At 38.9% G+C, this 144,179-nt stretch overlaps 1 protein-coding gene across 4 annotated transcripts; it reads left to right on the plus strand.

Moving 5' to 3' along the window:
* Positions 1-8,332: 8,332 nt before the first annotated feature.
* Positions 8,333-101,684, plus strand: PEK (pancreatic eIF-2alpha kinase). 4 transcript variants are annotated; one of them, XM_067759835.1, is made up of 6 exons: positions 8,333-8,483; positions 8,548-8,835; positions 35,676-36,366; positions 98,661-98,840; positions 98,913-99,884; positions 99,955-101,684. In XM_067759835.1, the coding sequence occupies exons 2-6, from the start codon at positions 8,675-8,677 to the stop codon at positions 101,377-101,379; spliced, it is 3,429 nt and encodes a 1,142-aa protein (XP_067615936.1). In that variant the 5' UTR covers positions 8,333-8,483; positions 8,548-8,674; the 3' UTR covers positions 101,380-101,684. The 4 variants fall into 4 exon arrangements, with proteins under 4 accessions (XP_067615936.1, XP_067615937.1, XP_067615938.1 ...); XM_067759836.1 differs by having other exon boundaries at positions 8,691-8,835; XM_067759837.1 differs by having other exon boundaries at positions 8,333-8,835; positions 99,955-101,140; positions 101,196-101,331.
* The last annotated feature ends 42,495 nt before the right edge of the window (positions 101,685-144,179 follow it).

A 144,179-nucleotide genomic window follows, 5' to 3' on the forward strand; every position in this document is an offset into this window, starting at 1 on the left:
GGAACGATTTACGTGGCCACATTAAACCTTCAGGCCATTCCCTCCCTCCCCACCCCAAGTTCCATGAGGAGCTTGGGCGCCAGAGCCTCGTCTGTTGGTGAAACAGGATTCGCCGCGGATAGGTGACAAATGGGTTTGGAGGAGCTATATATTGCGCTGGCCACCTGAAAGGTTGCGCTACACAGCCCCTTTAATCTTGTATTTTAGTCGCCTCTTACGACAGGCATACCTACCGCGGGTATATTCTGATCCCCTAACCCGTTGGGGGTGTTCTGTGCATATATGTATTACTCCTATATTGCTACAAAAGGCTAGGTACATTCCCAAACATCAGAGTGCCGATATATTGATGTTTAAACGTTTTTGTTTTTGTATTCAACATTCGAATGTACCTAAATTTAAATTGTTTCTTGTCACACTTATGCTGCTACAATCACAAAAATTTTATAGGCGTTCTTGTTTTGATTTCGAATTCAAAACACATTGCGAGCATTTTCTATTAGCAATATAGGAGTATTACATATATGGTTCTGTGAGAACTTTATTGAATGGTCTCATTCTGTTTGCTGTGTATAATTTTATGCAACTTGTTTGCCCTTTTCACCTTGGTCGCTAATTTTGTTCTTGCTAGTCTAAATTGTACAATTATCCGTACCCAATCAACGGCCAGTATCCTCTTTTCTACAATCCCAGGGAAACGTATTCGCCGGCCTGCAGCTCAACCAAATCCTTTTTACGGTCTGGAAGGGAATGAAAGTAAATTAATGCTATTTGGATATTGAGAAAGATACAGAGGTAGATAAAAGTAGACAAGCCAACGAATCCTATTTATTTCGCAGGCCAGGATAAAGCCATCCCAAGTTCCTTTCGGAAAGAGGGTAGAAGGGTTAATGTGGTTTCCCGAGATGGTCGCGCAAGTACCTTAATGGTGGTATTTTCCGGAATGTACCGAACAATATGCTGTCCACATCGACAACAGCAAAACTCCCGAAAATCTTCAAGGAGTCTCCTTATCGCTAGAGTGAAAATAGTTTTCGATCCGTGATCTTGAGCGGGAAGCTATTGTTATACTGGTTATTAACACCGACTGTTGATTCTACCTTAACATTTTGCAAATAATATCATAAACCATTTGTAAAGAGTCATATCCCTGTATTATTTACCCATCGGTTAAGAGCCAAAAGTGATTCTTCGTCAGGAATCTGGCCACCACGTTTCTCTGTATACTTCAATGTCAGCTTAGAACGAGCCAAGGTATATCTATGCCAAGTTAAAACCTTTAATGCGAAGTTTTCACAACCCGGTAACGGATGAATATTAGCCATACTAAAGACCATATTACATTGGTTAACCGCAGACAAGCAATTAATTCTGGCAGATGATGTTTGCGCGCAGAAGCATCATGTTCATACCAACGTTTTACAGCATTAAAAACACCTTTCTCGCACCGTATATGCAACTTGTCTCTTTCTATGATAGGTTGCAACTTTTTGGCGTCAAAATCTAAAAATTCACTGCTCTGGGTTACCTGCGAGATAATAAAACATTAAATTTAATGCTCAAATAATCGCACACGTTAATTTACATGCATAAAGTTTTGTGTTCCGTAAGCCATAATTTTTCATTTAGTATCTCACACTGAGTCTACTTCTCCAGACTATATGCTGGCTGCAATGTGAAAGCGGTTATATTCTCTATTATAAAATCAGCAGTTTGCAACAGCGGCTTTCAATTGTAGTAGTAAAGCCGCTTTTAACATCCGATCCACATTGTCAATGGTTATGAGCGTTTTGCCGGTATAGTAAAAGGTGATTAAGCGCTCGAAAGTGTCGCTGTCGATATTGGTGGTTTCTATAAGTGGACAAATCCCGTTATGCCTTTTGAACAGTTCACTGAATAAGGGCTTGCCGCCGAATGAATTAGACGATGAGCCATAATTCTGTAAATAAATATATAACAAGCGTAGTTAATGTATTTGACATACAAGCTGCAATAGCGTTAATTCAAATGAAAGTTTACTTACAAGGAAGATGGATTTGTTAATTTGAATGTCACATCAACTAAATTCTGGTCGTCAAAGAGTTCATATATTTGAAACAAAAGGTTTTCAATAAAGTACTTAGCTCCATCTGAGGCGTTGCCGTGTGATGTTACATGCTGCCATTGCTATTGCGTGAGGAAGTATAGTTTTTTGTAATTTTGAATTTTAGAATGTTAGACTACTTACTTGGATACTCCGTGGTGTATGCTTTTAGTTCGGAAGGTTGTCGTTGTTGTATTTATGGACGTTTTTGAAGTAGTTGCAATATATCCCGGAACTGCCCGATCGAGATAAAAAAACTGTATTTTTTCCGGTTTTGGGAATTGAATATTACAATTCCAATAGATGGCAAGAGGACGCTTAGATTGCCTCTTAAATCGCAAGGTTAACAAACGTATAACGGTAATATACTTGCAACATTCAGACGTGCCTAAGCAACTAACACGTCGCAAAGTAAATACCTGTAGCACAATATTTTTCTTTTATTATTATAGTCAAGGGATGAGTGTAAATCACTTATAATACCAGTTTAAGCAAAAGTTCACAATTTATATAAAGACCAATTCTAAATATTCTCGCGGAATTTTGTTCTCGCGGATTTTTTTATTCCCGCGGAAAAATTCCTCCAATTCTTTTCTCCTAGGGAGAAGAATAATTGGGGAATAGGAATTTCGAATTTTCGAAGTCAGCTGTTTTGTTAATTGAAATTTCGTTGCGCATTTCTTATTTTGTTTAAAATATTGTAAAGTTTAATTATTGTTGCCAATTTGTTTGAAATTAAGAAATAAGGTGTAAACAATGCACATTATTGTATTTCATGTGGTATTCACTGAAATGAGTAATGAATTGGTGCCACAGCAACATCAACAGAGCATAAAATAAGACCGGCGGGATAACACAAATCCGCCGGAGTTGCCTGCATTCATTCTGCAAAGCAATTTTCTGGCGGCCAAGTCGAATTGAGTTTGCCTTTCGCCATATGCAGTCTTCTTAAAAAATCCTCGCGAAATTTCTGGATGGCTGCATCAAATATGCGAAGAGCTCAACCGTTGCTTATGATATATTTTTCGACAAAGTATATTGTGGTTGTTGTTGTTGTCCTATTAACACTGAGAATTTTGTGGTAGAATGTAAATACATATTGTTGCACAAATTTGTACAAATAAGTGTTCTTTCTTAAAATAACCAATTTCCTTTAACTATTTTGATGCATTCCCTTTAATTTAACTAGTGAAAAATCTCATGAAATGGCAGAGAAATCTCCCTCTCCTTCACATTCATAATACCTACTTTTCTCCCATAACCGGGTTCCGCATTGTTCAGAATAGGAGGAAAGGGAGAAGTGAAAAAACTCACAAGGAATTTTTATTTAGAATACAAGGAATGGGAGAAGGGAAAAAACTCGCACGGAATTTTCTTTTAGAATTGGTCTGATAATGAATCTTGTACTTCTTCTCTTGCGATTAAAAAGAATTTGTGTTTGTTATTATATCTTTTTCGCTATTGGTGACAGATCCTATGTTCCATTTCGATTGTTCCATCGATAAGATAAAAACTCACCACTATTATATCGCAAGGTGAATTGAGTGCGTTACAGAAACACTTTTCATATCGAAAGCGATACTTGCCTTGCGATAGCAAATCGTTCGTTATTATAACGCAAGGTTACAGAAACGGGCTACAGATTATAGCTGCGATATGCATACACGTATCGTTCATACAATTGTGTATATATATATTATGTAGCTTATCTAAATGTTTCTTATTTTGTCCTTCATTTATTTAATATTTGAACCGATAGCTAGGTTGGCATGAATGCAGCATAAAATTCGGATAACTAAAATTTTCATCCCTCTTAGGCTTTCACTACGCATGTAGCTGCATACATACATACGTAATTACATGTATATATGTATAGTCAAACTGTCAATTCGGATACAATTTAAATCGTTCTTAATATGTATTTTCAGTACATTATGCATAATTTTACTATTAGAGAAAAAATGGAAGAGATTCATATAGAGTCAGCTTTCTTATAAAGAACTCGCAGCCTAAGCACGACAACAATAAACCGTCACACCCAGCTTACGTGATTCTGCTCGACTTTAACAAACTTTTCTTGAAATATGTACTAATTTGTCGTTACGCGTTAAATTCTGGTAGGGGATAACCACTTTACAGCACAAAAAAAACTGAACGAAACGGAGATTATGCTAGGGTTTGGAATTTCTAAATACCTTGAACACGAACTCTACAGCTCAGTCTCGGAAGTGGATAGTCCTCTTGCATCACATAAGCTGGATGCAAAAATCGTTTGTTGGTTGGCTGGGTTGCGGTCTGCGGTAGGCATTGAACTGTATATGAATCTAATATTTCGTGTATTGTTATTTAAAATATACGGGTTAAGAAAAGCAAGGCCCGTACATAATCAGTTAGTTGCGTATGAAGTAGCACGCGTTCAAAAAGACAAAAAGAAATTTTAGTGAGCTACTAATACATCTGATTACCGAGGTTACAGTTGTTCAATAAGAGTAAAAACAACAGAATCTCAAATACATCAAATGTTGATGCAACCCGCTTATGCTGAGATTAAGATAATTCAAATTTCCTGATTACAAAAAACTACTTATATTAAACTAAGAGTTTACAAGGTAGTACTATTATTATTAAGTTGTCCGTAGTACGGAACGAACTCACCCGTTGGTTCAAACTCGTTGTTATTGTGGATGGTGTTGCAGCAGGCCTATACTCGGTGGCCCTGCTGGTTGTTGTTACTAAAGCTGGTGGTGTTGCAGCAGGCCTATACTCGGTGGCCCTGCTGGTTGTTGTTACTAAAGCTGGTGGTGTTGCAGCAGGCCTATACTCGGCGGCCCTGCGAGGAATATTTTGAATAAGGTGCCACGATTTTTCAACTTTTTTTTTGAGGGGTGGCAGGGGTCCTAAAGATCATAAACTTATCATCCGCAACTCTAGGAAACTCTTAGTTTATGAAATATAAGCTTTTTAATTTCCAAATTTGGCAAAATTTCAACTTAAGTCCTGCACTTAAAATTCGGGTCGCACATGTCGATAGCGATATCAGAAGACGCGTACTTGGGTCAAGATTCAGAATCCGAAAGAAGAAACTATATTTTTTATGTCGTTTAAAAGTTATTCGCGGAAAACACGTCGGTACTATTGTCGCTTTTTTCGTTGTTACAATTAAACAAACGAAAAGAAATGAAGGTGGTGAATAGCGTTGCCAGCTCCGCAACAATATCTTTTTATCTTGGTAGAACATTATAAGGTGGTGGCACGTCGACATAAATGCAAACAAACTTACACTATCAATGTATTTTGTTTTGTAATTCTCTGAATAATTTGAAATTAATGTAGTTATTTGGAACAAGTGCAGAATACATACATTTGCAAAAAAATCGGACTTTATAGAGATTTTTATGCTGATTCCAACGGTAATTCTGCGTAGAACACCTTTCTGCATAAGAAGCCTTCGGCCGCGCTTATAAAAAATAACTCTGGGCTACGCCATGCCAAGTCCGGGTGTGTGGTATAACCGTGGCTACCGCCACGGTGATGTCTTTCTGCGTAGTACACCCTTCTGCGCAGCACCCCAAATATTAGACTACAAATTATTAGAAGTGTTTTACAAAAACGAAATACATTGATAGTGTATGTTTGTTTGCATTTATGTCGACGTGCCACCACCTTATAATGTTCTACCAAGATAAAAAGATATTGTTGCGGAGCTGGCAACACTATTCACCGCCTTCATTTGTTTTCGTTTGTTTAATTGCAACAAAGAAAAAAGCGACAATAGTACCGATGCGGATGATAATTTTGTTACTTTTAGGACCCCCTCTACCCCTACAAATCAACAAAATTTGAAAATCGTGGCACCTTATATAAAATCTAACCCGGCCCTGCTGGTGTTGTTGTTGTAGCTAGTGGTAGTGGTAAGCCTGGTGGTTGCAGTTCGTTTGGTAGGCTCTGCCGATGCAGGTTGCGGTTGTGGTTGAGCGGTCGAAGTGGTTGCTGTGGCCACTGGCGATGGTGGTTGGCGCAGTTGGTTGGCACTGACAGTGGTGGTTGCGCTCGAGGTGCTCGCGCTATTGATGGTGGTTATTGGCGCGATTACGTTGGCGCCGTTTATGGTATTAATTGTTGCGCATTTGGTGGTCCGGCACGGTTGCTGAGGATATCGCGCGGGGCGGGCGTGCGGCATTGGTGGTGGCGCTCATACATACATACAAGAACGTGCTTTATGGTATTTCTCAATTTTGTTCGCTATGCAAAAGTGCGAGCTCAATTATGTGATTCCACCATGCTCGATTATATTTGCCCATATTCACGTAGATAGAAATGTCTATTGAAATGCGAATTGCGTTTAATTGTTATACTGGGAAAAGGCTGCCACACTTTTGCGTGGCTTGTAAAAACGTTAAATCGTTTTATCCGGTGGGACTGTGTCTTAACATTTAACTCCGAATAGCAGGTATTTAAACGGAACACAATTAAAATTTAGCTTTTCTCAAATTTTATGGCTCAATTTGCTGCTGATCTACAGCTAAAACTTGAAATATTCCTCAGTTTATAATTTTGCCTGCTGCTGCTGCTAACTAGGGCTCCTTTGAACACACGCGCATACACCAGGACTGGAGGCGTAGAAATGTGTTATTAAAATTTCCTCAATGATTTTCGTATACACAACGCTTTTCACAATTTGAGTTGTTATGTAACCCCCAGTTATCACCCGTACAAAACTTTTCGCAACTTTTTTTCCAATATTGCCTTTAACACATTAGACGAGAAATTTAGTTGCAATTTCAGCAACAGCAATCAAGCAAAAATTTCACAATTCTTCTCCAGCCAATTCTCAACGTTCTTTTTCGTACACGATTTTTTCCACCGTCAACCACTTATTTCGACCCTCGCGCTTGCAAGCAAAAAACTTCTCTACCAAAATGGCCGCACACGCCATAGTACAGTCGAAAATTTTCTCCATTCTATCCAGGGATGGAAAAACGCAGTTATCTAACAGTGGCGGCGATTATCGATTGGTTCATTGTTATGGTTAGCTCATTCCTACAGCATTATACATGTCCCGTTCCGGCTGTCAAACCTTTGTGTTGAGGTTAGGTGAATGGAACGTAGAGAAAGCGTAAAACTTTGCAACTTTTGTGTGTTGTGGGAACGTTGTGCCCTCAATTAGGTAAAATTTTACCACCACGCCAGCGCATAGTTGCTAATGCTTCGGTCGAATTTTGCGTTTGCCATCTCGTTTTGGCAATTTCTAGGTCAGTACAATGAAACGAATAAAATCAGCTGATGAGATGAGCCACCTACACAATGAGCCCGGTGCTATTGCAAATTCGTCAATGTCATGGAAAGTTTTGATGATGCCACCCGCACGAAACTAACAAAATCTTGGTTTAACCACCCCAGGCAGACATGAGTGAGGGTGAATCCTACCTTTTGCCCTATCACTAGCCAACTGGTACGTTCCAAGGTTGACTCTCCCAAGTGGACCATAACAACCCATATAGGTGTACTACATATTCATACTAAATTCGTTCAAAAAAATTTACCATTACAGCAACCCATATTTGATATTCCGCTCCTTTATTGTTTCCCTTCGTTGCTTTCCACGACAGCAACCCTGGTAATTTTGACACTTCGTTCAGTGTCAAACGCATGTTCCACGCAGGTTCCACAATAGTTTGACACTGACCGAAGTCAGTGTTAGAAAGAGAAAGGAATTGTTTCCGTCTAACAGATATCATACATGTAAACTTGCACTATGTGTTTTCGTTTGTTTAATTGCATCAACCAAAAAAGCGACAATAGTACCGACCGGTTTTTCGAGAATAACTTTTAAGCGAGTGAAAAAATACAATTTCTGCTTTTGGAGTCTGAATCTTGACGAAAATACGCGTCTTTGGGTACCACTCTCGAGTAGTCTGGCGCGAATGTCAGGTGCAATACTTAAGTTGTAATATTACCAAATTTCGGAATTTAAAAGCTTTTTTTAATAAACTAATAGTTTCTAGAGTTCGGGTGATATTTTGGTTATTTTCAGGACCCCCCACCCCTTAAAAAAAGTTGGAAAATCGTGGTACCTTATTCAAAATATTCCCATCGTGTACCGTGTAGACATATTATAATGAACGAATTTCAAATGACTATCGAATGAATGAAAATGAGTAAACTATCGAATAACACGATAGCTTTCATTCGATAGTTCCCAACACTAATTTCCTAGTATTTTTCATCCCTCCCTTAGTATGGTATATATATACTTTAAGAGTCAAATTACTTTTGGGATAAACAACATAGTATAACAATCGCATCAAAATTTAAAAGATTTTATAAATATCTCACGACAGGGGTACAATTTTGTTTTCTGATTGCTGATAATGCTGTTTTGTTTGCATCACAATGCTCTGTAAACAAACTTTTAATTTGTAATAAACATTTCCATTTGAATTCTCATCGATTTGTTTAAATAGTATTTAATACTGAAAATTTGGTGGCCATCCCAATAAAATTTTAATATTCAATGTGGCATAACGACATGTGCTTTAACAACGACAAGGCAAAATAAGGAATTGTCTGAAGACATTATTTTCCATTAATATGTTTATCTCTATAGCTATTGCTGCTGTTATAATCAATATATTGGAAAAAGCTGGAGCCGACCATACACCAGTTGCTGAAACCCCTTATTTGCATTTAGATGAACCTGCAGCCGGCATCCCATATTGTGACTTTAACGCTGATCGCGCAAGTCGACACAGGTAAGTGTATTCTGCTGACGGTAATAGTCTAGTTGAGGGGTCGACTGCTAATACGCTACCAAAAATATCGAGAGAGGTGTCAAACGACTCGTATTGTCATCAGTATTAATAATCCGAAGGCGGAAAATAAAAATATTAACTCGTTCAAAAGATATTAACGAAAAACCGAAAAAAGACCCTCGGGTACCTCCGAAACCGGAGGTCGGATCCATAGTATTTTTGCGCAGAACACCTTTCTGAGTTGGCGGCCGTCGGCCGCACTTATAAAAAATAACCCTGGGCTACGCCATGCCAAGTCCGGGTTGTGGTATAACCGTGGCTACCGCCACGGTGATGCACAATTTTTTTGGTGGGTACAAACACAACAACAACCACATGAAAATCGCCAACTTCACTGCAAATATCTCCGGACAGAGATAAAATTTTTGGCAATAGTGCGGTTTACGGTACCCACCCAAATTTGGCCCAAAATTTTCGAGTGAGGTATCAAAAGACGCGTATTCACGTCTAGATCAAGAATCCGAAAGCGGAAGTTATGGTACCCACCGAAATTTGGGCCAAGATTTTCGAGTGAGGTATCAAAAGACGCGTATTAATCTCGAGAACAACAATCCGAAGGCGGAAAAGAAAAATGTTTTCTCTGTCCGGAGATATTTGCAGTTGAAGTTGGCGATTTCCATGTGGTTGTTGTTGTGTTAGTACCCACAAAAAAATTGTGCATCACCGTGGCGGTAGCCACGGTTATACCACACACCCGGACTTGGCATGGGGTAGCCCAGGGTTATTTTTTATAAGCGCGGCCGAAGGCCGCCAACGCAGAAAGGTGTTCTGCGCAAAAATACTATGGATCCGCCCCCCGGTTTCGGAGGTACCCGTGGGTCTTTTTTCGGTTTTTCGTTAATATCTTTTGAGCGCGTTGAAATTTTTATTTTCCGCCTTCGGATTATTAATACTGATGTCAAGACGCTTCGTTTGACACCTCTCTCGATATTTTTGGTAGCGTATTAGCAGTCGACCCCTCAACTAGACTATTACCCAATTTTTCTTTTCCGCCTTCGGATTATTGTTCTAGAGATTAATACGCGTCTTTTAATACCTAACTCGAAAATCTTGGCCCAACTTTAGGGTGGGGCCCCTAAACTGCACTACTACCGACGCTTTTAATACATGTCCAAAAATAAGGTAATTCTTTACTTTAGCTCACAACCGCTAATAATATCGGGAGAGATGTCAAAAGACGCGTCTTGATACCAGGACCACGAATCAGAAAGCGGAAATTAAAAATTTTATTTCTGTGAAAATATATTTCCAAAAAACCGAAAAATGGTCCCGGAGCGCTCCGAAACCGGGGTGGGACCCACAGTATTTCTTCGCACAACACCTTTCTGCATTGGTGGCCTTCGGCCGCGCTTATAAAAAATTACCCTGGGTGAGTCCACCATTCGTCCAAATTTCGTTAAGTCTAGTTGAGGGGTCGACTGCTAATACGTTACCAAAAATATCGAGAGAGGTATCAAACGACGCGTCTTGACATCAGTATTAATAATCCGAAGGCAAAAAATAAAAATTATAACTCGTTCAAAAGATATTAACGAAAAACCGAAAAAAGACCCGCGGGTACCTCCGAAACCGGGGGTGGTATCCATAGTATTTTTGCGCAGAACACCTTTCTGCGTTGGCGGCTTTTGGCCGCACTTATAAAAAATTACCCTGGGTGTGTCCAACACCGGTTTGGAGGCCAACACTATATCCGCACAAAACACTTGTTCACAATTTTTTTTGTGGGTACACCAAATTACAACAACCACATGAAAATCGCCAACTTCAACTGCAAATTTCTCCGGACAGAGATAAAGTTTTTATATTCCGCCTTCGGATTATTGTTCTCGAGATTAATACGCATCTTTTGACACCTCTCTCGATATTTTTTGTCGCGTATTAGCAGTCGACCTCAACTAGACACAAGTCCCCCCAGCGGGTAAGGGGGTAAGAATATACCCGTGGTAGGTATGCCTGTCGTAAGAGGCGACTAAAATACCAGATTCAAGGGATGTGTAGCGCAACCCTTCAGGTAGCCAGCGCAATATATAGCTTCTCCAAACCTAATTGTCAACCTCACCTATCCGCGGCGAATCCTGTTTCACTAACAGACGAGGCTCTGGCGACCCCAAACTCCTCATGGAACTTGAGGGTGGGGAGGGGGGATGGCCTGAAAGTTTAATGTGGCCACATAAATCGTTCCCGAGATGGTCGGGCTAGCACCTTAATGGTGCTGTGGAACCGGAGCGTACCGGATCTGTATCCGGCAAAGGACCATCACATCGATAACACTCCCCAAAGCCTTCGGGGAGCAACCTTTTCGCTACAACAACAACAAGAACAACCTCAACTAGACTTTTACCAAAATTTTCAATTTCCGCTTTCGGATTCGTGATCCTGGGTCCAAAGCGCATCTTTTGACACCTCTCCCGATATTTTTGGACGAGTTTTAGCAGTTGTGAGCTAAAGTAAAGAATTACCAAAACTTAATGTTAATAAAACCCATTTTATGGTCATATGCAGAGCAATGAATAAAGAATCTTATAATATCGAGCTAAAAATAATGAACTCAAACATTAACGAAGGTAAAACTTTGTAGTACTTAGGGGTTTAGATTGATAACAAATTAAAATTTAATGATGATATTGATTATGCAGTTGCCAAAATACAACATACCTCAGCGAAAAGCTTATATATGTAAATGATACACATTCATACGTAATGAGAGAAAACAATAATTTTAGAAGGTAAAACTTTCTAGTACTTAGGGGTTTAGATTGATAACAAATTAAAATTTAATGATGGTATTGATTATGCAGTTGCCAAAATACAACACCTCAGCGAAAAGCTTATATATGTAAATGATACACATTCATACGTAATGAGAGAAAACAATAATTTTAGATTACCTCTTTTCAAAACAGAAGTGGACAAGGAAAATATATTTTACAAATATCTGAAATATCTCAATGAACTTCCGAATTGCATAAAAAGTAGTAATAACTTGGCACTCCGACAGCATATTCAATAGAACTAAGTGATTGTAATAATGAATTGTATTTAGCAGTTTAAGTTTTTGGCCTAAACAGCCATAATAATAAATAAACTAACGCTTGCCGACCATTCAGATAATTTGCTGTACATCTTTTTAGACAAGGGAAAAGGTGTGTGTAGAGGCACCCTGTACCTCTATGTTATGAGTTTCACACCGCTGCATTCCTGCATTTCTGCAATGTCATTTTATACCAAAACGAAAGACAAGTTTGCCGGCTCGCACATAGCACAAATACATACATACTTTTGATATACATTTTGGGTACGATTCCTTTTTGCATTATAACAACGAATCAGAGGCAAAATATTCATCGTCAAGAACAGCAGCCGACCAGGAAATACAATTTGGAAACTGCACTGCACTGCATAACAATCTGCACAACTACATGCAACTGTGCATAACATTTGGAAATAAAAAACCATGTCATTTTAATATTTCAGTTTAATGGCGTTATTATGTATAACGCAAAGCGATGCGAAGAGTCACTTTCATCCAAGTGAAACCAAATTCGTATCATATAAGAGCATTCATTCACTTCGGTGACTCTCCGTGACTGTAGGTGATTGTCTTACGTTTTTTCGTGTTATATAGCGACGCAAAGTGTCACGGACACTCATTTTTGCTGTCAAAATATTCACTTGCTTTTGGGTCGCGTTTGAGGTATTCACTTGGGTGAATATTTGCTCGTTATGTTCAAAAACATGAAAAAGCAACATAAGTTTCGCTGTAAAAAGTAAAAAATTGTAGTATCCTTTGGCACAGATGAGGTATGTTCAAACTAATAGCAGTTACAGGTTGAATTGCAACCCTGCTAGCTGTTGTGTATGTCAAATTAAAATAAGTGTGGGAAAACAATAACTGAAAGCCGGAGTAATTATTAAAGTTAAAATATTATTCAAAATTCAATGAAAAACACAATATAAAAAGAAATGAGTGGCTTAAAAACCGGAAAAATGTAAGTAAATTTATAAGTTTGTATACTTATATGAAGCGTGCATGCAAGGTAAAGGTCTAGAACAGCGGCTGACTACTAATACCCGTCCATAAATATGGGCAGTGACCGGAATACGACTTGAAACTCGTCCAAAAATATCGGGAGAGCTGTTCAAAGACGCGCAATGAACCCAGGATCAATAATCGGAAAGCGGAAATTTAATTGTATTTCCTTAGAGCGAAAGAAATTTGGAAATTTTCATGTGGTTAAATTTTGATGGTTTTTACCCACAAAAAAACCGTGTGTAAAAGTGTTTTGCGCGGATTTAGTTTTGATGTCCAAACCGGTGTTCGACCCACCCTGGGTAATTTTTTAATTTTGATGAGAGGTGTTCTGCTCAAAAGTATGTTAATAGTCTAGTTGCGAGGTCGACTGCTAATACGCTACCAAAAATATCGAGAGAGGTGTCAAACTACGCGTCTTGACATCAGTATTAATAATCCGAAGGCGGAAAATAAAAATTTTAACGCGTTCAAAAGATATTAACGAAAACCCGAAAAAAGACCCGCGGGTACCTCCGAAACCGGGTGTCGGATCCATAGTATTTTTGCGCAGAACACCTGTCTGCGTTGGCGGCCTTCGGCCGCGATTATAAAAAATAACCCTGGGCTACGCCATGCCAAGTCCGGGTGTGTGGTATAACCGTGGCTACCGCCACGGTGATGCACAATTTTTTTTGGGGGTACGAACACAACAACAACCACATGGAAATCGCCAACTTCAAATGCAAATATCTCCGGACAGAGATAAAATTTTTCTTTTCCGCCATCGGATTATTGTTCTCGAGATCAATACGCGTCGTTTGACACCTCTCTCGATATTTTTGGTAGCGTATTAGCAGTCGACCCCTCAACTAGGCTTTTACGAACTTTGGATACAGTCAACCCCGGCACGTTACTGCAAGACTCGGAAGGCTCTCCTCTTCCTCCTAGTCTCAAAAAGTGGATCGCCAATTATCTATGTGGTCAACAGGCATCGATGCAATTCAGGAACGTAACCTAAACCCAGAAGAATAAAACAATGGGTACACCAGGGAGAAAGCTCGGCTACTCGCCTGCCTGGTTGGAGGAGACTAAAGTGGAACACTCAGGCATATCACTTTTCACAAAATCAGTAATATGTGTGTTTTTTTATAAAAATTTATTTTTCCATGTTCACAAATAAATCGATCTGCTTATTATTATTTACAATCACTGCACATAAAAATATTAGCAAGCAATCAATTTAACAAACAAGCGATTTAATTATTTGTTTACACTGTTTTCTTTATTTATTTTTGTCAGGTGTTTCCCTGCAATATTGCCAGGTAGTTAAAATGATGTTATTCCGAAAAAATTGCACTGCAAACTTTTCCGAAATAACAAAAGTAATAAGTGGCTATACTGGCTACGTATTGGGCTTGACAGTCTCAGTGAATACGCAGTGAATACGTAGTGACTACGTAAGAGAACGAACGCGAATACGTAAGAAGTTACAAAATACGAATTCTGAGTGAATGTGAGTGAATGCGACGCAAACATTCACGGTGACATACATAATAAGGGCATAATAGTTAAATGTGACTTTCATGAAGTGTAATTGTTTAATATTCAAATAAATCTTGTCTTAATGTTATACAAAAGCTCCTAACTTCAATAGCTCGTATGCCTATACAAAATTCTTTCCAAATTTGCTGTCCTCCAAATTATCAATGTCGGCTAGCTGTAAAACAAAAGCATAGAAGTTGGAGTTGCTGCAAAAAGCCGTAAGTAAGTTGAACAGTTACATGAAAAAGTTTATGCCATAGACTTGATCACGCTATATGGCCGAGAGTGAAGAGAATTTACTTTTTGCGGAAATTAGCTGAAATTTGATTTTTGGTACTATTTGCTGATTATGGCGACAGTGGGTGGCAGTGGTTACAACTTAAGATCGCAAGGTGACCAGGTGGATGCAGATGCTGAGAGCATGGATGGTGTGCCAATTGCACAATTTTCCGCGGTTGTTGCCAGTGTTAAGGCATTAACGGACGCTGTAACCCAGTTAAGAGCAGCCACAGAGGAGAGTCAGCGTGACATAGAGCGCCTTCGAAATAACATCACGTCAGAATTGATGCTGCTACACAAGTGTTTAGTTGGCCGAGCAAAAGAAACGGTAGCTTCGATGTTGATATATCCAGAGGATGGGCCAAATGCCATTGCCGAACTTGAGTTATGGTCGTCCAGACCTCCTAGTAAGAAGCCAGCTCACCAAATTCAATAGTTTCCGAACATTGCCGAAAATAAGGTTGAGCAAATTCTGTCGTTTTCAACAAAGACCCGCAATCTCGTAGCGTTTCTAACCTCAGCTAAATGTGAACACCACCTGAATAACACCACGCTCTTAGAGCAACTTGTTACCAGGCTGCCACCTAGCAAGCAATACGAGTGGACCAGACATGCGGTGAATATAAAGCCATATCCGACAGCAAAAGAGTTTTCGCAATGGCTGAGTGATCTTGCCCGAGTGGTTTGCCTAATGCCACAATCAACCATTGCTAGGAGAAGTCAACAGCCATCACCGCATCCACAGTCCTCGCGGCGCTTAATGTTAGTTGGCAGCGAGCGTCAACAAGAGCATACAGCCAGTGTAAAGTGTTACGTGTGTGATGGGGCACACGAGAATTAGCGATTGTCAAAACTTTCATCAGTCAATGAGTGCACGTGATCGTTGGGAAAAGGTGAAAACCTTACAACTTTGTTTCTCGTGCTTGCGTAAGGGACATAACACATCTAATTGCCGTTCCAAAAAGCCTTGTGGTGTGAACGCATGCCGCCGATATCATCACAAAAGGTGAAGCTCCGATATCAAGCTCTACCCCGCCAACAGTTCAAAACAGTGGTGCACCTCAGCCGCTACTTAATTGTACAGAAGCCATGTACAAAAATAGCCAATTTTTCAAATATGTACCAGTGTCGTTGTTTGGGCCGATTGGTAAAGTAGACACCTATGCCATGATAGACGAAGGATCAGCCATATCCTTACTAGAAGACAGCGTAGCCACGAAATTGGGCCTCAAGGGCCGTAAGCATCCATTAACGTTACAATGGTATGGTCAAAAGTATACGACTGAAGAGTCTTCGAAAGTGAGCTTCAATATACGGGGTATAGGTGCACCTGCGACGTACAGCCTCCAAAATATACGTACTATTCGGAATCTCGATTTGTCAGCGCAATCCTTTAGCAAAGCGGAGTATAACCATTTAAAATTTTTGCCATTAGAAGACTACCATCAAGCTAAACCATCGTTACTTTTGGGCCTAGACAATACATATTTAAGTGTGCCATCTACAACCGTGCAAGCCAACAGCCGAAGCCCAGTAGCCATTAACACGAAACTGGGGTGGATAGCATACGGTTCAACCCGAGCACCAACTACAATGCCTGTCGTGCTGCATATACGTGAAAAGCACAGTTTGTCATCGCTACATGAAATGGTCACTGAATATTTCGCCGCTGACAATTTTGGTGTCCAAAACGAATAACTAAGCTACTCGAGTCCGAAGATAATGAACAAGCACGTCATATGCTGGAAGACAACACGCGGTGCATTGGTAAGCGTTTCGAAAGCGGTTTGCTGTGGAAATGCGTTCCGCCAGCACTACCAAACAGCTACGCTATGGCATACAGTCGTCTCTTGGGTATTGAGAAGAAAATGCGTTTGGATAAAGAGTTCGCCACCAGATACAGAGAAGAGATAGCCAAATATATACGAAATGGTTACGCCAGGTCACTTTCCAAGGACGAAGTAGGTATGCATACATGTTTTAATTGGTATTACCTCATTCTGCAGTTCAGAGCCCCCCAAACCGGGAAAAATGAGGATCGTGTTCGATGCAGCTGCGAAGGTGGATGGAATATCCCTAAATTGTATGCTACTAAAGGGCCCGGAACAAGCTTCAAGGGGCTGTGTAGCGCAACCTTTTAGGTTGCCAGCGCAATATATAGCTTCTCCAAACCCAATTGTCAACCTCACCTATCCGCGGCGAATCCTGTTTCACTAACAGACGAGGCTCTGGCGACCCCAAGCTCCTCATGGAACTTGGGGGTAGAGAGGGAGGGAATGGCCTGAAGGTTTAATGTGGCCACATAAATCGTTCCCGAGATGGTCGGGCTAGCACCTTAATGGTGCTATGGTACCGGAGCGTACCGGATTTGTATCCGGCGAAGGACCATCACATCGATAACACTCCCCAAAGCCTTCGGGGAGCAACCTTATCGCTACAACAACAACAACAACAACAGCCCGGAACAAGCCAGGCCGTTGCTGGACATATTATTCAAGTTTCGAGAAGGCGCAGTAGCTGTAGCGCAGACATGCGCGACATGTTTTCGCAGGTGGTAATAAAGCAGCCAGACCAATATGCCCAAAGATTTTTATAGCGTAATGGCGATTCCCATCAGCCAGTGCAGCACTACGTTATGACGTCAATGGTTTTTGGTGCGATTTGCTCACCGTGCATAGCAGAGTACGTGAAGAACAAAAACGCCGGGGATTTTTGCCTACAATACCCAGACGCAGCTGCAGCAATCATTGATAGCCACTAGGTAGACGATTTCGTATCCAGCTTTCACAACATAGAGGATGCAGATCGCATATGCAAAGAGGTCAAGTTTGTCCACGCTAAAGCCGGGTTTCAACTTCGATCGTTTGTTTCTAATATTAGAGAACTTGAAACCAAACTTAACTCGGACTCTAAATCAATATCTCAACATGTAACGCTAGAAGGGCACAGTAGCTGCGAAAAGGTTCTGGGGATGTATTGGAATACGGCAACTGATTCATTCGAGTTTACATTCAAGTTTCATCGCATTTCAAAAGCAAAACGCGAACTTTTGAGCATTGTAATGTCAGTTTTTGACCCTTTCGGCCTTCTCGCCGATTTCTTGTTATTCGCCAAAATACTGATCCAAGAAGTTTGGAAGACTCGCATCGAGTGGGATAAGCTACTGCCACATGAACTTCACCATAAATGGTTTGCTTGTTTTAGGCTCTAGGTGATATGTATCTTCATTGTTGCAATCATCCGTCTCTTCTTCAAGGTGGTAAATACTGGCGCATTTATTACATATTTTTTCGTTTTTGCATATTTTTGCTGTGTGGCCGAACCTAAGGCAGTTTTTGCATTTTAATGGGAGTGGAATGTATGGCCGGATTTTTTCGGCTATGAAAATGTTTGTTCCTTGGTCGAGCGTTATTATAAGTAGTCCTGTTTCGACGAGATCGTCGTTAACTTTCTTTAATATTTTTTTTATTTCGGTAACATTTTGGGGTTTCAATTCTGTTAGCATGAGTTCCTCTGTCAAGCCTATAAGGGCATTGCAGCAGATAACCCCTTTGGAATGGTTGAGTGTTTTGTGTTGTGTAATTTCCACATTTGTGTTGTTGTCGAGTTGTATTAATGTTACTAGCCTATTTGCTTGCAAAGCGTTTTTTGTTTTAATCCGAATTTGTCCACTTCACGATTTTTTGCACTCATCAATTTCGCTGCCGCATGTTGCGTCGATCGCTTTTTTTATTAGGAAGGGAGAAGTGTTTGCTAGGGTTTCATCGCTGTTTACTCTTGCCATTATTAGGTATACTGGCCCGCTGGTAGCTAGATTCAATGCTTTGGTTTTGTCCATTGTAGGTTATAATTAAAAATTCTTTTTTTTTAAACGGATTTTGGATTATATTTTATTTTGACCTTTTTAATTCTTTTGCTTTACCAACTTCAAACAATGAAACTTTTTGATAATTGAATAATCAATATTGAAAATTAAAATATTGATAAAACATTTTAAAATTACAAAGTCCAAAGTAACTAAAATACAAAGTTAAATAAATATAATAAGAACCCTACATTACTCCCCCTTCATTTAACATTAAACAAATTGAACGTAACTCTCTTTTTATGTAAATTCTTGGTGTTTTTTGTGTCTATTGTTTCAATTATTGCAGGTTTTAATCTATCAATAGGAATAGTTTCAATATTATTATCTATTTCAAGTTTAAAACATTTTTGGTCTTTTTCTACAATTTTGTAAGGTCCTTTATATGGTTGTTGTAATGAATGTTTATTAATGACTCGAACAAATGCAAATTTACAAGTTTGAAGATCTTTTGGAACGTAAATTCCAGTATCAGAATCTTTATGGTGACTTAAATTTGATCTAACATTTCGAAAATGTTCACGAGAATGAATGTTGATGAGAAATTTTTAGCCGATGGCACAACAAGTTCCCCTGGCAAACATAAATTCTGACCGAAAACCATTTCCGCTGGTGTAGCCGAAATATCTTCTTTGTAAATAGATCGCAAACTAAGTAATATGACAGGTAACTCGTCATACCAATTACACAGTGCTACAAAAAAAAAATATCTCAAGAACTTTTGTAGGGACCTAGTGTGCGTTGTAGGTCTTGATGAGTAGATCAAGATGCCGTGTTTCAAAATTTTCTAACACCCCGAAATTTTCAAGTTATTGTTGAAAAACTGTTTTTCTTGTACCTCTCGCATTCAAAAATTCGTTACTCCGTCATTTTTCCATCAATTTTTGATTGCTTAAAAGTTTTAGAAAGCTGAAAGATAGGGCTTTAAAAACATATATATTTGTCTACACTTTTAATAGCAAATTTTTGAGATTTTTTAAAAGTTATCTAAAATTTTCTCGTTTTTTTTAATTTTTCAAAGTTTGACGGCTTTTTAATGTATCATTTCTGTAATGAATTATTCTTTTTCTTAAAGAGGTTGAGAGAACATTCTATTTCGAGTAAAAAAAGTACTGGTTGATCAAATTCGGTTGAGAATTGTTGAAATGACAACACTTTTTGTGAACAAAAAAATTTTGCTCTCATCGTAGAATCGATGTCGCGCCATGTCAGGATTGAATGTGTGATTTCAGTATATCGCTGCCATCGTATTGAACATTCTTATCGTTTCTTTTATTCCACCCATTATTTTTTGTTATAACAAAATTTGAATTATTGACTTTAATTATTACAATTTCGATATTTTTTATTTATCTACATATATCATCTCTCGAGTAATTTTATTTCGCTCCTATGTTGGAGAGAAAAAATAAAGAAATAAATAGTTGCAAATATATTTACATAAAATTTTGTTTTATATTATGTACTTAATACAAAAAAAAACTTCGAATTTCGATAGCTGTTAAAAATGTTTGCTAGATCTTCTACGTTTATAAGCCACATCGTCAGTATCGCGTTTTAGAGACCAGCAATAATTTGCCAGCATTCTGATCTGACTTTTTCCGACAAAGCGTTTTTCGATCTCTAGTTCCTGATGGAACCGTTCTCCCTGTTCATCACTGAATTGTCCAAGATTTTCAGGGAAGAAATCCAAATGCGAATGCAGAAAATGGACTTTGTGTCGTTGATTTCTAGGCCGTCAGAATTTTCTTCATCATCAGCTTCTAATGAATTTTGCAGTTCGGAAATTGCATCACGAATAGTCGATATTTCTCCCTTGATTGGATGAGATACAGTTAACACATTAGCATATTGTATACGGCCACGGGTTTTGTAGTGATGACCAACAGTATTTGTTTTGCAGAAGTAGCAATCTTCTGGCTTATGGAAAAGTTGACGATGCCATATCATTGGAGTTGAGAATGGTAAAGGTTGTTTGTTTCATTTCCCAGTTTTCCATTTTTTGAGTGCGCTGCAGCACTTCACACAAGCATACTCTGGTTCATACCAAACATTTTCACTATACACGCGATTAAAGATAGATGTGAAAGCTTCTGTGAGAGCTGCATTGGTTTTTAATTGTATACGATGTTTCGTATCAACGAATAACCCGCAGACGTAACAAAACTTATTACGCTTATCACACATTTTTAAAAAAGTACTTTGTAGCAACACGTACAACCACTGACTGATTTGATTCTACCAAAATGACAGTATCCTGACTTTCGTCTTGTCATTTATCTTACAGAGGCAAAGAAGCAAATGTTTCGGAGAGCAATTAAATAACTGTGGATCTCATTTCCACAAACAAGAAAAACCGTTGTCAAAACCGTGGTCATATCAATTTTTCCTAACACATGATTTGATGATAAAAGTAAATAATTTTCTCTTTCTTTCTTGGTTTCATAATTAAATCATAAAAAAGAGGTTAAACGGAGCATAGAGAATACTCAAAACAACGGCGACGATATACTGAAATCATACATTCAATCCTGACATGGCGCGATATCGATTCTACGATGAGAGCAAAATTTTTTTGTTCACAAAAATTGTTGTCATTTCAACTCAACCGAATTTGATCAACCAGTACTTTTTTTACTCGAAATAGAATGTTCTCTCAACCTCTTTAAGAAAAAAAATAATTCATTACAGAAATGATACATTAAAAAGCCGTCAAACTATGAAAAATTAAAAAAAAACGAGAAAATTTTAGATAACTTTTAAAAAATCTCAAAAATTTGCTATAAACAGTGTAGACAAATATATATATTTTTAAAGCCCTATCCTCCAGCTTTCCAAAACTGTTAAGCAATCAAAAATTGATGGAAAAATGACGGAGTAACGAATTTTTGAATGCGCGAGGTACAAGAAAAACAGTTTTTTAACAATAACTTGAAAATTTCGGGGTGTTAGCAAATTTTGAAACACGGCATCTTGATGTACTCATCAAGACCTACAACGGACACTAGGTCGCTTTAATGTTCAAAATCAATGTAGCACAGTGTTATTTGTGTCCTCTCTAGCTATTATAGTAGTCTTTAATTGCCTATGTAACCTTTTAACCAAACCATTTCCTTGAGGGTGATATGCGGATGTTGTAATTTGGTGACTACCAAGTAATTTAGTTAACTCTGAAAACAATTTCGATGTAAATTGGCTACCTTGATCAGTTGTTATCTTTAACTGAACTCCAAACCGAGAAACATATTCTCTAAAAAACTAATTTGCAATTGAAGTTGCTGAAATATCTTTTAATGCATACGCCTCAGGCCAACGGGTAAATCTTTCAATAATCGTTAAAGTATAGCGATGTCCTTTTGAAATAGGTAATGGTCCAACTATATCTAAATGGATGTGTTCAAATCTATTCTTGGGAATTTAAATTTTGACAACAGAGGATTTTGTATGACGATAAACTTTAGATTTTTGACAATAAAGACACTTTTGACCAAATATTAATATCCTTATTCATATTAGGCCAATAATATTTTTTAACTATGAGCCGTCGTGTAGCTCTTGTACCCGGATGTGCTATTCCATGTAAAATATCAAATACTGTATTTCGCAAATAACTCGGTACAAATGGCCTAGGAGTTTCTCCTGAAATTTCACACCAAATATTAAAATTTAAAATGGGAATACTAATTAGTTTTAAATTTAGATATTGAGAATCAGATACAAGTTGATTTAAATCATCATCTTTTTGTTGTTCAGTTTGTAAAATTTTAAAATTCAGTTCTGTATTATATATTGCATTAACCTCAAAAGCTCTGCTACAACATTGGATTCTCCTTTAATGTATTGTATGTCATCAGTAAACTGTGCTATAAATTCCAAGTGTCTCGTTTGTCTAGGACTTCGTGCTGTTTTTGAATTTAAAGCAGTAGTCAAAGGTTTATGGTCCGTATAAACTGTAAATTGTCGTCCTCCCAAAATATATCTAAAATGTTTTATATTTAAATAAATCGCCAATAATTCCCTATCAAAAGCACTATACTTAATTTCAGTTGGAGAAAGTTTTTTAGAAAAGAATGCAATGGGCTCAATTTTATTATTGTAATTTTGTTGTATAACGCGCCCAATCGCTGTGTAAGATGCATCTACTGTTAAAGATAATTTAGCATCTTTGTTAAAATGATTTAACAATATCGTAGATGCAAATTTATCTTTAATCCATTCAAAAGCTTCATTCGTATTTTCGTCCCATACCAAAGTTTTGTCACGTTTCTTACTTACTTTGTTAATTAGATCATACATTTTGTTTGTAAATGCTGCTAGTTTTGGAATGCATCTATGATAATAATTTACCATACCAATAAATTTCTGTGCCTTCTTAATTGATTTGGGACGTTCGATATTGCGAATAGCTGATACCTTTTCATCAGAAGGTCGAATGCCTGTTCCAGAAATGTTATGTCCTAAAAAATCTATATTTGTTACACCAAAAGTATATTTACTTGGTTTAATATTTAAACCGTACTCTGTAAGGTGTTGAAAAAGGATACGTAAATCCTTTAAATGTCGGTCTTCGTCTTTACTTGCAATAAGTAAGTCGTCAATGTAAGCATATACAAAATCTAAGTAACCTACTACCTCATTTATGAATCTTTGAAAGGTTTGTGCAGAATTTCTAAGTCCGAAAGGCGTTCTCATGAATTCAAACATACCGAAAGGAGTTGTAATAGCAGTTTTATAAATATCTTCTTCTGGAATTTGGTGATATGCCCTAACTAAATCTAATTTTGAAAATATATTTTTATTATGAAGGTTCATATTAAAATCCTGAATGTGAGGTAAGGGATAACGATCGGGAGCAGTTACAATATTTAATCTTCTAAAATCACCACATGGACGCCAATTATTCAACTCTTTTTTAGTTACAAGGTGACGTGGTGATGCTACTGAAGAATTTGAAGGCCGACAAATGCCTGTTTTAACTAAGAAATCAAACTCCGTTTTCTCGAGTTTTTATTTTACCGGATCTAAGCGCCTGGGCTTCGAAAATGGAAGACTACCTTCTGTTGCAATTCGATGTACTGTTGTGTGTTTAACAGGTTTAGTATAATCTGGCTCTGAAATAAGTTACGGAAACTCTTAATAATTTTGTAAATTTATTCTCAACCACAAATAATTTAGGTAATGGAATATCACAAAAGTAGGATACTGTATTAACTGAGTGAGTGATTAATGGATCTACTAAACCTTTATGTTTAATGTCTATAAGAAGACCATATTTAAAAAGAAAATCAGCACCACTTATTAGCTTGGCTATAGTTGCAATCAAAAATGTAAAGGGAAATTCACGTCTTAAACCTAAATTTACTTTTAAAAGCCTTTTCCCGTAAGTGGCAATTGTTGAGCCATTAGCTGCAGTGAGAATTATGTCTGAACGTTTCGTATGAGGAAATTTAGACGCGGGTAATACCGAAATTTCTGCTCCACTATCAATTAAAAAATTGTGTTTGTTTTCTCTATCAAAAATAAATAAGCGACGCGTCGAAAATTCTAAATTTCCGTTGTTCGTCGCTGCAACAACGGAAGAATTTAGTTTGTTGAATCTTTGTTTTTGTTATAAGAACAAGGTTGTTCACAACTTCTAGCATTATTTCCAAATTTGTAGTGAAATCTACACAACCAATTTGGATTATTACGCGAGTTAGAACGATGCCTAAAAGAATTTCTAAAATTATTCCTAGAATTAGAACGCGACCTAGATTTATTCCGATACACTTCTGTTTTAATTTCTGCTAACTCCAAAAAAAGTTTCTGAAAACTTTCACACATTAAAGAAGTGGTCTTAACTAAATTTTCAACAACCAAATTTCGAACTTTTCTATCTGAATTTGTATTTACTGAGAAAACTTCGTTTTTATTCATAACTTCTAAAATGTTATCTGCTAATTTTGTTAACTCATTAATATTGTCACAACTTGAGCTAGCCAAAATGGCATTTAAATTTTTGGGAAGTTTTCTCAACCAAATTCTCTTTAAAATATTTTCACTAAAATTTGAACCGGCTAATAAAATTAATGACGGATAAAACTCAGAGAGCTTTCGATCACCCATTTCTGAATCACTTAAAATTTTGTCTAGCTTTGCATTTTCACTAAGCGAATGTCTTTCTATCAAAACTTTTTTAAGTTCACTAAACTTGTTAGTAAGGGGATGATTTTGGATAAAATCTAAAATTGTTACTATTACTTCTTGTGGAAGTGCTGTTATAATGTGTTCGTATTTGGTATTCTCTTGTATTATATTTTTGGTACTAAATTGTGTTTCAGCAAGTATAAACCACGCTTCTGGACAACTAGTCCAAAATTGTGTAAGTTTTACTGAAGTGGAAAAAATTTCGTTATTGTTAGGATTCGCATATGGATTTATTAGGTCATTTTGCGAAAAAGCCCCTTCTAAATCAATAAACGAATCGTTAACCCGATGTGTTGGTGTAGACATATTTCTATCGTTTGATCGCGTGCGAAGCATAATTAAAATTGACTGTCAGAAATTTATTTTTAAAATACGGTTTAAAACAACGTTATTAAATGCAAAATATTTGTTTAAATCTCCTGAAGAGAGAGTTTGCAACTATTTAAAATGTATTAAATTTTAATTTCAGATAAATTTTGATTAATATAGCTATGTATATATATATTTAAAATATATGAAAATTTATATAGTTTTGAATGTTGTTGTTGTTGTTGTTGTTGTAGCGATAAGGTTGCTCCCCGAAGGCTTTGGGGAGTGTTATCGATGTGATGGTCCTTTGCCGGATACAGATCCGGTACGCTCCGGTACCACAGCACCATTAAGGTGCTGGCCCGACCATCTCGGGAACGATTTATGTGGCCACATTAAACCTTCAGGCCATCCCCTCCCTCCCCAACCCCAAGTTCCATAAGGAGCTTAGGGTCGCCAGAGCCTCGTCTGTTAGTGAAACAGGATTCGCCGCGGATAGGTGAGGTTGACAATTGGGTTTGGAGAAGCTATATGTTGCGCTGGCAACCTGCAGGGTTGCGCTACACAGCCCCTTGAATCTGGTATTTTAGTCGCCTCTTACGACAGGCATACCTACCGCGGGTATATTCTGACCCCCCTAACCCGCTGGGGGGATAGTTTTGAATAATATGATACAGCTCACCATTTCTTTCTAATTTTGATTTGTTGTTGCCTGTTATATCTATCATTGTTGTTATTGTTGTGACTTACGTTTCTTCTTGTTTTTGTTTATGTTTGTTATTTTTCTGCTACTATTCGCTGTTATTTAATTTTTTCGAGTTGTCCTAGTTGATGTTACTTGTTGTTGTTATTCGTATCAATTGGTTTACTTCCTACACTGTTGCTGCATACACAAATGTTACGTTGCCTTTAACTTTATAATTTTCGCATAAAAGAAATATGATTTTGATCTGTAGATTTTTTTTTGGTTGTAATGAACGTAGCTTAACGTTGTAGCTACAATGCGTTTAAGCCTTTACAAAAAAAAGGGACGGCGGTTGATGGTGTCAGTGCTATTAATGTTGATTGGGCTCTTGTATAATTAATCGCTGAATGTTGATTCATTTATGTTAAAGTAAATGCGCTTAGTGCTGTTGCATATAAAGTGTGATATTTTGTTCATCTTTATATTTGAAACCGTTAGTTCAATTCACTGATACATATATGTATTAATGTTTATGATTATTTAGTTAAGTGCACTGGTTTAAAGTTTAATGTTTATTCAACACCGCACAATTTTGCTTTAATACATGAGTTGATATGCACTTAATTCAAAAGTTGATCTATCGGCAATACTCATTTTGTTTATTCTTGATATTTTACACTTAGTGAATATGATGTTCTTTTATCACACATGTGCGACTCCTAATAAATACAAGAAATTGTGTACAGAAAACGGAAACTTATAAATTGGTGGCTTATTTGGTAATATTTCAAAAAGCGTCTACACTTTCGTTGTAAACACGCGTTGTTGTTGTTGGCCAGTTGTAGGTTATAATTAAAAATACTTTTTTTTAAAACGTATTTTGGATTAGGTATATTTTATTTTGACCTTTTTAATTCTTTTATTTTACCAACTTCAAACAATGAAAATTTTTGATAATTGAATAATCAACATTGAAAATTAAAATATTGATAAAACATTTTAAAATTACAAAGTTCAAAGTAACTAAAATACAAAGTTAAATAAAAATAATAAGAACCTTACACCCATTTTAGCATGGGGGTGTTATAATTTATTTTGTCTGGGGGTTGACCCATCTTTAGGGTCTTAAGGCTTTAAAAGCCTTTAACAAGTATTGTCTAGGTGTTCTACTCGAACATTTTAAAATTAATCGCATTGCCTTGTTTTGCTGTATTTGAAGTTTTTTATCTGTGTATCATTTGCTAATATATGTAGGACAGTAGATAAAATGATGTTCAATGATGGATCTGTATACTAATATTTTATGACGTTGGTTAATATGTTTACATGTTCGGTACATGAAGCCTATTTTCTTTGCAATTTAAGCTTCTAAATTACTTCTCCAAAGTTCAAGTTCATATCAATCAAGACCCCTAAATACTTCACGTTGTCGACTCTTTGAATTTTACTGTTCCTTATTTTCAAGTAAACATTGCTTGGATAATTGATAACAGTGGTACTTAGGTTTTTCGAAAATACCATAAACTTGGTTTTATCCACATTTACTTTCAACTTTCTGAGGCACAGCCATTTGTATAAGGTTTCCAAATCCTCTTGAACCTTTGACATAGCACAGTGCGTATTTCTTTCACTGATGGTAACCAATGCATCATCGGCAAATATACGAATTTTGCAATGTTTTAAGAATGATTTAATATCGTTAATGTATATTGTAAACACTATTGGTGCCAGTACTGAGCCTTGCAGTAGGCCAATGTTTACATCAACAACCGATGATATTGAATTTGCAATTATCGTTCTTTGCTTCCTGTTGCTCAGGTAACTTCGGAACCATTCCAACTCCTTTCCCATTATACCAATTTTAAACATGACATCCAACAGAATATCTCTATCAATTGTTTAGAAAGCCCGTTTTAAGTCTAGGAAGACCGACAACATAACTTTTTTGTCACTTACATCCTCTTTCCATTCTTTCCAATTACCATATTCAGTGCTGTTTCACAAGAATGACTTTTCCTAAACCCAGATTGCTCAGGCATAATTACATCGTGTTTTTCTTAGTATACTACTAGTTGATTTTTAACCACTGTTTCCATTATTTTTTCATCTGCAGGTAACGTATTGATTGGACGTAGCTCCTACGGCTTCACTGTATTTTTAACTTTTTCCACAGGTACTATTGTAGATATTTTTCAGAAATTAGGAACAATGCTGTTATTTAGTGAATCGTTTATGACTTCTTTGTAAAAGTGAGCAGTATATACCATGGCATCTTTAAATACACCTTCCGACAAAAGCTTTTTCCCGCCATATTTGTTTTTAAATTCCTTAGTGATATTTATTATACCATCTAATACTATGTCTGTGAATTCAAACGCTTCAATTTGGTTTTTTACGCTTATTTCGGCAGCATAAGGAATTATTTCGATACTTTCATTAATTTCGACTGTGCTCTTAACAAAAAAATTGTTCAGGGCATGGCTATATGACATTCCTTCTCAATGCATTCATCATTAATTATTATTTTGGTTTTGTGTTTTTTGTTATCAGTTATCTCTGCGAGATTTTCAAACACTTCCACACCCGTTCATGTCTCCAAGATTATCGAGCACCCTATCTTCCATATATTTCTTCTTTATACTTGATAGTTTTTTTATTTGTTCTTTTAGCTGTACCTATGATAATCATCCCAGTGTCCTGTGTTTTTAGCAACATTATAGGAGTCGAGTTTTATTTTGTGCAATATTCTCAGCTCGCGGTCATACCACTTATTTCTTAGCTTTATTTTTATTCTCTTCTCATACGTCAATACTTGCATGGCTTCAGCTAGGATATCGTTCAGTTGTATAACTCCATTTTCTACTCCAGTATTATACAAAGAGTGTCAATCGCTTGCTGGCAGCAGTAATAAGATTTTCCGCACTATAGAACTCCCAGCTAGTTACGGTGTCGAATTTCCTCATTTTGACAAATTTTGTTGTTGGTATCTTGAACTGTATTGTCTCGTGACCTGAAATTCTATGATCACTCAAATTTTCAGTTAGTATTTGGTCGTTATTACTAAAGAGTAAATAAATTTTTGTGGCGGCCGCCGTGGTGTGACGGTAGCGTGCTCCGCCTACCACACCGTATGCCCTGGGTTCACACCCCGGACAAAGCAACATCAAAATTTTAGAAATAAGGTTTTTAATTAGAAGAAATTTTTTCTAAGCGGGGTCGCCTCTCGGCAGTGTTTGGCAAACGCTCCGGGTGTATTTCTGCCATGAAAAGCTCTCAGTGAAAACTCATCTGCCTTGCAGATGCCGTTCGGAGTCGGCATAAAACATGTAGGTCCCGTCCGACCAATTTGTAGGGGAAATCAAGAGGAGCACGACGCAAATTGGAAGAGAAGCTCGGCCTTAGATCTCTTCGGAGGTTATCGCGCCTTACATTTTTTTTTTAAATACATTTTTGTAGCTGAGTACTCAGTTATTCTCGTATTGAAAGTAATCCTCTGCAACATAGCCATTTGTGCAAATAAACTTGTTGGCTGATTTGAGTATGTTGACGATACATTCATATTTATGTTGAAATCCCCCATCATTATATACTCAGTGATGATGTCATTGAGATATAAAATAAACTCGGCATCACTGCTACTTGGTGAGTGATAGAGTACAACTATTTGTCATTTTAATGCACATTTCTTGATTTTTATGATAGTGTACCACACATTCATGTCAATGGTTTTATTGAAGACTACACTCAACTGTATATTTGGGAGTCGCAAGGAATGTATTTGTATGTCGAGATATTCAGCTCGGTATCCATTATAAGATCCGTTGTACAAGTTTCTGCGCATAAGACAATACCAGGCTTTCTTATTACAACGAGCCTCTCCAACTCAGTTTTGTTTACAGTTATACTGCTGATGTTAAGATAAATACACTCCAATATGAGTAATGAATTGGTGCCACAGCAACATCAACAGAAGAGCATAAGCTTCCCAAGGCAGTCGGTTCTATGTACCATAAACTAATAAATATGATAAGTTTGGATTTATTTGTAAAACGCTATAAAAAACTTTTTATTCAATATTTATCCTAACATTAATGATCGAAAAATTCAAAAAAACTTCAATTGTATTGATTTTTCCTTAAGACTAATTCGTTGAAACTAACTCTATCTAATATATGTATATGTGTAATTAAAAATAATAAAGATGGGGATAAAAGTTGCTAAATGGAAGATAATAGGAACAAGGAAGTTTATTTTTGAGTTTATTTAATGGCAATATTGTGAATGAAAACAACTTAAAACAAGTAAGGAAGGTTAAGTTCGGGTGTAACCGAACATTACATACTCAGAGCTATGGAGACAAAATAAGGGAAAATCACCATGTAGGAAAATGAACCTAGGGTAACCGTGGAATGTGTTATGGGTATCAAATGAAAGGTGTTAATGAATATTTTAAAAGGGCGTGGGCCTTAGTTCTATAGGTGGACGCCTTTTCGAGAAATCGCCATAAAGATGGACCAGGGGTGACTCTAGAATTTGTTTGTACGATACGGGTATCAAAAGAAAGGTGTTAATGAGTTTTTTTAAAAGGGCGTTGGCCTCAGTTCTATAGGTGGACGCCTTTTCGAGATATCGCCATAAAGGTGGACCAGGGGTGACTCTAGAATTTGTTTGTACGATATGGGTATCAAATGAAAGGTGCTAATGAGTATTTTAAAAAGGAATGGGCCTTAGTTCTATAGGTGGACGCCTTTTCGAGATATTGCCATAAAGGTGTACCAGGGGTCACACTAGAATTTGTTTGTACGATATGGGTATCAAATGAAAGGTGTTAATGAGTATTTTAAAAGGGAGTGGGCCTTAGCTCTATAGGTGGACGCCTTTTCGGAATATCGTTATAAAGGTGGACCAGGGGTGACTCTAGAATGCGTTTGTACAATATGGGTGTCAAACGAAAGGTGTAAATGAGTGTTTTAAAAGCGAGCGGACCTTAGTTCTATGGGTGGACGCCTTTTCGAGATATTGCCATAAAGGTGGACCAGGGGTGACTCTAGAATTTGTTTGTACAATATGGGTATCAAATGAAAGGTGCTAATGAGTACTTTAAAAGGGAGTGGGCCTTAGTTATATGGGTGGACGCCTTTTCGAGATATCGCCATAAAGGTGGACCAGGGGTGACTAGAATTTGTTTGTACGATATGGGTATCAAATGAAAGGTGTTAATGAGTATTTTAAAAGGGAGTGGACCTTAGTTTTATAGGTGGACGCCTTTTCGAGATATCTATCATCTAGAATGCGTTTATACAATATGGGTATAAAAAGAAAGGTGTTAATGAGTATTTTAAAAGGGAGTGGGCCTTAGTTCTATGGGTGGACGCCTTTTCGAAATGTCGATATAAAGGTGGACCAGGGGTGACTCTAGAATTTGTTTGTACGATATGGGTATCAAATGAAAGGTGTTAATGAGTATTTTAAAAGTGAGTGGGCCTTTGTGCTATAGGTGGACGCCTTTTCGAGATATCGCCATAAAGGTGGACCAGAGGTGACTTTAGATTTTGTTTACGATATGGGTATCAAATGAAATGTGTTAATGAGTATTTTAAAAGGGGGTGGGTCTTAGTTATATAGGTGGACGCCTTTTCGAGATATCGTTATAAAGGTGGACCAGGGTTGACTCTAGAATGCGTTTGTACATTATGAGAATCAAACGAAAGGTGATAATGAGTTTTTTAAAAGGGAGTGGGCCTTAGTTCTATAGGTGGACGCCTATGTAATTTGCGTCGTGCTTCTCTTGATTTTCCCTACAAATTGGCCGGACGGGACCTACATGTTTTTATGCCGATTCCAAACGGCATCTGCAAGGCAGATGAGTTTTCACTGAGAGCTTTTCATGGCAGAAATACACCCGGAGCGCTTGCCAAACACTGCCGAGGGGCGACCCCGCTTAGAAAAATTTTTTTCTAATTGAAAAACCTTATTTCTAAAATGTTTGATGTTGCTTCGCCCGGGGTTTCAACCCAGGGCATCCGGTGTGGTAGGCGGAGCACGCTACCATCACACCACGGTGGCCGCCATTTGTTTGTACAATATGGGTGTCAAATTAAAGGTATTAATAAGAATTTTAAAAGGGAGTTGTGGTAGTTGTATATGTGAAGGCGTTTTCGAGATTTCGACCAAAATGTGGACTAGGGTGACCCAGAACATCATCTGTCGGGTACCGCTAATTTATTTATATATGTAATACCACGAACAGTATTCCTGCCATGAATCCAAGGACTTTCGATTTCGCCCTGCAAAACTTTTTCATTTTCTTCTACTTAATATGGTAGGTGTCACACCCATTATACAAAGTTTTTTTCTAAAGTTATATTTTGCGTCAATAAACCAATGCAATTACCATGTTTCACCCCTTTTTTCATATTTGGTATAGAATTATGGCATTTTATTTCATTTTTCGTAATTTTCGAAATCGAAAAAGTTTGCGTGGTCATAGTCGGATTTCGGTCATTTTTTATACCAATACAAAGTGTGTTCAGATAATTATGTGAACTGAGTTTAGTAAAGATATATCGATTTTTGCTCAAGTTATCGTGTTAACGGCCGAGCGGAAGGACAGACGATCTACTGTGTATAAAAGCTGGGCGATCTCGCCCTTTTTCACAGAAAACAGTTATCGTCCTACAATCTAAGCGCCTACCAAATTCCACAAGGATTGGTAAATATTTGTTCGACTTATGGCATTAAATGTATCCTAGACAAATCAAATGAAAAAGGGCGGAGCCACGCCCATTTTGAAATTTTCTTTTCTTTTTGTATTTTGTTGCACCATATCATTACTGGAGTTGAATGTTGACATAATTTACTTATATACTGTAAAGATATTACATTTTTTGTAAAAATTTCACTTAAAAAAAATTTTTTTTTAAAGTGGGCGTGGTCGTTCTCCGATTTTGCAAATTTTTATTAAGCATACATATAGTAATACAAGTAACGTTCCTGCCAAATTTCATCATGATATCTTCAACGACTGCCAAATTACAGCTTGCAAAACTTCTAAATTACCTTCTTTTAAAAGTCGGCGGTGCCACGCCCATTGTCCAAAATTTTACTTATTTTCTATTCTGCGTCATAAGTTCAACCCACCTACCAAGTTGCATCGCTTTATCCGTCTTTGGTAATAAATTATCGCACTTTTCGAAAAATCGAAAAAGTGGGCGTGGTTATAGTCCGATGTCGTTCATTTTAAATAGCGATCTGAGATGAGTGCCCAGGAACCTACATACCAAATTTCGTCAAGATACCTCAAAATTTACTCAAGTTATCGTGTTAACGGACGGACGGACGGACATGGCTCAATCAAAATTTTTTCGATACTGATGATTTTGATATATGGAAGTCTATATCTATCTCGATTCCTTTATACTTGTACAACCAACCGTTATTCAATCAAAGTTAATATAATCTGTGAGCTCTGCTCAACTGAGTTTAAAAAGCCAAAGGAAAATCAGAGGTAAAAAAACTTGGGATTGAAAACTATTAATGATACAGGAAAAGGACTTTAGCGTAAAAAAGGAGATTGGAAATGAGATGAGAAATGAGGAGATTCAAAATTATTAAATAGGAAAGAGAAACTTTATCGTAAAAAAAATTAAAATGGAAATTAATTAAGTTTACGAACTAGCAAACAACAATATTATATATTAAATAATTTATACCTCATTTATTGACAATAAGCTAGCAAACATTCCCGTTTCTCGGAACCGGACGCAGCTTTAAATTTTTTTTGCGGTAATGAATTGCCAATAAATATAATATCAATTATTCAAGTCGTTCAGAAGCTGTAAGTTGTGTTTTGACGAAGTTTCTGCTGGCTTGAGTCTTAAGCTAGCAGACACTCCCGTTTCTCGGAACCGGACGCAGGTAAAATTTTTTTTTAGGTAATAAATTGCCAATAAATGTAATATCAATTATCCAAGTAGTTCGGAAGCTGTAGGTCGTGTATTCACTTAAGCTTAAGAATCTAGCCAGCAGACACTTCGTGAAAACACGACCTGCAGCTACCGAACGACTTGAATAATTGATATTACATTTATTGGCAATTTATTACCCCAAAAAAAAATTTTAAGCTGCGTCCGGTTCCGAGAAACGGGAGTGTCTGCTAGCTTAAGACTTAAGCCAGCAGACACTTCGTGAAAACACGACCTGCAGCTTCCGAACGATTTGAATAATTGATATTATATTTATTGGTAATTTATTACCGCAAAAAAAAAAGCAGAAAAATCAAACGGAGAATAACTCTTGCCAACAAGAGCTACTTTGGACTGAGTAAGTAATTGAAAAGTGAGTCCTCTCTCGACGAACAAAAATCACGCTCTGCAAGTCGCTCACCATACCTGTCCTGGTGTGTTGCTCGGAATCATCGACGGTGTCGGGAGAAGATGAGATGGCTCTTGAAGTGTTGGAGAGAAGAGTTCTCCGGAAGGTTTATTATCCTGTGCGTGATGCCGACGGCGAGTATCGAAGGAGGTATAATGATGAGCTGTATGAGCTTTACGCAGATATAACTATACTGCAGCGAATAAAAACCCAAAGGTTTCGCTGGCTAGGTCATGTTATACGAATGCACGAAGACGCTGCGGCCATGAAAGCATTGGGTCGACTGCAGTTTGGAAGTGGCTGGCGTGACTTGTTGCGAAACGTACAAAATCACTTACGCGTCTAAGCGTCAATTAATGTATGACTAAATCTATGGATTCCATACTGAGAGAATTTCCCTAACGTTTTTAATGTTTACTACTGAGTGTTATTTATGCATAATAAAACAACTGAAATTGAACTCTAGAACTAGATATCTAGAGTTCAATTTCACTTCCAAATCGGACATGTACCATAGCAGTCATTTTGTGTAGCTTTACAGTCCCAACGTTTATGCTACTGAAAAAAAAACAGTTTCGTTGTGTTTAATATTTTATCTATCACTTACATCCTAAAGCTTACAAATAATATACTTGACGCTGTCATTAACTTGCTAATAGAACATAGTTTTTAAATGACTTGAGGCAACTACAAAACATACTTCCAAATTCATGTAACGTAACAAACATCGTTCAAATCGTAGTAACTTGTAAAAAGTGAACAGTATAACATTTTTGTAAGAACCATTGTGAGTTCATACAAGTGAAAAATCTTTCTATTCCTCCATTGCCATACTTCCCTAATTGTTGACAGGGAGAATGGCTGTCGCTAATGGCTAGATAATGGAGGAAAGGTTTGTTTTTTTGTTGCCGGTAAATAATTAAGGTGGCATGAAGTGCCTATTTGCGTTTCAAATCAACTTGTCTTTCAAATGTGTATTCAGAAAATCAGGCTACATATTAATATTCACTTTTAAAATCTAGTAAATAGAGAAGATATGAGCAGCCAGCAAACATTTTAAAATATGTTAAATAATGCAATATACCAGTCCTTTTCAATGTTTTTAACACGCTTATATTAGCTTCACTTGTATGTTTGTAGCTCTCTAGGCTAGGCGCGCAAAGAGACCCATCTAGCGGCAACTATTGAAGAAGGCAGTGGTTACATAACTCGCTACAAAACGAGATACGAACCTCTGTGCTACGGCGTGTTGTTTAGGTTTTTTTTTTTAAACTATATTATGTTATTTTCAAACATTCGCCACTTGTATGAAATCACAATGGTAGGAACAAAAAATTTCAGTTAAGGTATTAACTTTTAAAATCATTTATACAAAATAATCGATGTATCAAACTCTATGTATTATCAAACCATTTTTGTCAAAATGCACTTACGAATGTAACGTAACAGCCCGTGATTTGGGCCATATAACAAACGGGTTAGTTTACATAATTAAAAAAATTTGCTAAAATTACATTTTTTGCTTCTAGACTTTTGTTTATAACAACTCTGGACGGTCGTTTATCAGCGATTGATGGCAGCAGAGCTGGCATTTTACATTGGAGCATTCCTACAGGTCCCGGACCTCTCATATCATCCACCATTCATCGCCTTGAATTAACAAACAATGGGCAATTTGTGCGCATGATACCATCGTTAAGTGGATGTATATATAAATTTGATGGCGAATCTATTGATGCTACACGAATTACCACCGAACGACTGCTCAGTTCCTCAGCGAAATTCTCAGATGATCTGGTCATTTCGGGAGGTAAAGAGACACGTACATATGGTGTGTCCGTGCGTACTGGTCTATTATTGTACGAGTGTTCCATGCATGGATGTGTCAACTCAACAGAAAGTAGAAAAGATTTGCACTTTGGAGATAGAATTAGGATTGAAACGAAAACAGATCATGATGCGCTGCTAGATGATATAATCGTTATACGTCGCCATACACAAACTGTACGTGCTGTGGAATCGAGAACCGGTGAAGAGCGTTGGAATTTCAGTGTGGGACAACATGAATTAAATTTAAAGAAATCGGCCGAGTGTCACGATAGTTCATATAGCGACATGAATATAGCTATGTTAGATTTGGAGATCAGAGTAGTGATACCAGAGGGTCTAATCTGTGCATTCAGCAAGTCAAATCCCAAAACAATGTTGTGGAAATTTAAGGTAAGCATTAGAGTGATTCAAAATACAATTTTTTCCAATTCATATTCGGCAAATCGAAATCTTTAGAACATCAATTTTACAAGCGGACCACCTAAAATAATTTTTCCTCGGATGAAATGAATGCCCCTATTAAGGCTTACAACTCATCTCTCTTTCATTTGAAATTTTGCCGTTTACAACTCAACCTACCAAAAAAAGTTCTGTTGAAGTTGCCAAATCCAAAAACTTCTTGTAACTTTATCGTTTACATCCTCTGGTAGTGCGGTTGTCAAAGGACGCTAAAATCTGAAACAGATGACCAGCAGTTGTCACAGAACTTTTGTAGAATGAAGTTTTGCGCGGATAAAAATTTTATCTCCAAACCGGTATTAGAAGTCGACCCTAGACTATCGCCAATAAAGCAAAGTAAAAGAACGAAACATCTATGAAAAAACTTATTGAGCGATATCCAAAAGTTGGGTTTTGATCCACAAATATCCTCAATAATACAGCGACCCATTCTTATAGTTATTATTACAATTTTTTTTTTCAGTCGAAAAAGTCCGGGTCAAAAGATTGTCCAAGAAGGCAGTGCCCAGTCAGAATTTCCGTCTTGAGTCTACAGTCCTCTCTTTTTAATTATAGGATTAACTTTATTAGTCTACGGTTGTAAGGCCTACACATGATCTTCGACACTTTACACCCCAGCGCTTGGGTCCACGCCTTTCCCGCTTGATCGATCATTTGCAACTCTCGTCTTCTCTTAATATCGCTTAATCTAATTTGAACGTCTGCGGAGTAAGCTGGAGCGAGGGATGCGCCCTTTATAGCTAGTTCGATCACTCTTTCCTTCTCATCTATTTCCACGTGCCCCGTGACCCAATATAGATATGCTTCTCCCTATCTCGATTCTTTCCAAGCGAGATTATTGCCTTAATTGCTGCTAAGCTGTCAATATAAAAGTTGACGCGTTTGTACTGCTTTAGTTACGTCCACTAATTCCGCTAAAACACTACAGCGATCTATCAGCTTGTAGGATATGTTTATTTCCGGATCAACACAATAGGCGTGAGGGAGTGACTTCTCCACGTTGAGCATCCACGACAACTTGCTGTCTATATTGATTCCTAGATATTTTGTGTAAGGCTTCTCCTGCAGGATCACCCCTCCTACTTTTGGCCTGGTTAAATTTGGGGCCTTGTACCTCTTAGTAAACAAGACCATATCCGTATTATCTGCGTTGGCCGTCAACCCGACATGAGGTGCCCAGGTATGTATAACCATAATCGCTTGATCCGTCAAAGAGCTAGTTGTGTGAAGGCACTTTCCTTTTGTGATAATTGTAACGTCATCTGCGTAACTACGCCGTAAGTCTCGTAAGTCGATTTAAACTTAGAGAAAGTCTTCACCACCCATTCGATCCGGTTATTGGTGACCAATCCCGGCAGTACCAGCTCCGTTATCGAGGTGTTATAGCTGTCTGCTGGCTCTTCTGAATATCTTCTGATGGGAAATTTGCGTCGAACAGTGCCTCAAGGGACTTCTCAATATTGTGTGACCATACGCCGTTCTCTTTCTTTATTAGTCCCTGGACTATTTTTCCCAGCGCTAGAACCTTCCGCAATCTCGCTGTGTCGCTGGAGCTCTAGGTGTCCGCACATACACTTTTTCATGTGACTATTTTCACCCTTAAAGATTCATGCCTGTAGATCCTCAGCAGATCCCTATGCTCGCCCCAGCACGCTTTGCTTTCCGCAACCTTTGCCATCTTAATCGTATCTTTTACCTGTCTTCTAAGAAGACTCAGTTCATTGGTCCACCATTACGGCGTTGCTTGTCCTCTGAATCTTCTTAGAGGGCAAGCTCTATTATACTTAGTTTTAAGCGTATTTGTTAGGAAATCATTGGACTCCTCCAGTTCCTCCACGTTGGCAACCCCTTTGGATTGTCTTGTAGTGTTCGGGAACTGCTAAATTCCTTCATCGGCAACGTTTAGGCGCCGCTGCTATAACCATTCAGCCACCACAGCGGTTTTTTGTTTGTCTTCATTATTCATACTTCAATTCTGGTTCTTGCCAATTGATATTCACAGCACTGCGACATCTTTTACAGAATAGTTGTGAAAATTGGACTTTGTTTATGGCGATGATGCCATAGTGTCATATTTTATTGACACTTTTTCCCCGTAAATTTTTTCTTTCTTCTGTTCTAATTTAACAATTTTTTCAATTAAGAAAAAATATACTATAACAATAATAATGATAAAATAATTATTGTTAGGCCTTGAGCTCGATTCAAACTCGCGATCTTACAAATCAGTAGGCCGATATAACAACAAAAATTGTTAATACATCCCAGAGCACGGGGAAAAGTGTCAATAAAATATGACACTATGGCATCATCGCCATAAACAAAGTCCAATTTTCACAACTATTCTGTAACAGATGTCGCAGTGCTGTGAATATCAATTGGCAAGAACCAGAATTGAAGTATGAATAATGAAGACAAACAAAAAACCGCTGTGGTGACTGAATGGTTATAGCAGCGGCGCCTAAACGTTCCCGATGAAGGAATTTAGCAGTTCCCGAAATGGATCTATACAACGAGCTTTGGCAGTTGTCTAAATTTTTTCTTTCTTCTGTTCTAATTTAAAAATTTTTTCAATTAAGAAAAAATATATTATAACAATAATAATGATAAAATAATTATTGTTAGGCCTTGAGCTCGATTCAAACTCGTGATCTTACAAATCAGTAGGTCGATATAACAACAAAAATTGTTAATGCTAAAAATTTTTAAATTAAACAAATTTCTCCATTAAAAACAAAATTTTTTATACGTGAATAGCGTTAACTAAATAAACAAGTAAAATGGAATGCATAGGATAAAGACTAAAATCAAAAATTTTATTAAAAATTAAATTTAGTCCCTTTCTCACAGAAGCAGGCAAAATAACTATAGGAAAATTTCAACATGACTTGGTGGCCAAAGACAGCACACGGCATAATGATAGCATTAGCCGGTTATGAATTAGGGAAGGAAAATTCAGTAAGTTCAGAAGATAAAGTATCTGAAAACAGGATAGTTAAATCTGAGCCACCAGACCAATTAGACACAAAAATTACCTCAAAAATTCCAGATGTTTGGCTAGGCGCAATGATTTGCGCAGTCGGGCCATTGATCATTGCAATCGCCACGATACTAAGAAAGTATATGAAAATCAAATATATGCAATTGAAAAACGCGCAACAGCGCGTCTAAAAATTTGTTTTTCTCCTTCTCAAATATCTAAATTCTTTTTCCCCAAACTGCGGAAGAGCAATAGTTAAGAACACACATTAAAATAATAACTCTTAAAATTTCCCAATCAACAGTAAAAGCAGACTAATTAACCCTGCCAAAGTTCAATAGCAAATCAAAATTTGCATAATTCCTCTTAATGCTACTGACACAGATGGTCAGGAAGCAATAGGAAATTCTAGGACAGTGGAAATATGCATAAACTAAAGAAAAAAAAAATACTAAAAAACCCAGCAATAAGAACAACGAAAAAAAATTAACAAAAATTCACAAAGAGAACATATAAAAATATACGTGAAGCGCTATATAAATTTGCAGCAATAAGACATGTCGCGCTCGTTTTCATCGTAGGATAGAAAAATGTTAGCGTAGAAAGCATTTCAAGCAACCAGATTGTTGAGGAAGTTATTGACTTAGGACAATATTCGACCAGGCTGAAATAAGCCGGCAATGCAGGACTTGAAATTTATAAGGAAAAACACAGTTGTCCTGAGGGACAAATTGGTGAAAAATAATTGAATATATACTCGAGTAGGCAAATTTAAAATAATAATAGTAGGTACCCAAGTTATCAAAGATCAAATAATTGCACAAACCCAAGAGGTTGTGCATGTGACAAATCCCAGTTAAAAATAAATAATTCTTCATTAATATAATGACGATTCTGTCTTGGTGGCCGCCGCAGAAATCACATGACAAATAAGATCAAAAGGAAACTGCTGGAAAATAAGAAAAATAAGTTATAAAGATATGAAACCACTGCACCTCCCGTTTACCCATTAATTAAAACTACTTTGCTCTTCCATCAATCACAACCCCTAGATTTTTTTTCTCGCATAATTAATGACAGATTTCTTACTTTATGTGTCCTTAGTTTAGTAAAACTTGATAAACAATGAAAATCGTTGTTTAATAAAAATGGTTAAAACAATAATCATTCATCTAATTATAAACTTATTAGCCTGGGCCTCATTTAAGGAAACCTCAAAATTAACGAGGTAATAATTTTAAATAATAGGAAAAATATTTTTACTTTAGCCACCGGTAGAATAGGAAAAACTAATAGGGAAATATCTTTTATTCTAAATCCAAAATAGAATAGGAAATAGTAATAGACAATATTTTTACTTCAAACTCCGAATTTGTGAGAAAATAGTAATAGGAAATATTTTTACTTTAACCTACCTACGAAATAAGGAAATAAGAATAGGCTTACCCAATATAAAAAATATGCTAATGATTCACAATAATTTAACAAAAAAAAAAAAAAAACAGTTTCAACAATAGCATTCCACTTTACACGTCATTCAAAAGTCAGCACACAACAAATATGAAAATAAAAATGAGAAAACAAAAACAAAAATTTTTTTAAAATTCATATTGGTATCAAGTTACCATTAATTCACAAACGTTAATTTGTAGACAAAAGCTGATTTTTAGGTGAGTTGACACTTAAAGACCAGCTGTGCAAAACATGTAACATTACTCATCATAGTAAATATACGAAACAAAAGAATAGCAAAAGTCAGCATACTATATAAAAAAAAAAACGCGAGAGTCAGCACAACGGGCACTGTAGGTAAAGTAAATGCAAACGAATAAAAGCAACAAGAAAGCACATAAGCAAAAAATTCACTACTTACAGTATAAAATTACCACTATGACATAAATTACAACTGAATGCAAAAGATTGAAATTTGGTAACACCAAGCAAGTTGACTGGGTCATTTAACGTAAAATGAAACAACACGGCACACTTATAACAGTGACATTAGAGGACCGTCTATAATTAACACAAAATTATATACGCTCACTTAAAAGGCCGATGGTGTAGTGTTGCGTGGAATTCTCCCCACTTCGAATGCGCTTAACGTTACAAATATATATGCAAACAAACGTTCATATTTAATTGACCCAGATAACCACCATGAGTTCATTCGCATTTGCCAAATCGCCCAATATATTGATTCGTCATACCAAACAGCTTAAGCGCGGATCATATTGACAATATGTAGGTCAATACAATAATTTGCTGACAAACCATTTTTCTTTATTAAGTCATGCCCTTCTAGTATGTAAGCATTCATGTAAGTATGTATGTGTAGGTTAAGAAACTTTTGTATAAATAGAAATGAATTTCGTCAATAAACGAGAATCGTTTTTTAACGCTATTCATCGGCGATCGGAAAACCTTTTTCGTTTTATTATTTCAAAGTTATTACAGTCTCAGTTTCGTTTTTAAATTTTTCTGGAATTTCGTCCAGTTCTTTGACCTAGAGTTTCTAAAGGTTACTCGCGTGTCTGCCTTCTTTAGGGGAATACTGAAGCTGATATACGCATGGTCGGAGAAGTATGCTCTAGCAATGACCATCCAATCATACATTGATATATCACTTTCAGAGCTCAATGTTATTACTGGATGTTGGAACAATATATGTAGGGTCACTTCCCCTGTTGGTGATCTCCAAATTGGCTTGCAGTATGTAACAAAATAGAGACTCGCCTCTATGCGTATCTTCTCCTCCCCACGTATTGTGGTGCGCATTTGCATTCGCGCCTATGACCAACGGTCTTTCGCACCATTCCACTTTTATTAGCTTCTTGCACTCTCCCAGTGGTGCCCCCGCAGCACGGGCCATATAGCAGGATGCCAGGATAAATGCCTGCTTATTCTTCTGACCGACCGCTACCACTACGAGGGACTCAGTAGTGTAATTAGGCAGCATATATGAATGCAGCTGTTTCCTTACCAAAACTGCAGATCGCACCCTTCCATCCATGGCTCCTGAATCAGCGCCATGTCAAGGGTTAGGACGAGTTCGCTCGACGCCAATTTATAGGGTTAATGGGCTGTTTTCCGCCTCCAAATTCGTCGTGAGGTCTACGGAATTTTTCCCAGAGGAGTAAATGATGTGTTGGACATCCTCTGTGCGACTCGCAGCACCATTTGGCTGTTTGTCTTCTAACACCTTCGTTGTGACTTTCACGGCCTCCACCTGCCCCCTTAGTTCAAGGCTTTCGAGGTCATTTTCGACTTCACCCGTTGCTAGCGCGTTAGGATTGTTATCCTTGGGACTTCTTTTCCTAAGTCGCATATAAATTTTGCCTGTGCCCCAAAACATTTTGCCAAGCGGCGTGTTCAATATATCCTCCGCCCGCTTGTTTATTTGGGAGATGTAAAACAGACCTCCATAGGCCGAAATACAGTAAGTACCTCCCATTCTTGTGTCGGTGTATTCAGTTTCTGACTCTGCAGAAGTTGCAGCGCATGGCATCCATTACTTCATCTCGCATGGCATCCATACTTTCACTTAACATAAAGCCGCGGATTCTTGCCTTGCCTTTGGAAGTTTGGAACAACTTCCCAAAGCAACCGCAAGGTTGCGATGTTGTCGCAAGCTATCATCTCTTTTGACACATCTTAGAAAGCCGGAGTCTTAGCGTTATCTCCCTGTGGCTCCTACTTCTGTGGATGGCACATCGCCACTTTTAACGTCCTCTCTCTGACTTGCAGCTTTCGAGGTAATTAAATCCTCGCTATTGGGGCCCATCTGTCCCAACAACTGTAGACCCACTTGTATTGTCTATGCGGCTGCCCTGCTTCGCGGCCCTGGAACTGGGTGCTTTCCGCCTCTTGAAAGCGGGCTTGTCGCCTTCCGCCGAGGGTTTCTCGCAACAAACCTCTTGAACTGCCTTCGTCGTACTTCACCGCCTCACGGGCTCACTCCAAACGGTCGCCCCCACTTCTGTTGTGTCGGCCACTGCCCCCAAGCGTTGTACAATTCTTAGTGCTGCGCGGTTCTGAGAGAGAGCTCTCTTACTCTGCTCCGTACTTTTCTCCACTATACTTCTCCGTTTACATTTGTATGTTTCCTTCACGGAGTTCATTGACTCTCTTCTACTTTTGCTCCCAGAGTCCGACGCATCGCTTATGGCGGTTTTGTCTTCCTCGGCTTGCGTTCCGTTCTCCTACTCTGATAAAAAAAAATGTAAGGCGCGAGAACCTCCGAAGAGATCTAAGGCCTAGCTTCTCTTCCAATTTGCTTCGTGATTCTCGTTTTTTCCTACAAATTGGCGGGATGGGACCTACTTGTTTTATGCCGACTCCGAACCGTATCTGCAAAGCAGATAAGGTTCGGCTGAGAGCTCTTCCTACTCTGACCCTCTATATTAAAACAAGATCTTGAGTTCATCTTGGTCGTACGACGCCCTGCCCAAAAAGGCGGACTCGGCGGTTCATTATTGCATATGGGGAAAGAACCGTCCGCCACAGTAGTGCCCCTTACTGTGGTAAGGCCATCAACACATCCTGAGGTTGCCCGGTATCGGGAAACCGCTCAGCCACTTAGTGGGGCGCTATGGAGTTCGGATAAGCCCTTATAGCATCGACAAGGTGTCTATCCTTGTGAAGAAAAAAAAAAATTAAAGTTAAATCCAACTTATTTTTTAAGGACAGAACAAAAGTTCGCCTCCGTAACTAAGGAAGGCTCATCCAAATGAAACTAACTTTTTATCGATTCCCCTAAATATCTGAATTTGAAACCTATATGGACATTTCATATTTTTTTATACATGCTAGAAGTTTGTCATAGAAAAACAATAACCTTAACCTTATTGAAACCTCTTTGCATACACAAACTTAGTAGTTGGAAATGCCTCTACTAGGTTATGTTGAATATGGGCAAGAATCGGTAGTTCGCAATGAATTGCATTCACCACATCTGCGTTCACCGCATCCCGAAGCAAGTCCAATAGATTATGCCTATCAACAATATTTAAAATATGTCTGGTTTTCTTCCCAAACATTATAAGGATTCGCTTTGAAGGATATTCAGCTTCCTCAATTATAATATCAATCAAATATAATGGTTCCTGTAACAATTCACCGTTTTATCAGTGGTGTCAATTGTGTAGGTCATAGATTCCTCGCTGTGCACGGTTGCACAATCCAAGGCTACGTCTTCCTCCAATACATTTATTGGCTGTTGCGACAAAGCATCTGCAACATAGTTTTCCTTTCCTGGTTTATAGTGTAACTTTGCGTTATGTTCGTCGATGAAAGCTTTCCACCACTTAATCTTTGCGTTAGTGTTTCTGTCCGAAACTGTAAAAGTCAACGGCTGGTGATCAGTAAATATGCTAAGATTTTTCACACCAGACAAATAATTCCTAAGGGACTTTAGAGCCCACACAATTGCAAGTAATTCCTTTTCGTTAGCAGCAAAGTGAAGCTCCACGTCTTTAAGAGCTCTCGAAATCATCTTTATGGGCGTCCCCTCTTGGGAGAGCACTGCTCCCAACCCATATGTCGATGCATCCGCCGTTAAATCAAACCCTTTTCGAAATTTGGATATCGCAAAATTACGTCCTCTGATATTAAAATTTCCCTTAACATGCTGAAGGCATTTATTTGTTTTTCATCAAACTGGATCTGAATTTTTTTTGACTGCGATGCTTTAACTTTACCATTTTCTCCTTTGAGCAGCTCTGTTAATGGTTAGTAATTGTAGCAAAATCCCTTATAAAACACCTGTAATAGCTGGCTAGTCCAAGAAACGATCTAACCTCACAGATTGGTTGGTTGTTTGTAATTCTTAATTGCCTCCATATTTTCTGTGCACACTTTTATACTCCCTGTTGAAACCAAAAAGCCTAAATATTCAACTTTTATTTTGAAAAATTTCGATTTTTCAATCGAAACCCTCATGTTTGCATCACAAAGAGTCTTCAGCACCCACTAAATATCATGAAGGTGCTGCTCTTTCGATTTTGGAAAAATTACGTTGTCTTCGTAGACATGGCAGTTCTTGCCAATTTTTTCCCTAAGCACGTCATCAATGGCTCGCTGAAAGACGCTTGTTGCATTTTCGAGCCCGAATGGCATTCGACAAAATTCATATTTGGCATTATTTACCACGAATGCAGTTTTTTCCCTGTCACTCTCTTTTAGTTCTATCTGGTGAAACCCTGATTTAAGATCAAGGGTCGTGAAAAATTTCGATTCCCCATATTTGGTAATATTGCCCTTACATTGGGAATGGGATACTTGTCATGTATTGTTTTGGAGTTAATCTTAAGGGAATCTAAGACAAGACGTTTATTTTTATTTCCCTTATCGTCAGTGCCCTTATTGTCAACTACCCATACCGGGTTATTGCATGGAGACCTAGATGGCCAAATTAAGACATCCCTTAAAAGCGGTTTTATTTCATCATTTACAAAGTCTGCCACCCCTATTGGTTAAGTGTATAATTTCGAGTAGACCGGGTCTTGGTCTGTAGTTCGAATCGTAGCGATGATATTTGTATTATAAGGCAGTTTTTTCTTTGAGTCCGCAAATACTTCTTTTGAATTTTAATCATTTTAATAAATTTTTCGCCCACTTCTGGAATTTCTTCTATTAGAATTTTTAGCAACTTCACATCTCCACACTCCAAAATGTACCCAAATCATAATTTATTAATTTCTGACTCATGTCTATTTTTTTTTTTTTTTAAAAGGTCAAGCCCTATAATGCCGTCAAAAGTTGACAAGCTTGGCTGAATGAAAAAATCGGAATCGATACCGAAAACATTTATCTTACATTTTTATACTCAGTTGAGCAGAGCTCACAGAGTATATTAACTTTGGTTTGACAACAGTTGGTTGTACAGGTATAAAGGAATCGAGATAGATATAGACTTCCATATATCAAAATCATCAGGATCGAAAAAAAATTTGATTGAGCCATGTCCGTCCGTCCGTCTGTCCGTTAACACTTTTTCGATATCGAAAATTTCGAAAAACCGAAAAAGTGTGATAATTCATTACCAAAGACGGATAAAGCGATGAAACTTGGTAGGTGAGTTGAACTGATGACGCTGAATGGAAAATTAGTAAAATTTTGGACAATGGGCGTGGCACCGCCCACTTTTGAAAGAAGGTAATTTAAAATTTTTGCAAGCTGTAATTTGGCAGTCGTTGAAGATATCATGATGAAATTTGGCAGGAACGTTACTCCTATTACTATATGTATGCTGAATAAAAACTAGCAAAATCGGAGAACGACCACGCCCACTTTTAAAAAGAATTTTTTTTAAAGTCAAATTTTAACAAAAAATTTAATATCTTTACAGTATATAAGTAAATTATGTCAACATTCAACTCCAGTAATGATATGGTGCAACAAAATGCAAAAATAAAAGAAAATTTCAAAATGGGCGTGGCTCCGCCCTTTTTCATTAAATTTGTCTAGGATACTTTTAATGCCATAAGTCGAACAAAAATTTACCAATCCTTGTGAAATTTGGTAGGGGCTTAGATTCTGGGACAATAACTTATTTCTGTGAAAAAGGGCGAAATCGGTTGAAGCCACGCCCAGTTTTTATACACAGTCGACCGTCTGTCTTTCCGCTCGGCCGTTAACACGATAACTTGAGCAAAAATCGATATATCTTTACTAAACTCAGTTCACGTACTTATCTGAACTCACTTTGTATTGGTATAAAAAATGGCCGAAATCCGACTATCACCACGCCCACTTTTTTGATATCGAAAATTACCAAAAACGAAAAAAATGCCATAACTCTATATCAAATACGAAAAAAGGGATGCAACATGGTATTTGGATTGGTTTATTGACGCAAAATATAACTTTAGAAAAGAACTTTGTAAACTGGGTGTGACACCTACCATATTAATTAAGTAGAATGAAACGAAAAAGTTCTGCAGGGCGAAATAAAAAAACCCTTGAAATATTGGCAGGAATACTGTTCGTGGTATTATATATATAAATAAATTAGCGGTATCCAACAAATGATGTTCTGGGTCACCCTGGTCCACATTTTTGTCGATATCTTGAAAACGCCTTCACATATACAACTACCACCACTCCCTTTTAAAAGCCTCATTAATACCTTTAATTTGATACCCATATCGTACAAACACATTCTAGAGTCACCCCTGGTCCACCTTTATGGCGAAATATCGAAAAGGCGTCCACCTATAGAACTAAGCCCCACGCCCTTTTAAAATACTCATTAACACCTTTCATTTGATACCCATATCGTACAAACATATTCTAGAGTCACCCCTGGTCCACCTTTATGGCGATATCTCGAAAAGGCGACCACCTATAGAACCAAGGCCCACTCCCTTTTAAAAAGACTCATTAACACCTTTCATTTGATACCCATATCGTACAAACAAAGTCTAGTGTCACCCCTGGTCCACCTTTATGGCGATATCTCGAAAAGGCGACCACCTATACAACTACCACCACTCCCTTTTAAAACCCTCATTAATACCTTTAATTTGATACCGATATCGTACAAACACATTCTAGAGTCACCCCTGGTGCACCTTTATGGCGATATCTCGAAAAGGCGTCCACCTATAGAACTAAGCCCCACTACCTTTTAAAATGCTCATTATCCCCTTTCATTTGATACCCATATCGTACAGACATATTCTACGGTCACCCCTGGTACACCTTTATGGCGATATCTCGAAACGGCGTCCACCTATGGAACTAAGGATCACTCCCTTTTAAAATACTCATTAACACCTTTCATTTGATACCCATATCGTACAAACAAATTCTAGAGTCATCCCTGGTCCACCTTTATGCCGATATCTCGAAAAGGCGACCACCTATACAACTACTACCACTCCCTTTTAAAACCCTCATTAATAGCTTTAATTTGATACCCATATCGTAAAACACATTCTAGGGTCACCCATGGGCCACCTTTATGGCGATATCCCGAAAAGGCGTCCACCTATAGAACTAAGCCCCACGCCCTTTTAAAATACTCATTAACCATTTCGTTTGATACCCATATTGTACAAACGCATTCTAGAGTCACCCCTGGTCCACCTTTATGCCGAAATCTCGAAAAGGAGACCACCTATACAACTACCACCACCCCGTTTTAAAACCCTCATTAATACCTTTAATTTGATACCCATATCGTACAAACACATTCTAGAGTCAGCCCTGGTCCACCTTTATGGCGATATCTCGAAAAGGCGTCCACCTATAGAACTAAGCCCCACGCCCTTTTAAAATACTCATTAACACCTTTCGTTTGATAACCATATTGTACAAACGCATTCTAGAGTCACCCCTGGTCCACCTTTATGCCGATATCTCGAAAAGGCGACCACCTATACAACTACCACCACTCCCCTTTAAAACCCTCATTAATAATTTTAATTTGATACCCATATCGTAAACACACATCCTAGAGTCACCGCTGGTCCACCTTTATGGCGATATCTCGAAAAGGCGTCCACCTATAGAACTAAACCCCACGCCCTTTTAAAATACTCATTAACACCTTTCGTTTGATACCCATATTGTACAAACGCATTCTAGAGTCACCCCTGGTCCACCTTTATGGCGATATCTCGAAAAGGCGTCCACCTATAGAACTAAGGTCCACTCCCTTTTAAAATGTGCATTACCCCTTTCATTTGATACCCATATCGTACAAACAAATTCTAGAGTTAACCCTGATCCACTTTTATGGCGATATCCCTAAATGGCGTCCACCTATAGAACTAAACCCCACGCCCTTTTGAAATACTCATTAACACCTTTCGTTTGATACCCATATTGTACAAACGCATTCTAGGGTCACCCCTGGTCCACCTTTATGGCGATATCTCGAAACGGCATCCATCTATGGAACTAAGGATCACTCCCTTTTAAAATACTCATTAACACCTTTCATTTGATACCCATACCGTACAAACAAATTCTATAGTCAACCCTGATCCACCTTTATGGCGATATCCCTAAATGGCGTCCACCTATAGAACTATGGCCCACTCCCTCATAAAATACTCTTTAATACCTTTCATTTGATACACATGTCATACAAACACATTCCAGGATTACGCCCGGTTCATTTTCCTGCATGGTTATTTTCCCTTATGTTGTCACCATAGCTCTCAACTGAGTATGTAATGTTCGGTTACACCCGAACTTAACCTTCCTTACTTCTTCATTTATTTTATTAAATCCGTGGATTGATTTTACCAAAAACGGAGAAGACACCGGTCTGATGCCTTGCAGTTCTTCAAATTTTTTTTTACATATTTCTGATCCACCTATGGTCCTACTGATCCATGGGAGAGATGATCTTTCCCTAAAAAAATCACTTGTTCCCCTTCTTCAATTTCCGAGATTTTACCCTGCGCTGTTATTATAATTATCTTCCTTGTATTTGTCGTCGACTATGTTTAGGTTAGGTTAGAGTGGCCACCGGTGCGAGCACCAGTGCGCTTAGACCCAAAAGGTCCCATTGTGATACCACGTGGATCTATCCCGTACTCAAACCAACAGGTCGATTCAGCAAATGTCAGGAATATCTTAGGTTCCAACTTAGCCAGATCACAAAGATCGTCAAAGAAGGGAGATCCCAGAGATTTCTTCCTCTTGCGCCAAAGCGCAGGACAATCGCACAGAAAATGCTTGACTGTTTCTATCTCCTCTTCGTCTTTACAGCTCCTGCAGTAATAATTATTAGGAGCACGTAGTCGTAGTGCATGCTTCCCGATTGCTATGTGGCGGGTTATAAGTCCAACCACCAGAGATATGTCCCCTCCTTCCAAGAAGAAGACTTCTTGTACGTCTCGCGTCCCATTCAGGCCATACAAGCTTAGTGTGGTAGCAGGATTCGAGATTGCTTCATCTCACACCCGCTTCCCTAAGAAAAATCCCTTTCAAAGTGAGCTTACAAGTAACGAGCGGCATGCTCAATCACTTCCAGGACGACGAAAGCGGAACGAATGTGCCCCCTCTTGCAAGTTCGTCAGCCATCTCATTGCCCGGTATATCCGAGTGTCCAGGCACCCATACCAGACCGAGGGAAGTTTGCTCAGCGATCTCTTAAGAGATTTGCGGAACTTCTCTAATGTCCTGGACTTACATGTGACCGATCCAAACGCTTTTAGTGCAGCCTGGCTGTCAGAGTAAATACAAATTTTATTATAGCCGTGAACAGCATTTCTAAGGTGATCAACGGCTTAATTTTGGCAGCCACCTCCGCCTGAAAGACGCTGCAGTGATCGGGTAGGCTAAAGGATAGATTCCACCCTAGTTTAGGTGTAAAGACCCCGCTGCCCACCTTTTTATCCAGTTTGGAGCCGTCAGTCTATATCTGCAGCCTATCGCTCAGGTCCGGCGGCTCCTTCGACCAGTTATCCCTATCTGGGATAATAACCTCGTACTTCATATCGAATAAAATAATTTTAAAAAAAATTTTAAGTAAAACGGTACGAAGAAGTAATAATACTAAAAGCCACAAAATAATTAGGTAGGTCCTAGGTACTAGTCATCACACTCCTGGTGTTGATCGGACAAATAAATAAAAGCGTTGGGCGAGTGAAATTTCTAAAAATGTGAGACGTAGGAAAACCTGATTAAGGTTCAGTTGGTTTGCTCAGCGATCTCTTAAGAGATTTGCTCACTTCTCTAATGTCCTGGACTTACATGTGACCGATCCAAACGCTTTTAGTGCAGCCTGGCTGTCAGAGTAAATACAAATTTTATTATAGCCGTGAACAGCATTTCTCAGGTGATCAACGGCTTAATTTTGGCAGCCACCTCCGCCTGAAAGACGCTGCAGTGATCGGGTAGGCTAAAGGATAGATTCCACCCTAGTTTAGGTGTAAAGACCCCGCTGCCCACCTTTTTATCCAGTTTGGAGCCGTCAGTCTATATCTGCAGCCTATCGCTCAGGTCCGGCGGCTCCTTCGACCAGTAATCCCTATCTCGGATAATAACCTCGTACTTCATATCGAATAAAATAATTTAAAAAAAAATTTTTAAGTAAAACGGTACGAGGAAGTAATAATACTAAAAGCTACAAAATAATTAGGTAGGTCCTAGGTACTAGTCATCACACTCCTGGTGTTGATCAGACAAATAAATAAAAGCGTTGGGCGCGTGAAATTTCTAAAAATGTGAGACGTAGCAAAACCTGATTAAGGTTCAGTTGGTCTCATATATGACTATCAATATAATTATTTTGTAGCTTTTATTATTATTATTAATTCGTGTAAGTATTGTTTTCAATAAAACCGTTTAACTTAAAAATATTTTTAAATTATTTTTAGTCTTTATTTAATTGCCTATTATTTCTCATTCTATTTAGTTCATTTAGTGATTCATTATTACAAGGACTCTTTTCTGACAATTTGTTACAATCTAAGTCCTCAATACATAATCCTTCCAAAGACTTTACTCGACTCTGCGCCACGTATGCTTGTCCCTCCTCCAACTCCCAAATATTTTGATTCCACTTCTACCGGACTGTATGTATTATGTGTTCCAAATATGAGCAAATCGGACATCATAGGTCGCTTTCTATTTTCAAATCGGACCACATGTACGATTTTTGTGAATATCTCGATCCTTGCGCCACCTAGCGGCGATTTTTTTCATAGGTCGCTTTCTATTCTTGTATGTATTATGTGTTCCAAATATGACCCAAATCGGACCACAAATACGATTTTTGTGAATATATCGATCCTTGCGCCACCTAGCGGCGAATTTTTCTTATTATTGTCATCGGGTTCTGAACTATATTCCAAGTTTCAAGCTTGTATCTTATAGGGAAGTTACTTAAGTTTCAATTACAAAATTCGTTCATAACGACCGTGCATGCGGCCGTGCGGCCTGCATGTCAAGTCAAGCTAAATAAAACCATTTAAAAATATAGCCGGAGTGCAATAGTCCGACGAAGGCGAATCCAGATTCTTAAGGATGGCTGCATGGGAAATCGCATTGTCTCTCCAGCCGGATAACTCTCGCAGCCGTAGAGCATAATAGGCCGCACATTGCTTGGCCATTAAATCCATTGGCAACACGTTAAAAAGAGTATCCAGCGCCTCTGCAGGGGTGGAGCGCAGAGCACCCCCTGCGCAGAGAACCCCCGCGCAGACTAGAGCACTTCTTTTTATCTTCTGGAATACTCGTAGGTCCGATTTAGTATCTAAGCTCGTCCACCAGACCAATGCCCCATATAGAAGGATTGCTCTAACCACAGCAGTGTAGAGCCACAGGGTAATATCCGGCGATAGTCCCCATCTTCGCGCAACAGCTCCCCTACAGCTGTAGAGTGCCACCGTTGCTTTTGTTGCTTTTCTCACACGCTCCTGAGCGTTTTCCCTCCAGAATAGTTTCCTATCCAAAATTACTCCTAGGTATTTGGCAGAGTCCCTCAGCGTAATGGTCATACCCACTAGCACCGGCAGCTGCAACGCAGGTATCTTATATTTCCTAGTGAACAGAACCAGTTCAGTTTTGGCTGAATTGACCGATAGACCTTTACTCCTGCTGCAGTTCTCCACCAGTCTCAGCTTAGTTTCCCTCTAACTAAGAGCGCGAGGTCATATTCATATGCGATTACCTTGCTGCATCCGTCTTTCTCAAGAACCAAGAGCTCATTGAGCGTGGCAACCCATAGAAGTGGAGAAAGTACCCCACCCTGCGGGTGCCTCTCCGTATGTGTTTGACCACCGTTGAACCTGCCAGGTCGGCATGAACCTTTCTTCGCAACAGTAACCGCTGGACAGGTTTCACTAGCCCCGAATCGGCCCCCGAATCCGATTAGAGCATCTGTTATCGCAGAGGGCGTAACGTTGTTGAAAGCTCCCTCAATGTCGAGAAAAGCTATGAGTGTGAAGTCCTTGTACGCCAAGGATTTCTCGATCTGGAAGGCAACTGCATGCAAGGCTGTCTCCGTGGACTTCCCTTTCATATACGCATGCTGGGATGTCGATAACTTTCCCTCCAAGGACTCCTTTAATGTAGAGTCCATTAACCTCTCGAGTGTCTTCAGCTGGAAGGATGTCAGACAAATCGGTCTGAAGTCTTTAGGGGTTACGTGACAACTCCTTCCTGCTTTTGGTATAATGGTGAGCCTTGAATCGTTCCAACCCCGTGGAATATGGTTAAGAGCACAAACTCCTTTGAAGATGTTTTACAACCTTAAAGAACTCAGCTCGATTGTTTGCTGGAGTTGTACCGGAGCCAATCCAACCGGCCTGGTGCTTTCAAGGGCTTGAACGATATAATAGTCAATTTAACTTTACCCATAGTAATGAACTTCACCTCAAACGGTTTGCCTCCAGTTCATTACTTCATCTCCAGCGCCCGGACAGTGCGTACTCAGGAGCAGGCAAAGGGTGCTCTCTGCCGAATCCGTCGTATGTCCCATCAGATCCTTGCAGGCATCTCGGGACACTCTGGAGCACCAGACACCACCATTCTGAGCCTAGATCCCTTAGACATCGTCTCCATTTCGCTACAAAACTTCCGCCAGGGAGTCCTCTTCGACGACCTTAGCAATTTCTTATAATCCCCGAGCATCATTTTGTATGCATCCCATTTTTCAGCCTCCCTGGAGGCTTTAGCATGATTGAATGGCTTCCGACAAGCCTTGAGTAGATTGTCTAGGTGCGCGTTGTGTGCGTTCCACCATGGTGGTTTGGTCTTACCCCTCTGGATTCCTTCCTACGGCATTCCTTATCAAGAGCCTCCCCGCATGCCTTCGTATACAAGTGAACCATATTATCCAGCTCTGCAGAGTTCTGGGGAATTTGAACACTAGATCCTGAGAACATCTTTTGAAGCTCCTCACTATATATACGCCAAGTGGCGTTTTTAAGGTTCCTATGCCAGATAGTTTTGAGCGCCACCCCACCAAGGTCGAAGCGGACAAATCTATGATCCGAAAAAGAGTGGTCTTCAAGCACCATCAAATTTTTTATCATGGACTCCCAGCTGCCCGAGATCAGGGTGACGTTCAGAACCTCCTGTCTGCTCCTAGTAACAAACGTGGGTACCGAACCCCTATTGCGAATCTTAAAGTTATGATAAATAACAAAATCAAAGAGTAACTATCACTCTCGTTCGTGTCTCCGCTGCCCCACGCTTCGTGGTGCGCATTGGCATCTCCGCTAATAGTAGTGGCTCCTTCGCCTCTCGAGCTATCCTGCAGAATTGCTCCGTCGAAGCAGACACCTCATGAGGGAAGTAAAAGGACGTCAGTGTAACATCCATCCACCTGTATGGTAGGAAGCTGTCACAGTTCGCCATATATATCAATCGTGAGCGCAGGACTCGTAAACTGCGTCAACTGGCAGCCGATGGTAACATTGGCATCTGACCACCTGCCTATACTTATTTCGCTTGAGTGAACCGCCGACTTCATCGTCACGAAAAAGGCACTTTCATAAATTTTAAAAAAGGAAAGTGGGATGAGTCCAAATCCTTCACAGACAGCCGCTTTGCTGCCCTCCCTATCCCGACTGATGTTCGCCAAGGGGAACGTGCTTTCCGCAAGGTCATTGAATCCGCCTCGGCTCGTTTTATTCCTGCCGGAAGAATTCCCGAAATTCGGCCCCATTTTCGGGCGGAGGCCGCAAATTTAGCGAGAGAACGTGACCTTATAAGACAGCTCGATCCCGGCGACCCCCAAATAAGGGATTTAAATCAACGCATCAGATTGCTTGTGGATGAGCACAAGCGGGCGAAATGGGAGGAGCATTTAAGTAGCTGTAACCTCTCTGCCGGTGTGGGTAAGCGAGAGAACGTGACCTTATAAGACAGCTCGATCCCGGCGACCCCCAAATAAGGGATTTAAATCAACGCATCAGATTGCTTATGGATGAGCACAAGCGGGCGAAATTGGAGGAGCATTTAAGTGGTGTAACCTCTCTGCCGGTGCGGGTAAGCTTTGGTCCACCGTAAAGTCGTTATCGAATCAGTCTAAGCACAATGACAAAATTTCCATCGCCTTTGGCGATAAAGTGCTGTCGGATGCGAAAAAATGCGCGAGGGTTTTTTTCCGGCAATATATAATGCATTCTACGGTTGATAAAGTTTGAAGGCGGGCTAACAGGTGTGCACATAAACATAAATTCAGGGCGTCCCTAATTACCATCACCGTCAAAGAGGTTGAGGATGCCATCGGTCATGCTAAACCATCTAAAGCAGTGGGCCCAGACGGCATAGCCATTCCGATGCTTAAATGCCTAGGTAAAGAGGGTTTCAAATATTTAGCACATGTCTTCAACCTGTTCGTTTCCACCTTTGTCATCCGCGAAAAATGGAAAATGGCCAAGGTACCCTCTCAAGGAAACCAGCTAACATAGGAGATTCATATCGTCCGATATCTCTTCTATCGCCAGTAGCCAAGACACTTGAAGCCATTCTGCTTCCCCACTTTAAAGCAAATTTGCAACTAGCCTATCTTCAGCAGGGCTTTAGAAAACTACATAGGACAACCACCGCCCTAAATTAGCACCCAGACAAATTGCGGTTTAAATCAAAACCCCCACAATAGAACAGTACTCGTTGCGCTAGACCTGTCGAAAACTTTTGACACGGTCAACCATGGTACGTTACTGCAAGACCTCGAAGGGTCTATCCTTCCCCCAAGTCTTAAAAGGTGAACCGCAAATTATCTGGGTGGCCGACAGGCATCGGTGCAATTTAGGAACGCAACATCAAAACCAAGAAGAATTAAACAAGGGGTGCCACAGGGTGGTGTCCTATCCCCACTTTTGTTTAACTTCTACATATCAAAGCTACCTTCGCCACCAGAAGGGGTTACTATCGTTTCCTACGCCGATGACTGCACAATAGTGGCCGATATGACTTAATGAATTTTTTTTTCACCATAATCATTTTGATACATGCATTGTGAATTCATACAAGTGAAAAATCTTTCTATTCCTCCAATGCCATACCTACCTGTCAAATAATTACTGGCAAGGAGAAAGGCTGTCGCGAATGGAAGATATGTTTTGTTTTTTGCCCGCGGTTAATAAATTGAAGTGCCGTGGACTGCCCATTCCTGTTTCAAACCAACTTTTCTTTTAGATATGTCTACTGAAAATGAGACTACAAATTAATATTGTTTTTTAAAATCTAGTTAATAGAGAAAATATGAGCATTCAGTTTAGCAATCATTTTAAAATATTTCATATAGCTATATTAAGTCAAATGGTAACAACCGCACTGACTAGATTACAGGTTAACTTAGTACTAGTTTAACAATTTTAAAATGAGGTTGACTGAGAAAAGTAATAAAACTCAATGCGTGCCTTAAACGAGACCTTGGCATGACAAAGTCCAGATCAAGGATTCTGGATAGGCGATTAAATTCTACAATACCTCTTAGAAGAGGTGCAAAACTGAAGTAATTCGAACGCAGCACTTCAACGCGGAATGTACTGTGGAACCGAAGAGCTCTTTTAGGGGCATTGTAAGTCAACTGCCCAAGTAGTTCTGAGCAGTCAATGACAACGCATATTATGTTTTGAACAAAACGCCTAACTTCAAGTGGCAAGACATTGATAAGTATGCATCTAGCGTTGTAGGATGGCAGGGGATTATCAAAGTGTAGAGGTTGAAGAGCAAATCGTATGAACTTGCGCTGAATCCTTTCAATTCTTAAAGAGTGTGAAGAGTATATCGGATTCCAGATGACTGAAGCATACTCTAGCTTTGAACGCACTAAAGTATTGTATAGGATTTTCCTCGTATATGGGTCCTTGAAATCTTTAGCATATCGTCGAAAGAAAGCCAAGTTGGTAAAGCTTTTAGTATGAGACAGTTTACATGATTACCAAAGGTAAAAGCTGAGTCAAAAATTACACTAAGATCGCGAAACTCATTAATTAGCATTTGAAATCGAATACACGAAAGAAACCACATTCATAGACTTTGTATACGTTATGTGACAGCATTTACTAAGTTGAGTCATACATTATTTTGAATGACCCAATTGTTAATAGCATTTAGAACTTCTTGCAGACGCAATGCATCAGAGGTACAATAGATCCTCCGAAAGAGTTTTAAGTTGTCGGCATAAAGCAAATAATTCGAATTGTTTATGCATGAGCCAACATCATTAATAAACGTTAAGAACAAAATGGGACCAAGGAAGCATCCTTGTGGTAAACCCGAGGTTGCTAAGAATTCATTAGAGTTAGTTTTCTCCATTTCAACAAAAGAAATTCTATTTTCCAAATAGGACTTCAGCCACGACAGAAAGCTTGAGTGAAAGCCCATGTTTTCAAGTTTCCATAGAAGTAGTTTGTGATAAATTTTGTCAAAAGCCTTAGAAAGATCCGTATATATGGTATCAACTTGACATCCATCCTTAAATGCAGAGACAAAAACTGAGCGAAAATTGCCAGATTTGTGACAGTCAAACGTCCCGCAATAAAGCCATGCTGATATGGATCGACTATTCTGTTGATAGCGAATGATAAATTGTTTTTAACAACCTTTTAAAAAAGTTTTGAACATGTTGACAGTTTGGATATTGGCCTGTAATTCTTTACTTCATTTTTATTGCCAGACTTGAAGATAGGGGTGATAGACGCCAGATTCCAGCGATCAACTAAAACTCCAGACGATAGCGAAATATTGAAAATGTGGCACAATGGCAGCACACAAAGAGAAATACTACACTCCTTAAATAAAAAAGAGGATAATCCATCTATATCATTTTTAATTGAAGACTTTAAGGAGGATATACCCAAGATAATATCGGTTTCAGATACAGACAAAGACCCAAAATCTAAAGGTTTAGGGCTATCAGTACGATACCTGTTATCAAAGTTATCCACCTCAACAACAAAAGTAGATTTAAAAAAGTCAGCAAAAAGATTTGGCGAATCAACCAAGCTATTAGAGCAAGTGTCATTAAATTTAACACAGGTTGGTATATTAGAACAACCTTTCTTTGAACGCACATAGTTCCAAAAATATTTAGGATTAACTTTCAACTCATCTTCAACTCGAGAAACGTATTTATTGTACAAAAACTTATCAAGAACATTGAACTGCGTCATATAAGAAGTATACTGATCTTTAAAAACAGTATCGCTGATTGCCTTGTATAATTTAAAGTACTTATTTCTTTGATTTTTCAACTTTTTCAACCTAGTATTGTACCAGGGCAGTTTGTGAACCTTAACCGGAAGGAGAGAGAGATTCCTACTGAATAGGTCAGCCATCTTTAGCAGAAAAGCATCGAAACATTCAGTTGCATTTTTAGCAAAGAAAATAGATGTCCAGTCAATTTCATATATGAGAGAGTTTAGAGATTCATAATTTGCATCCTTAAAGTTATAGGAGCGCCCATTATTATTTATATTGTTTTTAAACGGTTTTATTTAGATTGAGTTGACAGGCAGGCCGCATGCATGGCCACACGGCCGTTGTGAACGAATCTTGTAATTGAAATTTAAGTAACTTCCCGATAAGCTACAAGCTTGAAACTTGGAATATAGTTCAGAACCCGATGACAATGCAATAATAAGAAAAAAATCGCCGCTAGGTGGCGCAAGGATCGAGATATTCGCAAAATTCGCATTTGTGGTCCGATTTGGCTCATATCTGGAACACATAATACATGCAAGAATAGAAATCGACCTGTGAAAAAAATCGCCGCTAGGTGGCGCATGGATCGAGATATTCGCAAAATTCGCATTTGTGGTCCGATTTGGCTCATATTTGGAACACATAATACACGCAAGAATAGAAATCGACCTGTGAAAAAAGTCGCCGCTAGGTGGCGCATGGATCGAGATATTCGCAAAATTCGCATTTGTGGTCCGATTTGGCTCATATTTGGAACACATAATACATGCAAGGATAGAAATCGACCTGTGAAAAAAAAATCGCCGCTAGGTGGCACAAGGATCGAGATATTCACAAAAATCGTATTTGTGGTCCGACTTGGCTCATGCTTGGACACATAATACATACAAGAATAGAAAGCGACCTATCAAAAAAATCGCCGCTAGGTGGCGCAAGGATCGGATATTCACAAAAATCGTATTTGTGGTCCGATTTGATTTGGTCCATATTTGGAACACATAATACATACATGAATAGAAAGCGACCTATGATGCCCGATTTGGCTCATATTTGGAAAAAATATTGCATACAGTCCAGTAGAAGTGACATCAAAATATTTTGGAGTTGGAGGAGGAACAAGCATACGTGGCGCAGATTCGAGTAAAGTCTTTGGAAGGATTATGTATTGAGGACTTAGGTTGTAACAAATTGTCAGGAAAGAGTCCTTGTAATAATTAGTCACTAAATGAACTAAATAGAATGAGGAACAATAGGCAATTAAATAAAGACCAAAAACTTGAAAATAAAATAATTAAAAAAAAATTTTAAGTTAAACGATTTTATTGAAAACAATACTTACATGAAATAATAATAATACGAAAAGCTAGAAAATAATTAGGTAGGTCCTAGGTACTAGTCATCACACTCCTTATCAATCTAGGGCGTTGATCAGACAATTAAATAAAAGCGTTGGACGCGTCATATTTCTATTGATAATCATAAGTAACCCCAACTGAACCTTAACCAGGTTATGCTACGCCTCACATTTTTAGAAATTGCACGCGCCCAACGCTTTTATTTAATTGTCTGATCAACGCCCTAGATTGATAAGGAGTGTGATGACTAGTACCTAGGACCTACCTAATTATTTTCTAGCTTTTCGTATTATTATTATTTCATGTAAGTATTGTTTTCAATAAAACCGTTTAATTAAAAAATTTTTTTTAAATTATTTTATTTGGTACTAAGTCGAAAAAGTCTACGGATAAAGATAATGCTACGTGATGCATATCTGATTTATATATAGGAAACACACATTCAGTCAAGTAAGTTATTAGATTCTCATCGACAAAAATTAGGTTCAAAATATTGTTTAACTGGTTCACGAAATTATTAATCTGAAATAGATTGGCACTAAAAAGGGTGTCTTAAGAAATTAATCTCGTGGGGATGATGAACATTAGTAGGTGTTTAGATATCATCATCTAGTATTTTTGGCCAAAGAACCTTACTAACATTAAAATCCCCCAGACGCAAAAATTACTGTTACGAATATTAGCAAAACTAAGAGGTGCGCTATCTCTAAGCCGATGCTAAGCAGTGACGTGAATTCACATCAATAATTCAATCATTATGTATCTACATAAACGAAACAATAATTGCGTCTACACATATATACAGAGCAGCGGAGAATCAATGCACAAACACATGCATATATCTGAGATACTCCTGAAATTGTGCAATGAGAGAAGCTATAAAATCGTACAATTGTAGTTACAGCTGAGAAGTTTGAGAGCTGATAGCAACTAGTAGATTCTGGAAGCGCGTAGAAGATGCGAACGTTGAAATCAGAGAGTATAAAAGGCAGCAAATGTAGAGGCGCTGGAATTCAGTTTGAGTTGAGCTATCAAGCAGTTTCGATTAACACGCTATCTAGCGAGCCATAGCAGTATTATTTTGAAAGTAGAGTTTCATTTGAGCTATCAATCAGTTTGGTTATTTAGCCAGCTAGTTGCAAAGTATAAGTGTTATTGTGAAGTACTTTAATAAAGGCCATTTTTCCATTATTCAATATTGCAGTTATTTATTCAACAGTTTAGTGATTCGAACTTAGGAAAAGGGCAAATAAGAGGATTTGCAGTAAATTCGTTATATTACTATCACCATTATTTTCATATAGGTCAAATATATTATTGACATGAGCACAGTACAGCGAATCTGTGCTGCAATGCGGATGACGACTCATTATCTAATTGAAATAAGGACGACGATAATGGGAGGGCTGAGTCACAAGCCAAAGACGACAAAAACGCATTAAGCGATGCGTTGGACTCGGGGAGCGAGAGTAGGGCTGATTCAATGAACTTCGTGTTGGAAAAGCATACAAATGAAAACGGAGTAGAAGAGTAGAGGAGGGTACTGGGCAGAGGAAGTAAGAGAGCCCTGTCGCAGTACCGAGCAGTGGTCGACCCAACAGAAACGGATATCGATGAATGGGCTCATGAGGCGGTATAAGTAGGTCCAAGGCAGTTAAAAAGGTTTGCTACGAGAAACTCTCGGCACTGCAACCGGTACGAGGTGGAAGAAGCGTCGAATGGCAGAATGAAGAGGCAACGTTCGGCGGAAGGCGAAAAATTTGCTTTCAAGAGTCTGAGCGGACTCAGTCCCAGAGCCGCGAGGCAGGGCAGCCGCATAGACAAGATAAGTAGGCCTAAAGCTGTAAGACAGATGGCCCCAATAGCGAGATAGCAACTACCTCGAAAGCTACAAGTCATAGGAAGGACATCACCTGAAAGGTGGAGATCTGTAGAAAGGGAGCTTATTTGCTTAATGCTTAAGATGATAACGGAATAACCACGTAAGCCCCTGGTGTGAAGATGATAGTATCCGCATCACGAACATGATGTGGCTGGAGGAAGTGGTTCCAAACCTCCAAAGCCAAGGCGCGAACGCGAAGTTCGAGGTGGTGGATAAAGCGCAAATCTCCACGGTAACAAATCTCCACGGTAATATACCGGCACAGGATTGGACATTGGGATCTATACATTGATTTCCATTGTGCTGCAATATCACCAGGCTCAGCGCTATGATTCGAGCTCACCTGATATATGTTTAAAAATTAATTAAAAGATTCTGTAAAGTCCTTATCTAACCCAAAAAAACACAATGATAACACAGGCCGACTGCATCTTTGACCCAGAAACCAGACTATATATTTTCGAAGGATTTTCATGCTATGAGTCGAAATCTGGTCTCAAAATTTCTCTATCAGCTCTGGTTTTCGAGATATCCTAACCTAAAAGTGCCTAACCCCTAGAAACCACCCCTACCACACCACAAAATTTCAAAATGCGATATCTCAGGGAAAAAATATTTAAGCAAACTCAACGCCATTTGAAAGAAGAAGATTTGTATTTAAAGATGGCATCCTTTAATATTGGTGAAAGAAAACATCTGCAAGACTACATAACCTCAAAACGGTGTTTTTTGCACTTTTAGGTTAGGATATCTCGAAAACCAGAGCTGATATAGCAATTCTAAACCTTCAGAGCATCATAAACCTTCGAAAATATACAGTCCGGTATCTGGGTCTGAATGTTGGTTAAATTTTGTCGGCCTGTGTAATTTATCCATCGCCTTTGGCGATACAACTCTTGTGACTCGAAGAGATGCGTGAGCGGTTTGTGCCGGTATTTTTTAATGCCCGGAATTTTTAATTCCCCGGATGAGGTGAACATAGACACAAACACGATGTGTGACCCGTTACCATCACCGCACAGAGGTTGAAGAAGCCATGAAAAGAGCCAAACCTTCTAATTAAATAGGTCCAAATGGAGTAGTCATGCCAATGCTAAAACATCTTGGCACTGAGGAAAAAAGCTATCTGACGCACGTTTTCGAGCCTGGGAAACCGGCTAACGAAGGTGAGTTATAACGACCGGTATTACTCTGTTCGCCAGTAGTGAAGACATTAGAAACCTTCCTGCTCCGTTTAGTGCGAATCTTCGCCTAGCCACTCATCAGCATGGCTTCCGCAAAATATATAGCACTACCAGAACTGTCAAAAGCTTTTGACACAGTCAACCACGGTACTATACTCCAAGATATAGAAGATTCACCTTTTCCCCTTTGTATAAAAACATAAACTGCAAATTATCCGAACCTAGCCGGCCAAATCCACGGTCACTGTTTTGCGACGTGTAAAATTGGACGTTGACGTCGATGGTGTTACGTTACCGATTGTCAGCCATTAAAATGTCTTAGGAGCAACATTTGGTCACACTCTCACCTTCAAGAAGTATGCCATCGAAGTTGTATCTAAAGTACAAATCCGCAACAAAATCCTCAAGTCGCTTGCCAGTAGCACTTGGGGAAAAGATGAAGAAGCATTGCTAGCCACGTACAAAGCAATTGGCCGGCCATTCAACAGAAAATCTAAACTACGATGATACAATCTTACCATAACCCTCCTCATATATGGCGAGAAGAAATGAATTGCAAGTCACTGAAGGCAGTGCTTGTGTTTTAAAAACATTTTCTTATGGTCCAACAAGTTACAATGGCCTCATAAGATCACCACTTGAATCGCAAAAATATTTTTTACACTAAGAATTCTTCAATTACTTTTGCAATTCCTTTGAGGAATGGGAAATTCGAAAGTACTTTTTCCATTCCTTGTAATGTAATTGGAAAATTTTCAATTACATTTCCAATTCCTTTCCAAAGTACTTGGGCAGAAATTACATTTGAACAAAGTATTTTTTTTTTCAATTACAAACAAAAATTTTTTTGTACTTGAGCCTCAAAAAACGAAATTACTTTTGGTATTTTTTTTTTGAGGAAGAAATGTAATCAATTCCTTTGTTGTGGAGGAAAGGAATTGATTACTTTCCTCAAGTACATGTAATGGGGAATCGACGGGTACTGATTACCTAAAGTAATCATTACTACCCAGCTCTGACAGGCACAAAACTGATGCAATAGAGAGTCACCATTAGAGAGCGGAACAGAAGAAGAGAGAAGAGAACGCCTTACAGTAATTAACACCTCTGAAACGTCCTGTTTTGATAGGGTCTCGATCTTTACGAAAAGCATGAAACAGACTTTGATCAAAAAATTCAGAGAATTCATCATTAAGCTGGCGTCTATCACCCCTATCTTCAAGTCTGGCAATAAAAATGAGGTAAAGAATTGCAGGCCAATATCCAAACTGTCAACACGTTCAAAACTTTTTGAAAAGGTTGTTAAAAACAATTTATCATTCGCTATCAACAGAATAGTCGATCCATATCAGCATGGCTTTATTGCGGGACGTTTGACTGTCACAAATCTGGCCATTTTCTCTCAGTTTTGTGTCTCTGCATTTAAGGATGGATTATATACGGATTTTTCTAAGGCTTTTGACACAGTTTCTCAGAAACTACTTCTGTGGAAACTTGAAAACATGGGCTTTCACTCAAGCTTTCTGTCGTGGCTGAAGTCCTATTTGCAAAATAGTATTTCTTTTGTTGAAATGGAGAAAACTTAGTCTTATGAATTCTTAGCAACCTCGGGTGTACCACAAGGTAGCATCCTAGGTCCTATTTTGTTTTTAATGTTTATTAATGATGTTGGCTCATGCATGAAAAATTCGAATTATTTGCTTTATGCCGACAACTTAAAACTCTTTCGGAGGATCTCTTGTACCTCTGATGCATTGCGTCTGTAAGAAGATCTAAATGCTATTAACAATTGGGCCATTCAAAATAATCAATTACTCAATATTAGTAAATGCTATCTCGCGAATCGGACTCAACAAGTTTTGTTTAAAAACAGTCTTTCTAGGTTGTTTGATGTAACGTCTGGTGTGCCTCAGGGTAGTCATTTGGGCCCGTTACTTTTTACCTTGTTTATAAATGACTTACCACAAACTCTCATACATTCCCGAACTCTTATGTATGCGGATGATGTTAAACTTTATTGCTCATACTTGCCTTCGGAGTCTTCCCGTGAGGAGTTTCTTCAGGCAGACTTCGACTCATTTCATTGCTGGTGTACGGCAAATTTACTAGTTTTGAATTGCTCGAAGTGCAAACTAATAACATTTCAACGAGTGTAGCCAAGTTTGACATCGTATACGTTAAACAGCACGTCTTTGGAGCGTATATCTGTCGTCAGTGATCTAGGCGTTCTTTTTGATCCTAAACTGACTTAATACGCATATTTCATCAATGGTAAGCAAAGCAGCGGGTATATTCGGTTTTGTGAAGCAATGGGCTAAGGAGTTTAATGATCCGTATCAGACTAAGACCCTCTACACATCGTTGGTACGACCAATCTTAGAGTATTGTTCGTGTGTCTGGTGCCTAGGGTATCAAAACTTTATAAAGCGTATTGAGTCAGTACAGAAGCAATTCATTATATTTGCACTACGTGGTCTTAACTGGGATTCTAGTGTGCATTTGCCACCATATAGAAATAGGCTTCTCCTTATAAATATGCCAACCTTAGAAAATCGAAGAACTTTACTCGGGGTAATGTTCATTCACAAGCTCATTATGGGCGAGATCGACTAATCTGATCTTGTTAGTCGACTAAATTTTGCTGTTCCTGGTAGAACGTCTAGGCGCTTTGTGCCTTTTTATTTACCACTTTGCCGGCAAAATTTTGCCAAAAATAATCCACTGCGAAGCTGGTGTTCGCACTACAACAACTTGTATAACTGCATCAGTTTTGAATGTTCGTTTTCCGAGTTGCATAATTCAATACTCTCACGTCTGGCCTGATATTTTGTACTTTTTTTCATATGTATGGTTGAATTTAATTATTTTTAATTGTAACATTAATTTTATGTTTTATATATCTTAGTAGTCGACCGCATTGTGCCTGTGTCGACTTTAATCCAAATAAATTAAATTAAAATTAAATTAAATTAAATTAAATAACGTATACAAAGTCTATGAATGTGGTTTCTTTCGTGTATTCGATTTCAAATGTAACTCTTGCTTCAGTTAATGAGTTTCGCGATCTTGGTGTAAAATTTGACTCAGCTTTTACCTTTGGTAATCATGTAAACTTTCTCACACTAAAAGCTTTAACCAACTTGGCTTTCTTGCGACGGTATGCTAAAGATTTCATGGACCCATATACCAAGAAAATCCTATACAATACTTCAGTGCGTTCAAAGCTAGAGTATGCTTCAGTCATCTGGAATCCGATATACTCTTCACACTCTTTAAGAATTGAAAGGATTCAGCGCAAGTTCATACGATTTGCTCTTCAACCTCTACACTTTGATAATCCCCTGCCATCCTACAATGCTAGATGCATACTTATCAATGTCTTGCCACTTGAAGTTAGGCGTTTTGTTCAAAACATAATATGCGTTTACACTGACTGCTCAGAACTACTTGGGCAGTTGACTTACAATGCCCCTAACAGAGCTCTTCGGTTCCACAGTACATTCCGCGTTAAAGTGCTGCGTTCGAATTACTTCAGTTTTGCACCTCTTCTAAGAGGTATTGTAGAATTTAATCGCCTATCCAGAATCCTTGATCTGGACTTTGTCATGCCAAGGTCTCTGTTTAAGGCACGCATTGAGTCTTATTACTTTTCTCTGTAAACATCTTTTTAAAATTGTTAAACTAGTACTAAGTTAACCTGTAATCTAGTCAATGCGGTTGTTAACATTTGACTTAATATAGCTATATGAACTATTTTAAAATGATTGCTAAACTGGATGCTCATATTTTCTCAATTAACTAGATTTTAAAAAACAATATTAATTTGTAGTCTCATTTTCCGTAGACATATCTAAAAGAAAAGTTGGTTTGAAACAGGAATGGGCAGCCCACGGCACTTCAATTTTTTTGTGTCTCTGCATTTAAGGATGGATGTCAAGTTGACACCATATATACGCATTTTTCTAAGGCTTTTGACACAGTTTCTCAGAAACTACTTCTGTGGAAACTTGAAAACATGGGCTTTCGCTCAAGCTTTCTGCCGTGGCTGAAGTCCTATTTGGAAAATATAATTTCTTTTGTTGAAATGGAGAAAACTTAGTCTTAATAATAATAATAATAATAATAAACCCAACGGATTAATACCCTCCAAAGCCCGCCCAACCGACACGAGGGGCGCATCCGCATGACGCACGGATTTGTTTTTGTTTTTGCCGAGTTGTTGATAGGCGGAGGTTTGTTAAGCGTCGAGATCTAAAACTGCTCAGCTACAGAATAAAAATCATCAGCTGAGTATTATATACATAACAGTAGAAAATTATACATATAGTAAATTGTTAAATAAGTTAAGGATTTAGCATATAAAGATTTTTATTTTTTATTTTTATTTTTATTTTGTTACGAGTTAAGATAGGATAGGACAGTTTTCCTTATAGTAAAAAGTGAATCCGTTATATCAAATGAATTCGAGTGAGAGTTAAAATCATAACACAAACACCGGAAAGGTTCATTTAATTCGAAGTTAGTTCTACACTGCCTCAAAAGAAGAGGTTTGTAATGTCTTGACGCTCGTGATGGGATATTGAAGTTTACTTCGTTCAAAAGAAAGGGGCTAGAAATTAGTCCATTCAGTAGTTTAGCCATAAATAATACTCCTAGCATTTCTCTACGGCTAGCGAGAGTTGGAAGATTGATAAGCCTTAACCGACTAGTATAAGGTGGAAGATTATATGCAGAGTCCCAATGAAAATTCCTTAAAGAAAAAAGTAAAAATTGCTTCTGTATTGACTCAAGCCTATCTGCATGAACTTGATATCGCGGATTCCAGACTACTGATCCGTATTCTAGTATCGGCCTAACCAATGTGGTAAAAAGGGCTTTGGTTACATAAGGGTCACTAAATTCTTTAGACCATCTCTTCACGAATGATAGAACACCTCTAGCCTTATTGGCAGTAGTCATAATATGAAGGTTGAAACTAAGTTTAGCATCCATCGTAACTCCCAAGTCAACAAAATAATTTACTGATGCAAGACAAAAATTATCAATTACGTAAGAGGCTGCTGGCAAAGATCTCCGAGAGAAGCACATGAACTTACATTTATTGATGTTCAGCGGCATTGAATTCGCGTTGCACCAAGCAACTAAGCAGTTTAAATCCGCTTGAAGCAATGGACGTTCTTCAATAGACTCATAAGACCTAAAAAGTTTTACATCATCAGCATACATTAAAATTTTGGAATATTTTATTATGGTACAAATATCATTAATAAATAGCAAGAACAGAATTGGACCGAGATGACTGCCCTGTGGGACGCCAGAGGGAACATTAATGACCTCTGAAAGAGTATTTTTAAAAATTACTTGTTGCGTTCTACCGCAGAGATAAGAAGATATCCACTGAGTGAGACCTGGTTGGAAACCAAGTCGATCTAGATTGTGGATAAGCAATGAATGGGAAACTTTGTCAAATGCTTTACTGAAATCAGTGTAAATAACATCGGTGTGAAGATTTTCTCTAAATCCATTATAAACATGCGTTGTGAATTCAAGTAGGTTGGTAATGGTAGATTTGCCTCTACAGAATCCATGTTGAGAGTTTGCAATCAATGCAGAAATGGAAAATGTTAGCTGATTAGTAACAATGGCTTCAAACACCTTTGGGATGGCAGACAATTTTGCAATTCCTCGATAATTTTCTACACATGACCTACTGCCGTTTTTGTGGAGGGGTATTAGAAAAGATTCCTTCCAAGCAAAAGGAAAAACTCCATGTTTTAGGGACATGTTGAATAAATCAGTTAGGGGCAGATAAATGTGTTCTGCACATCTTTTGAGAAAACATGTGGGAATTAGATCAGGACCGTATTTATAAGATTCCTTCAAAGAAGTTAAATATGTAAGAACCTCTTCTGGAGATATTGATGGAATATTAATTGCGTTAAGTGAGTCAAGTTCATACGGGTATTCACTAGACAAAGAAATTAATTCAGCGGAATAGTTAGATTTGAAAAATTGTGCAAATAAATTAGCAATAACTTGATCGTCGCTAGAGAAATCATCACGGTCACGGATGGATCTCTTGTACCTCTGATGCATTGCGTCTGTAAGAAGATCTAAATGCTATTAACAATTGGGCCATTCAAAATAATCAATTACTCAATATTAGTAAATGCTATCTCGCGAATCGGACTCAACAAATTTTGTTTAAAAACAGTCTTTCTAGGTTGTTTGATGTAACGTCTGGTGTGCCTCAGGGTAGTCATTTGGGTCCGTTACTTTTTACCTTGTTTATAAATGACTTACCACAAACTCTCATACATTCCCGAACTCTTATGTATGCGGATGATGTTAAACTTTATTGCTCATACTTGCCTTCGGAGTCTTCCCGTGTGGAGTTTCTTCAGGCAGACTTCGACTCATTTCATTGCTGGTGTACTGCAAATTTACTAGTTTTGAATTGCTAATGACATTTCAACGAGTGTAGCCAAGTTTGACATCGTATACGTTAAACAGCACATCTTTGGAGCGTATATCTGTCGTCAGTGATCTAGGCGTTCTTTTTGATCCTAAACTGACTTAATACGCATATTTCATCAATGGTAAGCAAAGCAAAGGGTATATTCGGTTTTGTGAAGCAATGGCTAAGGAGTTTAATGATCCGTATCAGACTAAGACCCTCTACACATCGTTGGTACGACCAATCTTAGAGTATTGTTCGTGTGTCTGTAGCCTAAGGTATCAAAACTTTATAAAGCGTATTGAGTCAGTAAAGAAGCAATTCATTATATTTGCACTACGTGGTCTTAACTGGGATTATAGTGTGCATTTGCCACCATATAGAAATAGGCTTCTCTTATAAATATGCCAACCTTAGAAAATCGAAGAACTTTACTCGGGGTAATGTTCATTCACAAGCTCATTATGGGCGAGATCGACTCATCTGATCTTGTTAGTCGACTAAATTTTGCTGTTCCTGGTAGAACGTCTAGGCGCTTTGTGCCTTTTTATTTACCACTTTGCCGGCAAAATTTTGCCAAAAATAATCCACTGCGAAGCTGGTGTTCGCACTACAACAACTTGTATAACTGCATCAGTTTTGAATGTTCGTTTTCCGAGTTGCATAATTCAATACTCTCACGTCTGGCCTGATATTTTGTACTTTCTTTCATATGTATGGTTGAATTTAATTATTTTTAATTGTAACATTAATTTTATGTTTTATATATCTTAGTAGTCGACCGCATTGTGTCTGTGTCGACTTTAATCCAAATAAATTAAATTAAAATTAAATTAAATTAAATTAAATAACGTATACAAAGTCTATGAATATGGTTTCTTTCGTATATTCGATTTCAAATGTAACTCTTGCTTCAGTTAATGAGTTTCGCGATCTTGGTGTAAAATTTGACTCAGCTTTTACCTTTGGTAATCATGTAAACTTTCTCACACTAAAAGCTTTAACCAACTTGGCTTTCTTGCGACGATATGCTAAAGATTTCAAGGACCCATATACCAAGAAAATCCTATACAATACTTCAGTGCGTTCAAAGCTAGAGTATGCTTCAGTCATCTGGAATCCGATATACTCTTCACACTCTTTAAGAATTGAAAGGATTCAGCGCAAGTTCATACGATTTGCTCTTCAACCTCTACACTTTGATAATCCCCTGCCATCCTACAATGCTAGATGCATACTTATCAATGTCTTGCCACTTGAAGTTAGGCGTTTTGTTCAAAACATAATATGAGTTGTCACTGACTGCTCAGAACTACTTGGGCAGTTGACTTACAATGCCCCTAACAGAGCTCTTCGGTTCCACAGTACATTCCGCGTTGAAGTGCTGCGTTCGAATTACTTCAGTTTTGCACCTCTTCTAAGAGGTATTGTAGAATTTAATCGCCTATCCAGAATCCTTGATCTGGACTTTGTCATGCCAAGGTCTCTGTTTAAGGCACGCATTGAGTCTTATACTGTTTTCACACAGAAACTTAATGATCTCATTTCACCTGCTAATGAAATCGTAAATTTTTTGCTTTCACACAGAAGTAACTGCTCGATTAGTATGAAGGATGAGACAGACAATCATGGCGGAACGATACAAGGTGGGAGCATGGTGACATACCTACAAACAAAAAAAATTCCATGTACTTGTAAATTCGATGGACAAATGTCAAAATCGTACTGCGCCGGTAGTTGATGTATCAAATCAAATAAAAAAGGTTATAATCAGCTGTTCGATGCGGCCACCTTGTATCGGTCCGCCATGCAGACAATGACATTTGCTTTGACAAATGACATTTTTAAGAACTGAACACACCAAAAACTAAGAAGCGGAAACGGAAGCGGAACGCTTCCAACAGAGTTGCATTGTGCTTTTGACTTCATTAGGCATTCGATTAGCTACTAATGAAATAATAATAGATTCGAATTTTGTAGGGAAGATTGAGCTCAATAAGCGTCTTAATGTAGAAAATTGCCTTTATTATTCAATAAGCCGTCTGTGTGAAAATAGTATTATTACTTTTCTCAGTAAACCTCATTTTAAAATTATTAAACTAGTACTAAGTTAACCTGTAATCTAGTCAGTGCGGTTGTTACCATTTGACTTAATATAGCTATATGAAATATTTTAAAATGATTGATAAACTGGATGCTCATATATTCTCTATTAACTAGATTTTAAAAAACAATATTAATTTGTAGTCTCATTTTCCGTAGACATATCTAAAAGAAAAGTTGGTTCGAAACAGGAATGGGCAGTCCACGGCACTTCAATTTATTAACCGCGGGCAAAAAACAAAACTTATCTTCCATTCGCGACAGCCTTTCTCCCTGTCAGCAATTATTTGACAGGTAGGTATGGCAATGGAGGAATAGAAAGTTTTTTCACTTGTATGAATTCACAATGCATGTATCAAAATGATTATGGTGAAAAAAAAAATTCATTAAGCCATAGCGGCCATTATTGTGCAGTCATCGGCGTAGGAAACGATAGTAACTCCTTCTGGTGGCGAAGGTAGCTTTGATATGTAGAAGTTAAACAAAAGTGGGGATAGGACACCACCCTGTGGCACCCCTTGTTTAATTCTTCTTGGTTTTGATGTTGCGTTCCCAAATTGCACCGATGCCTGCCGGCCACCCAGATAATTTGCGGTCCCCTTTTAAGACTTGGGGGAAGAGGATAGACCCTTCTAGGTCTTGCAGTAACGTGCCATGGTTGACCGTGTCAAAAGTTTTCGACAGGTCTAGCGCAACGAGTACTGTTCTATGGTGGGGGTTTTGATTTAAACCGCAATTTGTCTGGGTGCTAATTTAGGGCGGTGGTTGTGCTGTGTAGTTTTCTAAAGCCATGCTGATGATAGGCTAGTTACAAATTTGCTTTAAAGTGGGGAAACAGAATGGCTTCAAGTTTCTTGGCTACTGGAGATAGAAGAGATATCGGACGATATGAATCTCCTATGTTAACTGGTTTCTCAGGCTTTAGTAGCGGGACTACCTTGGCCATTTTCCATTTTTCGGGGATGACAAAGGTGGAAACGAACAGGTTGAAGACATGTGCTAAATATTTGAAACCCTCTTTACCTAGGCATTTAAGCATCGGCATGGCTATGCCGTCTGGGCCCACTGCTTTAGATGGTTTAGCATGACCGATGGCATCCTCAACCTCTTTGACGGTGATGGTAATTAGGGACGCCCTGAATTTATGTTTATGTGCGCACCTGTTAGCCCGCCTTCAAACTTTATCAACCGTAGAATGCATTATATATTGCCGGAAAAAACCGTCGCGCATTTTTTCGCATCCGACAGCACTTTATCGCCAAAGGCGATGGAAATTTTGTCATTGTGCTTAGACTGATTCGATAGCGACTTTACGGTGTACCCAAGCTTACCCACACCGGCAGAGAGGTTACAACCACTTAAGTGCTCCTCCCATTTCGCCCGCTTGTGCTCATCCACAAGCAATCTGATGCGTTGATTTAAATCCCTTATTTGGGGGTCGCCGGGATCGAGCTGTCTTATAAGGTCACGTTCTCTCGCTAAATTTGCGGCCTCCGCCCGAAAATGGGGCCGAATTTCGGGAATTCTTCCGGCAGGAATAAAACGAGCCGAGGCGGATTCAATGACCTTGCGGAAAGCACGTTCCCCTTGGCGAGCATCAGTCGGGATAGGGAGGGCAGCTAAGCGACTGTCTGAAGGGTTTGGACTCATCCCACTTTACTTTTTTAAAATTTATGAAAGTGCCTTTTTCGGTGACGAAGAAGTCGGCGGTTCGCTCAAGCGAAATTAGTATAGGCAGGTGGTCAGATGCCAATGTTACCATCGGCTGCCAGTTGACACAGTTTACGAGTCCTGCGCTCACGATTGATATATATGGCGAAATGTGACAGCTTCCTACCATACAAGTGGGTGGATGTTACAGTGACGTCCTTTTACCTCCCTCATGAGGTGTCTGCTTCGACGGAGCTAGTCTGCAGGATAGCTCGGGAGGCGAAGGAGCCACTACTATTAGCGGGAGATGCCAATGCGCACCACGAAGCGTGGGACAGCGGAGACACGAACGAGAGGGATGAGTTACTCTTTGATTTTGTTATTTATCATAACTTTAAGATTTGCAATAGGGGTTCGTTACCCACGTTTGTTACTAGGAGCAGACAGGAGGTTTTGGACGTCACCCTGATCTCGGGCAGCTGGGAGTCCATGATAAAAAATTGGATGGTGCTTGAAGACCACTCTTTTTCGGATCATAGATTCCGCTTCGACCTTGTTCGGGTGGCGCTCAAAACTCTCTGGCATAGGAACCTTAAAAACGTCACTTGGCGTATATATAGCGAGGAGCTTCAAAAGAGGTTCTCAGGATCTAGTGTTCATATTCCCCAGAATTCTGCAGAGCTGGATAATATGGTTCACTTGTATACGAAGGCATGCGGGGAGGCTCTTGATAAGGAATGCCCTAGGAAGGAATCCAGAGGGGTAAGACCAAACCACCATGGTGGAACGCGCACCTAGACAATCTACTCAAGGCTTGTCGGAAGCCATTCAATCATGCTAAAGCCTCCAGAGAGGCTGAAAAATGGGATGCATACAAAATGATGCTCGGGGATTATAAGAAATTGCTAAGGTCGTCGAAGAGGACTCCCTGGCGGAAGTTTTGTAGCGAAATGGAGACGATGTCTAAGGGATCTAGGCTCAGAATGGTGGTGTCTGGTGCTCCAGAGTGTCCCGAGATGCCTGCAAGGATCTGATGGGACATGCGACGGATTCGGCAGAGAGCACCCTTTGCCTGCTCCTGAGTACGTACTGTCCGGGCGCTAGAGATGAAGTAATGAACTGGAGGGAAACTCATACTGGCAAACCGTTTGAGATGAAGTTCATTACTATGGGTAAAGTTAAATTGGCTATTATATCGTTCAAGCCCTTCAAAGCACCAGGGCCGGTTGGATTGGCTGCGGTTGGAGTTGTAGCAAACAATCGAGCTGAGTTCTTTAAGGTTGTATAACATCTTCAAAGGAGTTTGTGCTCTAACCCATATTCCACGGGGTTGGAACGATTCAAGGGTCACCTTTATACCAAAAGTTGGAAGAACTTGTCACGTGACCCCTAAAGACTTCAGACCGATTTGTCTGACATCCTTCCAGCTGAAGACGCTCTAGAGGTTAATGGACTTTACATTAAAGGAGTCCTTGGAGGGGAAGTTATCGACATCCCAGCATGCGTATATGAAATGGAAGTCCACAGAGACGGCCTTGCATGCAGTTGTCTCCCAGACCGAGAAATCCTTGGCGTACAAGGACTTCACACTCACAGCTTTTCTCGACATTGAGGGAGCTTTCAACAACGTTACGCCCTCTGCGATAACTGATGCTCTAATCGGCTTCGGGCCCGATTCGGGGCTAGTGAAACTTGTTCAGCAGTTACTGTTTCGAAGAAAGGTTCATGCCGACCTGGCAGGTTCAACGGTGGTCAAACACATACGGAGCGGCACCCGCAGGCTGGGGTACTTTCTCCACTTCTATGGGTTGCCACACTCAATGAGCTCTTGGTTCTTGAGAAAGACGGATGCAGCGAGGTAATCACATATGAAGATGACCTCGGGCTGTTAGATAGAGGGAAGTTTCCGCGAACACTTTGCGCTCTAATGCAAACTAAGCTGAGACTGGTGGAGAACTGGAGCAGGAGTAAAGGTCTATCGGTCAATTCAGCCAAAACTGAACTGGTTCTGTTCACTAGGAAATATAAGATACCTGCGTTGCAGCTGCCGGTGCTAGTGGGGTATGACCATTACGCTGAGGGACTCTGCCAAATACCTAGGAGTAATTTTGGATAGGAAACTATTCTGGAGGGAAAACGCTCAGGAGCGTGTGAGAAAAGCAACGGTGGCACTGTACAGCTGTAGGGGAGCTGTAGCGCTAAGATGGCTCTACACTGCTGTGGTTAGAGCAATCCAGCAGGATAGCCTAGTGGTTAAGGCAACTGCAGTTTCACCGTGTGATTCGGGATTCGAATCTCGGCGGAACCTTTGATAACATTACGAAATTACCTGATGATGATTACGTTGGCGGTTTTCGAAATGGATCCATCGCAATATGCCAGTAAATGTTTCTTTCATTCTTTTCAGTTTTTCTTAGACAAACATAGTAATTGAATATTCAATTATTATAAGCCGGTGTTAAGCTCATTAATTCTTAATAATAACAATAAGTATTCTATACATACTTTATATTTTATAGTAGACCTGTTAAATAATGATTACTAATGGTAATGATTAGCCGTTCCATTGATTATTTTCTTGAAACGCCATTTAATGATTACTTGCCATTATTTTCTATTTTTAATGATTACTTTTCAATTGATTAAAAAAATAATCAAAAAAAAAAATCATGAATTTTTCCGATTATTCAAAAAAATCAGTATTAATCAAAAAGAAATCAAAAATCAGAATAAAATCAAAAATTATAAAAAGTAATGATTATTTTTGATTTTTTTAAATTTTTTTTGATTATTTTTCCGCTTTGTTGAAAGAAAAATTTTCGTTTGTTGCATGCATACAAGTACATTTTAGGATGCAAAAGTAAATCGTAAGCGCTTATCGAGGCGAATATATACATGCAACATATAGGGCGAATTGTATATGAGCGTTGATTCAAACATATTCTCAGGTAATGTAAATACTTACTGCTGCATTATTACATTCATTATATAAAGCGGCGGCCACCGTGGTGTGATGGTAGCGTGCTCCGCCTATCACACCGTATGCCCTGGGTTCAACTCCCGGGCAAAGCAACATCAAAATTTTAGAAATAAGATTTTTCAATTAGAAGAAAATTTTTCTAAGCGGGGTCGCCCCTCGGCAGTGTCTGGCAAGCACTCCGATTGTATTTCTGCCATGAAAAGCTCTCAGTGAAAACTCATCTGCCTTGCAGATGCCGTTCGGAGTCGGCATAAAACATGTAGGTCCCGTCCGGCCAATTTGTAGGGAAAAATCAAGAGGAGCACGACGCAAATTGGAAGAGAAGCTCGGCCTTAGATCTCTTCGGAGGTTATCGCGCCTTACATTTATTTTTATTTATATAAAGTAATAATGGTTTCATCCTTAAGTCAAGCTAATTTTGTTTTGTATCTAAAATTAATATATCCGCTATTTTGGATTAAGTTATGGCTATGCACTGCTTGTTTTGTAATCAAAGTGTATCATATTGTTCGCTTTATTTTAGTAATATTGGTTTCATATCATCGCCACTCTGTGAGTTTTCTTCGTCCCATTTAGAGTGCTTTATCATATATAAGCATTTTTCTTCGTTAATATATTTTGAACAACTCAAAATTTTTGTATTCCGCCTTCGGACGTCAAGCTAATACTGTTTTCACAAGGACGGATTATTGAATAATAAAGGCAGTTTTCTACATTAAGACGCTTATTGAGCTCAATCTTCCCTACAAAATTCGAATCTATAATTATTTCATTAGTGACTAATAGAATGCCTAATGAAGTCAAAAGCACAATGCAACTCTGTTGGGAGCGTTCAGTTTCTTCGTTTTTGGTGTGTTCAGTGCTTAAAAATGTCATTTGTCAAAGTAAATGTCATTGTCTGTCATATAGCATTGCCATTTTATTCGCTTGACATTTCATCCTTTACACTAATCGAGCAGTTACTTCTGTGTGAAAGCAAACAATTTACGATTTCCTTAGAAGGTGAAATGAGATCATTAAGGTTATTGTCATTTTATTGGCTTGACGTTTCATCCTTCATACTAATCGAGCAGCTACTTATGTGTGAATACAAAAAATTTACGATTTCATTAGAAGGTGAAATGAGATCATTAAGTTTCTGTGCGAAAACAGTATAAGTCTTTTAGGGCACGTATTAGCAGCCGACCGCTGTTATAGACTTTTAAAATGTATTGTTACGAATATTAGCAACACTAAGGGGTACTGCCATCTCTAAGCCGATGCTAAGCAGTGACGTGAATGCACATCAATAATTCAATCATTATGCCTACACATATGTACGTACACGCAGCAGAGAAGCAACGTACAAACACATGCAGATATCTTATCTGAGATATCAATTATAATTGTGGAAGTGTCGCTCACAAACACACGCGCATTTGAGAGCTATACACGTACATCTGTAGTTATAATTATAACAGATAACCAACTTGTAGATTCTAGAACAGAAGCCCCTAGAAGATGCAACGAAGAAATCAGTATAAAAGGCCTCAACGGTATAGGCGCTGCAATCAGTTTTGATTAAGAACGCAATCTGTCGGGCAATAGTAGAGTTACTTATTGTAAAGTACTTTAATAAAGGCCATTTTGCATTATTAAATATTGGAGTTATTTATTCAACAGTTTAGTGATTGGAACTTAGCAGAAGGTTGTAAATAAGAGGATTTGCAAGTAAATTCGTTACAATTGGTGTCAGAAGAGGAATTGTTGAATAAATTCCGAAGATTTTGAATACAACTTGGACATGGCAAAGTTCAGTGAATTGAAGATCCATCAACTGAAGAAGGAATTGGAGAGCCGTGGATTGAATACAAGCGGCATTAAACTCGATTTCAGGCACGACTACGAGAAGCAATGGAAGCAGAAGGAATTAACGTGGAAGAGTATGTCTTTCCTCTTGATGGCGAGGAGACAACAAAAATTGAAGAGAAAAATGAAACATCGCAGACAGTTACGATCACAGACTTGAACATGATTTTACCTACAATATCTGCTCAAACATCGACAGTGTCATCTCAATTGGCAGAACAGAAGACATATATGGAATCCCAGGAGAACCGTATAACATCCAATATGGAAGAACAGAAGACATATATGGCATCTCAACTGGAATCGCAGGAGACACGCATAACATCAAAGATTGAAGCACAAGAAACGCGTATTTCAGAAATGTCGACACAGATTACATCAAAGATGGAAACACAACTGAAAGAGCAAAAGGCACGCATAACAGTACAACTCGAAGAGCAAGAGGCGCGTATATATCATCAAAACTCGAAGCGCGTATGGACGAAAAAATAACGCAGTTTGAGAAAAAAATCGAAGCTGAAGTGGGTGCTTTGAGAGGTCGTATACAGGAGTTGCAACTAAATCGCCCAGTTGTTTCAGCAAGCAATACGAAGGTAAAAACTCCATCTTTTGACGGCTCTGTTCCTTTCCAGGTGTTTAAGATTCAGTTTGAGAAGTCCGCAACAGTGAACAACTGGAGTGCTGAAGATAAATTTGCTGCACTGTTCGTGGCATTGAAAGGATCTGCTGCTGAAATCCTACAGACTGTTCCCGAGGGGGAGCGGAACAACTACGAAATATTGATGAGTGCTCTAGAGAGGCGATACGGAAACGAACACAGGAAGCAGATACACCAAATAGAGTTGCAAAACCGTTATCAAAAAGCTAATGAGAATTTGCAAGAGTTTGCTTCGGATGTTGAAAGGTTGGCTCATTTGGCAAATGCGGACGCACCCGTAGAATACACCGAGAGGGTAAAAATCCAGAGTTTTATAAACGGCATACGGGACGTCGAAACGAAGCGAGCCACATACGCAAACCCAAAGCCAACATTTGCTGAAACGGTATCACAAGAACTGACTCAGGAAACTGCTTCCCTATTGAGTAAACCAGCGTATAAGGCTCATCGTGTGGAAGTAGAAAGGCCAGAGTGGGTAGACACAATTTTAGAAGCATTGAAGGGTACGCAGAAGAAGAATAATGATGCAGTCAAATGTTTTAAGTGTTGAAAGCAAGGGCACATTGCGCGTTATTGCAACACCAACCCTAACAGTTCCAACAATGTGGGCGGTCGTAAACGCAGAGCTGAAGGAGATGAGCAAATCTCCAAGTCCACTCAATTGTTAAACTAAAGAGAGTCAGCCGCAAGGGGCGACAGCTGGCTCCCTCAATTGAATGCCCCATAATCTATATCTCGCAAATTGGAAGAAGGTCAAACAATCTTACTATCGGAGGGCATGTGGATGGAAAGGAACGTTTACTGACTGTAGATACGGGTTCATCTCATTTCATCATTCGAGCGGATTTAGTCAACAAGAAGATAAGACCATTGCATGGAGCAAGATTACGTACAGCCACTGGAGAAGACACCACGGTTCTAGGTGAAGTAGCATGTGAAGTCGCAATTGGGAACGTCGCGGTAGTACACAATTTTATAGTGGCAGAGATTGTTGATGAAATCATAATTGGTGTGGACTTCTTAATCGACAAAGGCATCAAGATCGATATGCAAAGCAAGACGATGCGATATAAGAACATGGATGTGCCACTTAAATTCGGCTACGAGAGAGGCTACAGCAGTAAACGAGTGCTGGTGGAAGAGAGTCAGCAAATACCACCAGAATCGGAAGCAGTCATCTGGGCAAAGGTTGATGGAGATTGTGGGAGAAATAAATTGTGGGTTGTCGAAGCAGCAAACAAATCAGCACCGAATATACTTGTAGGAAAAACCCTTGCTATGACAAAACAAGATGGACGTATTCCGGTCAGAGTGCTCAATGAGTTCAAGTCACCACTCAAACTGACCAAAGGAGTTATTTTGGGAAGATGCCAAGAGGCTGAAGTAATTATTAACTGTGAACAGCTCCAGGAACACGTTTCATCTAGTAACACTGATCTTTCAAATGACATCAAGGAATGGGCGGAGGGGCTAGAGGAGGATTATCAGAGTAAGGCAAAGCAACTCCTCCTAAAGTACGCAAACATATTTGACCAGGATGGTTCCAAACCAGGCCGCACCAATGTTGTGAAATATCAAATTGACTTTGGAGACGCGAGGCCGATACGTCAAGCTCCACGTAGTGTTCCACTGGCGAAGCGGGAAGTTGTGAGTCAAATTATACAAAAAATGAGCGATAGCGGCGTCATCGAACCACCAGCTAGTCCCTGGAATTCACCGGTAGTACTTGTAAAGAAGAAGGATGGAAAATGAGGTATTGCGTGGACTACCGGAAGTTGAATGACGTTACGAAAAAGGATAGCTACCCATAACCAAGAATTGACGACACTCTGGACTCGCTATCTGGTACGAAATGGTTTTCCACACTGGACTTGAAAAGCGGCTACTGGCAAGTTGAGGTGAAGGAGGAAGATAAAGAGAAAACACCCTTTAGTGTCGATGATGGTCTTTGGCAATTTACAGTGATGCCTTTTGGACTTTGTAATGCACCAGCTACTTATGAGAGACTCATGGACCAGGTACTGAAAGGACTAAATTGGAAAACATGATTGGTGTACCTGGACGACATCATCGTATTGGGCAAGAACTTTGATGAATATCTTAAGAACTTGGAGGAAGTTTTCCAGAGAATAGCTGGCGCTGGTGTGAACTTAAGTCCCAAAAAGTGTGCGCTGTTTGAAAACGAAGAAAATTATTTGGGTCACAAGGTAACGACAGAGGGCATCTGCACTGCGAAGTAAAGGATTGGCCAAGACCACAGAACCTACATTAATTGAGAAGTTTCCTTGGGCTGTGCACATATTACCGCCGATTTGTACCAAATTTTGCCAGCGTAGCCCATAGCCTCCATGAGCTTACAAGAAAAAATAAAGCTTTTGAATGGAAGAAGGAGCAAGAAGGGGCTTTCCAAACATTGAAGGAGCGTTTGTGCACTGCCGCAATGTTAGCATATCCGATTCCAGGAGCAACATTTATTCTAGATACAGATGCGAGTGGATATGCTATAGGAGGCGTTTTATCACAACTGGTCGATGGACAGGAGAAGGTAGTTGCATATTACAGCTGTTCGATTGGAAAACCAGAGAGGAACTACTGCGTTACGCGGAGAGAGCTGTTAGCATTGGTAGAGTGCATTAAACATTTTCACAAATACCTCTACGGTCAGCGATTCCGTGTCAGGACAGATCACGCAGCGTTGAATTGGCTTCTGCAGTTCCGTAATCCGGAAGGACAATTGGCACGGTGGATCGAACGACTACAAAGCTATGACTTTTCCATTGAGCATCGAAAAGGTAGTACCCATGGAAATGCTGATGCAATGGCACGAAGACCATGTAGTTTGGAATGCAAGCACTGTTCAAAGGCCGAGGCTAAAGAAGACATTATAGATGTCCGGCTAAGAAAGTTTCAGCTAGAAGATACAGATCTGTCACTTGTTATGCAAGGGCTCGAATGAAACGAAAGACCAAACAGAGAAGAGATGTCAGCAGATAGTACCATTTCGAAGTCATATTGGGCACAGTGGAACAGTTTAGAATTGATAACCGGTTATCTTCATCGAGTATGGGAGAGTGAGGATGGTAAATGCAAGAAGAAACTGATAGTTGTTCCCAGAAAGAGGATTCCTGACGTGCTCAGCGAGCTGCATAATGGTCCAAGTGGAGGTTGGAATCACGAAGACGCTCGAGAAAATTAAGCAGAGATTCTATTGAGTTGGTTGCCGTCAGTCGGTCACCGAGTGGATTGCCAAGTGCGAGGTTTGCAACAGAGCGAAAGGGCCCAAAACACGAAGTCATGGCCAGATGAAGCAGTATATTTCAGGTGCATTATTTGAAAGGATCGCCATGGATGTCGCAGGTCCATTTCCTACTATCAACCGCGGAAACAAATACGTACTGGTGGTTATGGATTATTTCAGTAAATGGCCAGAGGTATACCCAATCCCAAACCAAGAAGCAGAAACAGTAGCAGACGTGGTTACAAACGATTCGGTTGCACGGTATGGGGTACCAATGGAGTTACATTCTGACCAAGGCAGGAATTTTGAATCAGCTGTGTTCCAAGAAATGTGCAAGAAGTTGGGCATTCGGAAAACACGGACAACTGCACTGCATCCTCATTCCGATGGTATGGTGGAACGTTTCAATAGAACATTGGAGGAGCATTTAAGGAAAGTAGTATAGAAGTACCATAAGGACTGGGATATACGCATATCATTATTCGTGATGGCCTACCGATCGGCAGTACATGAGACAACGGGTCAAACTCCCGCAGAGGTAATTTTTGGAAATGACCTTCGACTGCCAGCTGAATTGAAGTATGGGATAGATGCCGATGCGGAGAGAAATGTCAAGAAATCCACTGGTGTCTTGGAAGAAGAGCTGAGAGATACACGATCTGGTAAGGCAACGAGCAAAGATTATGAGTGGCAAAATGAAAGCGAGGTACGATAAAGCAATTAATTCGGAAGGGTTTCAGGAAGGGGATTTGGTGCTGCTATACAACCCACAACGAAAAAAAGGTTTGTCCCTGAAATTGCAGTGTAATTGGGAAGGCCCATACAAAGTTGTAAAACAGATCAACGATGTAGTGTACCGAATACAAACCATTGGCAAACCACGAACCAAAAGGAAAGTGGTTCATTTGGAAAGGCTGGCAGCGTTTAGATCGAGAGATTTGTCTGATCGGGACGATCAGACTTAGGTGGAGGGCAGTGTTACGAATATTAGCAACACTAAGGGGTACTGCCATCTCTAAGCCGATGCTAAGCAGTGACGTGAATGCAGATCAATAATTTAATCATTATGCCTACACATACATATGTACGTACACGCAGCAGAGAAGCAACGTACAAACACATGCAGATATCTTATCTGAGATATCAATTATAATTGTGGAAGTGTCGCTCACAAACACACGCGCATTTGAGAGCTATACACGTACATCTGTAGTTATAATTATAACAGATAACCAACTTGTAGATTCTAGAACAGAAGCCCCTAGAAGATGCAACGAAGAAATCAGTATAAAAGGCCTCAACGGTATAGGCGCTACAATCAGTTTTGATTAACAACGCAATCTGTCGGGCAATAGTAGAGTTATTTATTGTGAAGTACTTTAATAAAGGCCATTTTGCATTATTAAATATTGGAGTTATTTATTCAACAGTTTAGTGATTCGAACTTAGCAGAAGGTTGCAAATAAGAGGATTTGCAAGTAAATTCGTTACAGTATATATATATATTCTTGGAAAATATCCAACCATGTCGAAAAAAATAATGTATGATAGGCAAACAAAGTGTTTGGAATTTCCATTTTTAGTAATAACAAGTAAGGAAGGCTAAGTTCGGGTGTAACCGAACATTACATACTCAGTTGAGAGCTATGGAGACAAAATAAGGGAAAATCACCATGTAGGAAAATGAACCTAGGGTTACCCTGGAATGTGTTGTTTGTACGATATGGGTATCAAATGAAAGGTGTTAATGAATATTTTAAAAGGGCGTGGGCCTTAGTTCTATAGGTGAACGCCTTTTCGAGATATCGCCATAAAGGTGGACCAGGGGTGACTCTAGAATTTGTTTGTACAATATGGGTATCAAATGAAAGGTGTTAATGAGTATTTTAAAAGGGAGTGGGGCTTAGCTCTATAGGTGGACGCCTTTTCGGGATATCGTTATAAAGACCAGGGGTGACTCTAGAATGCGTTTGTACAATATGGGTGTCAAACGAAAGGTGTTAATGAGTGTTTTAAAAGGGAGCGGGCCTTAGTTCTATGGGTGGACGCCTTTTCTAGATATTGCCATAAAGGTGGACCAGGGGTGACTAGAATTTGTTTGTACGATATGGGTATCAAATGAAAGGTGTTAATGAGTATTTTAAAAGGGAGTGGGCCTTAGTTCTATGGGTGGACGCCTTTTCGAGATATCGCCATAAAGGTGGACCAGGGGTGACTCTAGAATTTGTTTGAACGATATGGGTATCAAATGAAAGGTGTTAATGAGTATTTTAAAAGGGAGTTGGCCTTAGTTTTATCGGTGGACGCCTTTTCGAGATATCGCCATAAAGATGGACCAGGGATGACTCTAGAATGCGTTTATACAATATGGGTATCAAACGAAAGGTGTTAATGAGTATTTTAAAAGGGAGTAGGCCTTAGTTCTATGGGTGAACGGCTTTTCGAAATATCGATATAAAGGTGGACCAGGGGTGACTCTAGAATTTGTTTGTACGATATGGGTATCAAATGAGAGGTGTTAATGAGTATTTTAAAAGGGAGTGGGCCTTAGTTCTATAGGTGGACGCCTTTTCGAGATATCGCCATAAAGATGGACCAGGGGTGACTTTAGAATTTGTTTACGATATGGGTATCAAATGAAAGGTGTTAATGAGTATTTTAAAAGGGAGTGGGCCTTAGTTCTATAGGTGGACGCCTTTTCGGGATATCGTTATAAAGGTGGACCAGGGTTGACTCTAGAATGCGTTTGTACATTATGAGTATCAAAAGAAAGGTGATAATGAGTATTTTAAAAGGGAGTGGGCCTTAGTTCTGTAGGTGGACGCCTTTTCGATATATCGCCATCTATAATGTGTTTGTACAATATGGGTGTCAAATTAAAGGTATTAATAAGAATTTTAAAAGGGAGTTGTGGTAGTTGTATATGTGAAGGCGTTTTCGAGATTTCGACCAAAATGTGGACTGGGGTGACCCAGAACATCATCTGTCGGGTACCGCTAATTTATTTATATATGTAATACCACGAACAGTATTCCTGCCATGATTCCAAGGGCTTTCGATTTCGCCCTGCAGAACTTTTTCATTTTCTTCTACCTAATATGGTAGGTGTCACCCATTTTACAAAGCTTTTTTCTAAAGTTAATTTTGCGTCAATAAACCGATGCAATTACCATGTTTCATCCCTTTTTTCGTACTTGGTATAGAATTATGGCATTTTTTTCATTATTCGTAATTTTCGAAATTGAAAAAGTGGGCGTGGTCATAGTCGGATTTCGGCCATTTTTTATGCCAATACAAAGTGTGTTCAGATAATAATGTGAACAGAGTTTAGTAAAGATATATCGATTTTTGATCAAGTTATCGTGTTAACGGCCGAGCGGAAGGACAGACGATCTACTGTGTATAAAAACTGGGCGTGGCTTCAACCGATCTCGCCCTTTTTCACAGAAAACAGTTATCGTCCTAGAATCTAAGCGCTTACCAAATTTCACAAGGATTGGTAAATATTTGTTCAACTTATGGCATTAAATTTATCCTAGACAAATCAAATGAAAAAGGGCGGAGCCACGCCCATTTTGAAATTTTCTTTTGTTTTTGTATTTTGTTGCACCATATCATTACTGGAGTTGAATGTTGACATAATTTACCTATATACTGTAAAGATATTAAATTTTTTGTAAAAATTTGACTTTAAAAAAATTTTTCTTTTTTAAGTGGGCGTGGTAGTTCTCCGATTTTGCTAATTTTTATTAAGCATACATATAGTAATACAAGTAACGTTCCTGCCAAATTTCATCATGATATCTTCAACGACTTACACAACGAATTACAGCTTGCAAAACTTCTAAATTACCTTCTTTTAAAAGTGGGTGGTACCACGCCCATTGTCCAAAATTTTACTTATTTTCTATTCTGCGTCATAAGTTCAACCCACCTACCAAGTTTCATCGCTTTATCCGTCTTTGGTAATGAATTATCCGCACTTTTTCGATTTTTCGAAATTTTCGATATCGAAAAAGTGGGCGTGGTTATAGTCCGATATCGTTCATTTTAAATAGCGATCTGAGATGAGTGCCCAGAAACCTACATACCAAATTTCGTCAAGATACCTCAAAATTTACTCAAGTTATCGTGTTAACGGACGGATGGACGGACGGTACTGATGATTTTGATATATGGAAGTCTATATCTATCTCGATTCCTTTATACCTGTACAACCAACCGTTATCCAATCAAAGTTAATATACTCTGTGAGCTCTGCTCAACTGAGTATAAAAATATGGCTCACTATGCAAAACTTGAAATTTTAGAGGAAATATCCTAGACGTAATCATAGGGAAATAAAAAGAAGTTTCAATCTAATGTACATGGACATATGTTAATAAATTTATTTGGGATATAACAACCTTTGGTTAGACAACTGATCATGATGATGAATGACAACTTAGAGGATTGCTCCAGTTGGAAGTGAAGCTATCAACCTAAGTAGTATTACTCATACATATTGTTTGAGCATATTGTTTTGTCGTAAAACAATACGCACTCCCCCGCAAGGTATTCGTCGGATACATCTATAGACACGATAATTTGTAGGTGGGTATGTATGTACCCATATGCCTAGATAAGCGCTCACGATATACCGTTACATCGAGCAATGTACTTGTATGTACAAAATATTCAGTGCATAGCCATAACGTTATCCAAAATAGTGGATATATTTATTTTGGATATAACAAAATTGGCTAGACTTAAGGATGAAACAATAAAGGTAGGTAGGTGAAATAGCTGCAATCCTGGTCGCCCAAGTAGCTATTTAAAGCCGTTTTGATGCCATGTAACTCGTCTAAAAACCTACGGAATGTTACGGTCAATGTATTGCACCCAGCCAGAGTTGTTGATAAAATTAAGAATATTCGGGATTGCTATCACAGATAACCCTCTGAGGTCTTCTAGAAACGGGGTTCCAAGGAACCTTAGCTGGGCTCTACCTAGAGCCGGGCATTTACACGTAAAGTATTCTACTGTCTCCCTGGCATTTGGATCTTTGCAGCTTCTGCAGTAGTCGTTATACGGAATACCCATCTTTTCCGCATGCGTACCTACTGCCCAATGACCGGTGCAGACTGCTATCAGTTTGCGTGTGTTAGCCCTGGATTTGTTCAGAAGACTTCTCGTCCTCTTTCCATCATAGTTTGTCCAAATTGATTTTGATATTGCACAGGTGGTGATGTTATTCCACTTTGTTTGTGCTTTCTTCAAGTAGAAGCTTTGGATATTCTCCTTGGCTACTGCTAAGGAAAAAATAAAGAATCGTTGCTAAATGAAAGCTTTTGGATGCCAACCCATGAATCCAAAATTTTTTTACATATTGTCTGGGCAATTAGAAAAACCGCCGCTTTCGATCCGACATTATTTTATATAATGTGTAATAAAATATACACATGCGTGTATGCTTACCGGGGAATATGTTTAGATCAACTATACCATTCGCCCTATATGATGCATGTATATATTCGCCTCGATAAGCGCTTACGATTTACTATTGCATCTTAAAATGTACTTGTATGTAGAAATTATCCCGTGCATGCAACAAAGGAGAATTTTTTCAACAAAGCGGAAAAATAATCAAAAAAAAAAAAATCAAAAATAATTTAAAAAAATCAAAACTAATCGAAAAAATCAAAAATAATCAAAAGTAATCATTTTGATTTTTTTCCATTATCTGAAAAAATCATAATTTTTTTTATTTTTTCTAATGGTAATCAATTAGTAATTGCTTGTTTCGGAAAACAATTGAAATAATCATTGGCCATTAAAAAAGGCATCTAAATAATTGACTAATTATTCTAATTCAGATTTAATTAAAAATCACCATGTAGGAAAATGAACCTAGGGTAACCCTGGAATGTGTTTGTATGACATGGGTATCAAATGGAAGGTTTTAAAGAGTATTTTAAAAGGGAGTGGACCATAGTTCTATAGGTGGACGCCATTTCGGGATATCGCCATAAAGGTGGACCAGGGGTAACTCTAGAATGCGTTTGTACGATATGGGTATAAAATGAAAGTGTTAATGAGTATTTTAAAAAGGGGTGGGCCTTAGTTCTATAGGTGGACGCCTTTTCGAGATATTGATAAAGGTGGACCAGGGGTGACTCTATAACGTGTTTGTACGATATGGGTATCAAATGAAAGTGTTAATGAGTATTTTAAAAGGGGTGGGCCTTAGTTCTATAGGTGGACGCCATTTCGGGATGTCGCCATAAAGGTAGACCAGGGGTGACTCTATAACGTGTTTTTACGATATGGGTATCAAATGAAAGGTGTTAATGATTAATTTAAAGGGAGTGGGCATTAGTTCTATAGGTGGACGCCTTTCGAGATATCGCCATAAAGGTGGGCCAGGGGTGACTGTAACGTGTTTGTACGATATGGGTATCAAATGAAAGGTGTTAATAAGTATTTTAAAAGGGTGTGGCCCTTAGTTGTATATGTGAAGGCGTTTTCGAGACATCGACCAAAATGTGGACCAGGGTGACCCAGAACATCATCTGTCGGGTACCGCAAATTTATTTATATATGTAATACCACGATACTGTTCCTGGCAAGATTCCAAAGGCTTTTGATTTCGGCCTGCAGAACTTTTTCATTTTCTTTTACTTAATATGGTAGGTGTGACACCCGTTTTACAAAGTTTTTTCCAAAGTTATGTTTTGCGTCAATAAACCAATCCAATTACCATGTTTCATCCCTTTTTCATATTTGGTAAAGAATTATGGCATTTTTTTATTTTTTCGTAATTTTCGATATCGAAAAAGTGGGCGTGGTCATAGTCGGATTTCGGCCATTTTTTATACCAAGATAAGGTGAGTTCAGATAAGTACGTGAACTAAGTTTAGTAAAGATATATCGTTTTTGGCTCAAGTTATCGTTTTAACGGCCGAGCGGAAGGACAGACGGTCGACTGTGTATAAAAACTGGGCGTGGCTTTAACCGATTTCGCTCATTTTCGCTCATTTTCACAGAAAACAGTTATCGTCATAGAATCTATGCCCCTACCAAATTTCGCAAGGGTTAGAAAATTTTTTGTTCGACTTATGGCATTAAATGTATTCTAGACAAATTAAATGAAAAAGGGCGGAGCCACGCCCATTTTGAAATTTTCTTTTATTTTTGTATTTTGTTGCACCATATCATTACTGGAGTTGAATGTTGACATAATTTACTTATATACTGTAACGATATTCAATTTTTTGTTAAAATTAGACTTTTAAAAATTTTTTTTGTAAAAGTGGGCGTGTTCGTAATCCGTTTTTGCAAATTTTTTTTTTAGCGCACATTTAGTAATAGCAGCAACGTTCCTGCCAAATTTCATCATGATATCTTCAACGACTGCCAAATTACAGCATGCAAAACTTTGAAATTACCTTCTTTTAAAAGTCGGCGATGCCACGCCCATTGTCCAAAATTTTACTAATTTTCTATTCTGCGTCATAAGATCAACCCACCTACCAAGTTTCGCCGCTTTAACCGTCTTTGGTAATGAATTATCTCACTTTTTCGGTTTTTTGAAATTTTCGATATCGAAAAAGTGGGCATGCTTATGGTCCGATTTCGTTCATTTTAAGTTGCGATCTGAGATGAGTGCCCAGGAACCTACATACCAAATTTCATCAAGATACCTTAAAATTTACTAAATGAATCTCTTTTTTCGCCCAGATCATTTTGATATATAGAAGTCTATATCTATGTCGATTAGTTTGTGCCGTTACGGATTACCGTTATGCGAACAAAATTAATATACTCTGTGAGCTCTTCTCAGGTGAGTATAAAAATCAGTGCAGTGTATTACACCCAACGACAAGCCAAACACAAGTGGCTTTTATTTTGAATGCATAAAATCAGGTGTGTCCGCAATGGTGTGATAGTAGCGTGCTGCGCCTGTCACAGCCAAGATCCAATTCCTGGGAAAAGCAACTTCAAATATTTAGAAAAAAGTTTTTCTATGCACTGTCGCTCCTCGGCAGTGATTCTGCTAACAGTTCGAGTGTATGAAAAGCTATCTATCTACTATCTACCTTGAAGATGCCGTCTGGAGTCGACGTAAAACATGTTGGAGAAAAATCTATTAGGAGGCTATCGCGCATTGCATTTTTTTATAAAATCAGATAGGCTAAGGAGAAGAAACACTTTTGAGTTTTTGTAAGATTTTTTAAAATCTAACAATTGATATATAAACCCCATTTTTGACTAAAAATTATTTCGGGTTTTCAATACTACCTTAGTTGCCATTGTAACGTTGCATTACTTTACTTCTAGTGGTTACTTTTTTGTGTAGTAAACTAGAAATAAGCTACCTTCCGGAATCCCATAAAATAATACACTGTTTGTTAGGCTTGTTTAGCAATCGCACTACAGTGCGCTACTGTGTTAACGACAAAGCTTTACTCTCTTATTTACAAACACATATATATTGCATAAATTTATGAACACTGATATGGCTTACCCCTTGACTTTAAGCTTGTCACCCCTTCCTCCTGCACTTTTCTAACACACCTTTTTGCTTTGTAAACAAGGACGTATCTCGAGCATTCAATTATAAAGATCGTATCTCAGAAAAGTCATTAATAAAGTCGTATCTCAGGAGACCGGTTAAAAACGATGTAACTGAAAAACAAGTTTTTTTTTGTTCGACAGAAGAGATAAGAATCTCATTAATTTTACTTCCTTTTCGCTATTCGTTAACAACTTAAAATGGTTAGCTATACGATAGCAGAAATGAATATATTTTAAACTTCACCAAATTGAATCATTTAACGAATTCTGAAATGAAAATACTGTTCAATTCATCTCACTTTAAACAGAAAATGTATTTTTTCTGTTGCAACCGTTTTAGCCGTCATCGACAACCTTTTTAGCCGATACGACTTCTCTAAAAACTTCGCTGATATCCGACCTTATTAAAATTAATTAATTTTATTAAAATTAATTTTAAGCTACTACCTTTCTATTAGGATAAGTCGATATATTTGCGGCAAAAACGCGTTGAATAGCACCGATTACACTGTGCAACAGCCGGCTGGGTATTGGACCAATCCTTCTTTTTTGTAGAGATTGAGGCTTAAGTAGACAAAGTAGGCTTAAGTAGACAAAGTAGCCTCCAAAAAGTAGATATCGGCTTTCGAAATTCTACATTTCGAAATTTATTTTTTTGTTAACGCGTTCAGCAAATTTAAAAATAAAAATGTGGTCGTGGTCCGCCTTTTTCTTTTATTTGAATGGCTGAATTCTTTTTTTGAAAGATTTTGTATAACAGCTGTTATACGAGGTGAAAAGTCAGAACTTCAAAAATATTAAAAACCTCATATTTCCGAATTTTCGCAACCCATATAAAAAATCTTAATATTGCTGTGAAGATGGTTAAATGACCTTTATTTGATATCCATATCTTTAAAGAAAAATTTGGCAAACCCCTGTTTAAGCGAAAAAATTCGTTTGTTACCAAAAATTTATTTTAATCAACACAATATCCAGCTAGTAAAACTATTGAATATTAAATAAACCATAAAGTTGCATTAAATGTGCTATTTTCAAATCAAAGCACTGCATTTTTATACTTATGAGCTCTTAACAGTACTTATGTCCACTGTGCTTCCCAACAAATGATGGCCATCAAGTGTGCGATGCTTTAAAAGTGAGTAAATCATTTATTTATTTTTATTTATTTATTTATTTAAAGTCGGCGCAAACACTAAGCGGTCGACTAATTATTGTAATAGAACAGATATAGATATGTAAAATCATTTGTAATATTTATGATGTCTTTTAAGAAATTTAGATTAACAAAACACAAGTTTAACTGCACTTCTACTGTGTAGTCAAACTTTATTTGATTTATTTAATAATTTGGGGAAAATTTAAACAACGTGCATCAGGACGGACAAGACGACAGCTGTTTCGAATTAAAATATAAATTAAAGATTGCTTCAAATAAATGTTTTCATACATTTAAAGCAATAAGGGCAATTCCCGCTTAAAAATTCATACAAATAGACAACATTGGCTAATTCGTTGTAGTTCAATAAATAGAACAAAAACAACACCAAGTTTGTTTGAAAACCGCCTTACCAATGCATAACTTTACTAAAATGAAGAAAATTTACATACGAAGTATGGACTATGAATAAATAAAATATGCAAAGAAGAAAATTGGGATAAGGTTTACAACAACTAAGGCATGATGTGGCGCAGTGCTTTGATTTGAAAATAGCACATTTAATGCAAGTTTATGATTTATTTAATATTCAATAGTTTTACCAGCTGGAAATTGTGTTGGTTAAAATAAATTTTTCGTAAATAAACGATTTTTTTCGCTTAAACAGGGGTTTTGTCAAATTTTTCTTTAAAGATATGCATATCAAAATAAAGGCCATTTAACCATCTTCACAGCAATACTATGATATCTGATATGTGTAGCGAAAAATCGGAAATATGAGGTATTTCATATTTTCGAAGTTCTGACTTTTCACCTCGAATAACAGCTGTTATACAAAATTTTTTCAAAACAAGTAAGGACGGAACTGTCTTTGGCTATGCCGAACACTTCATACCTTTCATGAATGGGGCTCTTATCCCGTTCGTAATCTCCGAATAATCGGATGTATAAGATAAGAAATATCTAGTGAACAGATCTACATACCTAAACGATTTTTAAGATAAATATAAAACAAAAAATAGGTAGGTACTTTGTGTGAGGATGCAAAGTTTCAGGTTTTTTGTGGTCTGCGTGTAAAACCTATGACTACGAATCACGTATTTCAACAATATATGACGTAAACGTAACTATTTGATGAAATGGTTTGAATTTTGAAGTTTCTATCCGTAAAAAAAGGGGCAAAAAAATACAGTTTATATGGGGTATATAATATATGTACCACCGATCTCTATGATTTTTTCAGACAACAATATATGCTATATACGTAAGCATTTGGTGAAATTTGAAGCTTCTAGCTGTTAAAACGGGGCAGATATTGCGCAAAGTTTCTTATCTGAAAAATCGGTTGTATGAGATATATACTATATATACCACCGATCTCAATGATTTTTTCAGACAACAATATATACTATACACGTAAGCATTTGGTGAAATTTGAACATATCTAAACGATTTTTAAGATAAATATAAAATAAAAAATAGGTATGTAGGTACTTCGTGTGAGGATGCAAAGCTTCACGTTTTTTGTGGTCTGCATGTAAAAACTATGACTACGAATCACGTATTTCAAAAATATATGAAGTAAACGTAACTATTTGATGAAATTTGATGAATTTTGAAACTTCTATCCGTAAAAAAGGGGCAAAAATGACAGTTTATATGAAGTATATAATATATATACCACCGATCTCTATGATTTTTTCAGACAACAATATATGCTATATACGTAAGCATTTGGTGAAATTTGAAGCTTCTAGCTGTTAAAACGGGGCAGATATTGCGCAAAGTTTCTTATCTGAACAATCGGTTGTATGAGATTATATATACCACCGGTCTCTATGAATTTTTCAGACAACAATATATGCTATACACGTAAACATTTGGCGAAATTTGAACATATCTAAACGATTTTTAAGATAAATATAAAATAAAAAATAGGTAGGTACTTTGTGTGAGGATGCAAAGCTTCACGTTTTTTGTGGTCTGCATGTAAAAACTATGACTACGAATCACGTATTTCAAAAAAATATGAAGTAAACGTAACTATTTGATGAAACTTGATGAATCTTGAAGCTTCTATCCGTAAAAAAGGGGCAAAAATGACAGTTTATATGAAGTATATAATATATATACCACCGATCTCTATGATTTTTTCAGACAACAATATATGCTATATACGTAAGCATTTGGTGAAATTTGAAGCTTCTATGAGATATATACTATATATACAACCGATCTCTATGATTTGCAATTGCAACGTCATCTGCGTAAGCCGTAAGTTTTACGGGTCCCTCATCGAATTGCCTGAGCAGTTGGTTGATGACCAGTGTCCACAGCAGAGGTGATAGCACCCCTCCCTGCGGCGTGCCCCTGTCCACTGATTTCGTGGCCTCGTACAATCCCCATTGTGATGTAATCTTTCTGCAATTTAACATGCAGCCGATCCATCTGATTAAGGCAGGATGTACTTTAATGTAATTAAGACCATCCATAATCGCCCATTTTGCAACATTATTGAAAGCCCCGGCAATGTCCAAGAAGACTCCTAGAGCATACTCCTTATATTCCAGGGATTTCTCTATGCTTATTACCACCCTATGCAATGCGGTGTCTACCGACTTGCCTTTGGTGTACGCATGCTGTGTTGTGGAGAGCAGCTTTCCATCCACGTTGGACTTTATGTACACATCTATCAGCCTCTCAAAGGTTTTGAGCAGAAATGATGTTAAGCTAATGGGTCTATAGTCTTTGGGATACACGTGACCGATCTTCCCCGCCTTTGGTAGAAAAGCTACACGAGCAGTTCTCCAAGAGTGCGGAACATGATTCAGTCTTATGCACCCATCGAATATTATTTTAAGCCATTCCACGACCGCCCTGCTTGAGAATTGTAGCATGGCCGGGAATATACCATCTGGGCCCGGCGATTTAAACTTAGAAAACGTCTTCACTGCCCACTCGATCTTGGTATCGGTCACCAAGCCCGGCACCACTAGCTCCGTGATCGAAGTGTGAGTGATGTCTGCTGGTTCTTCTAAACCGTCTCCCGATGGGAAATGTGTATCGAGAAGCACCTCAAGGGATTCCTCACTATCACGTGACCATTCCCCGTTCTCTTTCTTTATTAGTCCCTGGACTATGTTTCCCTTTGCTAGGACTTTTTTCAACCGTGCTGTTTCACTGGAGCACTCTATGTCCGTACAGAAACTTTTCCATGAGTTTCTCTTCGCCCTGGTAATTTCACGCTTGTAGATCCTCAGTAGATCCCTGTACTCGTCCCGACACGCTTCGCTTTCCGCGGTCTTTGCGAGTTTAAACATTTCTTTTACCTGTCTTCTTAGAAGACTCAGCTCATTGCTCCACCATGGCGGCTTTGCTTTTCCTCTGAATCTTCTTAGAGGGCAAGCTTTGTTATACGCAGTCATAAGCGTCCTTGTTAGGAATTCATTCGACTCCTCCAGTTCCTCTACATTAGCAACCTCTTTGGGTTGTCCCAGTTTCGTTCCTACATGTTTCTGGAATTTAGTCCAATTCGTTGCCCTAGGGTTTCTAAAGGTTCCTCCCTTCTCTACCCTCTTTAGTGGGATGCTGAAGCTTATATACGCATGGTCGGAGAAGGATGGTCTATCGAGAACCATCCAATCATACCTTGATATATCACGCTCGGAGCTCAATGTAATATCCAGAACATTGCTGGATGTTGGACCAATGTATGTAGGAACATTTCCCCTGTTGGCTATCTGCAAATTGGTTTGCAGGATGTAACAAAATAGAGATTCGCCTCTCTCGTTCGTATCCCCACGCATTGTGGTGCGCATTTGCATCTGCGCCTATGACCAACCGCCCTTTGCGCCCTTCCTCCTGTACTAGACTTTTGCACTCCATCGGTGGAACCTCCGCAGCATGGGCCATGTAGCAGGACGCCAGGATAAATGCCTGCTTATTCTTTTGCTCAACGGCCACCGCTACGAGATCCTCGGTGGTGTAATGAGGCAGCATATATGAATGCAGCTGTTTCCTTACCATTACTACAGCTCGCACCCGTCCTTCCGTTTGTGCGTAGTAAACGCCAAACCCGCGCGCGCTAAGTCCAGAAACCTTTCCTCCCGATGAGAGCCACGGCTCCTGGATCAGCGCCACGTCAAACGAACCCTCCTCAAGGGTTAGGAGGAGTTCGCTCGACGCCACTTTACTGTGTTGGAGGTTTATCTGTAGGACTCGCAGCACCATTGGGCTGTTTGTCCCCCTCCAGCACCTTCGTCTTGACGTCGTCGTCCTCTTGCCCTTTTGGTTTAGAGTATTCGAGGCCCCCTTCAGCCCCTCGTGAATGTTGTGCCGTGTGTTCCTCTGTGCGAGTCACAGCACCATTTATCGGTTGGTCCTCTTCTAGCACGTTCGTGGTGACGTCGGGGACCTCCACCTGTCTTTTTTCCCTTAGGCTTCTGAGGTCCTTTTCGACTTCGCCCACTTCCAGCGTATTAGGATTTTTATCCTCGGGACTTCTTTTCCTGAGTCGCATGTAAATTTTGCCAGTGCCAAAGGACATTTTGCCAAGCTGCGTGTACAGAATATCCTCCGCCTGCTTGTTTATTTGGAAGATGTAGAACTGACCATCCTCGGTAGGCCGAGATACAGTAAGTACCTTCCAATCCTGTGTCGGTATGTTCGGATTGTGATTCTGCAGAAGTCGCAGTGTATCCTCCGACTTCATCACGCATGGTATCCATACCTTAACTTTTGGTACCGTGGGGATTTGCGCTTTATCCACCACCTCAAACCGCGCGTTCGTGCCTTGCCTTTGGAGGTTTGGAACGACTTCCTCCAGCCACCGCAAGCTCGCGATGTTGTCGCACGCTATCATCTTCACCCCATTATACCATCCCCCCGAATCAAAGGTTGGAAGCGGCTTACTTGGTTGTTCCCGCATCATCTTAAGCATTAAGCTAATAAGCTCCCTTTCCACAGATCTCCATCTTTCAGTAGTCATTTGTCCGAAAGGACTGCTACGATCAACCAGCGCCATAGTCAGTTACTGCTTTGCCACATCACCCATCTTCTCGAGAAAAGCCGGAGTCTTGGTGTTATCTCCCCTTGGCACCTCCGAGAAAGCCGGAGTCTTAACGTTAACTCCCTATAGCGCCTCTAAGAAAGCCGGAGTCTGAGCGTTATCTCCCTTTGGCTTATCTCCTACTTTCGTAGTTGGAACTTCCCTCTGACTGGCAGCTTTCGAGGTAGTTGCTACCTCGCTATTGGAACCCATCTGTCTTACAGCTTTGGGCCTACTTGTCTTGTCTATGCGACTGCCCTGCCTCGCGGCTCTAGGACTGGGTCCTTTCTGCCTCTTGAAAGCAGGCTTGTCGCCTTCTGCCGAACGTTGCCTCTTCATTCTGCCATTCGACGCTTCTTCCTCCTCGTACCGGTTGCAGAACCGAGGGTTTCTCGCAGCAAACCCTTTGAACTGCCTTCGACCTACTTCTACCGCTTCATGGGCCCATTCCAAGCGCTCGATCTCCACTTCTGTTGGGTCGACCACTGCTCCCATGCGTTGTACAATTCTTAGTGCTGCACGGTACTGCGAGAGAGCTCTTTTACTTCCTCTGCTCCGTACCCTTCTCCACTCTTCTACTCCGTTTTCATTTGTGTGCTTCTCCAACACGGAGTTCATTGAATCAGCACTACTCTCGCTCCCCGAGTCCGACGCATCGCTTAATTCGTATTTGTCGTCCTTGGATTGCGACTCAGTCCTCCTCTTTACATCCTCCTTATTACATTCAGGTAATGAGTTGTTCATCTTGGTCGTACGACCACCTGCCCGACAAGGCGGGCTCAGCGGTCCAGTATTATATACGGGGAAAGAACCGTCCGCCACAGCAGCGCCCCTTACTGCGGTAAGGCCATAAATACTTCCCGAGATGGCCCGGTATCGGGAAGGCTCCGTTCGAATACAGCCGAATTTATCCCCTGGCTGCAAATCGTCCAATAGGCACGGTCCGCATAACACCCTGGATTAGGGGGTTGGCAGTTCTTGGTCACCGACATCCCGCCGCCCTCCTATGAGGCGAAACGGCGTAGATGTCAGTCCTAAACAGCTCCGCCTCATAGTCGGGCGCTATGGAGTTCGGCTAAGCCCTCACACCAACGACAAGGTGCCTACCCTAGTGAGGGAACACTATATACGTAAGTATTCGTTGAAATTTGAAGCCTCTAGCTCTTAAAATAGGGCAGTAATTACGAAAAGTTTCTTATCTGAACAATCGGTTATATATGACCGATCTCATCAATTTTTTCAGGCAACAATATGTGCAATATACGAAAGTATATGGTGAAGTTTGAAGCTTCAATCTGTTAAATTGAGTAAGATATTACAAAGATCCTCTTTTTCTGAAAAATCGGTTGTATGGAGGATATATGCTATAGTGGTCCGATCCGGCCGGTTCCGACAAATGTCTAATCGGACACCCAAATACACTCGCTCACCAAATTTTATCAAGATATCTCAAAAATTGAGGGACTAGTTTGCATACAAACAGACTGACGGACAGACGGACAGACGGACATGGCTAAAGCAACTCAGCTCTTCAACCTGATTATTTCGTTATACTTAATGGTGGGCCTATCTATTTTCCTTTAAGGACTTACAATTTTGGGTTTCGTGACGAAATTAATATACCATTTCATTTTCATGAAAGGTATAAAAAGAATTCAGACATTCAAAAGAAAAAGGCAGACCACGACCACATTTTTACTTTTTTAATTTGCTGAACACGTTAACAAAAAAAAATAAAATTTCGAAATGTAGAATTTCGAACTTCGAAAGCCGATATCTATTTTTTGGAGGCTAACTTGGGAAAACGGAGATAGTACTTTTTATACTTAAGCCTCAATCTCCTCAAAAAGTTGGTTTGGTCCAATACCCAGAAAAAAGTTGTTTTTGTCGCATGGTGTTATTAGTCGGTTCTTAAGATCATGAAATCTCATAAATATGTAAAAACTGCACACCGCTCAAACAAAAACGTTATAGAAACATTAACAATTTTCTTTTAAATCTCTTAGTTTGATTATCCCATTGTAAGTGGGTGGAAAATCGGAGCAGATGATCAATTGGAAGCGATTGACATGTTTACATCAGCTCAGTGGATGTGGGATCATGATTATGATATATTTGATCCACCTATACGTTCGATGAGCCCAGCGATTTATCTTGGCATGCACCACAAGCAATTGTATATTCAGGTAAGCATTTATGCACATAAATGAAAATATTTTTACTGTTTCTTTTATATATTTTTAATCCGAGTATTTTAGGAATCCGCAAATTTACAGCATGAAATTGGTGATCAGTTCAACATTTATTCTCACTTGATGGCAGATTCTGTAATGCCAATAATACCTTGGCGTCCTATTCCAGCAAGTAGCAATTCATTGGCTTTAATAGACACTGACAAGGTTATAACGAATGATGGTGGAAAAGAATATATTTATTCAACTACAAAACTTCCAAAAAGATACGACGATGTACATGAGCTAGTACCTTATGATGAGCATAAATGGGCTCTTTCTGCACAATCGGTTCTTAACGCGTCGGGGTATGTGAACGGAAATGGTTTCTATTTATATTCGCGCGAAGACTTAAAAAATGAAGAAAATTTACATTGCGAAACAGAGGAGCAACTATGTCTTGAAAATAGTAGTGGTAGTGATTCTGTTAATGAATCTGAAAATCACACCAATCGCTCAGTTAGCGACGATTTAGATTTTAGCCTTGATAATATCGATGCACCAACTAAGGTGGTGGTACTCTCATTATGGTTTTGGTGGAAGGAAGTTGTTGTAATTGCTTTAACAACAGCAGTATTAGTTAATATATTCCTGGGGCAACGTCAGCGGCAAAAAGTACTGGTGATTGAACGACATGTACCGGTGCCAACTGCATATGAAGCAACTGAACAGTCAACAGTTGCCTTACTTGGGCCAGCAACCGTTGCATTAAATGCCAATGAAAACGGATGTGTTAGTGCAAATCGTTCGCTTTCGGAGTCTACCTCCTGCTCTGGTGATCATTTTAATTCTCGCTTTCTAAGTGATTTCGATTTGGTTCGCTGCTTAGGTTGCGGTGGTTTTGGAGTTGTTTTCGAGGCAAAAAATAAATTGGATGATTGCAAATATGCCGTAAAGCGTATAACATTGCCTAACAAGAAGGAGTCACGCGATCGTGTTATGAGAGAAGTGAAAACCTTAGCCAATTGTGAACATCAAAATATCGTGCGATATTTTCAGGTTAGTGATTTATAAATGGAATTTTTTATAATAAGTAATTTGTATATGGAATTAAATTTTTGCTCAACAGGCATGGGTTGAAACACCACCTCCAGGTTGGCAGGAAGAAGAAGATAGTAAGTGGCTGGCACATGAGATGTCTATGTCAATACGAACTGAAACTCCAGATGGTACAACACTACCCTCATTTGGGAATGCGCCTGCGGGGTCATCGAAATGCCAATTACATGTTGAGCGTAAACGCCAACTAAGCTCCTGGATCACAAATAATAACTGCATTCGTGAGGGTGATGTTTCGAACATCGTCCTCGCAACAAAGTCAAAAGCTCTTTCTTTGAAGGGTAAATACGAAATGGATATTTATAGAGATAATAATAACAGCCATCGAAAAAGTGCGAAAAAAGAAACGGAAAGCGAGAAAAGACAATATGCAAATTCTATTTCCATCGATATTAATTCCGATTCAAATGATTCAAGCTTAGGTAGAAATATCGATTATTCCGAGTTATCTGATTCATTTCAAATTGAGTTCGTGCGGACTACAAGGTGCGACGGAACTAAAGACATTGACTGCGATTATCCCACATATGGATGCGTGTGGACTTCTAATGACATTGAACGTTCCTTTATAGCCCATAATCACATAGCTAATTTCAAAACTGAACAGCGTCCACGATCATTGGACCATGAAAAAGTTGCCATTAATATTGATAGTAAAGAAAGCTGTAAAGCTTTGATGCCACTTACTGCGTTAAATCAATCCGCACCTAAGATACAGCAAAACAAGGTTTACTTGTATATTCAAATGCAGCTATGCCGAAAGGAAAGTTTACGCGACTGGCTTCGCGAAAATGATTGTGACACACGTCAAAGTGAAATTGCTAGCATTTTCTATCAAATCGTAGATGCGGTCGATTACGTACATTTGAAAGGTCTCATACATCGAGATCTCAAACCAAGCAATATCTTTTTTTCACAAAATGGCCAGATAAAAGTAGGTGACTTTGGACTTGTTACCGATATGTCTGATATACCGAATATGGTTACAAAGTGTGGCGATGATTCTGGATTACCCTCATGTGCGCTGCATACACAACAAGTCGGCACACATTTGTACATGTCTCCGGAACAGCTGCGCGGTCAACCCTATGATTTTAAAGTTGATATTTACTCTTTGGGCTTAATATTTTTTGAGTTGCTTGTGTTTTTTGCCACTGAAATGGAACGAATTAAAACGCTTCGAAACCTTAGAGATGGTGACTATCCAATTGAGTTTTCCAAGAATTTTCCTAAAGAGCATGTTCTTCTCAGGATGATGTTGTCAAAGCGACCCACTGACCGTCCAGCAACTCCAGAGCTAAAAATAAGGTTGCACGACATACTAAAGTGGCCAGATTGCACTGCCAGCGATAGTGATCGTATGACCATGGTAGCAGTTACTAGTGATCAAAGTCGAAGTCCGACATTGAACAGTAGTGATCGGTGCAGAGTATAGAATTAAAGCTTGTCTTTGTCTCTTATTATTTTTTTAGTGTCGGCGTAGTATATAAGGCATATATGTAATGCTCCTATCTTGCTACTACAGGCTAGGTGCACTCAAAAACAACAGAGTGCCGATATATTGCTGCTACAATCACAAAACTTTTGTTGGCTGTCTTGTTTTGATTTCAAATTCAAAACTCATTGCGTGCGTTTTGTATTAGCAATATAGGAGTATTACATATATGATATAAGGTAATATAAAAGATGTCATTATAGTATTTTTTCTTTAATAAATGTATATTTAGTTTTAAAAAATAATGCGTACATGCTTAACGGTGTGTTGGTATGTTTTTGTATATCTGTTATGTGTATGTAGATGCTATTTTACACGATTTCCCATTGGTTTTTGAAAGTGTAAATGCTGCTATCGAAGCATATGCTCAATAAATTCAGATTCTGTTTACACTCTTCCACATGTTTATGCTATGCGAGATTATTGCTTTAATGGCAGCTTGACTTCAACACAAAGTAACAGATGAATAGATTCGCTTCCCAAAGCAGTCGGTTCTATGTACCGGAGCGACTGTGGTTTTTTCCCGACCAAGGACTGTCATTTCAGTGTAACCCAATTTAATTTGTTGTTGTCCCTCCCACAAATTGTCATCCTCTTAGCAGCTCCTTGCAGCGGGACTGCGCTATACTCTCCTGCTCCGGAAAGGTATCGAACCCAGTTCGGGTCCGTCTCCTGACCCCGGTCCCGAGAAATGGTGATGCTGTGTTTACCGGAAAAGAATCTTTTTAGGACGGTCATACTCTTGTCAGCGTGTCACGCGCAAGGGGTTGTTGCATCGGACAGGTTCCTCTGGGCTAAACTCTAAAACCCGACGTCCTCGTGACTTTTGTAAGTCTTTTGTGGCCCCTTGCTGTTCACGCCCAAGGGCGTCCTGTAGTCTACGCTTCAGCGCCCGCCCACTGTCTTCCAGCAGCTCTGCTGCTCAGCAAGCTACAACAAGTATCCGCTGTTGCTCGCGCCCTACGGCGCCACCAGCTTCCACTCACTATTACAATCTCCGTAGTAGAGTCGGTAGCAATGCCGAGAATCAGCTCCCGCCCCCGTCTTCTCCCCTCTTTTCCGGTCGCAATCGTGTAGATCAGGGACACAGACTCTTAGTCCCAACCACCTTTTGCACCGTTTGCCAGCTCAGAATGTATATGTTTGCGTCATCCGCAGCTCCTGCCTTGGACGGTGCCACTTTCCTAGATGTTCTGGTCTCTGCGACGGAATCACCCCGACGGGCTTCATTGCGCCAAGTGGCCAGGCCGAAAACTCAAATACATCGTGTACCCCAATGCTTACCCAAGGACGTCCAGTCCCTTTCACAACCCAGGCGTAGTCACCCGTCACTTACTCCTAGAGCGACGTCTTCCACGCTGCACTTCAGAATTCTGCAGTTAAACTGTAATGGATTAACTGGCAAGATCACGGAGATAGTCGATTTCATGAAGCGGTGTAACATCCGCATTGCTGCGATTCAAGAGACTAAAATCAAAGAAATATCTACTCTGCAGACTTGCTCGGGGTATAATGTCCACAGAAAAGATCGCGAGAGCGGAAATGGAGGCGGTCTCGCGTTTATCATACACCAGTCAGTCCAATATCATATATTTGATCCCGACAGCAGCCGCAGCACAGTGTTTCGTGTAGAACAAGCTAGCTGGACAAAAACAAAGTTCTTATTCCAAGAAAGGTGTAATGAGAAATGAAAGAAAACAAACAAAATAACGGAATTTTTGCTTTTTTTTGATATTTTTTTCTCATATATATTGAGTAATTGAAGTAAGAAGGCAGGAGTGGCCGTAAAATGCATTGATTAATTTGCAAAATTCTTGTTGAATATTAAGCTTCATATTTCTTTTAAGTGAACACTTTTGTATAATTTTTTTGATGGATTCTAAGCTCGAAGGTAACTAAAATTTGTTAATAGTAATTCTTTCACAATTAGAGCATTTTCAATATATTTAATATTCCGTTATTAAGAAGAAAATTTATTTTTTCCCTATATTTTTAACTTTAGGAACAAAAAAGTTACGTACATCCGCCGACATCCGGGCTATATTTTACATATGTTATAGTCGCAAGTATTCTCTAATAGTCCAAAGAAAAAACCATTGCGAATTCTTTGCACATCTATTTTTAATTTTTTTTTTATAGATTTAGTTATCTCTACATATAAAATAGGATGTATGTACGTACCAGCTCCGACGAAATATTTGAACCTTTAAAGCTGATCTACAAACGCCAAAACCAATCCCCAGGTACAGGGAACAAACACGTAGCCATAAAACACACAAAAATAAACGCGCAAGGTCAACAAGAGCACACCAAAAGCAAAAAGGCGAAGATCACTGACTTCAACCTGCCACAACCTACCGCACCAGTCACCAAGGCATAGAAACAGGTACATACAAAGCAATCCTAATGCAGGTATAACCACACAGGAACGCTACACAAAACAACCCCATTTGGTAGTATCTACGGCAATACCTGAATGTAATATAAATACTGCGCAACTGATAACAAATCAGAACGATCAACGACACTTAAGATGGCAGCACAACAATCATCAACTATTCACCCTGTCGGAAAATCAAAAACACAAAGCAGTTTAGTTATAACCGTACCAAGAACGGAGTTTTTTGACATTTGGGTTCAACATTCGAAGGAAACCAGATATAAAGAATTATTGAGTTTTTGTTGTACTTAAGTACGATTTAAGCGAAGCAGCCGAGTATTCGATAAAAAGTTTAAGCTTACAAATATCGGCATATTCGTCGAAGCTGGATCAAAAGTGGAACACTTCTGGAAGACATAAGGAGCGATTTTTGAATAAAAACTCGGAGTGGCTTTCGGGTCCAGACTTCACATTTACAATAACGGTGGATTCAAAGTTGCCATCAGACCAACCAACCACTTCTTCAGGTAACCCCGGCCCCGGAAGACGAATGAAGGACTTTGTTAGCTGCAGTGAAAAAACCAAACGGCGTCGAGTGGATGACCTCTTGCAATCTAGAAGTCCTGTTAAGTTACTTTATGCGGCAGAAGTATCAACGCGTATGTCCGGCAACAGAAATGTTGCTAACATTATAAAAAAATTACAGGAAACCACTCAAATATCCAGCAAAAAGATGACATGTGAGCCAGATGCAAGATGCTTGAGCAATGTAGAAGCTTTAGCATACTACGTAGATAGCAAGTCGACGACTCATGGGTACAAAACGACTCGGAAGTGGAGCATCAAGGCAGGCCATAAGGTTTATCCATTATTTTATAGTCTAAAAAAAGCTAAGGAAGAATGCTATCCAAATGAAATTGATGTGGGTGAAACACCTGCGGAAATTAAAGTCCAGTCCGTATTAGATAAAAACTGTTGAGCGTTTAGTTTTAGCAAATCAAGAAGTTTTTGTTAGTTTATTACCTACTTGACGTATACTTTAATCAGCAAGTGGGATTGCGATGGAAGCTCTGGCCATAGCACATATAAGCAAAAGTTTACATGCAGTTCTGACACTGATGAATTTTTGTTTATATTTTCCTTCGTTCCTCTTCAATTACAGGATAAAAAAGGTAACATTGCTTGGCAGAATTTTCTACCATGTATTGTCGTCCCATTAAATTTATTTTTTCTAAAGAAACAAAAGATTTTATTGTTTTTGAAACGAACAAAGTTTTAGAGGAGATAAATGCGTTGTTGCCAACAAAGTAGATGCTCGAAGAATACGAAGTTTCCGTAAATCACAATATGCTTCTAAAAATGATTGACGGAAAAGTTTGCAATGCTTTGACTGAAACTTCTTCCGCACAAAAGTGTTATATTTGTGGTGCCACTCCAAAAGATATGAATAATGAGTTACGGGACTTTACGCCTAACCGAGATAATCTTGATTTTGGTTTGTCTACTCTCCATGCATGGATAATATGTTTTGAATGCTTGCTTCATATAAGTTATCGCCTCGAAGTAAAAAAGTGGCAGCTTAGGAATGAGGCAGATAAAGAGGGAGTAAAGCTCCGTTCCAACGAAATCCAGAATAAATTTAAAATTGTACTTGGATTGATAGTAGATAAACCAAAACCAGGTTTCGGCAATACCAATGACGGCAACACTGCTCGTAGGTTTTTCGAAAATTCTGAGGCTAGTGCTGAGATTACGGGATTGGATGTAACGCTCATCAAAAGATTCGCCACTCCTTCGCGCATTAGCATCTGGGTACAATATAAATATCCAAAGATTTGAAAAATTTGCGGTCGAGACTAAAAAACTATACATAGATCTCTATCCATGGTTTAATATGCCTTAGTGCTTAGTACTGATATTATAAAATCAGCAATTTTACCTATTGGTCAACTTTCTGAGGAAGCACAGGATGATAAAACACAAAAGCAGTCGCGTGAAGCCACGAATAGAGATCTTATGAATATGTTGCTTATAACATCGGATCCTTTAGTTAACGGTTTTAGGGAGATACCTAAGAAAAAATTTAAAAGTCTGACTTCAGAAGTCTTAAATTTACTGTCCCCCAATAACGTTGAGGAGTCAATAAATACCCCAGTTGTTTCAAGCTTTCACAGTAGTGTTGCTGATGCTCATGACTATTCCACAAGTGACTCATCGAATGAAAGTGATGATAGCGAATAATAACATAATTATAAAAGATAACTTTTTATTGGCTCAGGTTTTATTTAGTATAAATCTATTGTCTTTTCCACTTTGTATTATACTTTACTTTTAAGTTTTTGTAATAAGTTATTTTCACATAATTAATTTAATTATTTACATTGTTGTTATTATTATTGTAATTCACTTTTACATTCCTGACTGGTACTATAAAATAATTTTGTAAAAATTGTAGTGCCAGGATAAATACTCAAATAAATACAAAATATGTATGTACATATGCACAGTCACTCACATAAATAAGTAGACACCCCTTTTTGGACAATTCTTACAATCTTCGCTTTCGCAAATTTATTTTAACTAATTTCCCATAAGAAAATGTGTCACGATCTATAACAAAAACTAAATTATTGTAACGAATTTACTGCAAATTCTCTTATTTGCCCTTTTGCTAGGTTCGTATCGCTCAACTGTTGAATAAATAACTCCAATATTGAATAATGGAAAAATGGCCTTTATTAAAGTACTTCACAATAACACTTATACTTTGCTACTCGCTGGCTTAATATCCAAACTGATTGATAACTCAAATGAAACTATACTATTGGCCGCCAGATCGCGTGCTTAATCAAACTGATTGATAGCTCAACTCAAACTGAATTACAGCGCCTCTACATCTGTCGCCTTTTATACTCTTTGGTTTCCTCGTTCGCCTCTTCTAGACGCTTCCAGAATCTACTAGTCCAGTATCTCTCAAACTTCTCAGCTGTAACTACAATTGCACGATTTTATAGCTTATCTCATACCCCATGCTTGTATGTGTGAGCTACACTTCCACAATTATAATTGCCTATATTTAGTAGCATCTCAAATAAGATGTCTGCATATGGTTGTGCCTTGCTTCTCAGCTGCGTGTACCTATATATGTGTAGACATAATGATTGATTCGTTTATGTAGATACATAATGATTGAATTATTGATGTGAATGTTTGTAGTTTACAGTCTCTCGCGCACACATAGGCGTAAATGCATCTGTGTGTGACATCTCTCGGCTGCCTTATATATGTGTATACATGATTTGATTATTGACATAAATACTGCTTAGCATGGCCTTAGTGATGGTATAGCTTAGTGATGCTAATATCCGTGACATTATATTTAAAAAATGTTTGAAAAATTCGACGAATTTGCATAAAAAAATTTAATTTTTTAGAGTATTGAGATTTGTAGTCCATTCAATTTAAGTACAATAAAGTAATATTCTTAAGTCCTTTAAATATTTTTGGATCTATGTCACTTATTCACATTAGTTACTGTATGAAGTAAAATTTTGGAAAAAAAAAATAAAAAAAGGACATATGCCTGAAAAAAATGACGTAGTTGTAATAAATGACTTCATATGAAACGGAAAATTTCATAAAATAATTTTGTCCAGCTAGCTTGTTCTACACGAAACACTGTGCGCAGGGACAATGTCTTAGACGTCAAGGCTTATCTGTTCGGTCAGGCGATGTAAACCTAGAAATTATCAACATCTACATCCCTCCTGCCACCTGCTGCCCCAGTGGATACCGCCCTAATATTAGCGCCTTACTGCCGATAATCGCATTATCTTAGGCGATTACAATGCCCATCACGACCTATGTCATTCAAACTTGCAGGCGGACAGCAGGAGTGAGATGTTGGCGGATCAAATAGAAGAAACGACGTTCTGCACAGTAAACGGAGACGCCCCCACTCGTATGGTAGGAAGCTGTCACAGTTCGCCGGATATATCAATCGTGACGCAGGACTCGTAAACTGCGTCAACTGGCAGCCGATGGTAACATTGGCATCCGACCACCTCCGAATACTTATTTCGGTCGATCGTACCGCCGAATTCATCGTCACCGAATAACGCACTTTCATAAACTTTAAAAGAGGAAAGTGGGATGAATATAAATTCTTTACAGACAGCCGCTTTGCTGCCCTCCCTATCCCAACTGATCCGCGCCAAGGGGAGCGTGCTTTCGCAAGGTCATTGAATCCGCCTCGGCTCGCTTTATTCCCGCCGGAAGAATTCCCGAAAGTCGGCCTCATTTTCCGGCGGAGGCCGCGAATTTAGCGAGAGAGTTACCTTATAAGACAGCTCGATCCTGGCGGCCCCCAAATAAGGGATATAAACCAAAGCATCAGATTGCTTGTGGATGAACACAAGCGGGGGAAATGGGAGGAGTATCTAAGTCGTTGTAACCTCTCTGCCAGTGCGGGTAAGCTTTGGTCCACCGTAAAGACCCTAACGAATCCGTCCAAGCACAACGACAAAATTTCCATCGTCCATGGCGATAAAGTGCTGTTGGATGCGAAAAAATGCGCGAGCGCTGTCTGCCGAAAATATATAATGCATTCTACGGTTGACAAAGTTAGACGGAGGGCCAACAGACACGCACATAAACATAAATTCAGCGCTTCCCCAATTACCGTTACCGTTAAAGAGGTTGAGGATGCCATTGGTCAAGCTAAACCATCTAAAGCAGTGGGCCCAGACGAAATAGCCATGCCGATGCTTAAATGCTCAGGTAAAGAGGGTTTCAAATATTTAGCACATGTCTTCAACCTGTTCGTTTCCACCTTTGTCATTCCCGAAAAATGGAAAATGGCCAAGGTAGTCCCGCTACTAAAGCCTGGGAGACCAGCTAACATAGAGTCATATCGCCCGATATCTCTCCTATCGCCAGTTGCCAAGACGCTTCAAGCCATTTTGCTCCCCTACTTCAGAGCAAATTTGCAGCTAGCCTGTCATCAGCATGGCTTCAGAAAACTTCATAGCACCACCACCGCGCTAAATGCCATTAGCACCCAGATATATTGCGGTTTAATCAAAACCCCCACAATAGAATAGTACTCGTTGCGCTATACCTATCAAAAGCTTTTGATACGGTCAACCATGGCACGTTACTGCAAGACCAAGGGTCTACCCTTCCCCGATGTCTTAAAAGGTGGACGGCATCGGTGCTATTTAGAAACGAAACATCAAAATGTAAGATGATAACTCTGAACAAATAGCGAATTGTATTAAATTAGGTACTAGACTAAGAAATGTACGATATTGAAGATTAAGGCAACTCTGTAAAAGGAGAATACTAAAGGAGAAGAATAATAAGATGGTCGACTTCCGGTTGTGAAAGATAGATTGATTGTGGACAACTAAAAGTGTGTTTTATTAACTCAATTGCATCTCCGCTGAAATAAGTAAATATATGGGTCTAGTTTTACATCTCAAGTGTGTTAGAACCCAGCGAAAAACTGCTATTATTATTTTGCAATGGCCGATGCCATAGAAGATATAATAAAAATTTTAATGGAAAAAATGTGGAGTTCACTACTACTGCCATAACAGCACAAGTACGCCGCCTAATGATGAAGATATTGAGCATAAAATACGGCAATAATTCGAATATAGAAGGTGCAGGCAATCCTATTGACAGTTTTTCTGCTGCATCCAACAAGGTAACCTCCACTGGGACCACTGCCGTTCCTGCTGCTCATGCTGTCGCCCCACCCAATATAGATGTATGCTTTTCTTTCTAAGGATTGCTTCCACTCTAACACACTTTTAGATGCTGTGCTATGCGAGGTTATTGCTGCTTAGCTGTAAATATAATAGTTACACGGATGCAGCCCAAGCTATTCCCTTTCAGTGGACCTGTGTATTTCCGGATCAGCACAGTATACCGCAGACCCTACTCCTTCCACTACTTTGGAACCATCTGTGTACACATATATAGCCTCGCCTGCTATTTGAGAACCCTTGAGCCAACCTGTAATATTTAAAAGACGATGTTGATGGCTTCGTGGTCATTTATTGACTGGCTGGCTTAGATTTAGTTACATATGTTTGAGCTTATATTATGCTAATGTCAAAGAGGAGAGAATGCAGTTATGATGAGCGAACTACAATAAAGAACTAATCAAGGCGAATTCAGTAGAGGTGGTGTTATCCCAACAGCTGATTGTTTCTTCTTGATGATTTTCCATACAAAGCCTTATACAGCAAAATGTGAGTTAATCTATGAAAAATTTCTTTTGACTTGACATTCTTCTGCACGGCGAATTGGTTGAATTCGCTTTGCCACCACCTGGTATTGATTCGCCTTGGAACTAATACATAAGGGCTGACAATACGAATACAATATACTGGGTGTTGCAATTCATATATGTACTTCAATATTTATAACTCATACATATATTTCTACATCTCCCCCTTTTTTTCAAATTCATAATTACTTAATTATTAATAGGTCACTCAGTATTCTATTACTATTTATTTCATAAATTCTAAATTATTTAAGATTTAGCATTTTTATAATTTTGCACTAACTTATTTATAAAATTTAGCACATTTGATATTGTAAATTCATTTGATTTTCGAATATTAGATATTATATAAATATGTGTTTATTTTTTAACTTCTTTAACAAATTAAATGTAGATTTAGCACATTTGATATTTAGCACATTTGATATTGTAAATTCATTTGATTTTCGAATATTAGATATTATATAAATATGTGTTTACTTTTGAACTTCTTTAACAAATTAAATGTAGATTCCATTTTCAATAGCTCCATGAGAAAATAGAGTTTTTATTTAAATATTTAAACTTAATTTCATTTGCGTTCTCTTAAATGGAAGGAGCCCCTACGATACTTTTTTCGATCTCTTTCTACTATATAAGATCCAGCGGCGGATTTACAAAGGGCACTTAGGGCACGTGCCCAGGTCCCCCCAAAAGGTAGGCGTCCCCACAGAATAGTGGCGGATTAAAACTGTGTGAGGTCCGAGACGGAAATTCAGAAGGGGCCCTGCCGGGCTCAGACAGGCCGGGAGAAATACTAATAAATTTTAATAAATAAACCCTAATTTTTAACCCTTAAACCTGTAACAGGCAGGGGAGAAATCTGAAATACTATGAAATTATAACACAGGTCAACAAAAAAATGTTTCGGATTTGGGATTCGAAATTTGGATTCTATGTTCAATTCTATAAAAAAAATGCAATTACGAATAAAAAATATTTGGTTTTGTAGAAGTTACAGCGATTTGAAAATTTTGCATTTTTGCACCAGGCTAATGTAGGTCCTTTCGCGCTATTTCGGTCGATAGAGGGCGGCGGGTAGCTATCTGATGCAGCGATGCATCGAAAAAAGATCTACTTAAAGCACAACATACTCATCCTAAAAAAAAAAACCAAAAAAATGTGGCTGAGAAACAGTAAAAAGGAGATAAAAGGTCCCAGATGCACATGATTTTAGGTAGATTTGGCAATTCGTTAAGTACATATTCACCCTTATCGCTAGTTTTATTTTCACCCGAAAATATTCACAGTTTTCGTTCACCCTATCGCAGAGGGTGGCGAAACAATTTTTCGTGTTCGAAAAAGATTTCACCTTATCGGCAACTCTTTGTTCCGGCGAAATGAACAGCGTGGAAACCCAAATTTGTTCACTTATATTTTACAGGCGAACGAGAGGAAAACAAAATTTAAATAATTTTTTGTTTTGAAATTTGATACTGTTATAATTATATGTTCTTTTATTATTAGAAATATATCAATAAATAATGCACAATCGGAAGCTGAGTGGGAAAAAAGTGAAATTCCTGTATTGCTAAGTATGTAAATTCCATTTTTTATGACAACGTATTAGTCGGTCAAGTTATCCATAGTGGACAAAGCAACGTTCCAAAATGTTGAGCACCTCACGGAAACAAAATTGGCTAAGACCCACTTCATGGTCCTTTCCAACGCCTTTTCCCTATGCGAAAAAACGGAGACATGTACTCAACTTTACAATTGGTGGTACTTCAAATTTTTGCTTCAATGGTGGCAAAGAGTTGGTAAGAATATCTAGCAAATATTAGAATGCCGGCTTGTTTAGCCTGTAATATTGGCTAAAGCTAATTGAAAAGAAATTAACTTGTTATTCAAAAGTGCTAATAGTAATTCTTAGCTTACAGTGAATCATTCAGCTCCAAAGGGTTATATCTGTCCCTTAATGGCCTCCGAATCGCTTTCGAATTTATATTCGCACCGCGCTCAATCAATACCAACCTAATTTCAATACTAAACATTATTTTATAAATTTTTTATTTCTATTTTTGTTGTATTTTAAGGAAATATATGCTTGGTTACAAAATTTACACAATTGTAAGTAAATTATTTGTTCACTGCCAATTCACAATAGAGCATCAGTTGTTTCAAAGTGAACTTTTGTTCGCCCGAAATTGCCGATAGGCGGAAAAAGTTCACCCGAACAAAAGAAGTGAAGGCGAACACTTTTCCGCGTGAACTTCGCGATAAGGGTGATTAAGAAACTCATCGAAACTTTTACTCACGGATTGGCAGGCCTAGCAATAGAGCATGAGAGCTACCTGATAGCGTTTTTGTAAGTAAAATTTTTTCTAAGAAGCTGTAGTTTCTTGGGTCACTCGTTGTGGGCGACACTATGTTTTTGCATATCACAGAGGAATGATGGTTTCGAGAAGTTGTAAACGAGCGGCTAATTCGTTTTGCTATATATGTGGCCAATGTATTAAAAGACGACAAAAAAAGTTTGATTTAACTAAAAACACAAAGATTTGTGAGACCTACCTAGCCTACTTCGGTCTACCTGTTAAAAATCAAGACAAAAAATGGGCTCCACATGTTTCATGTAACTCTTGCAGAAGCATTCTGGAGCGTAAGTTTATTTTCTCTTTTTTATTGTACTAACTGTTTCATATATATATACATATATCTACATATATAATTGCATAATAACTGAAATTGTTATGAAATGCTTTACGTTTTATTATAGTTTGGTACCAGGGTGAGAAAAGAGCCATGAAGTTCGCAGTGCCGAGAATTTGGAGGGAACCGAGTAATCATGACACTGATTGCTATTTTTGTGTCGTGAAACCACTGAAAGGGAAACGTTTAAGGAAAACAATATATCCGGAACTACCATCGACATCCGCTCCAGTACCACATTCGGAACAAAATCCTGTACCTGATCCACCTGTGTTGGAAAAGCAACTATTCCCTCAAGGCAGCTTTCAAACACCGAGTTTATCCGCATCCGTACATTCCGAATTTGTTCCTCAATTTGAACCAGGAATACCACATCTTATCAACTCTGAAGATCTCAATGACTTAATAAGAGACTTAAATCTATCAAAAGACAAAGCAGAGTTATTAGCATCGCGGCTTAAACAACGAAATTTACTTCTGATGTTCGAATATCTCGGCAAAGAAAGCGGCATGAAGAATTTTCTTGTTTCTACAGTAAGGAAGATGGACTCTGTTTTTGCTATGACGTGAAAGGTTTATTTGAAGCAATTGGTATTCCTTGTAATACAAATGAATGGTGCCTCTTTATCGACAGCTCAACAAAAAGTCTAAAAGCAGTTCTACTACACAATGGGAACAAATTTCTATTCCACTGGCACATTCCATTACATCTCAAAGAAAATTATGACAGTATTAAAATGCTATTAACTGCAATTAAATATACGGAAAACAAGTGGGAAGTTATTGGAGACTTCAAGATGGTTTGTTTTTTTACTGGAATGCAAGGTCGATATACCAAACACTCCTGTTATCTTTGCCTATGGGATAGCAGAAATGATGCCGCCCACTATCGCCAAAAACATTGGTCTGAACGTACTGAGTATGGAGTGGGAAGATTTAAATATTAGACACGAAGCAATTGTCGATCCTAAAAATATATTGATGCCGCCATATTAAATTGGGCCTTATTAAACAATTTGTGAAGGCTCTTAATATTGAGTCCAAAGCTTTCAAATATTTGCAGACTTTTTTCCAAAGCTGCCAGAGGCGAAAATTAAAGCTGGAGTCTTTGTTGGCTCTCAAATAAAAAAAATTATGAACTGCGATATTTTCCCGGACCTACTTAGCAGTGAGGAGAAACTAGCGTGGAACAGTTTTAAGGCAGTGGTTCATGACTTTCTTGGAAATCATAGGGATGAAATTTATGATGAGCTGATAACTGGCATGACTACGAATTTTTCCGCCATCGGATGTAGAATGTCGCTAAAGATGCACATGTTACATTCACATCTGAATAAATTCAAAGATAATATGGGAGCTTATTCAGAAGAACACGGGGAGCGATTCCATCAAGATATAATGGAGTTTGAGAAACGCTACCAAGGCCAGTATACGGAAAGCATGATGGGGAACTATATTTGGACGTTAATAAGAGAAAATGTTACCGAATATGGCAGGAAAAGCATTTTTAGACATTTAAACTGTATTCTAAAACTAAATTTATAGGAATAAATCTTAAATTGATTTTTACTATACTAGAATAAATCACATCTATGTCAAATTTTGATGAATTTTCACGTTTTTCGTTTTTCTCATTTTTTTCGAACAAAACCAAATCAAAAACTTTTTTATGTTCCTATTCTTATTTCTGGGTGCAAAAGCAATAAAAAAAATATCCGCACGACCCATGTACAAAAATGTTGTTGATCAGTGTAATAAAAAAACAATACTTCAACAAACAAAAGATGGAGAAATATTTTAAAATTATTAAAAAAAAACATAACATAATATTTCTCTCTCGCTCTTTCGTGGTTTAACAAAGTATTTTTTTTATAATTGTATAGTATTTCTCCGCCGCCTGTTCGTGATTTAACAAAGTATAATAGAGAGTGCCAGGTCACAGGAGGCCCTCTGCAGACAGTGGGTCTCCAACCTATAGCACCATCATGTAGCCCCTAACAATCTGCCACTGCCAGTATGAAATCATAAATCAAGGTCCTTTTTTTCCATCCTATGAATCGTAATTAAATAAAATATGTCATACATAATTAAATATTTCAAAAACTTAATTCGCGTATACTTTGGGTTCCGTGCTTTGGACATTCACTTAATCTTGCTGGAGAAAAAGCGTTAAATGCATCGCCTTATTATTCAGATTATTTTATGTCTTTACAAGAATTGTATGTATTTTTTCAGCATCAGAAAAGCGTTGGTCTTTTCTAGTCGATATTTTAAAATCGAATAAAATTGATAATGAGAGAATAATGGTACCTAAATGAGCTGTGTGCACTAGGTGGTCAAGTCGAGCTGAAGCTAATAAAGCTTTTATGAAAAGTTACCCATTAATATTAGAAACTCTATTATCCATTATGAATAACAGAGAAGAATATGAAGCAAAAATACGATGTCAAGCTGAAGGAATTTATAAAAAATATTGTAACGAATTTGCTGCAAATCCTCTTATTTGCCCTTTTGCTAGGCTCGTATCGCTAAACTGTTGAATAAATAACTCCAATATTGAATAATGGAAAAATGGCCTTTATTAAAGTACTTCACAATAACACCTATACTTTGCAATTAGCTGGCTTAATAACCAAACTGATAGCTGACTTTCAAAATAATACTGCTATTGCTCGCTAGATATCGTCTTAATCGAAACTGCTTGACAACTCAAATCAAACTGAATTACAGCGCCTCTACATCTGTCGCCTTTTATACTCTTTGATTTTAACATTCGCATCTTCTAGTCGCTTCAAGAAACTATTAGTCCAGCAGCTCTCAAACTTTTCAGCTGTAACTACAATTGCACAATTTTATACATCTTCAAGGCGCTTCCAGAATCTACTAGTCCAGTAGCTGTCAAACTTCTCAGCTGTAACTACAATTGCATAATTTTATAGTTTTTCTCATGGCATACTTATAGGAGTATCTCAGATATATGCATGTGTTTACGCATTGACTCTCCGCTGCTCGTATTCGTACATGGTACATATGTGTAGACGCAATTATTTATTCGTTTATGTAGATACATAATGACTGAATTATTGATGTGAATGTTTGTAGTTTACAGTCTCTCGCGCACACATAGGCGTATAAGTAAATGCATCTGTGTGTGACATCTCTCGGATGCCTTATATATGTGTATACATGATTTGATTATTGACGTAAATATCGCTTAGCATGGCCTTAGCATCGCCTTAATGATGGTATAGCTTAGTGATGCTAATATCCGTGACAGTGCCCTCCACCTAAGTCTGATCCTCCCAATCAGACAAATCTCCCGATTTAACCGCTGCTAGCTTCTCCAAATGAACCACTTTCATTTTGGTTCGTGGTTTGCCAATGGTTTGTATGCGGTACACTACATCGTTGATCCGTTTTACAACTTTGTATGGGCTTTCCCAATTACACTGCAATTTCGGGGAAAAACCTTTTTTTCGTTGTGGGTTGTATAGCAGCACCAAATCTCCTTCCTGAAACCCTTCCGAATTAATTGCTTTATCGTACCTCGCTTTCCTCTTGTCACTCATAATCTTTACTCGTTACCTTACCAGATCGTGTATCTCTCTCAGCTCTTCTTCCAACACACCAGTGGATTTCTTGACATTCCTCTCCGCATCGGCATCTATCCCATACTTCAAATCAGCTGGCAGTCGAAGGTCATTGCCAAAAATTACCTTTGCGGGAGTTTGGCCCGTTGTGTCATGTACTGCCGATCGGTAGGCCATCAAGAATAACGATATGTGTGTATCGCAGTCCTTAAGGTACTTGTCCACTACTTTCCTTAAATGCTCCTCCAATGTTCTATTGAAGCGTTACACCATACCATCGGACTGAGGATGCAATGCAGTTGTCCGTGTTTTTCGAATGCCCAACTTCTTGCACATTTCTTGGAACACAGCTGATTCAAAATTCCTGCCTTGGTCAGAATGTAACTCCATTGGTACACCATATCTTGCAACCCATTCTTTTTTAACCACTTCTGCCACTGTTTCTGTTTCTTGGTTTGGGATTGGGTATACCTCTGGCCATTTACTGAAATAATCCATAACCACTAGTACGTATTTGTTTCCGCGGTTGCTAGTAGGAAATGGACCTGCGACATCCATGGCGATCCTTTCAAATGGTGCACTTGAAATATACTGCTTCATCTGGCCATGAATTCGGGTTTTGGGCCCTTTCGCTCTGTTGCATACCTCGCAGTTGGCAATCCACTCGGTGACCGACTGACGGCAACCAACCCAATAGAATCTCTGCTTAATTTTCTCGAGTGTCTTCGTGATTCCAAGATGACCTCCACTTGGACCATTGTGCAGCTCGCTGAGCACGTCAGGAATCCTCTTTCTGGGAACAACTATCAGCTTCTTCTTGCATTGACCATCCTCACTCTCCCATACTCGATGCAAGCAACCGGATATCAATTCTAAACTGTTCCACTGTGCCCAATATGACTTCGCAATGGGACTCTCTGCTGACATCTCCTCTCTGCTTGGTCTTTCGTTTCGTTCGAGCCCTTGCATAACATGTGACAGATCTGTATCTTCTAGCTGCCACTTTCTTAGTTTTTCCTTGTCCCATTCATCCGCACACGTTATAGTCATAAGCCGGACATCTATAATGTCTTCTTTAGCCTCGGCCTTTGAACAGTGCTTGCATTCCAAACTACATGGCCTTCGTGACATTGCATCGGCATTTCCATTTTCCATGGGTACTACCTTTTCGATGCTCAATGGAAAAGTCATAGCTTTGTAGTCGTTCGATCCACCGTGCCAATTGTCCTTCCGGATTACGGAACTGCAGAAGCCATTCCAACGCTGCGTGATCTGTCCTGACGCGGAATCGCTGGCCGTAGAGGTATTTGTGAAAATGTTTAATGCACTCTACCAATGCCAACAGCTCTCTCCGCGTAACACATTAGTTCCTCTCTGGTTTTCCAATCGAACGGCTGTAATATGCAATTACCTTCTCCTGTCCATCGACCAGTTGTGATAAAACGCCTCCTATAGCATATCCACTCGCATCTGTATCTAGAATAAATGTTGCTTCTGGAATCGGATATGCTAACTTTGGGGCAGTGTACAAACGCTCCTTCAATGTTTGGAAAGCCACTTCATGCTCCTTCTTCCATTCAAAAGCTTTATTTTTTCTTGTAAGCTCATGTAGGCTATGGGCTACGCTGGAAAAATTTGGTACAAATCGGCGGTAATATGTGCACAGCCCAAGGAAACTTCTTAATTCATGTAGGTTCTGTGGTCTTGGCCAATCCTTTACAGCCTCTATCTTTTCGTTCGCAGTGCAGATGCCCTCTGTCGTTACCTTGTGACCCAAATAATTTACTTCCTTTTTAAACAGCCGCCACTTTTTGGGACTTAACTTCAGACCAGCGCTAGCTATTCCAAAGCTTTCAAATATTTGCAGCTTTTTTCCAAAGCTGCCAGAGGCGAAAATTAAAGCTGGAGTCTTTGTTGGCTCTCAAATAAAAAAAATTATGAACTGCGATATTTTCCCGGACCTACTTAGCAGTGAGGAGAAACTAGCGCGGAACAGTTTTAAGGCCGTGGTTCATGACTTTCTTGGAAATCATAGGGATGAAATTTATGATGAGCTGATAACTGGCATGACTACGAATTTTTCCGCCATCGGATGTAGAATGTCGCTAAAGATGCACATGTTACATTCACATCTGAATAAATTCAAAGATAATATGGGAGCTTATTCAGAAGAACACGGGGAGCGATTCCATCAAGATATAATGGAGTTTGAGAAACGCTACCAAGGCCAGTATACGGAAAGCATGATGGGGGACTATATTTGGACGTTAATAAGAGAAAATGTTACCGAATATGGCAGGAAAAGCATTTTTAGACATTTAAACTGTATTCTAAAACTAAATTTATAGGAAAAAATCTTAAATTGATTTTTACTATACTAGAATAAATCAAGTCTATGTCAAATTTTGATGAATTTTCACGTTTTTCGTTTTTCTCATTTTTTTCGAACAAAACCAAATCAAAAACTTTTTTATGTTCCTATTCTTATTTCTGGGTGCAAAAGCAATAAAAAAAATATCCGCACGACCCATGTACAAAAATGTTGTTGATCAGTGTAATAAAAAAACAATACTTCAACAAACAAAAGATGGAGAAATATTTTAAAATTATTAAAAAAAACATAACATAATATTTCTCTCTCGCTCTTTCGTGGTTTAACAAAGTATTTTTTTTATAATTGTATAGTATTTCTCCGCCGCCTGTTCGTGATTTAACAAAGTATAATAGAGAGTGCCAGGTCACAGGAGGCCCCCTGCAGACAGTGGGTCTCCAACCTATAGCACCATCATGTAGCCCCTAACAATCTGCCACTGCCAGTATGAAATCATAAATCAAAGTCCTTTTTTTCCATCCTATGAATCGTAATTAAATTAAATATGTCATACATAATTAAATATTTCAAAAACTTAATTCGCGTATACTTTGGGTTCCGTGCTTTGGACATTCACTTAATCTTGCTGGAGAGAAAGCGTTAAATGCATCGCCTTATTATTCAGATTATTTTATGTCTTTACAAGAATTGTATGTATTTTTTCAGCATCAGAAAAGCGTTGGTCTTTTCTAGTCGATATTTTAAAATCGAATAAAATTGATAATGAGAGAATAATGGTACCTAAATGAGCTGAGTGCACTAGGTGGTCAAGTCGAGCTGAAGCTAATAAAGCTTTTATGAAAAGTTACCCATTAATATTAGAAACTCTATTATCCATTATGAATAACAGAGAAGAATATGAAGCAAAAATACGATGTCAAGCTGAAGGAATTTATAAAAAATATTGTAACGAATTTGCTGCAAATCCTCTTATTTGCCCTTTTGCTAGGCTCGTATCGCTAAACTGTTGAATAAATAACTCCAATATTGAATAATGGAAAAATGGCCTTTATTAAAGTACTTCACAATAACACCTATACTTTGCAATTAGCTGGCTTAATAACCAAACTGATAGCTGACTTTCAAAATAATACTGCTATTGCTCGCTAGATATCGTCTTAATCGAAACTGCTTGACAACTCAAATCAAACTGAATTACAGCGCCTCTACATCTGTCGCCTTTTATACTCTTTGATTTTAACATTCGCATCTTCTAGTCGCTTCAAGAAACTATTAGTCCAGCAGCTCTCAAACTTTTCAGCTGTAACTACAATTGCACAATTTTATACATCTTCAAGGCGCTTCCAGAATCTACTAGTCCAGTAGCTGTCAAACTTCTCAGCTGTAACTACAATTGCACAATTTTATAGTTTTTCTCATGGCATACTTATAGGAGTATCTCAGATATATGCATGTGTTTACGCATTGACTCTCCGCTGCTCGTATTCGTACATGGTACATATGTGTAGACGCAATTATTTATTCGTTTATGTAGATACATAATGACTGAATTATTGATGTGAATGTTTGTAGTTTACAGTCTCTCGCGCACACATAGGCGTATAAGTAAATGCATCTGTGTGTGACATCACTCGGATGCCTTATATATGTGTATACATGATTTGATTATTGACGTAAATATCGCTTAGCATGGCCTTAGCATCGCCTTAATGATGGTATAGCTTAGTGATGCTAATATCCGTGACAGTGCCCTCCACCTAAGTCTGATCCTTCCAATCAGACAAATCTCCCGATTTAACCGCTGCTAGCTTCTCCAAATGAACCACTTTCATTTTGGTTCGTGGTTTGCCAATGGTTTGTATGCGGTACACTACATCGTTGATCCGTTTTACAACTTTGTATGGGCTTTCCCAATTACACTGCAATTTCGGGGAAAAACCTTTTTTTCGTTGTGGGTTGTATAGCAGCACCAAATCTCCTTCCTGAAACCCTTCCGAATTAATTGCTTTATCGTACCTCGCTTTCCTCTTGTCACTCATAATCTTTACTCGTTACCTTGCCAGATCGTGTATCTCTCTCAGCTCTTCTTCCAAGACACCAGTGGATTTCTTGACATTCCTCTCCGCATCGGCATCTATCCCATACTTCAAGTCAGCTGGCAGTCGAAAGTCATTGCCAAAAATTACCTTTGCGGGAGTTTGGCCCGTTGTGTCATGTACTGCCGATCGGTAGGCCATCAAGAATAACGATATGTGTGTATCCCAGTCCTTAAGGTACTTGTCTACTACTTTCCTTAAATGCTCCTCCAATGTTCTATTGAAGCGTTACACCATACCATCGGACTGAGGATGCAATGCAGTTGTCCGTGTTTTTCGAATGCCCAACTTCTTGCACATTTCTTGGAACACAGCTGATTCAAAATTCCTGCCTTGGTCAGAATGTAACTCCATTGGTACACCATGTCTTGCAACCCATTCGTTTTTAACCACTTCTGCCACTGTTTCTGTTTCTTGGTTTGGGATTGGGTATACCTCTGGCCATTTACTGAAATAATCCATAACCACTAGTACGTATTTGTTTCCGCGGTTGCTAGTAGGAAATGGACCTGCGACATCCATGGCGATCCTTTCAAATGGTGCACCTGAAATATACTGCTTCATCTGGCCATGAATTCGGGTTTTGGGCCCTTTCGCTCTGTTGCATACCTCGCAGTTGGCAATCCACTCGGTGACCGACTGACGGCAACCAACCCAATAGAATCTCTGCTTAATTTTCTCGAGTGTCTTCGTGATTCCAAGATGACCTCCACTTGGACCATTGTGCAGCTCGCTGAGCACGTCAGGAATCCTCTTTCTGGGAACAACTATCAGCTTCTTCTTGCATTGACCATCCTCACTCTCCCATACTCGATGCAAGCAACCGGATATCAATTCTAAACTGTTCCACTGTGCCCAATATGACTTCGCAATGGGACTCTCTGCTGACATCTCCTCTCTGCTTGGTCTTTCGTTTCGTTCGAGCCTTTGCATAACATGTAACAGATCTGTATCTTCTAGCTGACACTTTCTTAGTTTTTCCTTGTCCCATTCATCCGCACACGTTATAGTCATAAGCCGGACATCTATAATGTCTTCTTTAGCCTCGGCCTTTGAACAGTGCTTGCATTCCAAACTACATGGCCTTCGTGACATTGCATCGGCATTTCTATTTTCCATGGGCACTACCTTTTCGATGCTCAATGGAAAAGTCATAGCTTTGTAGTCGTTCGATCCACCGTGCCAATTGTCCTTCCGGATTACGGAACTGCAGAAGCCATTCCAACGCTGCGTGATCTGTCCTGACGCGGAATCGCTGGCCGTAGAGGTATTTGTGAAAATGTTTAATGCACTCTACCAATGCCAACAGCTCTCTCCGCGTAACACATTAGTTCCTCTCTGGTTTTCCAATCGAACGGCTGTAATATGCAACTACCTTCTCCTGTCCATCGACCAGTTGTGATAAAACGCCTCCTATAGCATATCCACTCGCATCTGTATCTAGAATAAATGTTGCTTCTGGAATCGGATATGCTAACTTTGGGGCAGTGTACAAACGCTCCTTCAATGTTTGGAAAGCCACTTCTTGCTCCTTCTTCCATTCAAAAGCTTTATTTTTTCTTGTAAGCTCATGGAGGCTATGGGCTACGCTGGAAAAATTTGGTACAAATCGGCGGTAATATGTGCACAGCCCAAGGAAACTTCTTAATTCATGTAGGTTCTGTGGTCTTGGCCAATCCTTTACAGCCTCTATCTTTTCGTTCGCAGTGCAGATGCCCTCTGTCGTTACCTTGTGACCCAAATAATTTACTTCCTTTTTAAACAGCCGCCACTTTTTGGGACTTAACTTCAGACCAGCGCTAGCTATTCCAAAGCTTTCAAATATTTGCAGACTTTTTTCCAAAGCTGCCAGAGGCGAAAATTAAAGCTGGAGTCTTTGTTGGCTCTCAAATAAAAAAAATTATGAACTGCGATATTTTCCCGGACCTACTTAGCAGTGAGGAGAAACTAGCGTGGAACAGTTTTAAGGCAGTGGTTCATGACTTTCTTGGAAATCATAGGGATGCAATTTATGATGAGCTGATAACTGGCATGACTACGAATTTTTCCGCCATCGGATGTAGAATGTCGCTAAAGATGCACATGTTACATTCACATCTGAATAAATTCAAAGATAATATGGGAGCTTATTCAGAAGAACACGGGGAGCGATTCCATCAAGATATAATGGAGTTTGAGAAACGCTACCAAGGCCAGTATACGGAAAGCATGATGGGGGACTATATTTGGACGTTAATAAGAGAAAATGTTACCGAATATGGCAGGAAAAGCATTTTTAGACATTTAAACTGTATTCTAAAACTAAATTTATAGGAAAAAATCTTAAATTGATTTTTACTATACTAGAATAAATCAAGTCTATGTCAAATTTTGATGAATTTTCACGTTTTTCGTTTTTCTCATTTTTTTCGAACAAAACCAAATCAAAAACTTTTTTATGTTCCTATTCTTATTTCGGGGTGCAAAAGCAATAAAAAAAATATCCGCACGACCCATGTACAAAAATGTTGTTGATCAGTGTAATAAAAAAACAATACTTCAACAAACAAAAGATGGAGAAATATTTTAAAATTATTAAAAAAAACATAACATAATATTTCTCTCTCGCTCTTTCGTGGTTTAACAAAGTATTTTTTTTATAATTGTATAGTATTTCTCCGCCGCCTGTTCGTGATTTAACAAAGTATAATAGAGAGTGCCAGGTCACAGGAGGCCCCCTGCAGACAGTGGGTCTCCATCATGTAGCCCCTAACAATCTGCCACTGCCAGTATGAAATCATAAATCAAAGTCCTTTTTTTCCATCCTATGAATCGTAATTAAATTAAATATGTCATACATAATTAAATATTTCAAAAACTTAATTCGCGTATACTTTGGGTTCCGTGCTTTGGACATTCACTTAATCTTGCTGGAGAGAAAGCGTTAAATGCATCGCCTTATTATTCAGATTATTTTATGTCTTTACAAGAATTGTATGTATTTTTTCAGCATCAGAAAAGCGTTGGTCTTTTCTAGTCGATATTTTAAAATCGAATAAAATTGATAATGAGAGAATAATGGTACCTAAATGAGCTGAGTGCACTAGGTGGTCAAGTCGAGCTGAAGCTAATAAAGCTTTTATGAAAAGTTACCCATTAATATTAGAAACTCTATTATCCATTATGAATAACAGAGAAGAATATGAAGCAAAAATACGATGTCAAGCTGAAGGAATTTATAAAAAATATTGTAACGAATTTGCTGCAAATCCTCTTATTTGCCCTTTTGCTAGGCTCGTATCACTAAACTGTTGAATAAATAACTCCAATATTGAATAACGGAAAAATGGCCTTTATTAAAGTACTTCACAATAACACCTATACTTTGCAATTAGCTGGCTTAATAACCAAACTGGTAGCTGACTTTCAAAATAATACTGCTGTTGCTCGCTAGATATCGTCTTAATCGAAACTGCTTGACAACTCAAATCAAACTGAATTACAGCGCCTCTACATCTGTCGCCTTTTATACTCTTTGATTTTAACATTCGCATCTTCTAGTCGCTTCAAGAAACTATTAGTCCAGCAGCTCTCAAACTTTTCAGCTGTAACTACAATTGCACAATTTTATACATCTTCAAGGCGCTTCCAGAATCTACTAGTCCAGTAGCTGTCAAACTTCTCAGCTGTAACTACAATTGCACAATTTTATAGTTTTTCTCATGGCATACTTATAGGAGTATCTCAGATATATGCATGTGTTTACGCATTGACTCTCCGCTGCTCGTATTCGTACATGGTACATATGTGTAGACGCAATTATTTATTCGTTTATGTAGATACATAATGACTGAATTATTGATGTGAATGTTTGTAGTTTACAGTCTCTCGTGCACACATAGGCGTATAAGTAAATGCATCTGTGTGTGACATCTCTCGGCTGCCTTATATATGTGTATACATGATTTGATTATTGACGTAAATATCGCTTAGCATGGCCTTAGCATTGCCTTAATGATGGTATAGCTTAGTGATGCTAATATCCGTGACAGTGCCCTCCACCTAAGTCTGATCCTCCCAATCAGACAAATCTCCCGATTTAACCGCTGCTAGCTTCTCCAAATGAACCACTTTCATTTTGGTTCGTGGTTTGCCAATGGTTTGTATGCGGTACACTACATCGTTGATCCGTTTTACAACTTTGTATGGGCCTTCCCAATTACACTGCAATTTCGGGGACAAACCTTTTTTTCGTTGTGGGTTGTATAGCAGCACCAAATCTCCTTCCTGAAACCCTTCCGAATTAATTGCTTTATCGTACCTCGCTTTCATCTTGTCACTCATAATCTTTGCTCGTTACCTTACCAGATGGTGTATCTCTCTCAGCTCTTCTTCCAAGACACCAGTGGATTTCTTGACATTCCTCTCCGCATCGGCATCTATCCCATACTTCAAATCAGCTGGCAGTCGAAGGTCATTGCCAAAAATTACCTTTGCGGGAGTTTGGCCAGTTGTGTCATGTACTGCCGATCGGTAGGCCATCAAGAATAACGATATGTGTGTATCCCAGTCCTTAAGGTACTTGTCTACTACTTTCCTTAAATGCTCCTCCAATGTTCTATTGAAGCGTTACACCATACCATCGGACTGAGGATGCAATGCAGTTGTCCGTGTTTTTCGAATGCCCAACTTCTTGCACATTTCTTGGAACACAGCTGATTCAAAATTCCTGCCTTGGTCAGAATGTAACTCCATTGGTACACCATATCTTGCAACCCATTCTTTTTTAACCACTTCTGCCACTGTTTCTGTTTCTTGGTTTGGGATTGGGTATACCTCTGGCCATTTACTGAAATAATCCATAACCACTAGTACGTATTTGTTTCCGCGGTTGCTAGTAGGAAATGGACCTGCGACATCCATGGCGATCCTTTCAAATGGTGCACGTGAAATATACTGCTTCATCTGGCCATGAATTCGGGTTTTGGGCCCTTTCGCTCTGTTGCATACCTCGCAGTTGGCAATCCACTCGGTCACCGACTGACGGCAACCAACCCAAAGAATCTCTGCTTAATTTTCTCGAGTGTCTTCGTGATTCCAAGATGACCTCCACTTGGACCATTGTGCAGCTCGCTGAGCACGTCAGGAATCCTCTTTCTGGGAACAACTATCAGCTTCTTCTTGCATTGACCATCCTCACTCTCCCATACTCGATGCAAGCAACCGGATATCAATTCTAAACTGTTCCACTGTGCCCAATATGACTTCGCAATGGGACTCTCTGCTGACATCTCCTCTCTGCTTGGTCTTTCGTTTCGTTCGAGCCCTTGCATAACATGTGACAGATCTGTATCTTCTAGCTGACACTTTCTTAGTTTTTCCTTGTCCCATTCATCCGCACACGTTATAGTCATAAGCCGGACATCTATAATGTCTTCTTTAGCCTCGGCCTTTGAACAGTGCTTGCATTCCAAACTACATGGCCTTCGTGACATTGCATCGGCATTTCCATTTTCCATGGGTACTACCTTTTCGATGCTCAATGGAAAAGTCATAGCTTTGTAGTCGTTCGATCCACCGTGCCAATTGTCCTTAAGGATTACGGAACTGCAGAAGCCATTCCAACGCTGCGTGATCTGTCCTGACGCGGAATCGCTGGCCGTAGAGGTATTTGTGAAAATGTTTAATGCACTCTACCAATGCCAACAGCTCTCTCCGCGTAACACATTAGTTCCTCTCTGGTTTTCCAATCGAACGGCTGTAATATGCAACTACCTTCTCCTGTCCATCGACCAGTTGTGATAAAACGCCTCCTATAGCATATCCACTCGCATCTGTATCTAGAATAAATGTTGCTTCTGGAATCGGATATGCTAACTTTGGGGCAGTGTACAAACGCTCCTTCAATGTTTGGAAAGCCACTTCTTGCTCCTTCTTCCATTCAAAAGCTTTATTTTTTCTTGTAAGCTCATGGAGGCTATGGGCTACGCTGGAAAAATTTGGTACAAATCGGCGGTAATATGTGCACAGCCCAAGGAAACTTCTTAATTCATGTAGGTTCTGTGGTCTTGGCCAATCCTTTACAGCCTCTATCTTTTCGTTCGCAGTGCAGATGCCCTCTGTCGTTACCTTGTGACCCAAATAATTTACTTCCTTTTTAAACAGCCGCCACTTTTTGGGACTTAACTTCAGACCAGCGCTAGCTATTCCAAAGCTTTCAAATATTTGCAGACTTTTTTCCAAAGCTGCCAGAGGCGAAAATTAAAGCTGGAGTCTTTGTTGGCTCTCAAATAAAAAAATTATGAACTGCGATATTTTCCCGGACCTACTTAGCAGTGAGGAGAAACTAGCGTGGAACAGTTTTAAGGCAGTGGTTCATGACTTTCTTGGAAATCATAGGGATGAAATTTATGATGAGCTGATAACTGGCATGACTACGATTTTTTCCGCCATCGGATGTAGAATGTCGCTAAAGATGCACATGTTACATTCACATCTGAATAAATTCAAAGATAATATGGGAGCTTATTCAGAAGAACACGGGGAGCGATTCCATCAAGATATAATGGAGTTTGAGAAACGCTACCAAGGCCAGTATACGGAAAGCATGATGGGGGACTATATTTGGACGTTAGTAAGAGAAAATGTTACCGAATATGGCAGGAAAAGCATTTTTAGACATTTAAACTGTATTCTAAAACCAAATTTATAGGAAAAAATCTTAAATTGATTTTTACTATACTAGAATAAATCAAATCTATGTCAAATTTTGATGAATTTTCACGTTTTTCGTTTTTCTCATTTTTTTCGAACAAAACCAAATCAAAAACTTTTTTATGTTCCTATTCTTATTTCTGGGTGCAAAAGCAATAAAAAAAATATCCGCACGACCCATGTACAAAAATGTTGTTGATCAGTGTAATAAAAAAACAATACTTCAACAAACAAAAGATGGAGAAATATTTTAAAATTATTAAAAAAAACATAACATAATATTTCTCTCTCGCTCTTTCGTGGTTTAACAAAGTATTTTTTTTATAATTGTATAGTATTTCTCCGCCGCCTGTTCGTGATTTAACAAAGTATAATAGAGAGTGCCAGGTCACAGGAGGCCCCCTGCAGACAGTGGGTCTCCAACCTATAGCACCATCATGTAGCCCCTAACAATCTGCCACTGCCAGTATGAAATCATAAATCAAGGTCCTTTTTTTCCATCCTATGAATCGTAATTAAATTAAATATGTCATACATAATTAAATATTTCAAAAACTTAATTCGCGTATACTTTGGGTTCCGTGCTTTGGACATTCAATTAATCTTGCTGGAGAGAAAGCGTTAAATGCATCGCCTTATTATTCAGATTATTTTATGTCTTTACAAGAATTGTATGTATTTTTTCAGCATCAGAAAAGCGTTGGTCTTTTCTAGTCGATATTTTAAAATCGAATAAAATTGATAATGAGAGAATAATGGTACCTAAATGAGCTGAGTGCACTAGGTGGTCAAGTCGAGCTGAAGCTAATAAAGCTTTTATGAAAAGTTACCCATTAATATTAGAAACTCTATTATCCATTATGAATAACAGAGAAGAATATGAAGCAAAAATACGATGTCAAGCTGAAGGAATTTATAAAAAATATTGTAACGAATTTGCTGCAAATCCTCTTATTTGCCCTTTTGCTAGGCTCGTATCGCTAAACTGTTGAATAAATAACTCCAATATTGAATAATGGAAAAATGGCCTTTATTAAAGTACTTCACAATAACACCTATACTTTGCAATTAGCTGGCTTAATAACCAAACTGATAGCTGACTTTCAAAATAATACTGTTATTGCTCGCTAGATATCGTCTTAATCGAAACTGCTTGACAACTCAAATCAAACTGAATTACAGCGCCTCTACATCTGTCGCCTTTTATACTCTTTGATTTTAACATTCGCATCTTCTAGTCGCTTCAAGAAACTATTAGTCCAGCAGCTCTCAAACTTCTCAGCTGTAACTACAATTGCACAATTTTATACATCTTCAAGGCGCTTCCAGAATCTACTAGTCCAGTAGCTGTCAAACTTCTCAGCTGTAACTACAATTGCACAATTTTATAGTTTTTCTCATGGCATACTTATAGGAGTATCTCAGATATATGCATGTGTTTACGCATTGACTCTCCGCTGCTCGTATTCGTACATGGTACATATGTGTAGACGCAATTATTTATTCGTTTATGTAGATACATAATGACTGAATTATTGATGTGAATGTTTGTAGTTTACAGTCTCTCGCGCACACATAGGCGTATAAGTAAATGCATCTGTGTGTGACATCTCTCGGCTGCCTTATATATGTGTACACATGATTTGATTATTGACGTAAATATCGCTTAGCATGGCCTTAGCATCGCCTTAATGATGGTATAGCTTAGTGATGCTAATATCCGTGACAGTGCCCTCCACCTAAGTCTGATCCTCCCAATCAGACAAATCTCCCGATTTAACCGCTGCTAGCTTCTCCAAATGAACCACTTTCATTTTGGTTCGTGGTTTGCCAATGGTTTGTATGCGGTACACTACATCGTTGATCCGTTTTACAACTTTGTATGGGCCTTCCCAATTACACTGCAATTTCGGGGAAAAACCTTTTTTTCGTTGTGGGTTGTATAGCAGCACCAAATCTCCTTCCTGAAACCCTTCCGAATTAATTGCTTTATCGTACCTCGCTTTCCTCTTGTCACTCATAATCTTTACTCGTTACCTTACCAGATTGTGTATCTCTCTCAGCTCTTCTTCCAAGACACCAGTGGATTTCTTGACATTCCTCTCCGCATCGGCATCTATCCCATACTTCAAATCAGCTGGTCAAATCGAAGGTCATTGCCAAAAACTACCTTTGCGGGAGTTTGGCCCGTTATGTCATGTACTGCCGATCGGTAGGCCATCAAGAATAACGATATGTGTGTATCCCAGTCCTTAAGGTACTTGTCTACTACTTTCCTTAAATGCTCCTCCAATGTTCTATTGAAGCGTTACACCATACCATCGGACTGAGGATGCAATGCAGTTGTCCGTGTTTTTCGAATGCCCAACTTCTTGCACATTTCTTGGAACACAGCTGATTCAAAATTCCTGCCTTGGTCAGAATGTAACTCCATTGGTACACCATATCTTGCAACCCATTCGTTTTTAACCACTTCTGCCACTGTTTCTGTTTCTTGGTTTGGGATTGGGTATACCTCTGGCCATTTACTGAAATAATCCATAACCACTAGTACGTATTTGTTTCCGCGGTTGCTAGTAGGAAATGGACCTGCGACATCCATGGCGATCCTTTCAAATGGTGCACCTGAAATATACTGCTTCATCTGGCCATGAATTCGGGTTTTGGGCCCTTTCGCTCTGTTGCATACCTCGCAGTTGGCAATCCACTCGGTGACCGACTGACGGCAACCAACCCAATAGAATCTCTGCTTAATTTTCTCGAGTGTCTTCGTGATTCCAAGATGACCTCCACTTGGACCATTGTGCAGCTCGCTGAGCACGTCAGGAATCCTCTTTCTGGGAACAACTATCAGCTTCTTCTTGCATTGACCATCCTCACTCTCCCATACTCGATGCATGCAACCGGATATCAATTCTAAACTGTTCCACTGTGCCCAATATGACTTCGCAATGGGACTCTCTGCTGACATATCCTCTCTGCTTGGTCTTTCGTTTCGTTCGAGCCCTTGCATAACATGTGACAGATCTGTATCTTCTAGCTGACACTTTCTTAGTTTTTCCTTGTCCCATTCATCCGCACACGTTATAGTCATAAGCCGGACATCTATAATGTCTTCTTTAGCCTCGGCCTTTGAACAGTGCTTGCATTCCAAACTACATGGCCTTCGTGACATTGCATCGGCATTTCCATTTTCCATGGGTACTACCTTTTCGATGCTCAATGGAAAAGTCATAGCTTTGTAGTCGTTCGATCCACCGTGCCAATTGTCTGTCCGAATTACGGAACTGCAGAAGCCATTCCAACGCCGCGTGATCTGTCCTGACGCGGAATCGCTGGCCGTAGAGGTATTTGTGAAAATGTTTAATGCACTCTACCAATGCCAACAGCTCTATCCGCGTAACACATTAGTTCCTCTCTGGTTTTCCAATCGAACGGCTGTAATATGCAACTACCTTCTCCTGTCCATCGACCAGTTGTGATAAAACGCCTCCTATAGCATATCCACTCGCATCTGTATCTAGAATAAATGTTGCTTCTGGAATCGGATATGCTAACTTTGGGGCAGTGTACAAACGCTCCTTCAATGTTTGGAAAGCCACTTCTTGCTCCTTCTTCCATTCAAAAGCTTTATTTTTTCGTGTAAGCTCATGGAGGCTATGGGCTACGCTGGAAAAATTTGGTACAAATCGGCGGTAATATGTGCACAGCCCAAGGAAACTTCTTAATTCATGTAGGTTCTGTGGTCTTGGCCAATCCTTTACAGCCTCTATCTTTTCGTTCGCAGTGCAGATGCCCTCTGTCGTTACCTTGTGACCCAAATAATTTACTTCCTTTTTAAACAGCCGCCACTTTTTGGGACTTAACTTCAGACCAGCGCTAGCCATTCCAAAGCTTTCAAATATTTGCAGACTTTTTTCCAAAGCTGCCAGAGGCGAAAATTAAAGCTGGAGTCTTTGTTGGCTCTCAAATAAAAAAAATTATGAACTGCGATATTTTCCCGGACCTACTTAGCAGTGAGGAGAAACTAGCGTGGAACAGTTTTAAGGCAGTGGTTCATGACTTTCTTGGAAATCATAGGGATGAAATTTATGATGAGCTGATAACTGGCATGACTACGAATTTTTCCGCCATCGGATGTAGAATGTCGCTAAAGATGCACATGTTACATTCACATCTGAATAAATTCAAAGATAATATGGGAGCTTATTCAGAAGAACACGGGGAGCAATTCCATCAAGATATAATGGAGTTTGAGAAACGCTACCAAGGCCAGTATACGGAAAGCATGATGGGGGACTATATTTGGACGTTAATAAGAGAAAATGTTACCGAATATGGCAGGAAAAGGATTTTTAGACATTTAAACTGTATTCTAAAACTAAATTTATAGGAAAAAATCTTAAATTGATTTTTACTATACTAGACTAAATCAAATCTATGTCAAATTTTGATGAATTTTCACGTTTTTCGTTTTTCTCATTTTTTTCGAACAAAACCAAATCAAAAACTTTTTTATGTTCCTATTCTTATTTCTGGGTGCAAAAGCAATAAAAAAAATATCCGCACGACCCATGTACAAAAATGTTGTTGATCAGTGTAATAAAAAAACAATACTTCAACAAACAAAAGATGGAGAAATATTTTAAAATTATTAAAAAAAACATAACATAATATTTCTCTCTCGCTCTTTCGTGGTTTAACAAAGAATTTTTTTTATAATTGTATAGTATTTCTCCGCCGTCTGTTCGTGATTTAACAAAGTATAATAGAGAGTGCCAGGTCACAGGAGGCCCCCTGCAGACAGTGGGTCTACAACCTATAGCACCATCATGTAGCCCCTAACAATCTGCCACTGCCAGTATGAAATCATAAATCAAAGTCCTTTTTTTCCATCCTATGAATCGTAATTAAATTAAATATGTCATACATAATTAAATATTTCAAAAACTTAATTCGCGTATACTTTGGGTTCCGTGCTTTGGACATTCACTTAATCTTGCTGGAGAGAAAGCGTTAAATGCATCGCCTTATTATTCAGATTATTTTATGTCTTTACAAGAATTGTATGTATTTTTTCAGCATCAGAAAAGCGTTGGTCTTTTCTAGTCGATATTTTAAAATCGAATAAAATTGATAATGAGAGAATAATGGTACCTAAATGAGCTGAGTGCACTAGGTGGTCAAGTCGAGCTGAAGCTAATAAAGCTTTTATGAAAAGTTACCCATTAATATTAGAAACTCTATTATCCATTATGAATAACAGAGAACAATATGAAGCAAAAATACGATGTCAAGCTGAAGGAATTTATAAAAAATATTGTAACGAATTTGCTGCAAATCCTCTTATTTGCCCTTTTGCTAGGCTCGTATCGCTAAACAGTTGAATAAATAACTCCAATATTGAATAATGGAAAAATGGCCTTTATTAAAGTACTTCACAATAACACCTATACTTTGCAATTAGCTGGCTTAATAACCAAACTGATAGCTGACTTTCAAAATAATACTGCTATTGCTCGCTAGATATCGTCTTAATCGAAACTGCTTGACAACTCAAATCAAACTGAATTACAGCGCCTCTACATCTGTCGCCTTTTATACCCTTTGATTTTAACATTCGCATCTTCTAGTCGCTTCAAGAAACTATTAGTCCAGCAGCTCTCAAACTTTTCAGCTGTAACTACAATTGCACAATTTTATACATCTTCAAGGCGCGTCCAGAATCTACTAGTCCAGTAGCTGTCAAACTTCTCAGCTGTAACTACAATTGCACAATTTTATAGTTTTTCTCATGGCATACTTATAGGAGTATCTCAGATATATGCATGTGTTTACGCATTGACTCTCCGCTGCTCGTATTCGTACATGGTACATATGTGTAGACGCAATTATTTATTCGTTTATGTAGATACATAATGACTGAATTATTGATGTGAATGTTTGTAGTTTACAGTCTCTCGCGCACACATAGCCGTATAAGTAAATGCATCTGTGTGTGACATCTCTCGGCTGCCTTATATATGTGTATACATGATTTGATTATTGACGTAAATATCGCTTAGCATGGCCTTAGCATCGCCTTAATGATGGTATAGCTTAGTGATGCTAATATCCGTGACAGTGCCCTCCACCTAAGTCTGATCCTCCCAATCAGACAAATCTCCCGATTTAACCGCTGCTAGCTTCTCCAAATGAACCACTTTCATTTTGGTTCGTGGTTTGCCAATGGTTTGTATGCGGTACACTACATCGTTGATCCGTTTTACAACTTTGTATGGGCCTTCCCAATTACACTGCAATTTCGGGGACAAACCTTTTTTTCGTTGTGGGTTGTATAGCAGCACCAAATCTCCTTCCTGAAACCCTTCCGAATTAATTGCTTTATCGTACCTCGCTTTCATCTTGTCACTCATAATCTTTGCTCGTTACCTTACCAGATCGTGTATCTCTCTCAGCTCTTCTTCCAAGACACCAGTGGATTTCTTGACATTCCTCTCCGCATCGGCATCTATCCCATACTTCAAATCAGCTGGCAGTCGAAGGTCATTGCCAAAAATTACCTTTGCGGGAGTTTGGCCCGTTGTGTCATGTACTGCCGATCGGTAGGCCATCAAGAATAACGATATGTGTGTATCCCAGTCCTTAAGGTACTTGTCTACTACTTTCCTTAAATGCTCCTCCAATGTTCTATTGAAGCGTTACACCATACATCCAGTTGGGATGCCATATATATCTTTTGGTCTTCGAGCTGTGTAGAAATTTGTGTTTCCTGTGCTTCAATCTTCGATGTAATGCGTGTCTCCTGCGATTCCAACTGAGATGCCACTGTCGATATTTGAGCAGTTATTGCAGCCAATATCATGTTCAAGTCTGTGCTCGTAACTGTCTGCGATATTTCGTCTTTCTCTTAAATTTTTGTTGTCTCCTCGCCATCAAGATGAAAGACATACTCTTCCACATCAATTCCTTCTGCTTGCATTGCCTCTCGTAGCCGTGCCTGAAGTTCAAGTTTAACGCCGCTTGTATTCAATCCACGGCTCTCCAACTCCATCTTTAGTTGCTGGATCTTCAATTCACTGAACTTTGCCATGTCCTTGTTGTCCTCTGGAATTTATTCAACAATTCCTGTTCTGACACCAATTTTAACGAATTTGCTGCAAATCCTCTTATTTGCCCTTTTGCTAGGTTCGTATCGCTAAACTGTTGAATAAATAACTTCAATATTGAATAATGGAAAAATGGCCTTTATTAAAGTACTTCACAATAACACGTATACTTTGCATTAGCTGGCTTAATAACCAAACTGATAGCTGACTTTCAAAATAATACTGCTATTGCTCGCTAGATATCGTCTTAATCGAAACTGCTTGACAACTCAAATCAAACTGAATTTTGAACAATTGAACAATTGCACAATTTTATAGTTTTTCTCATGGCATACTTATAGGAGTATCTCAGATATATGGATGTTTTTGCGCATTGACTCTCCGCTGCTCGTATTCGTTCATGGTACATATGTGTAGACGCAATTATTTATTCGCTTATGTAGATACATAATGATTGAATTATTGATGTGAATGTTTGTAGTTTAAAGTCTCTCGCGCACACATAGGCGTATAAGTAAATGCATCTGTGTGTCACATCTCTCGGCTGCCTTATATATGTGTATACATGATTTGATTATTGACGTAAATATCGCTTAGTGATGGTATAGCTTAGTGATGCTAATATCCGTGACAATATGAACTCGGCAAACGAGTATTATGGCAACATTTTAGAATGACGTTCTTGATAATCTCAATAATACCAGTAAAACAATTCAAAGTCCGAATGTATTATTAAATACAGCCTTGCAGTGCATGCGAGCATTAAAAGAATTTATAGCCAATAAAAGAGATTAATTTTTACATTATGAAGATTTAGGTAAAAAGTTGACAAACATTTTTGATTACAAGAAAGATCGTGTTCGTCGAAGAAATGTAACATTGAATTTATACCGTTAGTCGATATTTTATCAGCGCTTTGAATGAGAGAATTGCGGCATACAAGATGGTTGAATCGAGATTTGGCTTTTTATCGAAATTCGATAAATTGACTCAATGTGAATTAGCAGAGAGTGCCAAAAAGTTACTCAATATTTACAAGAATGATCTTGACTGTAATTTAGAAATGGAATTTCTTTTGTTCCAAAAATTGTGTTCTGAATTGCTTGAATTCGAACCTGAAGCTGGGATCAGCATAGAACAAGCGATGTACTCCTTATTAATTGAAAAGGGAGTCCGAGAAACTTTCCCGAATACTGAAATGATTTTAGGAATTTATTTAATTTTATTGATAAGTAATTGTACTGGAGAAAGGTCTTCTTCAAAATTAAATCTTGTCAATGATTTCTTGAAAGTATCGGTGACTCAAAAAAGATTGAATCATTTAACTATTATAAGCATGGTGCGTGACATTGTACGTGATATTAATATAGACGATATAATAATATGTTTCGTTGAAAAAAGGCACGGAAACGCTTCCTATGATTACATGTAATAAAGAATATAATAAACCTAACTACCTACACGTCTTTTTTATTCATTTCTCTTTTAAATCGCTTACAAGGGGCCCCGCATCATTGGTGCCCAGGGGCCCCACTAAACTTAAATCCGCCGTTGATAAGATCTAGGACTTCCGTGTTTGTGCAGTATTCTAGCTTTGACCCAAAATTTACTTTTTCCCCTTTTTCAAATTCTTCTCTTCTTTATAGTTTTTATCATGGTATTTTTTGTTACATTCATTATTATGGCACAAAATGGGAATTATTTTTTTCGCTTAATTCAGCATTATTAAAAAATTTTGTTTTTCTAGGAACCATAGTTCTAGTCTGTCTACCCATAAGTAACTGTGCTGGTGACAGCTCTGAATTTTTATTGGTGTATTTCTATACTCCAATAATGCATGCCATAAGTTACTGTTTTGTTCATTGCATTTCAGCACTAATTTTTCCGCTACCTGAACCATTCGCTTGCTCATATGACCCAAATGGAACATTATCCGCTACTATTTCAAATGGGTATCCATGCACAGAGAAAACAATATCCAGCTTATTAGATAAGCCTTCAAAAAACGCGAGTACTCGATAAATAATGTAAGGAATACTCCTTTGGGAGTATAAGAATGTTCCAAAACTAATCTGTATTCATACAAAAAATGTGCTCCAATTAATATTGCGATGTCCTAGGAGAGGAGTAGGTGATCCAACTCTCGCTTTGTTTGTGAGTATTCCATAGAGTACATACGTGAGAGTACTTTCCAAAGTACTTTCACTGTAGTACTCCATGGAGCACCCACAGAGGATCATATGCCAAAGTACTAAAGAGGAATTGTGTTGGAAAGAATTATCGGAGTGAATTTAATTTAAAATTAGAGTAAATGAAGAGGGGCAATACAAATTTTATATTTTATACTACGAATATTCTTATGTTATTTAGCATTTGCGTGAATAAAGAAACTAATATTTCTCTATACTGTGACGAATATGAGTGACGCCAGGTGATACTCACATCCCTAGTCTGATGCTAAGTAAATGAAGTCACAACAATAATAAAGCAGACAGTCACTTGTATCTACATAAATGAATAAAACATTATGTCTACACATATATATGTACGTACACGCAGCAGAGAAGAGATGCTCCCAAAAGTATGCAATTGTAATTGTTGAAGTGTCGCTCACAAATACACGCATATGAGAAGCTATATAATTATATGACGGCAACTAAGTAAATTCTGGAAGCCCCAAGAAGATGCCACGAGGAAATCAAAAAGTATAAAAGCACCAGCGTAGAGACTCTATAATCAGTTTCGATTAAGACGATATCTAGCGAGCAATAGCAGTATTATTTTGAAATTCAGTTTCATTTGAGCTATCAATCAGTTGGTTATTAAGCAAGCTATTCGTTGCAAAGTTTGAGTGCTATTGTGAAGTACTTTAATAAAGGCCATTTTGCATTATTAAATATTGGAGTTATTTATTCAACAGTTTAGTGATTCGAACTTAGCAGAGGGTTGCAAATAAGAGGAATTGCAAGTAAATTCGTTGCAATTGGTGTCAGAAGAGGAATTGTTGAATAAATTCCAGCAGACAACAAGGACATGACAAAGTTCAGTGAATTGAAGATCCAGCAACTGAAAAAGGAGTTGGAGAACCGTGGATTAAATACAACCGGCAATAAGATCGAACTTCAAGCACGGCTGCGAGAGGTAATGGAATCCCAAGGAATTGATGTGGACGAGTTTGTCTTTTATCCTGATGGGGACGAGACAACAACAAAAATTTAAGAGAAAAACGAAACATCCCAGACAGTTACGAGCACAGACTTGAACATGATATTGGCTGCAATAACTGCTCAAACATCGACAGTAACATCCAAGATGGAAGCACAGGAGGCACGCATTGCAGAAATGTCGTCACAAATGTCATCTCAACTGGAATCGCAGAAGACACGCATAACATCGAAGATTGAAGCACAAGGAACGCGTATGTCAGAAATGTCGACACAGATTACATCCAAGATGGAAACTCAACTGGAAGAGCAAAAGACATATATGGCATCTCAGTTGGCTGAGCATTTGAAAGCACAGGAGGACCGCAGCTGGAGGAACAGGAGATAAGGGTAACATCAAAGTTGGAAGCACAGGATACAAAAATTGTGCAGCTCGAGGACAAAATTGATGCCGAGATAGAAGCTTTGAGAGGTCGTATACATGAGTAGCAAATGAATCGCCCAGCTGTTTCAGCGAGTAATCCAAAGGTAAAAACACCATCCTTTGACGGTTCTGTTCCTTTCCAGGTGTTTAAGATTCAGTTTGAGAAGACCGCAGCAGTAAACAATTGGAGTGCTGAAGATAAAGTTGCTGCACTATTCGTGGCATTGAAAGGATCTGCTGCTGAAATCCTACAGACTATTCCCGAGGGAGAGCGGAACAACTAAGAAACATTGATGAGCGCTCTAGAGAGGCGATACGGAAGCGAACACAGGAAGCAGATACACCAAATAGAGTTGCAAAACCGCTATCAAAAAGCTAACGAGACTTTGCAGGAGTTTGCGTCAGATGTCGAAAGGCTTGCACATTTGGCGAATGCCGACGCACCCGTGGAATACACCGAAAGGGTAAAAATTCAGAGCTTTATAAAAGGCAAACGGGACGTCGAAACGAAGCGAGCCACATAAGCAAACCCAAAGCCAACATTTGCAGAAACGGTATCACATGCATTGACTCAGGAAACTGCCTCACTATTGAGTAAACCAGCATACAAAGCTCATCGTGTGGAAGTGGAAAGACCAGATTGGGTAGACAAAATTTTGGAAGCACTGAAGGGATCATAACAGAAGAATGCCGGTGTTATTAAATGTTTCAAGTGCGGCAACACAGGTCATATTGCACGACATTGCAGCACCGGTCCCAATAGCTCCAACAATGTGGGTGGCCGTAAACGCAGAGCTGAAGGAGATGAGCAAATCTCCAAGTACACACAATCGTTAATCTAAACGTCAGCCGCAAGGGGCGACAGCTGGCTCCCGCAATTGAATGCCCCATAATCTCTATCTCGCTGATTGGAAGAAGATCGAGCAATCTTACTGTTGGAGGACATGTGGACGGAAAGGAATGTTTACTGACTGTAGATACGGGTGCATCTCATTCCATCATTCGAGCAGATTTAGTCAACAAAAAGATAAGACCATTGCTTGGAGCGAGATTACGTACAGCCACGGGAGAGGATACCCAGGTAATTGGAGAAGTAGAATGTGAAGTAGCAATTGGGAACGTCACGGTACTACACAATTTTATAGTGGCAGATATTGTTGATGAAATCATAATTGGAGTGGACTTCTTAATCAACCAAGGCATCAAGATCGGCATGCAAAGCAAGACGATGCGATATAAGAACATGGAGGTACCACTTAATTACGGATGCGAGAGACGCTACAGCAGTAAACGAGTACTGGTGGAAGAGAGTCAGCAAATACCACCAAAATCCGAAGCAGCCATCTGGGCAAAGGTTGATGGAGATTGTGGGACAAACAAATTGTGGGTTGTCGAAGCAGCAAACAAATTAGCACCGAACATACTTGTAGGAAAAACCCTGGCTATGACAAAACAAGATGGACGTATTCCGGTAAGAGTACTCAATGAGTTCAAGTCACCGCTCAACTGACCAAAGGAGTTATTTTGGGAAGATGCCAAGAGGCTGAAGTAATTATTAACTGTGAACAGCTCCAGGAACACGTTTCATCTAGTAACATTGATCTTTCAAAAAAAATCACGGAATGGACGGAGGGGCTAGAGGAAGATTATCAGAGTAAGGCAAAGCAATTGCTCCTAAAGTACGCAAACATATTTGACCAGGATGGTTCCAAACCAGGCCGCACCAATGTTGTGAAACATCAAATTGACACTGGAGACGCGAGGCCGATACGTCAAGCTCCACGTAGTGTTCCACTGGCGAAGCGGGACGTGGTGAGTCAAATTATACAAGAAATGAGCGACAGCGGCGTCATCGAACCATCAGCTAGTCCCTGGAGCTCACCGGTAGTACTTGTAAAGAAGGATGGAAACATGAGGTTTTGCGTGGACAACCGGAAGTTTAATGACGTTACGAAGAAGGATAGCTACCCATTGCCAAGAATTGACGACACTCTGGACTTGCTCTCTGGTTCGAAATGGTTTTCCACACTGGACTTGAAAAGTGGCTACTGGCAAGTGGAGGTGAAAGAGGAAGACAAAGAAAAAACAGCCTTCAGCGTCGGAGATGGTCTTTGGCAATTTACAGTAATGCCCTTTGGCCTATGTAATGCACCAGCTACTTTCGAGACACTCATGGATCAGGTATGAAAGGACTACATTGGAAAACGTGCTTGGTATACCTGCACGACATCATCGTATTGGGCAAGAACTTTGATGAACATCTTAAAAACTTAGATGAAGTTTTCCAGAGAATAGCTGGCGCTGGTCTGAAGTTAAGTCCCAAAAAGTGTGCGCTGTTTAAAAAAGAAGTAAATTATTTGGGTCACAAGGTAACGACAGAAGGTATCCGTACAGCGAATGAAAAGATAGAGGCAGTAAAGGATTGGCCAAGACCACAGAATCTGCATGAATTGAGAAGTTTCCTTGGGCTGTGCATATATTACCGCCGATTTGTACCAAATTTTGTCAGCGTAGCCCATAGTCGCCACGAGCTAACAAGAAAAAATAAAGCTATTGAATGGAAGAAGGAGCAAGAAGTAGCTTTCCAAACATTGAAAGAGCGTTTGTGCACTGCCCCAATGTTGGCATATCCAATTCCAGGAGCAACGTTTATTCTAGATACAGATGCGAGCGGATATGCTATAGGAGGCGTTTTATCACAACTGGTCGATGGACAGGAGAAGGTAGTTGCATATTACAGCCGTTCGATTGGAAAACCAGAGAGAAACTACTGCGTTACGCGGAGAGAGCTGTTGGAATTGGTAGAGTGCATTAAACATTTTCACAAATACCTCTACGGCCAGCGATTCCGTGTCAGGGCAGATCACGCAGCTTTAAAATGGCTTCTGCAGTTCCGTAATCCGGAAGGACAATTGGCACGGTGGATTGAGCGACTACAAAGCTGTGATTTTCCATTGAATACCGAAAAGGTAGTACCCATGGAAATGCCGATGCAATGTCACGAAGACCATGTAGTTTGGAATGCAAGCACTGTTCAAAAGCCGAGGCTAAAGAAGACATTATAGATGTCCGGCTAATGACTATAACATATGCAGATGAATGGGACAAGGAACAGCTAAGAAAGTGTCAGCTAGAAGATACAGATCTGTCACGTGTTATCCAAGGGCTCGAACGAAACGAAAGATCAAACAGAGAAGAAATGTCAGCAGAGAGTCCCATTGCGAAGTCATATTGGGCACAGTGGAACAGTTTAGAATTGATATCCGGTTGCCTTCATCGAGTATGGGAGAGTGAGGATGGTAAATGCAAGAAGAAACTGATAGTTGTTCCCAGAAAGAGGATTCCTGATGTGCTCAGCGAGCTGCATAATGGTCCAAGCGGAGGTCATCTTGGAATCACGAAGACGCTCGAAAAGATTAAACAAAGATTCTATTGGGTTGGTTGCCGTCAGTCGGTCACTGAGTGGATTGCGAACTGCGAGGTTTGCAGGAGAGCGAAAGGGCCCAGAACCCGAAGTCATGGCCAGATGAAGCAATATAACTCGAGTGCGCCATTTGAAAGGATCGCTATGGATGTCGCCGGTCCATTTCCTACTAGCAACGGCGGAAACAAATATGTACTGGTAGTTATGGATTATTTCAGCAAATGGCCAGAGGTATACCCAATCCCAAATCAAGAAGCGGAAACGGTAGAAGAAGTGTTTATAAACAATTGGGTTGCAAGGTATGGTGTACCAATGGAGTTACATTCTGATCAAGGCAGGAATTTCGAATCAGCTGTATTCCAGGAAATGTGTAAATCATTGGGAATTCGAAAAACACGGACAACTGCATTGTATCCTCAATCCGATGAATTATATGACGGCAACTAAGTAAATTCTGGAAGCGCCCAGAAGATGCCACGAGGAAATCAAAGAGTATAAAAGCACCAGCGGTAGAGGCTCTATAATCAGTTTCGATTAAGACGATGTCTAGCGAGCAATAGCAGTATTATTTTGAAATTCAGTTTCATTTGAGCTATCAATCAGTTGGTTATTAAGCAAGCTATTCGTTGCAAAGTTTGAGTGTTATTGTGAAGTACTTTAATAAAGGCCATTTTGCATTATTAAATATTGGAGTTATTTATTCAACAGTTTAGTGATTCGAACTTAGCAGAGGGTTGCAAATAAGAGGAATTGCAAGTAAATTGCAAATAAATACATAAATAAATAAAAAAATAAATACATAAAACCAGTGCTCGGTTGCATTTTATAAGAGTTGCCATAGTAAAATTTTATTATCAGTTATTTGTATGCAATATTTTACTTTTGGCAACTCTGTTCGATCGTCATCGTGTCGTGATCACGGTCGTTAAAAACCGAGCAATGATCGGCTGATGGTGGTCCGCAAACGCATTGCAAAGGAGTATTGTTAGAGTAATCTAACATGAAGAAAACGGAATACGTAATCCAACAATTTTTCAGGGAATGCTTTCGGTGTCTTTGTTGTCAATGGCATTATATCTAGATATCTTGAAAAATAATCTCCAATCTTTTAGGGTCTTTAAAACCATATCCTTTGCGTATTCCCCTTTATTTTCTGCGTCTTTTCTTCACTAACATTAACCGTATGCACCATTTCTTCTAAACCCATAATTTTATCTTCCTCTTCAATATTTTTTGAATAGCTATGAGATAACCAGTCAGCTACATACAAAAACTTTCCTGGCAGATACGTAAAATTTAAATTATACTTTTCTAACTTTAACTTCATTCGCTGCAATTTCGCGGAAGGTATTTTATTATAGTCTTTTTTCATGATTCCCAGCAAAGGCTTGTGATCAGTTATTATTTCAACTTTCTGACGGTAAATATAATTATGAAACTTTTGACAAGCAAATATTACAGCCAACATTCCTTTTTCTATTTGGGCGTACCGAGTTTCTGCGTCGTTTAAGCTTTTCGAAGCAAGGCAAACCGGCTTTTTATTTTGAAACAGCGTACAGCCCAGGCCGATTTGAACATAAATCTCTTCTCTGATGTCGAATGGTTGCAAAATCGGTGCTTTTAAAATTAGTTTCTTGATTTTTTCTAAACACTTCGTGTGTAGGCAGCCATTCGAACAGTACTGAATTTTTCATCAGCTCCCTTAGTGGGCTACTTATATCGGACAGATCCGTTATATAATCTCTTAAACATTTACTAAATCCCATAAGTCGTTGGAAATCTTTGTTACATTTCGGTGCACCTAAATCTTTAATTCCTTTTAACCTATTCCTGTCACATTCAATTCCTGCTTCTGATATTCTAAGTCCAAGAGAGACGGCGACTTATTTCTTTTTCCATTGAATCTTATTAAATTTTATGTTCCACTCACTTGCTCTTTCTAACAACAACTGTTCTCATGTTCTTTTTCTGTCTCTGCTGCTATGAGGATGTCATCAATGTAAACTGTGACATCATTGATGTCCCCAAAATTTTCCTCATTCAGTTTTTGAAAGACTTCGGGTGCTATTTTAATACCAAATGGCAGCCTTTTAAATTTATAGCATCCAAACAGCGTGCTGAATGTACAAAATTCCTTCGATTTTTTGCTTAGTGCAATTTAGCAAAATCCTTCTTTAAGGTCAAAAACCGAAAAAGCCATGTTTAACTCTTTTGGATTAATGCAAATTCCCAGCTTTTTATTCGGCTTCTCCACTATTACGATATTCGGTACCCAAGAACTCGGCTTTTCGCATTTCTCGATAATACCCTTTTCGCACAGATTGGGTAGTTCCAACCCTAGAGGCTCCCTGAGTGCAAGAGGTATACGTGCAGCAGGTTTTGAACATGCGATGGCATTTTCCTTAGGTTAGGTTAGGTGGTAGCTGCCCTGATAAGGATAGATCACTTGGACAACACGAAGGTCCGTTGTGATACAACATATACCAAAAATAACGGTGACTTAGATCTAGCTACTTAGAGAATCGCTGGGTAGCAACGA

This window comes from Eurosta solidaginis, chromosome 1 (assembly GCF_040869045.1).
Source record: "Eurosta solidaginis isolate ZX-2024a chromosome 1, ASM4086904v1, whole genome shotgun sequence".
Taxonomy (NCBI): domain Eukaryota; kingdom Metazoa; phylum Arthropoda; class Insecta; order Diptera; family Tephritidae; genus Eurosta; species Eurosta solidaginis.

Excerpts from the sequence above, each read along its gene's own strand:
- PEK (XM_067759834.1), top strand. The coding sequence starts at position 8,675 with ATGTTTATCTCTATAGCTATTGCTGCTGTTATAATCAATATATTGGAA. Across the intron at positions 98,841-98,912 it reads ACAAGCAATTGTATATTCAG|GAATCCGCAAATTTACAGCA; the intron begins GTAAGCATTTAT and ends CGAGTATTTTAG. Across the intron at positions 99,885-99,954 it reads ATATCGTGCGATATTTTCAG|GCATGGGTTGAAACACCACC; the intron begins GTTAGTGATTTA and ends TTTGCTCAACAG.